The sequence below is a fragment of the Hibiscus syriacus genome, unplaced genomic scaffold, assembly GCF_006381635.1.
Source record: "Hibiscus syriacus cultivar Baekdansim isolate YM2019G1 unplaced genomic scaffold, ASM638163v2 tig00001120_pilon, whole genome shotgun sequence".
Classification (NCBI taxonomy): Eukaryota; Viridiplantae; Streptophyta; class Magnoliopsida; order Malvales; family Malvaceae; genus Hibiscus; species Hibiscus syriacus.
In genome coordinates this window covers 1,509,900-1,630,704 of record NW_024061845.1, presented here as the reverse complement: position 1 = coordinate 1,630,704, position 120,805 = coordinate 1,509,900, and the positions used below count along the sequence as shown (strand labels likewise).

Here is a 120,805-nt window from a genome sequence, read left to right as displayed (position 1 = left end):
AATAATTAATGAATAAACATTAATTTTAAAAGTTTATTTTAGTCAAGTTTATTGTTGTCTAAATATCAACTCAATTGTACCACGAATAAACATTCGATCAAAGAGTTGATATTTTCTGCTCAATATTCACAAAAATTGTTTTGTCTCATCATTTTCTCTCGCGTATGAGTTCCTTTCTTTTTATAACATTCATGCAAAAGAATATATGTATTGTGTAATTTCATGCAAAAATCAAAATTTGTCGAGTTATAAAATAATTTGCAAATGAATATTTAAAAGTATTTTAAAATATGAATAATTTTATAAAAGTTTTATAACTATTATTTCTTTTACAAAATGATGATGATGATAATAAATATTTTATAATTTAAAAAATTATAAATTTCATATATTTTTGAAAAAATTTATTGACTTTTAATATTAATTGTTTAAAAATATAAAAATATTAAAATAAATTTTTAATTACAATTGACTTTTGCAATAAAAGTCACTATATTTTTTATTTTTGTGTGTGCACGTGGACAACTATATTTAACAGAAAATAATTGAAAAAGAAAGGAGCTCATATGCAGGATAAAATGATGAGACAAAAAAGTTTTTGTTAAGATTGAGCGGAAGATATCAACTCTTTGATCGGATGTTTATTCGTGGTACAATTGAGTTGATATTTAGACAGCAGTTAGACAACTTTGAGTTATTGACTTTGTACAATCGAATTTTCATTCGATTTCTGTATCTTTCCACACCTACGACTGTTTAACAACCATAAACTTGACTAAAATAAACTTTTAATTACAATTGAGGAATCAAATGAATTATTATTCATTAATTATTATTTTTTAACAACAGTTAATAATGTTTATTCATTTTTAATAAAATTAAAATTTAATATTTATTTAATATTTTTAAAATTAATATTAGAAAGAATATTTTAAATAAAGAGGTGATATTTTTTAGCTTTACATTATATTTTTATTAAATTTTATTCATTTTTAATTCTTTTTATTGCATTTTTATTTATTTTTTTAAAAAATGAACGATAATTCATTTGATTTTTCAATCGTAATTAAAAGTTTATTTTAATATTTTTAAATAATTAATTTTAAAAGTCAATAAACATTATTTAATGTTATTAAAAATAATATCAAAACAAATAAATAGATAAAGTTAGCGTTTTTACACAAATATCATCTTAACAGAAATTAATTACATATTAGGCACCAGTTTAAAAATATTTATAAAACTAATACCCAAAAGTTTTACACATTTAACAAGGCATGTTGCGGGGCACGCCTTACCCCACGTGGCGTAAAGTGCGGTGCAGGACGAGTTTTTCTGCAAAGGGTGTTATATCAAAAAATATAGTATGAACGGTGTCTGACAGGGAAATAAAGGAGGCTAGGGTGATTTTTCGGAAAATCACCTAATTTCTGTCTTTTAATTTATTTAAATTTTGCATTATAGAACGTGACCCCATTACATGTGTTTGAAAAAAAACAAATGAAACTGGTATATCATGTACCTTCTTTATCTGATAAGTTGTAATTTATGTTATTTGGATTCTTTATTTATTTAGTAATATTTGAATTTATAATTAATTGACAACGCATATTCATCCTACAAATACAACTGGTAGAACTAATTTATAAATTTATAATAAACATAGTTATATTTGATATGATTTTTAAATTAACATTTTTGTAACTTACTTTCTCTTGGGTTGTCCTTTATTGATACATTGTGTTTGTCTATAGAAAAATTAATATAAAAAAGTGGAGAAAAGAATAATGCATTAAATAAGAGTATTTGCATGTATTATTAAAAAATAATTTTAATTATTTTTCTCCCTTCGAAAAAAATATTTTTTTAGTTTTGTTTGTTACAAATGGGCTATGGGCTTTTCATTAAAATTTGGGTTTCAATGTTAAAACTGTAAAACCAAATAAGTTTATGGGTAAAATATAATAGAGGTCACTAATTTATGCTCGTATTACAATTTTAGTCATTACCTTTTCAAAAATTATAAAATTATCATTAAAATTATCAAATTGTTATAAAGTGATCATTCTAACACTATAATAATTATAAAATTTTGATATTTTATAATGTTTAAAAGTTCACAGGTTAAAACGATCATTTGGGTGGTTCTAGTGAGATCGATTTTATGGATTCACTAATTTAAGAGGTTGAGTTTTATGCTCTTAATGAGTCCATAACTCATGATTTTGGTAGTCTTTGTGAGACGAACATGATGAGCTTACCGAATTTACATGATGAACTATTAAATATTCTTAATGAATTCATATCTCAGGTTGTGGGTGACCTTTGTGAGACAAACTTTATGAATTTACTGAACCTTAAAATTAAGAGGTTGATCTTATTTTAAGATATATGACCTAAATTTACTCTATTACGAAACTTGATGAAGAAATTAATCGTGTGTTGTGAGTTTACTCTTATTTTAATAAGTTCCAAATTATTCACTTGTTAAGATAAGATTTGATTATTTCACTACATATTAGTTCCACATACGTTCACTAACACTTAAACGACTAATTTCATTGTTAGTTTTTTCTCGTATTTCAAAACTCTCTACTTATTTACGTTAGTGTGGATGAGCAATGTAATTAGTGGGAAAGAATTTAGGGAGTGAACTATTCACAACTAGGGATTGATTGGAGTGGGTATTTGCCATTTTATAATTTTATCCCTCTATCCCTATAAAAAGAATAGTCTCTGTATATAATTTGTACAGGTAATCAATGGTTCCGTTTTTTCCCTCTAGAAAAAAATTATGTCGAAGAAAGCAACACAAGGGAGTTTCACTTCTTCATTTGAACTGTATAAAATTTGGAATATTGCATTAACCTTGGGGGCAATGTCTAATATAGGGATTACATCATTCTAAACGAAATTGCTTCTAAAATAGTAATTTCTACTTTCTATCACGTCACAATAATTATATCCTTTTGTTTCTTTATTTATTGTTATTACGTGATAATCAATACTGACTTCGTTGTTTTACAGTAGTACTTTTACTAACACTATCAACGCTTGAAAAAGGTTGTATGCATCAGGAAAATGGAACTTTTATATGACCATGTTTGAGACTTGAGTGCACAGACCGTGAGATGCAGTGGTTTGTTGGGAAACTGGGAGAAATTTAACTGTTTGTTTAATGTGATTAGATTGCAGAAACTGCAGGGAAGCTTTGAGATTCCTATTAATGCTGATGAAGTGTATGAGCACCTTGCTTTTGGGGACAATCCATTTGTACCAATGGGAGTTTTCGGATGAATAGTTCCGGTCCTAACTCTAGGCTCTCTATCAAAGAGATGGATCGTACGTGCGTGGATGACGATTTGGTTGGTTTGTCATAAATGATCCCTCTGGCATGTTTAAGAATCCTAAGATCATTTTCTTTCTCATTGGATTCTCGATGTTATACAATAATGAACCATGTAGTGCATCTTTTGTTTCTGGTAGTTGTCTATTTCGAAATAATGATGCACATGAAGTTTCCGAGCTACTTAAGTTTGGCACTATAACGTCTCCGCCGACTTTTGTTCTGCAGATAATAGCTTTCTTGGGCAATATAACGTCATGGTACTGGTTTATTAATCTATTCTTCCACCCAGTCTCCATGAATTCTTGTTTTGAGTCGTCAAAAACTGGTTTATCGAGTTAGGCAAAATAAAACTACACTTTTTAATGCAAAAAAGCTGCATTTTTATCCAAATTAAGGCATAGTACCATACAAGTAAAATTTTATTAGTTCATAAATCACAACCTGGTTTGATGGCAAGCAATTTTCTATTAATACTCAACATGATTCCTCTCTACCCTTCATTTGAAAGACCGAAACAATTCCATGGCTTGGAGCAGAGAATACTTGGATTTTGCTTTGGTCCCAACTGGTTTATTGATCTTGTCTATTTACCATGTTTTCCTTCTTTATCGATGCCACAAATTCCCTGAAACTACTGTCATTGGCCTCGAAAACCATTTCAAGAAAGCCTGGGTCGAAAGGATGATGCAGGTTCAGGCAAAAGATAGAGGATTATCATTGACGATGATCGACGGCACGATATCGGCGTCGATTTTCCTAGCGACGACATCGCTGACGTTGAGTTCGCTCATCGGAACATGGCTAGCGGATGCGTCTCAGCAAAGCCTCATCAAAAGCAGCCTCATTTACGGCAACACGAGCTCGTCGATCAATTCGATCAAATACATAGCACTTCTCATCTGTTTCCTGCTGGCATTAGGCTCGTTTCTCCAATGCGTTCGCAACTTAGTTCATTCGAGTTTCTTGATTACCATGCCGAATGCAGATATCCCGGTGAGTTACGCCCAGAAAGCAGTGATAAGAGCAGGTGCTTGTTGGTCGATTGGGTTACGAGCTATTTACTATGCTACCGTGTTGTTGCTTTGGATTTTTGGGCCAATCCCAATGTTTATTGGCTCTTTGATTATGGTGATGGTTTTTGCATTTGCTTGATAGAAATATCACCCCATTGCATCAGTTTGAAGAAGCTAAGTTGATCGAGTAATATGGTTAATAAGGTGATCAGCTACGAGTCTCATGCAATAGCTGGTCGACTTACTCAGCATCATGATAGGTTAAATCAGAATACAAGATGTGACGTTATAATCGTTATTTATATTAACAATGAGACACACTATCTTCAATATATATACTAATAAATCTTATGAATATTTATTATTTATTAATATCTCTTTTTATGATTATAATTCTATTTGTTAAATAAAAAATTGATGTATTTTGTTATTAGGATTTTAATATCGTTGTGACTATAGTTATATAAGATGTTGACTCCTTATGATTATAAATATAGCATTTAGATAAAATTTTATATTAAAAAGTAATATAAAATTTTCTCTTTATTTTTCATATCTTTTGTTCATATTCGTATTTTTTTATCGTAAATATTTTTTTTCTTTTCTTTTGCATCCTATGCAATTTATATGATATGAAAATTAAGCATACCATACTATAATATATATACTAGACTATACGTTAATTGTGTGTATTTAAAAATTTAAAATATTTTCAATAAATTAAAAAAGTTATGAATAAATATTATTTTATAATCACTCGTATTATTTAAAATAAATTACTAAAATTTATTAATTAATTTTAGTGATAAAAATATAAAATCGTTAGGCATAAACGGCTTCTATATGACTGTATCACTACAAATACAAATTAGGAAACCGGCAAAGTAATATAGAGTAGTAATTTTCAAGTTAAATATTTTTTTTAATTTATATAATTGTGTTTGGGTTTGGATGATATATTTGGGTGCGTTAGGTTTATTTTGGGGTTGGGCTTGGATAATATATTTGAGATGGTTTGAGTTTAAATATTTTTTTTAAAAAAATAAATAAATTTAATGGTATTTTTATTATCAATTCATTTAATTTTGAATTTAAAAATTTGAAATTAGATTAATTTAATCGTTTTAGCTAATCCTTCCAATCAAATCAATTCAATTTGAGTCATTTAACTATTTTCATTTGACTTTTGTTCACTCCTAATCTGTAGTTATCATTCTTTTATTTGTAATGGGAAGAATGTTCGATCAATTTTCATGTATATGGTACTATTTTAATGTTCTAATATATATCAATTTTTAGATTTAAAAAATATTATAACTATTAAAATTTAATTTTAAATTAGACGTAGCAAGGTAATCCACCAGAGAAAAAGGATGAACGCAACCACGTAAACGTTGCGTGCATAATAGCTAGACTCTTTCAACTGGTACAACTATTTTCTAATTTAACCTTTTCTGTTGATATCTCTTTGTAGCACACGTGGCCAAGGATAGACCTAAAGTTACGGGTAAGACAGTCCTCTCCTAAAAATTTTAAATTTATATATATTTTAAATATTTTTTTGTATATTTTTATTAAAAATATATTCTCATCTTTGAAATTTTATAAATTTATCTCTCCTTACAATTTTAAAATTTTACCTTCCAACATAAATTCATACTTCTATCCTACATATTCTCAAAAATATTAATTATTAATAAGAGAAAATAAAGACACTCAATGACATGGATGATATTTGTTGGTCAATACAAATCCATTTGAAACTGAGAATTTGTCCAATTTGTTTTTTATCACTCCTTTTCTCTCTCAATTGTATAAAAAAATTATTTTTCTGAACCCCTAGCCTAGGTTTACTCCTCCAAAATCAGTATTAAATATATTTTTTATACAATATTATCTATATTATTTTAATAAATGTTTTTTTTTTATAAAAATGTATCAATTTTCAAAATATTTTGAAACAATATTATTGTTTATACACTATTTTTCTTCCATGAGTCGTCTCTTCCTATCCATTCACACATTGAAAATTGGAATCACGCAAAATTAATGTACATACACATGATTAGTTTATGTTGGTATAATATTTTTAACAAACCCTCCTTTTATTATTAGTTTGGGTGATTACTAATATATTATTTTGTTTATTAATAAGAATAATTTATCTATCGACTTAAGTTAAAGATTAGAATTATAAAATGATAATACGAGTATATAAATTTATATAAAAATATTTAAATTAAAATACAAATAAGTTAATAAGAGTTAAGGTATCGGTTTAATGATAAAATTGATGTTTTGAGAAATTGTCAATTTTTCTTTGAGGTTCACTTTAGTTGTTCATCTTGTATTTTTCAAGAAGTAATAAGAAGACATTATTAAAAGCTTGGTTGGACGCACAACTGAGAGAATTGAATTAAATACGCATAACTTCATAGCCCGCACGCATCTGTTTAGGACAAGGGCAAGAGACTCTATGTAGGAGCGTCTAAAAATTAAACTTTCGTCTTTGGGGACAATGATAGGAGATTATAACGGTCTTTGATGTTATGTTCTTTTTAGGGTTTTAGTTTTTTTTTCTTCTATTAATTAATATTTAATTTATTGATCGATTAATTTAATTTAAATATTATATAATTATATTATAAAAATAATTTTTTTATTTTATTCACAATATTAAAATATAATATATTGATTGAATTTAATATTTCATCTTATTAGATTAATTAATTATTGATTAATTTCTTAACATTTAATTTCTTAACATTTAATTTCCCCCTCTACTTTTAGGTGTTTATTTTTCACAACTTTTTCCTTTTCCGTTGAATTTAGGGAAACAGACGATGTTAATTAATGTTGTTATTGTTATAATAATAATATCTCTTTATATTATGATTAAAAAATTCAAAAAATTAAATTCAAAAAATATATCAACTGAATTTAATTTAATTAGAATATATATATATATATATAATTCACAACGACGACGTGATATAATGACAATTTACATGATATGTTTAAGATAATTATTCATTTTCCTATTTAATCCAATCTATTATTTTTATCAATATTTTTTTAATATTTTAAATTGATACTACCAATCATTAATTAGGTATCGTACAAAAGAAATTAGGTATCTAACTTTGGTATCAATACATAAGTATATGGACGAACACAATATATTATGTTAGGGAGCAGACTTTTAAAATTTTAAAATAGACGAATTTATAAAATTTTAGGAGAACAAAAATATATTATCAATTGAAAATATAAAAAAGAAAAACCTAAAATATATACTAGTTTAAAATTTTCATGGAGACGACTGCTCCCACTCATCTCCCGTTCGTTCTATCCATGTATGATGTGTGTGTGAATGGTTGAAATCTGACAAAATTATGTTTATCATTTCATAAATGAGAAATTAAGAATAAAGAATGTTGATAGAAACAAATTTATTTTATCAGTTGTTGGTGATTTATCCCTTTTGATTTAAGTAAAGAGAAACAATTAATGAAATAACCATCGTTGACTAACGATTATCTATGATAAAAGATGAAAGTATAGGAGAAAGATGGAAATCAATGATCGAGCATTGTAAATATCAAGGATATGAACATTTATATTTAAACATATATTGTCTTGTATTAATCTGAGATTTATAAAAAATATTGAAAACTACTACAACTTATATTTATATATTTTCCTTAATTAAAGATGATTGTTTTCTTTTTCTTTTTTAAAATTTCAAGGTTTTTAAGTGTGTAATTATTTTAACGTTAATTAATTAGTTTGAATATAACACTCTCAGACCGATGCGGGTGACCCGATTCGATCCGAGGTGTCACATTAGGGCCACCAGAGTGACCCACATAAAAAATAAGGAAAAATTAAATTTTTTGTTAAAACATGTAAAGTCATAAAACAATTTATAAATAAAATACAAGTTCAAAAAATCATTTATATATTAAAAAATAGGATTCAACTTACATGTCCCCTAATTACATGCACCATACTCCGCAAACAACGTCGGTGAGACTCCTTTACTGATGTCAGTATAAGCACAAGATCAAATTCTTTAACCTAAAATGGTAAGTACAGAGTGAGTTTTGGAAAACTCAGTAATACAGAACTGCCAGATGAATGCAATAGGTATTCGGGTATATGATAAAGCATAGCTTTCCTTAGTGGGACATACATCATCAGATTATATCGATGATATCAGATTCCATTAGCCTTCAGTTACAAACAAGGATTTACGGTCCGAAAGAAGTATTAAGATGGAAATATTTAGAAGATTAAATTGGGGAGTATAGTGTGTTCCAACAAAACGAAGAAATGTGTTCAAATCCTTTAAAAACATTAGTAGTTTAAAACATATTTTAAAGTTGAGGTAATACCCTCTAACCGAACACCTATATGTAGTTTCCCCATAACTGCATCCATAAGGACTTAACCTAAGCACACAACAAATGAGCCACTCTAAGGGAGTACCATGGGGCCGATGGGCTTACCTAAGAGTCTCCTTAGGTCTATAAGGAATTACCAACTTGATCAGAGTTGAACCTCCATACTCCAAAATCATACCCATACAGTATCCAATAGAAATAAAATTGAACAGTAACTTTAATATCAAAATCATGATCCAGTAGAATGTTATAAAATGAAAATGCAGTTATTTAAATCACATGAATGCTCTCCATCCGTACACCAAAATACAATCCCCATACTAAGGGAGTGCCTTAAGGCCTTAGAGCCTACCCAAGGAATACCTTATGTTCGTAAGGAATTACCAATTTTATCAGAGCTGAACCTCCATACTCCAGCCAACCCAGATTGTGTCCCTATAAAATAGTTCAAGTAGTAACCAATAGATTCCATGATCCATAAATTAGGAACAATTATATTTTCCAGTGAAAACAGATAACCAGAGATCACTTATCAGGTAGCCATAGTTCATAACCAGTAAACCAATACATCATCAAATCATAATAACGAACAGTTAAAAGATTCAGTAAAACAATAACTTCACTAAATCACATTTCATGCCATATAAAATAATCATATATCACATAGGGAACACACTAGAGGATCTAGTTATTTTTTTTGGAGGTACTTAGTATTTATCAGGTAGGGAGCCACAAAATTTCTGTAAATTGATTGAATTTTAAAATGACGTCAATATAAAAAGAGAGTTTGATAGCTAACAGATTCATTAGTCATTTGGGAATTGATTTATCAAGATCATAGTATCTAGATATTTTTTGAAGGCACTAAGTAATCAGGAAGGTATTCAGAATCTTTTACGTCAGAGTTACTTGAGATTTCAGATATAACAAGAGTGATTCCATTATTAAAGAAATCAGAGGCATTTTAGACATTTTGGTTTCTTGAAGAATTCTTAGTAATTTAACCCAATGAGAGTGAAACAACAATTTATATTCTTTAGGATTTAAATCGAATTATCAGGATTTCAAATCCAATTAAACTATCCAATCCCAACACTACGATACTTGCCAATCATTCAGACTGAGGCACTTCACCATTATTCACTTCTTAATACTGATTGCTCTAGTTGAATTGACCATATTCAGAATCATTCAAACTAGTCTGACCTGTTGACCTTGACTTAAACCGTTAACTTTGACGTGACCGTTGACTTACCCGTTGACTGATGACTGTTGACTTTGACAAAAAAGTTAAAATTTTAGTTAAGTCATATTTTATATTTTTCGACGTTCTGAGTCTAAGTCCAAAGTTCTTTTTGCCAAATTCAATCTTGGTAAGCTGTTTTTCAACATTTTATCTCCCAATTCAATACAAATTTTCATGTTTAAGCATAAAAATGAAGTTAAATTGGTTAATCGTTATGGCTTGAAAATTGAGGTAATACATTACTATCTTGTGTATGCTTTATGGAACATGTTGGAATTGGTTATTGCATAGATGAATATGTTTAGATACATGTATGTAACTAATATATTTCTAAACTCGATTCAAATATGATGAAAAGTAATTAAACTGAATAAGACTCAGATTACACGTATAAGACACTAGAAGACTGATAAAAAAATTCCAGGTTCAGTGATTAACCGATAAAGCAATCAACCTCAGAATCTTTAAATTCTAATTATTTTCATTAAAAGTTGTAATACTAGAATCACATGGTTAAGAAATTATGAAATTACCCCTACGAGGTAGAAATGGTCTGAATTGACCCTGATAGTGGAAGTACCATGAGAATTTGTATTTAATCGAGAGAGAAACCACCCGAAATAAAAGAAAAATGGCCAAAACGCTTACCCACGCTGGCGACGAGAAAAATGAAAATGATAACCCGACCCACCAGTTGAATTTTGAGCAGACAGAGGTGGGGAATACGGAGGTGGTGTTGGTGCAGGCAACTGATAGCTATAACAAACGGAATTGAGAGAAAAAGTGGTGGCGACACAAGGTTTCCTCCATCAATTTGCAACGATTAAAGACTGGTTGGGGCGATCTATGAGTCGGGGTTGAGTCGTCGGAGGACGCTGAAGCTAAAGATGACAATAATGCACACTTCTGTCGGTCTGTGATGACTAAACGATTACAATATGATTTGGTTTGGGGTTTAATATTTTACGAATGAAAGAGAGTTTTTTAAGTTTACCTTGGGAGAATTTGAAAATGAGGTTATCACCCAACCCAAATTATTATAATTTATATTTATTAAATAAAACACTAATAACAGCCTAGCCTAGTGGCTAGGGCATGAGCACCCATGACCCTAAGGTCATAGGTTTAAACCCCCTCAGCCACTAAATCTCCATTTTTTTATTTTTCAATTGACCAAAAAAATAGGATAATTCAGGGTTGGTCACTAAACTTCCCATTAATTCAAAACTAGCACAAAAAGTTCTAGAAACTTACATTTTAGTCCTTAAAATAAAATAATTTATTTAATAATTTTTAATTTAAAAATTAGGGGTGTGACAATTCTCCTCATCTTAAAAGAAATTCGTCCTCAAAATTCACTAAAGTCACAAAAATGCAGAAGTGAACCTTTCAACAATTATTCAATATCTTTAGGTAGTTTTTACAGAAGTACGAGTTATCTACTAATCCTTAACCAGCTGAATATACATTCTTGTCAAAACTCTCCCCCATCCTAATAAAATAATCTGAACAAAATAATCATATTGAAATCAATTCGACCTTGGCTACGAGGTTAGGTTCATATAGCAGTAGCATATTCCAATTTCATTTATAGAGTCGGGTCAAAATTTCTCGGATAATTAACTCTCACATTACTCGTGAGACACTTTACAGAATTTGGACAAACGTTACTAGTATTCATTTATGCATTGTTGAGCCCTAACATATAGAAAACTTAAGTTAGCTCATTACAGAGAGAAACTTGACCTTGGAGTTCCGACTTAGAGAAGTACGGATATGGTCTATGAGTATGTACTAACCAAACATCCTATGACAATCGACCGGTCGGTCTACCCAAAAAACTCTACGTAACCTAAGCTATGATACCACTAAATATAACACCCTCAGACCGATTCAAGTGACCTAATCCGATCTGAGGTGTCACATTATGGCCACCAGAGCATCCTACAATAAAAATCCAGGAAAAATGAAAAGTTTTGTTAAAACGTGTAAAATCATAAAACAATTTATAAATAAAATACAAGTTCAGAAAATTATTTATATATTAAAAATAGGATTCAACCTACATACATCTAATTACATGCATCGTACTCTACAAACAACGCCGATGGAACTCCTTTGCTAATGTCGATATAAGCACAAAATCAAATTCTTTAACTTGAAATGGTAAATAACAGAGTGAGCTTTGAAAAGCTCATTAATATATAACTATCATATGAATGCAATAAGTCTTCAGGTATATGATAAAGCATATCTTTCCTTAGTGGGACAAACATCATTATATTCTATCGATGATTTCATATTCCTTTAGTCCTCAGTTACAAATAGGGATTTACGGTCCGAATGAAGTATTCAGATGGACATATTCAGAGTATTAAATTGGGGAGTCTAGTGTGTTCTAACAAAAAGGATAAATGTGTACAGATCCTTTAAAAACATTAGTAGTTTAAAACATATTTTGAAACTACAGTAATACCCTTCAACTGAACACCTATATGAAATTTCCTTAGAATTGCATCCATAAGGGCTTACACTAAGCAAACAACAAAGGATCCATCCTAAAGGGAGTACCTTGGGGCCTACCCAAGGGTCTCCTTAGGTCCGTAAGGAATTACCAGCTTGACCAGAGCTAAATATTCATACACCAAAATCATACCCATACAATATCCAGTATAAATAATATTGAGCAGTAACTTTAATATCAAAATCATGATCCAGTAAAATATTGTAAAAATGACAATGTAGTTATTTAAATCATATGAATACTCTCCATCTTTTCACCAAAATACGATCCCCATATTGAGGAGTGCCTTGAGGCCTTAGAGCCTACCCAATGAATACCTTAGTTCCGTAAGGAATTACCAGCTTGATCAGAGCTGAACCTCCATACTCCAGCATACCCAAACAGTATCCCAATAAAACAGTTCAAGTAGTAAGTAGTAGATTACATGATCCATAAATAATGAACGATTATATTTTCTAGTGAAAATAGATAACCAAAGAGCACATATCAGGTAGTCATAGTTCATAACCAGTAAACCAATACATCATTAAATCAGAATATCGATCAGTTAAAAGATTCAATAAAAAATAACTTCAGTAAATCACATTCCAGGCCAAATAAAATAATCATATATCATATAGGGAACACACTAGAAGATCCAGTTATTTTTCCGGAGGTACTTAGTATTTATCATGTATGGAGCTACGAAATTTCTGCAAATTGATTGAATTTCATAACAAATTCCCTATAAAAATAGAGTTTGATAGCTAACAGATTCATCAGTCATTCAGGAAATGATTTATCAAGATCATAGTATCCAAATATTTTTCGAAGGCACTAAGTAATCATGAAGGTATTCAAAATCTTTTACATCAGAGTTGCTTGAGATTTCATATATGATAGGAGTGATTCCATTATTAAGGAAATCAGAGGCATTTTAGACATTTTGGTTTCTTGAAGAATTCTTTGTAATTTAACCCAATGGAGTGAAATAATAATTTTTATTATTTAGGATTTAAATTGAATTATCAAGATTTTAAATCCAATTAAATTATTCAATCCCAATACTGCGATACTTGCCAATCATTCAGACCAAGGCACATCACTATTATTCACTTCTTAATATTGATTTCTCTAGTTGAATTGACCACATTCAGAATCATTCGAACCGGTCTGACCTGTTGACCTCGACCTAAACCGTTAACTTTGACATGACCGTTGACCTACCCGTTGACTTTGACAAAAAAGCTAAAATTTTAGTTAAGTTATATTTTATGTTTTTTGATGTCTTGAGTATGATTCCAAAGTTTGTTTTGCCAAATTCAATCCTGATAAGTTGTTTTTTTGACATTTTATCTCTCGATTCAATACAAATTTTCATGTTTAAGTTTCGTTTATTAAGGAAATCAGTGGCATTTTATCTCTGATTTCATATATGACAGGAGTGATTCAATTATTAAGGAAATCAGTGGCATTTTAGACATTTTGGTTTCTTAAAAAATTCTTAGTAATTTAACCCAATGAGAGTGAAACAACAATTTATATAATTTAGGATTTAAATTGAATTATCAGGATTTCGAGTCCAATTAAACTATCTAATCCCAACATTGCTATATTTGCCAATCATTCGGACCGAGGTACTTCACCATTATTCACTTCTTAATAGTGATTGCTCTAATTAAATTGACCACCTTTAGAATCATCGTTGAATGAATGTTAGGGAGACAAACATGTAGTCAAATGGTATTTATTTCATTTCTATATTGTAACGGTATCAAAAAATGTTGATGTGATTGATTCGAGGTTTCTAACCCTTATGGACGATACAACATATAAGTTCATTAGCATTTCCAGATTTTTCCAAGTTATCCACTTAATTATAGGTCATAGAAGGTACTTGGGTCATCTAGTATTCAATTTTATCTGGGTCATTTTGGAGTTTCCAGAGTAATTCAATGGTTTCAACGATTCGGATACGTATAATACTTCCATTCAGTTCAATTTTTTAATATAATATAGTCATTTTGAGGTAATTTCGACGTGTAAAGTACTTTCGGTAATTTAGCCTTCGATTGTTTGCTTAGGAAGTAGAAATTCTAGGTCATTTTGGTATTCGAGGGTGATTTATTCATATCAGAGCTTGAGGGTATTCAATTATTTTAGGACCTAGAGGTATTTTGGGTCATTTTACACTTTAGGGGTATTTTGGTCATTTCATTCAATCCAATCTTTCCATTTAATTCAAATTTTCTGAACAATTCAAACATAAATATTACTTCAAGTGTTTTAGCATTTAGGTATTTGTTGATTTATCGATAATTCTAAGTCTTATACCTTCTCGGATGTTAAGATCTGGTTATCAGTGACTTTCCGAACATATTAGGAATTTAACAGGTGAATCAACAGTTTATTGGATTAAATACAAATTATCAGGGTATTTCCACTATCAAGGTCAGTCTGGACCATTTTTGCCTCATAGGGGCAATTTTGTAATTTCTTAACCAAGTGATTCTGGCATTAAAACTTTTAACGAAAATAATTAGAATTTAAAGATTCTGAGGTTGATTTCTTTATCGGTTAATTACTGAACCTGAAATTATTTATTATCAGTCTTCTAGTGTCTTATACGTGTAATCTGAGTCTTATTCAATTTAATTACTTTTCATCGCATTTGAATCGAGTTTAGAAATATATTAATTACACACATGTATCCAAACATATTCGTCTATGCATAAAGCAATGCAACCATGTTCCATAAAGCATATATAAGGTAGTAATGTATTACCTCGAATTTTAATCCATAACGGATAACCAATTTAACTCCATTTGATCAACCTCAAACTTTATTTCCATGTCCCATAATGTCTCGAATAGATGACAAAACGAATTACATTAAAAACGGAGCTTATAAAAAATTTGTATTGAATTATGAGATAAAATACCGAAAAAAACTTATCTGGATTGAATTTGACAAAATGAACTTCGGATTCAGACTCAGGAAGTCGAAAAACATAAAATATGATTTTTTGAAAAATTTGACTTTTTAGTCAAAACCAACGGCCAACGGTCAAACTGGTCAAAGTCAACATGAAGGTCAACGATCAACGGGTAGGTCAATTGTCAGGTCAAAGTCAACGATTCGGGTCAAGGTTAACAGGTTAGACTGATTCAGGTTGACTCAAACCAGTTCGGGTTGACTCGGTTCAATATGAGTTGACTCAGACCGGTTCTAGTCAACTCGAGCTGGTTCTAGGATGTTCAAAGGCTACGGAGGAGCCCCATGCACACGCGTGGCAGTATGTGGCGACGACGACGACAGCTGAGTACTCTACGATCAACCAAACATCAAATCCGAGCAACAACAACACTCAATTTCAATTAAAACCACCCGAAATAAAAGAAAAAGGGTCGAAACGCTTACCCACGCCGACGATGAGGAAAACATCGTCGACAACCCGACCCACCGATCAGGATTTGAACGGACGGAGGTGGGGAGTGCGAAGGTGGCGGCGGTGCAGACAACCAATAGCTAGAACGGCCAAAATCGAGAGAAAAATGGCAACGGCGCAAGGTTTACTCCCTCGATTTACAATGATCGAAGATCGGTTGGGGAGATCTACGAGTCGGGGTTGAGTCTCCGGAGGAACGCTGAAGCTGACGACGATAATGATGCAGACTTTCGTCGGCCAATGGTGACTGAACGATGATGGGATGATTTAGTTTGGGTTCGAGATTTCACAAAGAAAATGTGTTTTTTTTTTTGTCCACCATATGGGGGATTGAAAATGAGATTATCACCCAACCCAAATTATTATAAATTATATTTATTAAACAAATCACTTAAAACAACCGAGCCTAGTGGGTAGGGCATGGTCACCCATGATTCTTGGGTCACGGGTTCAAGCCCCCTCGTCCAAAAAGTTGTGGGTGTGACATTAGAAGTTGGGGATTTTGGTGTTTAAGCATAAAAAACATTAATTAAAAAATATAGTATTTTTTTCTCATGCAAAGAATCAAAATAGTTTTAACGTGTGGTGAAGGTACCGAACGGCTCTTCTTCTCTGACCAATCTGCTTCTTTAAAACTCGTGTCTCTCCCTCTCTCCCTTCATATGTCTCCATTTCTGATCCTCTTTGCAATCTCTTCATTGAAGAATTCATTTTTTTTATTAAAAAAACAATTTGTTGGAAAAAGAGAGGTATCTCAAATAATTGAAAACCATGGAGAATGGAGCTCTGAACCATGAAATAGAAACAGCTTCAACAATCACAATCAAAGGCATACTCAGTTTGTTGATGCAAAATATCGATGAGAACAATTGCAAGAGGTTGATTTCTCTGGGTATGGGTGACCCAACTGTTTATTCTTGCTTTCATACTACTCATGTTGCTGGAGAAGCTGTTCTTGAAGCTCTGCAATCTGATAACTTCAATGGCTATTCACCCACTGTTGGCCTTCCCCAAACAAGAAGGTTTAATTTCGAATCTTTGTTGGATTTCCGGATTTCAATTGCATGTGTTTTTCTTTGTTTAATACATGAATTTGAGAGTTTCTTCAGTTTTTTTGGTGGTTTAGTTGAATTTTGATTCTAATTTTATTCTAAATCTGTTCAGTTTCATCGAATTTTTACATTAAATGAATAATTTCAACTTTCAAGTACTTGCCTAGTTGTAGGCTTGATAAACTCCAACTTTAGCTTTAATTTCGTACTTGTCTTGGTTTTAATGCAATCTAGAGCTATTACTTTGGTCAATTTCTCTTGTATTTTTCTGAGTTTTTTTCTGAATAATGATGCATTGGAAAGCAAGAAAGAAAATTTCTTGAATATGTTACTCGAACTTGGGTGTAACTGTAGGATATGGATATGTTGGATTTTTTAATGTATTTGGAGTTTCTTGGAATATGTGTTGGAAACGGATACTATGATGAAGAGTGGGATCAACATAGATACTTCCTACTCATTTTCTTCATTTTTTTTCACATTTTAACAGGGCAATTGCAGAATATCTCTCATCTGATCTTCCTTACAAACTATCATCTGATGATGTTTTCATCACATCTGGCTGCACACAAGCTATTGATGTTGCATTGACGATGCTTGCTCGACCTGGTGCAAACATCTTGATTCCAAGGCCAGGCTTCCCAATTTATGAACTCTGTGCTACCTTTAGACGTCTCGAAATTCGGTATTTTGATCTTCTCCCCGAGAAAGGCTGGGAAGTTGATCTTGATTTGGTTGAAGCACTAGCAGATCAGAATACGGTTGGTATCGTAATCATAAACCCCGGTAATCCTTGCGGCAGTGTGTACTCCTATCAACACTTGAAAAAGGTTGGTATGCATCAGGAAAATGGAACTTTTTATATGACCATGTTTGAGACTTGAGTGCACAGACCGTGAGATGTGGGAGAAATTTAACTGTTTGTTTTATGTAATTAGATTGCAGAAACTGCGGAGAAGCTTAAGATTCCTGTTATTGCTGATGAAGTTTATGGGCATCTTGCATTTGGGGACAATCCATTTGTACCAATGGGAGTTTTTGCGTCAATAGTTCCGGTCCTAACTCTCGGCTCTCTATCAAAGAGATGGATCGTGCCTGGATGGCGACTTGGTTGGTTTGTCATAAATGATCCCTCTGGCATGTTTAAGAATCCTAAGGTCATTTTCTCTTGGATATTAGTATTCTCAATGTTATACAATAATGAACCCGGTACTGCATTTTTTTTTCTGGTACTTGTCTATTTCAACAATAATGATGCACATGAAGTTTACGAGCATTATCTTTTTCGACGACGATGATGTTATACAAATGATCTCAGGGGCCTTGTGCATTTAATGTTTATTTTCACTTTCAACCTTTACTTGTTCTACAGATTATAGCTTAAGCTTTCTTGGGCTTTATTTTGCTTGTTTGAAAGCTGATATAATCACTGCCATGTAAACATTTAAGATCTAACTTGCACTTCTTACATCTTACTTGAAAATCTACTTTGTTGTATGAAATCTGTTTATAATCTTTTGGACACTTTTGTTTCTTATCAGATTATTGAGCGTATCAAGAAGTATTTTGATATTTTAGGAGGACCTGCAACTTTTATTCAGGTATGTATATATGGTATCAGCTTGTTTACTGACTAACCAAAATGCAAGCATCCTATTGTTGTTCATAAGTATAGGTACTGAATGGTCCTGGAACAAGACTTGCAAAACTGTTGAATGGATTTGAATGTTTCCATTTCGATTCTAGTCTTTATGCAATTACCATAGGTCTTCACTCTGTTGTTTTCATGGCTTTCCGATGGGTGTCCTAGGCGGCAGTTCCCCGTATCATCGAGGAAACCGAGGAAGTTTTCTTCCAGAAAACTATTAACACACTGAAGCAGACATCAGATATTTGTTGGGATTTGATAAAGGAAATCCCTTGCATTACTTGTCCCCATAAGCCTCAGGGGTCAATGGCTGTCATGGTAACGGACTATAATTTGCAATCTCTGTTTGAAACTCTAGGGATTGGTAAACATGTTGAAGCTAATTTTGTTCAATGAATTTCGCAGATTAAACTAAATGTTTCCAGCCTGGAAGACATCAGTGACGACATCGACTTCTGTTTCAGGCTGGCCAAAGAAGAATCTGTCATTATTCTTCCTGGTAAGAAACAAATCAAATTGAACATTCATGAACAATAATATTATCAGCACAGTTCCTTCCATCTTTGTGATTTGCAAATGAAAATTTTGCCATGCAGGCATGGCAGTGGGGTTAAAGAATTGGCTTCGAATCACATTCGCTGCAGATCCACAGTCTCTGAAAGAAGCACTAGGGAGGTTAAAATCTTTCTGCAAAAGGCACAGCAGGGTGATGCAGCAGCCATATTAGAACAGTTGAAACTATTCAAACATGGCGTCAAGCCTCATACAGTATACGTCCGAAACTTGTTGCCACTTCTTAGATGCTTGTTAATTTATTGTATGATTTTAGGAAATATGACAGCTTAGTCTACTTTAATACTTAAATCAAAACTCTTGAAGTGATTTACTCTAGAACATCATTTTGCTGTTGGAGGAACCTTGACAACTACGAAAAGGAAGATTGCAGATTGGGTACATCATGAAAGATCTAAGCAAGCAAGTTGCAGATTGATAAGACGATTTGATATAATATCGAAATCCGATACATTGATTGGTATTATGGATGGATAGGCAGATGGGATTGAACAGATGCATCCACGCTTGCATGCATGCATATTGTTAGTCATCCAATCATCAAATACTAATCATGTATCATCATCAACTCATTATTGTTACTAAAATGATTTTAAATAATTAATACCGTCATAATTACCATTGAAAACAAATTATTGTTGTTTAGAGCATAGTAATTTTTTAACTGTTTAATTTTGGTTGGTGAAATTTAAATAAAATATTTTTATAGAAAATTATAATGATAAAAATATTTATTGAACTAAGGTATCTTATATATATTTTTGAATTCATCCATGCAATATATTTATACCACTGTGTCCAAAATGAAATATAAAAATTTAAAATTCAAAAACATATATTTTTAAATAAATCCAAGGTAGAACATTATTAATTATTATTCATAGTAAATTATACAAGATATCCTTAAACTATGACTCTCATTTTAAATTGGTCTTTAAATTTCAGAACATTATGCTTCCATCATCAAATTTCAAAGTTCATATATAGTAGTATTATATGTTTGATGAAAGATCATGTGTAATTTTGACATTAAAAGAAGAGAGAGAGAGAGAGAAAAAATAACAAAAAAGGAAAAAGAGAACAGAACACAAACAAGAAACCTCTCTCTATATGAAAAATCTAGTTCACCGACGACTCTCAGCTTCAATTAGCTCATCTTTATTCCCTTCATTTTTTCTTCTTTAAGGAATGATTTATTTTCAGCAAACTGAATTTTGCTTGATAATGGGATTTTCAGTGAGTAGTGATTAATGTTATTCTTTTTATAAGTAAGGATTAGGATGGGAAAATGGATAATTAACTAAAAATAACAATATTAGAAGAATCTTATTTTATATATTAGTCTACTGGTTTTGTTTTATTAAAAAAATGGAGGGGAAGAAGAAAGCTTAGGTAATTACAATGTCACTGTCAAGTGCTGACAATGGAGATGTGTAACAGCTTTATTTATTCATGGTGGAAAATCTAATCTTTCTTTTCCCTTTCCTTCTCTTTTCTAAAACCCTCATCAATGCTTCTTTCTGTTCCCATTCCCTTCTTCTTCTTGACTGACACTGAGAAAACCTGCCACTGCAACCTTTTCTTACGCACACACGCATACCCCAAAAACTCAATACCCTTTTTCTTCTCAGCAAACCGAGAGGTTTCAGAACAGATCATAATCTCAGGGCCAAAACAGGAAAACACACACAAAGATTTTATATAAAAAAACCCTATCTTTTTCTTCATTTCATGGTGTTCGACTTCGTCTCTCAAATTGAGGGTTTTCATTTTTCGGTAGTTTTTGTTTAAGGTTTTTTTTTAGCAAATGGATAGCTACCATCATTTCGACAATGGCGAAACACATTTACCTCATGGTTTTCGTTTCCATCCTACGGATGAAGAGCTCATTACCTTCTATCTGTTGAAGAAAGTTCTTGATAGTAGTTTTACTAGTAGAGACATGGCTGAAGTTGATCTCAACAAGTGTGAGCCTTGGGAACTTCCTGGTTAGCAATCATTTTTCATATTCCGCGACTATCTTTTTCTTTGTTACACATAAACCGATGTAATATAATGATGTGTTATTAACTCTTTTGTTGTTTTGTGTTGTTTCATGGGGCGTTGCAGAGAACGCGAAAATGGGAGAGAGTGTGTACTTTTTTAGCTTAAGGCACAGGAAGTACTATCTCCTCCTTAAGCTTGTTGTCCTCCACTGACGATCCGCAAACCAGTTTTCTCTCTCATCTCCAAGAACTTCAATTTTGCAAGTGACTTTGTCATAATATCAGCACACTGATCTTCTGTGCAAACATGTTGAATCTCAATCATTCCTGATTCAACACAATCTCTAATGTAGTGGAATCGGGTATCGATGTGTTTGCTCCTCTCATGGTGAACTGAATTCTTGCTCAATGTAATTGCAGACTGATTATCGATCTTTAGAATCACTTTCTTAACCTCGGTCTTTAACAAATCTGCCAATAGTCGTCCCAGCCACACTCCTTGACACGATGCTGCACAGGCAGCGATGTACTCCGCTTCACAGGAAGATAACGCAACCACTTTTTGTTTTTGTGAACACCAACTAATAGGATAAGACCCAAGGAAAAATATTAAACCTGAGGTGTTTTTCCTGTCATTAGTATCACCAACTAGATCACTATAAGAGTAACCGATCAGCTCCAAGCTTCATTCCTTTTTCTCATAAACGCAACCGAGGTTTAAAGTTCCTTTCACATACCGCAATATGTGCTTTACTGCGGCCATGTGCTCCGTTGTGGGCTTCTCCATGTATCTACTCACCATGCCGACAGAGAATGCCAAATCTGGGCGTGTGTGCAGTAGATATCTTAAACTGCCAACAATACTTCGATACAGAGTTGTGTCTACAGGTGGACTTGTGCTTTCCTTGCTCAGTTTCAGACGAGGTTCCATCGGGATTTGTGAAGGGTTGCAATCTTTCATGCCACATTTGTCTAAAACCTTTCTTGCATATGCCGACTGGTTGAGTGTGATCCTTTGAGAATTCTGACAGACTTCAATTCCCAGATAGTAACTTAGTAACCCAAGGTCACTCATGCTAAACAACTTCTTCATCTGTGATTTGAACTTGTCTATGTCTTGAATACACTCTCCAGTGATTATTAAATCATCCACGTAGACTCCAACAATTAAATTCCCTTTACATTGATTTCTCATATACACGACATGCTCTAAAGAACACCTGCCAAAACCGAGTGTCCTCAATGACTTGTCCAGCTTTGAGTTCCAGGCTCTAGGTGCTTGACGCAAACCGTACAATGCTTTGTACAGTTTTAACACCTTGTGCTCTTCTCATTTTATTTCAAATCCCGGTGGTTGAATGACATACACTTCCTCTTTCAAATCACCGTTGAGGAAGGCTGACTTCACATCCATATGATGCACCTCCCATCCTTCATGTGTCGCAATAGAGATCAACAAACGTATTGTCTCTAGCCAAGCAACAGGGGCGAAAACTTCATCAAAGTCTATGCCTTGTCGTTGAACGTACCCCTTTGCCAATAATCTCGCATTGTGCTTCACAATTCTGCCTTGAGTGTCATTCTTTAACTTGTAAACCCACTTTAGACCTATAGGTTTATGGCTGTCGGGTAATGGAACGAGCTTCCAAGTTTCATTTTTTCGAATAGAGGAAATTTCCTCCTCCATTGCTCTTCTCCACATTGGATCTGCCTTGGCTTCTTCGAAATTCGATGGCTCCTCTTCTCCTAGTAAGCACAGACCCGAATACTGCAACTCTATGGGGACTGTTACATCGTACAAGCTTTTGATGCCACGCTTACCCCGTGGTCCTACTGATGAACTCTCATCAGATGTTAAGGGTTGTAGTGTTTCGGTTGATACTGATTCTTCAACCGTTGCTGCTGGAGTATAAGGCGAGTTCGAAACAAATGTTCTGGATCTCGTGTTCATCACTGGTGTAGCATACTGGTATCGGTCACCAGTTTGTTCCTGTGTCGGCTGTGGGAAATCCATGCCAATGCCAATTCCAGAATCGATGACACCCTCTTTATCTTTCTGATTTGTCGTATCAGATGTGCCTGCTATGGTAAAATAGTGTGTTGTAAGAGTGTTCTCTGCTGATTTTGTTTCTGGAAATTTGCTCTACTCCCACTTCTTCTCCTCTTCGAACACGACATCCCGTGTCACCACTACTTGTTTTGACTTTGGATCAAACATCCGATAGCCTTTTGTATTCGAATCATAACCAATAAACACCATTGGCTTGCTTCGATCTGCAAGTTTTAAAAGATGAGGTGTAACATCTTTTACGTGTCCCACACATCCAAAGATGCGAAAATGATCAACAGTTGGCTTGCGGTTGTAGTATGCTTAATAGGGAGTTTTGCCGACGATGCTTCTTGTTGGTGCTCGATTTAGGAGATATACGGCAGTTGATACCGCCTCTCCCCAAAATTCGCCTGGGACTCCCATGCTTTTCAACAAGCTCCTTGCCATGCCGACCACAGTCTAATTTCTTCGTTCAACAACTCCGTTCTGCTGAGGAGAATAAGGCGCCGTGAGATAACGCTTAATTCCCAACAACTCACAGTAAGTCTTGAATTCATTTGAGGTAAATTTGCCACCACGATCTGTGCGAAAAGCCTTTAACTTACTGTTTTCTCCATTTCTGCTGATGCTTTGATCTTCTTGAATGCCTCAAATGCTTCGTCTTTGTTTCGGATCAGCACCTGCCACATGAATCTAGTACAATCATCAACTAACAGCAGAAAATAACTCTTGCCTCCGTGTGTAGCAGGAGTTATTGGCCCACACAAATCTCCATGCCACAGTTCAAGAGGTGATTCTGCTCGAAATTTCACCACTGTTGGAAAAGGATTTCGGTGTTGCTTTCCTATCAAACAACCATCGCAGATGCGGTCCTCATGCTCGATTATGGGCAAGCCACGCACTATTTGTTTCTGACTTAGAAGCTTCAAGGCATAAAAGTTCACATGCCCGTATCTTGCATGCCAGCGCCAAACGTCTTCTTTGCTCCTTGCGAGAAGGCATTCGGGTAGGGCTGGTACTATGTTAAACACATATAACAGGTTCCTTGACCTGTTCACTTTTGCTAGTAGCCTTTGTGATCTGTCGAAGATAGACATTACTCCTCCTTCAATTACAACCTTGCAACCATTCTCTTCTAACTGACCAAGGCTTATTATGTTGCTCTTCAACTTCGGGATATAGTAGACATTAGTAAGTACACGATGTTCACCTGTGAAGCATTCAAATAAAATTGAACCTCTTCCTTGTATTTCTACAGCCGAGCCATCTCCAAATTTGACTGACCCTTTAATGGTCGTGTCAATTTCAGCAAATTTTCTGATACAACCGGTCATGTGGTTACTTGCGCCGGTATCTAAATACCAAGCCTTGTCTTGGGTGTTGTTCATCTTTGGCACCACCTTGTCTTCGTGTAGTAACACATGTTCGTTCTGTATTGTGTGGCTGAGAACATAAGTTTCAATCATCAATAATGTCGGTTCATCATCGGTTTGTGTTGTAACAAGATTGGCCTTCTCTCTTCGATTTGGCTTGGGACACTCTTTTGCAAAGTGACCATATTCATTACAATTGAAACACTTAACCTTGGATTTGTCGAAATTGCGTGGCTTTCGGTCTTCATTTTTGCGTTCACCATTTCCTCGACCTCCACCATTTCCACGCCCACGACCACATCCTCTCCCGTGACGTCCTCCTCTTTTGTTGCTGCATGAACCTTCATCTCTCTTTGCCTTTGGAATTCTTGCCTCCCACACGGCCTGGGTAAGGAGTAATTGTTCTCCACTGCTCTTTGAGTGCAGTCGTCCTTTAAGCCCTTCCTCGAAAGTTCTGAGACGACCGATCGCCTCTAAAACTGACATCATCTCAATATCGCCAAACTGCTCAATTGTTCCAATAATCTGGAGAAATTTATCTGGAACTGCGCTGAACAATTTTTCAATAACTTCGCTGTCATCGAGCTTCGTGCCCAGCGAGCGAATCTCACCCACCAGTGTGGTAAGCTTCATGGAAAATTCGTTTATTGTCTCTGAATCCTCCATGTGTAACTTGTTCAGTTGCCGTTTCAGCACCTGTACGCGTGCCTTCTTAACGCGATCTTCACCAACCCGCATCTCCCTGAGTGCGTCCCAAGCCTCCTTTTCCGTCTGCTTCTCAGTGATTGCCATCATCACATCATCTGGCACGGCTTGAGAAATGGCTACCATGGCGCCTTGATCTTTGTCGTCGTCTGTGTCTCCATCTTCGATCACTGACCATACTCCTAGCGAACGCAAGATTATCTTCATCTTGACAACCCATATGTCGTAGTTCGTTTCGCTTAACGTTGGATATTGGATCGGGAATGAAGCTCCTCTTGCCATCGGTTTGACCACTGCAAGTGTTTGTGATTGGTCTCCTACTTCACTGTCCATTGCTTTGACAACCTGGCTCTGATTACCAAATGTTAGTTTTCTCAAAGCAGTAACAAACTTGAAAAACAAAAAAAAAACACTAAGGATTTTGTGATGCTCAACACACTGCATCATTTTCTGGTTTTTTTATTATACAAGCAAATACAAAATATAATTGCACCACTAACATAACAGCCCACGTTTTCTAAAAAAAACTAACCATATCAACTTCACTTAAATAACTGCTACCATACTTTAGTAACTGCTGACTCTAAAATTCACCCACCTAAAATATGCTTAAAATTCAAAAAAACATACAAAGACAATTCCTGGAGACAACTAGATTAACTCAACACCGACTGGGTTGAGAACTAACCGTGCTACTGAAGCTGGTTATTGGAAAGCTAGTGGGAAAGATAGGGAGATTTACAGTTCAAAGGCGTGTGCACCTGTTGGGATGAAGAAAACCCTAGTCTTTTATGGAGGAAGAGCTCCTAAAGGAGATAAAAACAATTGGGTCATGCATGAAGAATCTCTTACAAGGCAAATTTGCATACTATTATCTCTCTAGAAGGTCTCTATCCCTTCTCTCTTTCACTTGATATTCTAATGTTTTTTTAAGTTCATGTCCTTTAGCACTTATTCCAGTGGCGAAAACCTTTACCAATTCTCATTTTATTGCTGAAAATGGATGTTTTTACAGTAACTTTGCATGTTAAAAACAATGTTTGTTTCTTTGAACAGTGAATATTAATCCGTGTTATATGATCTCTTAGAAAAGTGCTTTAGTATTGGGACTTTTAGCCAATGAACTGGATTTCTCTAAATCTGTACGCTAAAAACAAATGGTATCTTCCCTTCATGTTTATACACTTGTTAAGATTACAGTATTTTACATGCAAGATTTCAGCAGCATTATACAGTTTTAACACGAAGTCCAATGAAAACACGTCTGAAATCTCATTTATTAAATGTTTATTTTGGATGGTGCCATTTTCTTTTTTGTTTTTGCTTACGCAACTGACGAATTTTGTATGATTATCTGCCCTTTTCATGGTGATTTGGAACCTCTGTGTGTTGTTTCAAGTATTTTATAGGCACACTGATATTTAGTTTCACTGTTGCATTAATTGCTATTTGCTTGGATGAAAAAGTAAACTATTCATTGTTTACTGAAATGCAAAGTTGTTTTTATTGATTATTCTATTCCAGGAAGAATGTGTCATATCTAGGGTCTTTCAGAAGAGTGGCGGAGGAGCCATAAAACCATCATGAGCGCCGCCTCCATGGTGCTCTATCAAGAACCAAGCTCTCCTTCCTCGGTCTCCCTTCCACCGCTCCTGGATCCCACGACTGCCGTTACCGGCGCTTCCCTCACTGTCACTGACCGTGACAGCTGTAACCAATCCGAGCACGTGTCCTGTTTCTCCACCAATGCTGCCACCCTTCCTGCTTACCACGGCGGATTCGACCTTGCATTGCCACTGCCTCCACCCCAAATGATCAACCAAAGCTTTGATTCCATTGCAACGTGTACAAGAAATAAGGGTTTTCCGGTGTTTCCAAGCTTGGGGTCTCTCGAGGAGAATTCACAACTCCCTTCCTTTTTCTCCCAGCCAACACCGGAGGTGGCGACGCCACTTCACGGTGGTTCATCTGTCAACTTGGGGGCCGTATCTGTTGCTGATGGCAAGATGTCCTATACGGGTCCTACTGAGCTTGATTGCATGTGGACTTACTAATTAATTACTAGAACTTAAGGAATTTCCATTTATGTGTTTGAAAAAGACTGCTGATTAATGTTATTGTTCTACTATTAATTAATCTTAGTATTTGCTGCATATTCTTGTCTATTTTCCATATAAATATTAGATACAATTCTTCAATATTCTAAACAAATAACAAAATATAAATAAATGTCGAATATATCTATATTCAATATTTTCCATATATATATATAAATATTGAGCAATTTAAATGATATAAAGAAGTATTATTTTTATAAAAAGTTTAATTTTGTATAATTATATATCTATATGGTATGTATCTATTTATTATTAATTAACTAAAAAATTTATCAACAAATATTATTTTATAACTACTTCATGCTAATAAAAGAATATATATACATAATACATGTATATGATTATATTTTAAATAAAATAATTTTATTAAATGGAAAGTAATTAAAATTTAAAAAGTTATTCAAGCTGTATTCGATAGTTTGAGAAGACAAGGGTAAAGTAGGAATTACGAAAAATCCACTAATGCTTTCTTCTTCTGGCTATGGATAAGCAAAAAAACGCTGAAAGAAAACATAAAAAACTCAAATTTCGATTGTGTACAGAATCAGGAAGTGAAGGAAAAAAATGGCGACTGCAGTTAATTGCTGCCTGTCTTCTTCTCCGTGCTTCAGTCTTCAAAACAAGCTCAAAAGCCTTTTACTTAAAAACAATATCAACTCTTCTTCTTCTTCTTATGGTTTACATCAAAATTTCAGTGCTTTCAAGACTCTCAGTTTCTCCAAAAACATCTCTAGCAATCTCCTCTCCGAAGGTAACTCTTTTCTTTTCCCTATTATTTTGTCATGTTGTCGTGTTTTATGCTATACCCACTTCTCTTTTTGTTTAGTTGAATTGAAAATCATGATTGAATTCTCATCTAGTTAAATTTTAGCTGATGGCATTACGTGATTCCATTGCAACACATTCTGTTTTTGTTCTTTTATAGGTTAAATGTTTTGATGGCTGGAAAATCCCGGGGAAAGTCGAAATTTTTAAGTATATGTTTCTGGGTTTATTTGCATTTCCAATCCCCATTATTGTTCTTGTTTCCTACTAGATTTTATTTTAGAACTTGACTGCTTCCTTAGAATGTTTTTTTTTTTTGCAGAACTTGAGACTATGAGTTTAGAATGTGTTTTAATTTTTTGTTGCAGGGAGCCTTTGTTTTAGCACAGTTACTCAAAAACCAAATCGTTATTCTGTTGTTTGTGAGGCTGCCCCGAAGAAGAAGGCCGATTCAGCTGCTAAGAGGGCTCGTCAGGCCGAAAAGAGGCGAATTTACAACAAAGCAAAGAAATCTGAAGTCAAAACTCGGATGAAGAAGGTAAATAGATTTTACAATTCACTTATCTGATTCCTTAACAATGGTTATTGTGTTAACTGTGGGGTTTTAGGATATGCATAATTCATGTGTCCTAGGGTTCTTTGTATGACTTCTTTCATATGAATGAATCCTTTTCATCACTTGAATAACGCTTCGATTCATTTGATTTGCGCAATAAAACATCTTAAGCAACGTAGACAAAGTGCAAGTAAATATGTTCTATTGCCTGTTTGTAGATGATTTGTGATGTGCCGGGAAATTCTAATGTATTGTGTGTTCTTGTTCAAGGTTTTGGAGGAACTCGACACACTGAGGAAGAAACCTGATGCTCAAGCTGAAGAAATCTTCCCAATTGAGAAACTGATTGCTGATGCCTATTCCGCAATCGATAAAGCAGTAAAAGTGGGAACACTGCATAGGAACACCGGAGCACGCAGAAAGTCTCGTCTTGCAAGGAGAAAGAAGGCTGTTGAAATCCACCATGGCTGGTATACCCCTGCTCCAGCTGCAGATGCAGCCTAGAAGAGGAGCCATGTCCAGAAATCTTCTAGTTTCCCTAGGTAGTGAACCTCAACTGCTATTTGTTACTCCATTGTCGGTTCTGTTGTCTAAATGATCCCTCTTTGAACACATTTTGAGGATCATGTTCTGTTGAGTTCGTAAATTTTCTGGACATTACTAAACATGCCCCAGTAGTAACACTTCCGGGATCTCTCTCATTAACCATTCCCATTCTCTTTCCGTTTCAATGAATACTTGCAACAAAACCAGAAGTACCAGAATCTGAATCGCAGGGGAACTGCAAATCATAAAAATGGTGGCTGGTCGTCCACTTCACGACTAACAATCCGACATGCTTGGTCAACATAAGAATCACAAAATCCAGAAAAGGTTTTATAGCTTAAATATCCAATACCTATAAAGCCATACCTGATTAGTGGTAATAAATAAAGGCTAGCAGTTGAAAACTATAGGTTTCCTTCATTTATAGGCTTATAGCATATAGGATTAGCACATCAGTAAAACCATGTTACAATTTTAGAGGAAGCATTACCCAGCTTTGGTTCTTTTAAACCTTTTGGACCTAAGCCTCGGTGATTTACCATTTATCCCTCGGCCCTTGTGCTTTTCACCTTCTTGCTCGTTCAACTTGTTCTTCATGGCACTCACCAAGATCTCAGTCCTTGGCTCTGGCACCATTCCTTTAGATGTCATCTCATTAAAATAGCTCAAAGCATCTTCAACCCTTCCCTTGTCATGCAACCAATGAATAATAACTGTGTAAGATCGCCGGTCCGGTCCAAATCCACTTTTCTCTATCTCATCCCAAGTATGTCTAATTTTTTCTTCATGATCCCATTTCACGTACAACCTCAAGACCAAATTGTATGTATCACAACACATATTGCAACCGTTTCTCTCCATCCTCTCAAAAATACCAGGAACATCCTCCGGTTTCTTCGAAAACTGGAGCAAGTAATTGAAAGTTACATTGTCTGGTGAACACCCTTCCTTCCCTTCCATTTCATCCAAGATCTCATAAACCTTTTCCATCCTCCCAATCTTGCCTAGATGCTTGATAAGCGAGTTGTATGTTGCGACATTTGGGGCACAACCACGTTCCTCCATCTCGTTTAACACTTCCAAAGCCTCGGGAATCTTCTTCTTGAAGCATAGTGCATCGATGACACAATTACAAATCACCACATCAGGATTACACCCTTTCTCCCACATTCCCCGAAACAATTTCATTGCGGTACCTAGCTTCCCCTTCTTCGTCAAGGCCTTTATAAATGTTCCATAGGTAACCAAATCTGGTTTATATTTCGACTCGATTATGTCTTTCCAAAACCTTTTAGCCTCATGTACATTCCCCAACACGCACCATCCGTTGAGAACAATATTCATCGTCTTTAAATCATAGCCGAACTCTCTCCTTTTTGATTGATATAAAGTTTCTGCAGTGTCTACGTGCTTATACCTACATAAACACATTAAAAGAACTTGAAATGCAACCAAATCATCCTTGATTCCGAATTCTTTCCTCTTATTGAACACCCCAATCGCATCCTCCAGCTTATGTGCAGCAGCATACCTATTAAGCAAAATCCGAAAAATCCTTTCATCAACAAGCCCTTCTCTTTCAGACATTTTATCGAACACCTTATTCAACTCTTCGAACCGATGCATTCTTCCCAGGATGTCAAGAATTTCATTGTAAACATCAAAACCAAGAGAAATTTCAGCTTTTTTAGACACCCATTGGAAGAAAACATAAGCTAGTTTCCAATCAGACCGGTTTCGCCTAACGAAATCCAAGGCCAAACCATCAGTTATCGTGACCATACATTGATCAAGAGCTAACTCAATCTCTTCTGTTCTGCTATTTCTATGGTTTTTCAAAACGTTCTGGAGATTCAACGAATACTTCTCATATGGATTTTGCTGAAAGCCAGTTCTTTCATCAGAATTTGCAAATGAATGGAGAAAAGCAGACTTCTTTTTGGGACCCAGAAAATGAAAAATGTGAATGCTTGCCTGGTCTTGAGGGTTTGGGGTGAAGTGAAAATGGGATTTCGGGAAATCAAATGGGAATTTCCGATGGATGGATTTCTGGGATAAGGATTTTGAAATTTGAGATTGGATTATGAGACGCATCGTTGAGAAGTGAAAACGAGAGACTTGTCTTATAAGGGAAGATTAGAACTACGTTTAGGAACTCAAAAATCCTAGTACAGTGGAGTCGTCTATAAATACTAACTTCAGAATTCGAATTTTACCGATATTATTATGAAAAATATCATTTTTAACCCTTTTCATATTTGTAATAAAAAATAAAATAAAAAATACTAATTTTATTTTATTTTAAAATTTTAATTTGATATGAAAAATCAACAATTCTAACTCATTCTGATCAAGTTTGAATTAATTTAAATCTAATATTAACTTTATTTTAAAATAATTTAAATAAATAATATGAAATAATCTGATCATTATCTAAAATGAATTAGAAAAAAACTACACTTATAACCATTTTACGATGGAAGGATTCTATTTTAACCAACAATCTTTCAATTTTATCAACTAAATCTTTTAATTATTTAAATGATACCAATAAAACATTATGTCATGAACATTTGACAAAATAACTAACATGAGAGTTAAAATATTTGATGTAATTACACATTTGATACTCATCACTTATATATTCTATCAATTTAATTCATTAAATTTAATCCTTCAATCAAATACAATAATATTTTCTTCACAGTTTTACTTTAATTCATAGTTTTGTTTAATTAAGTTAAATTTCAATTATTAAATGATTTTTTTTAAAAGTAAAGGAGAGCCTCATTAAAACCCCTCCTTAACTCGACCAAGCTAAAGCTCGCGACAACGGAAGGAGAAAAGAGTGCTCCATTTGATTTCATTAAACCGAGAATACAAGTATGAACTACATACATAAACCACAAAGGAAATACCACTAGCAAAAAACCTTTAAGGAACCACCATACTAATAACACCCATGTAACCCGACCCCCGTTTCACCACCTATAGTACAGGAAATCATATCTCAATTGGATAGGGGCTAGGAGAACCGAAGCAGACCATGAGAGTAGAGAGCAACCTGCCACCTTGATCGCAAGAAAATACACTGCCACCCCGATAACTTTTCCTACACAAAAACAGTGTTATTGAATACCAGCTTTGGCAAGAGAGTCGGCAAATGAATTGCAGCTTCGAGGAATCCATCTAACGACTATGCCTGACTCCTTAATAACAGTAGAAATCTCCAAAACCATGGGAAGAATATTCGGAGGTCCAGATTTTAATGATATCCAATCTACAACCAAATTGCAATCTGATTCCAATACTAATCTATTCATTTTACACCAGGCAGAATCAAGGAATTTACCCAGACCCTTCTTAACAGCGTATAGTTCTATCAGTGCAGGAGAACATTCGTTACATGATTCGGAGAATTGAAGCAATATCGCACCATTTGAGTTTGTTAGCACCCACTCTATTCCAGCATTATAACCACCGGGCGCAACCGCCCCATCAACATTGAGTTTCACAAATCCTATTGGAGGAGGAGACCATATAGGCGAAGCAACACAATTACTTGGTCTAAGGATTTTATTAGAAACCAGGAGGGGTTCAATAACAATTGAATCCAAATGGATAGAGCAATCAACAAATTTCGCTTTAATCCATGAAGCAAGACGAAACTTGACCAAGAAAAGTAATTGCAACCAATCTATGGATTTTTCCTTGAAAATATTTTCATTCCTAGATAACCATATAGTCCATATTATTGCGAATGGGATTAAACTCCATACCTGGCTGACCGAAGATAGTCCCATTGCTCCCCAGGATTCCAAAAACACCTTGGGGTCACTGTGCATTACAGCAGATATTCCCAACTCAGTACAGAAGCTCATCCAAATCCGCCAACTGAACCAACAAGAGAAGAGAAGGTGCTCAATGTTTTCTGGAAAATTTAGACAAAAAGAGCAAAGATTGTTAGAGATTGAGGAACACCCGTCCTTATAAGTTCAGTTTTAACCGGAACTCGTTTTCTCATAACCAACCAAACAAACAATTCGACCTTTAGGGGAGCAAAACCAATCCAAATAAAGTCTTTCCAAAAATCATTAGCAAGAAGCGGGCTCGAGCACAAATTCCTTAAAGATTTGACAGAGAAAGCTCCATTATTTGAACCCAGCCACCGAACCCAATCCGTTTCCAACGCTTGAGCTAAAGTCTTTGAGGATGTTTAAGAAATCATCCCAGATCGGCTTTTCTCTATCAAATGGAGCCCTTCTCAAGGGAATATTTCAGCACCAACCTATCTCTGCTTTCTTCCCAAAATCAGCTATACATCCTTCTTGATTAGTGGACAACGCATAAATGCGGGGGAATCTGCTCTTCAAAGATGAATTACCCAGCCACACATCATTCCAGAAGGATATATTTTTACCATCTCCCACTTGTAAGGACAAATTTAATCTCACACAATTACCAATATCGTCTTCACTTCTGAAAGAATGTAAAATGGAGTTCCAAATCCAAGAGAAATAGCGATTACCAAGGCAAGATACTTTCTTACCTCTAGGCGATAAACACTGAATCACCTGTCTCCACAGACTTGCTCGATCATTACCGTATCTCCAAATTCATTTGCCAAGGAGAGCTCTGTTCATCGTCATCTCAAATTAACAATGCCAAGGCCTCCTCCTTCGAAAGATTTACAACATGAATCCCTGCATACCCAATGAATTTTATGTTTCTCGAAATTACCTCCCCAAAGAAAATTGGACATGAGTCTGTTTAATTTATTTACAACGGAGGCCGGTATCCTAAACAAGGATAAATAATACATAAGAAGGCTTGTAAGAATTAATTTTATCAGAGTTAACCGCCCACCATAAGACAGGTATCTAGCTTTTCATCCCTCCAATTGCTTGTGAAATTCTTCACTACCGGTTCCCCAATTGATGACGAATTTCTGCTAGCCCCTAGTGGAAGGCCCAAATACTTCGTAGGGAAGGATTCCACTAAACAACCGACATCCTGCGCCCACTGATGTAAGAGAGACGGATCCGTATTAACACCTAGGATTTTGCTTTTCTTCATATTTAGCTTTAGACCCGAAGCCAACTCAAAGGCTCTCAGAACCCTTTTAACATTTTTAACTTGCATCCCCGAGGCACCACAGAAGATGAGAAGGTCATCAGCGGATTGGAGATGGGATACTTCCATACTCGTCTCCCCTCTCCCAATCACGAAACCATTTGTTATACGCTTTTTTAAGCATAAGGTTTAAAGCCTCACCAACAACGTTAAAAAGAAGAGGGGATAAGGAGCATCATTGTCTCAACCCCCTCGAAATAGAAAATGCCTCCATTGGAGCTCCGTTCACCAGGATTGAAATCTTAGCCGATGAAATACACTTGTAAATCCACATACACCATTTCTCCCTAAAGCCACATTTCTTCAAGATTTGCAGTAAGAATTCCCAACTGATCGTATCATACGCTTTATGAAAATCGATTTTGAAAGCCACTCCACTATGCCTGGATTTGGAGACAAAATCGATTGTCTCATTAGCTATTAAAGAACAATCAAGAATTTGACGACCAGCTATGAAGGCAAATTGCGAGTCCCCAATAATCTGACCGATGCAGCCCTTAAATCTTTTAGTGAACACTTTTGAAAGTAATTTATACATGCTGCCCACCAAACTGATTGGGCGAAATTCACTAGTGGCTCCAGACTTGCCACCTTTGGAATAAGTGTGATGAAAGAGTGGTTGATCCCCGGTTCCCAATCACAATCTTCGAGAAATCCATAAAGAACCGCATAATTTCTGCTTTTAACTGTGCCCATAATTTTTTGGAAAACCCCAGATTTAAGCCGTCTGGACCTGATGCACGATTACTATCCGAGGAGAATAGAGCTTCCCACACTTTTTGTTCCGAGAAAGGGCTTTCCAGAAAAAAAGCATCCATATCCCTTATTTTCCTGAAATCCAAATCAAAGTCAACTAATTCCAGGTTCTGTTTGTTGTTATAAGGACTAGAAAAATGTTCAAAGACATGACTACTGATCGCTACTGGATCCATAATGATCTCCTCCCCCTTTTCAAAACACTGATAGAGTTTGCCCTGCGTCTTGCTGAGGCTGTCAATTGAAAGAACCAAGTGTTTCGATCTCCTTCAGCGAACCACCTGAGTCTAGATTTTTGCAACCACGTTAATTCCTCCTTTCTGTATTCAGCCCAAAGTTGAGATCTTAATTCCTTCCATTTGTGGAATACACCAGCTTCAACACTCCCACTTTGGATTTCTTCTTCCAAAGCTGAAATCTCTTTTTCCAGCATAGCACAAGATTTTTTGCCACTCTCATTTTGCCTTTTGACCCACTTTTTGATTGTCATCTTGGACTCTCTGATTATACCTCCAATTCTAATCCTTGGTTTTAACTGCTTTGAATTAGTAATGGATGTCAACACCAGCTCAGCAAAACCATCATCTTCTAGCCAATGATTCAATAACCTAAAAGGTTTTGGACCCCAATCAACAGCAAAGACGGATAGATGAATAGCGTTATGATCCGAAAGCGATTTATGAAGCAACTTTTGGGACATATCAGGGAAGGCGACTTCAAATTCTGCTGTCAGTAAGAAGCGATCCAGTCGGACAAAAGTTGGAGGAACCCGGTTGTTGCACCATGTAAATCTTCCTCCAACTAACGGAAGATCTAGCAAACCAGCTTCAAACACAAAGTTTATAAAAAGCTCAATGATCCCCTGATTCGTTGAGAAGCCCACCTTTTCCTCCACATCCAAAAACATGTTAAAATCTCCCCATATACACCCGGGTATCTGTCTAGCTTTTATAACCTTCAATAATTCCACCATAAAAGTGTTCTTCTCCTCTTCTAAAACAGATCCATAAATATTAATTAAACCACACCTAAAACAGCCCCCACCACTTGGTCCAAATCTAGATTAATATTTTCCACGTGATTATCCTCTTCAGCTAGATCACTGCACCTTCTGTCGCAGTCATAATCATTAGCCGGAAGTCTCCTAGAAGCTTGGGGAACTTGGGAAATTGTGCCCGCATTAGAGGCATGCCAAATGGAAACCGAAAGGTTAACTGTAGGATCAGCATTCATCGGGGAATTGCCGGAGTCCCTGCCATGCATATTCAAATTCCAATCAGAGTTGGCATCATCGCTCCCCACCTCATCCGTTTTCCCAGCATCATCTTTCCATACATCAGCATAGTTCTCTTCTGAATCATCAACCGCTGAGATCTCATACTCAACAGCTTTACTTCCTACACTAATATCCACTCGATATAAGGACCCCATTGTTCTCACTATTATGAACTTAGGAATTTCCAAGGGATTAGCCATTCTGATAACCATACTGGCTCTATCCAATCTCTTCTTCTCCAAGGTGCTGTCCTCTGTTTGAACAAACACCCCACAACGGTTCCCCAATTTTGAGGATAACTCTTCGTGCCAGCAAGTGAGAGGAACTCCTGATAAGTGAATATAACAATACTGATGTGGAATCCCGTTTACTAACAGAGTAGCTAAATGATCGAACCAAAAGCAAATAGCTTCCTTCTTCCTCTCCCAGGATTCTTCCATTTCCGATATGGTTCGTAACCATAAAATATGAATCCCAGGGGTTTCACCCCATTTAACAATCCTTGCCATAATTATTAAATGATTAAATGATAACATTTGAGAACGAGAGATTGTACAGAATCGAATTCATAAGAAGTGAAAAAATCAGGGAAAAAAAAACTAAAAAGGCACTTGCCTTGGTCTAAACAAGATGGGACCAATCTAATGCTGCTTTAAATATCAGCATAATACATGAGAAATCCAAGAGACAAAAATATTCTAGCCATATCAACATCTTGGCAGTAGACAAAAACTTAAAACCTTGAACAGGAGCTTCTGTGAATGCACTTGGGTTGCTATGGAACCATCCACTCGGGCAATAAAATACTTACAGTGTGCTCTGGACAATGACTGTATAGAGACTCGAAAACCCGGACCCATCTGCACACAGGAAATGGACTTCTTATAAATCACAAGATAGAAGTTGAACTCGAGCATGCCCCGACATCATGGGAAACTTAGTGACAGTTGTCATTGAATTAGCATCTGAGATAGTGCATATTTCATATGGTGTCAGGTGTATGAAATCGTACAATACAATCCTCAATCTTCTTCTCTCTTTTTGAAGTAAATCATTTATAATCAACATCTGAAAGAGGTTATATCAGAGCATTCAAACATGCAACTGAAAGTTCCTAGCAATTACTAGCTTAGCCAAGTTTCCTAGAGTAGAGTGCAAATTTTTCTGTCTTTTTGTCAAACTTGACAAGAATCATAAGTCACCAGCATATCAGGTAGAGTGCAAGTAGCAGTTTTAATAGTTTATAAATAAGATACCATATTCTGAAAGCAACAAGCATCAATTATCAGCTGCTAAAACGAAAAATATAAATAAACATGAGGAACTTACGGTGCTGCATATATGGAAGGAATTCACATATCCCGCATACTTGGAAGCTGTAAAAAACCAAAATAATGTATAAAGAACAAAGAATCAGACAGAAAATAGGGTCCATGTAAGAAAGTTACCGATGCTGGATTATTCTAGTTCATCCAATTGGTTGTTTTATGTGTTTATCACTATGCCCGCTGGTTTACCTTTGGTTTATATAGTTAGTAACCAAAACGTGCCTTGCATGTTATACTTGGTTCTTTTACTAGTAAATTGAATTTGAACTAATTATAATTTGTTCCCAATCAAAGTAATTTAATTAACAAGTTTCCCCAATGATAATATTTACATTTACATTGGCTTATCTGCATGCATACATGCAAAGGTTATTTTTTTCCTAATTTGCAAGTTTCTTGTATAGATTTTATTTTTTTATTTTTTTTACACTGAATTAGCCAATGGCAGATTTAGCCAACCCATCCCCAATATTGGCTGCCCTAGCACCCATCTAATAACACCCTCAACTTCTTTTAGCTAATAGTTATGTTCCTTACAAGACTGACAAAAATCTGAGGGCAGAAAGTTCCATTCTTAACCCAATCCACTGCCAATTTGCAGTCTGATTCTAACAATAAACGACCATTAATACCTCCTTTCACTGAATCAAAGAAAATTAAGCCCTTCTGAATAGCCCTTAGCTCCATCATAATAGGTGGACCTGGACCCGTGGCCTCCTTAAAAGATCCTAGAATAAGACCTTCCTCATCTCTTAGAATACCCGCAACTCCACTGCTGTTCCAATCCGAATTTGTAGCAGCATCCACATTCAATTTTACAAAGCCCTTAGGAGGGGGGACCAAGGAACTGTAGTAACCATCGATTTGTTGAGAGGGAAGCATGAATCCCCAAGAGACGGTCCCCGATTAGAGAATCCATTGAAATAACGAATCTGCAAACTTACTGAAAACCAAGATGCAAGTCGTACTCTTGCTAAGAAAATAGATTAAGATGGTCAAACTTCCCTCTATCAAAACAATGTCATTTCTTACTTTCCAAACAGTCCAAAAAAACGGCAGGAATAAACTTCCAAATGGCAGACCTAGGATTAATATCTTCCCAAGCTTGAAGAAACTTCTGCGCATTTGTATGAAAAACCACAAAAAGACTCCAATACTGCACAAATTTGTTCCAAAGTGACCACACAACTGAACACGAGAAAAATAAGTGAGAAGAAGATTCAACCTCCAAATTACATAAAGGACAAGAGGGATCTGTTATACCCGTAACCCCTCTCTTAACCAGTTCAGACCTCACTGGCAGTTTTTGAAGAACTACCTGCCACATGAATACCTCAACTCTTGGTGGCACCAAACCTTTCCACACAAATTTCTTCCAAACATAATCCTCCTTCTGAGCCAAAGAACAAGTCTTCACACATGAATTAGCAGAATAGACACCAATTCCGTTTCCTTTCCAGATCAGACCATCGATTGCCTCTTTAGACAGATAAAATTAGAAATGATAGCCATCAGGTTAGCCCACTGTTCAAATTCCCAATCGGCTAAGCTTCTCCTCAACTGAATATTCCAGATCCATCCCAAAGAGCTGAACTCGCCAAATTCGATCAGTTTTCCAAGCTGGTTTGTAGAGATTGCGAACAACCTGGGAAAAGAAACCTTAAGAGGCAGTCCATTGCCCATTTGTCCTGCCAAAACTGAATAAATTGACCATTCCCAACTTCTAGTCTGAACATGCTGCGAAAATAGCAACCAAAATAGTCTTCTTTGAGATAAGAATTCACCACCGAGCTCCAAATCCAAGAAGCTTGAGCTGGGATTTTGCGATTGAACAATAAAGAAAAAGGATCAATATTGTATTTTGAACAGATCATTCTCCTCCAACGCATCCTTGTCATTTGCAAATCTCCAAGACCATTTCCCCAATAGTGCTCTGTTCATATTGCTAATATTTAACACTCCTAAACCACCAGCCTCCTTTGGCTTCACACGTTAAGCCAACTAACCCAAATCTTATTTTTCTCCGCTCCACCTCCCCATAAGAACTTAGACATGATTGAGTTGAGTTTAGAAGTTACGGATGATGGAATTTTGAATATAGACAAGTAGTAGTAAAGAGAACAGAGAACCGATTTAATCAAAACTAGTCTCCCTGCCAAGGAAAGGGTGGCAGCTTTCCAACCTGCTAGTTTGTTGTTAAATTTTGAAACAACTGGATCCCAAAGAGCGGTTGAATTCCGTGTTGCACCAAGAGGCAATCCTAGATAATAGAAGGAAATTCCCCACTGCACAGCCAATACGACGCCCACTCCTCCCCTCCTCTGTAGCCGTATTAACACCAAATAACTTGCTTTTCTTAATTCAACTGCAGACCAGACATAACTTCAAACACTCTTAAGACCCTTTTAACATTTGAAATTTCCATTTTCGAAGCCCCACAGAAAATAATTAGGTCGTCTGCAAATTGCAGATGAGATAAGTTGAAAGCAGTCTCATTCCTCCCAATATGCAGACCAGAAAACAATCCATCAGAGACAGCCTTTAAAAGCAAAACATTTAGGAGTTCCCCAACTATGTTAAAAAGCAAGGGCGAAGAGAACACCCTGGCGGAGACCCCTTGCCATAGGAAATTCCTGAGAAGGTACCCCATTTATCAATACTGAAATAGAAGCAGTAGTAACACACTGTTTTATCCAACTTCTCCATTTAGAACCGAAACCCATTTTCTCCATAACCTTAAAAAGAATAGACCAATCCACAGTGTCGTAAGCCCTTCTAAAATCCACTTTAAACACACATCCTTTAAGTCCTTTTTCCTCCAGAAATCAATCCCTCATTGGCTATAAGAAACAATCCAGAATTTGACGACCTGGAATGAAAGCAAACTGCATAGGGCTTATTACATCGGAAATGCAATTCCTTAATCTCCTCGAAAGACATTTTGAGAGGATCTTGTACAAACCTCCTACAAGGCTTATAGGTCTATAGTCATCTAATCCACCAATATTGGCCACCTTGGGGATAAGAGTAATGAAAGTATGATTTACTCCATGTTCCCAATCTTTCCCTAAATAAAAGTTATGAAAGAATTTCAGAATATCAACCTTAAGAACAACCCAAAATTTCTTGAAGAAGCCCATATTAAAACCATCCGGGCCGGGAGCTTTGTTGCTATCACACGATTGTAGAGTCTCCCATATTTCTTCCTCCGTGAATTCTTTTTCCAGAATATTACTTTGCTCCACTGAGATTTTTGAAAAATTCATCTTCATATCTTCTACTTCCAAAGTAGAACTAGCGTTGAAAATTCCAAAAAAATGGTCTTTGACACAAGCTTTGATGACAGATGGATCTTGGATTATCCCTCCATTGACATTCAAAGCATACATGGAATTCCTCTTTCTCCTAATCAACGCACAAGTATGAAAAAATCTTGTATTGCGGTCCCCTACTTCCACCCATCTAGCTCTCGACTTTTGAAACCATATCTGTTCTTCAATCTTATACAACCTCCATAATTCTGATCTCATATTGTTCAAATCTGATCCTCTGTCCCAACCATATGTACCTTGCCTCTGCTGCAGGTTTACCTCTTCCAAATGAATCCTCTTTTCTAAATCTGTAATCTCTACAGAAGGAAAATGGTCTCTCTTCCCCACCCATTGTTTGATCGACAGTTTAGTAGATTTCAGGATAGATAGAATTCCTGCTTTCCTCTGATCAGACTTGCATTCTTTAACAGTAGACTCTACTAAGTTCTGGAAACCGTCCTCTTCCATCAAATAATTAAAAAGTTTGAAAGGTTTCTTCCCCCAACTGACCCCCTCATTCTCCAGAAAAACAGCATTATGATCTGACACTGACCTTGGCAACAAGTATTGTGTAACATCAGGAAAAGCTTCTAGGAAATGAACATCAACGAGGAACCTGTCCAGTCTAACATAGGTGGGTAAATCCTGGTTGTTACACCACGTGAATCTGCCCCCATGTAAAGGTAAATCAATTAACCCTGTATGTTGCAGAAACTGGCTGAAAATCCTTATTGAACTTCTGTTTGGAGCTCTCCCCACCTTCTCCTCTTCAGAGAGATGCACATTAAAATCACCTCCCACACATAAAGGGAAATTCAGTCCACAAATAAAAACAGCTAACTCTTCAAAGAAGCTTGCTTTCTCTTCTTCAATACTAGGCCCATAAACATTAATAAAACCACACCTAAACTGTGAAGTTCGAAACTTTCCAAAAACTGCAATGAACCTTCTGTTTATAATAAGGTTGTCAACTTCAAAAGAGCACTCATCCCAGCAACTCAATAGCCCTCCAGAAGAACCCACTGCTAGAGATTCTGCAAAGCCTTGAAGAGTATTCAACCCACTTCTCCTAAAAAATTGTCTCTGAACCTTCTCCACTTTAGTTTCTTGCAATAGAAGAAAAATAGGACGTCTCTTTAAAACAAGATTTTGAACAGCTCTGTGTTTTTCCTTCCTTCCCAAGCCCCTAACGTTCCACGTAATAATGGCTAATTGAAACTTCATCATGATTCAAATAAGTAATATAAAACCCAATAAACACCGAAAATCAGACCATCCTCAACTCCTCCTCCAACTTTATTATTTTTTCCATAAAAACTGATTTCCCACCCTTGAAAGACACACCCAATCTATTACTAATTTCCCAAGTAGCTAGAGCTTCCTCCAAAAGAACAACAAAATCTGAAGAAGAAACTGTTTCAATGCTAACTTGATCCAAGCAAGTCTGGTCAACAATCTTTGGCTCTTCTATTAAAGGACTTAGAGTTGAAAGAATAACTATCTCCTTGTAAGTGCCACCCTTCACCCATACTTTCCAAACTGTTATCAACAACCTGCCTCTCCAAAGTAGACCCCATACAGCCTTCCAACTTAGGTTCTGCAACTGCACTGACCGGCAGAACTGAATTAGTATCCAAAATCTTCCCATTTGGCCTCTCTAGAGATTCCTCTTCTCGAGGAACAACAATTTCATCTTTCTCTAACCAATGTCTTCTCTCCCTGGATCTCTTATAGACCCTTTTGAAGCTAATAATTCTTCTCTTTTCCAACGGTTCACTCTTTGTAGACAGTGGAGAGTTGGATCGATCAAGCGTTCTTCCCCTGGAAATCTTACTTCCAGAACATAGAATGTAGTCAATCGGCTTTTCCTCTAAATTTGATTCCAATCCTCTAGAACACTTTCTCAAACCAGAAAGTGGCAGACCTCCATTCTTATCTTCCTCTGAGTTTGCAGATTCAACCAGAAACTGCTTCTGGTCCATTTTCCCAAATTTATCCAGCTTAACAAGAGGCCCAGCTGGAATAATTTTTAGAGGTGGAGAACCAAGTGGCCCATTATCAGATGATTGGGCTACAGACCCATCAGCCGAAAAATTTGAAAATCTGCATCCCAAACCCGCGTATTCACCATAATTGTTATTCCCAAGATCCTGACACGCTGACTTCTCACAATTAATGCCTTTCCCAACTTTGTTAATCGTTGGGAGTTGAAATTCCTCACCAACTCCAAACAAACCCGTGTTAGTTCCTTGGTCAAACCAAATATCTACCTTTTGTCTGCTGTTTTCTTCTGAACGTTCAGCACTTTCCATGCTATCTGACAGACTGTCTCCAGAAAGTTTCTCTCCAAATTTTCTATCATCGGAGCCTCCCACCGGCGACTTGTTAAAGGAAACTGAAGAATACTCAAACACCGAACCCAGCTTAATCTTAACTTTGAACGACCTTCCATAGGATCCAATAGTTATCTCCTCAGGGACGTCATAAGGGCTGGCCACCCTAACCAAAATCTTCACCATCGATAGGTCTGCTCTGGTAACTGTATCTTCATGAATCTCTTCCACCAATCCCCACTTTCCTGCTACCCGTTCCAAAAAGGAATTTTGCCAACATAACAATGGAACCCCAAACAGATGTACGAGGCAAAAAGCCATTGGAACACCATCATCGTTCAATAAGAGAGCCAATCTATCAAACCAGAAAAATAACTCATCCTTTTTCTCTAGCCATGCATCCATCATTTCTTCCGTCGACTTAAATATAATAACACAAGAATTCCAGACATAACCCCATCTGGAAATCTGGACATCAAAACCTTCATTAACTAAGGCCTTCTGGACTAATTCGAACTCAAAAGAATGTTTGATGATCCCCGTTAATGATCTCTTCACCCAACTGGAGCTCTCAGACGGAATATGCATTTCCCAACTATTTTTTATACCTTTCCTCCTGTTGAAACCATCGATCGACCGATCCCTATGGTCCGATGCATTGCTCTTCAATCTATCAGACAGTAAGGCCTCCTTGTAAGATCTTGTATCTCTTACACTCCTGTTAATAACACCTTTCTCTTTGGACCTTGAATGATCTTCTGTGTTCGACCTTGACGGCAACATCATGGAAGTATTCTTCCCGACTGACCTCACCCTAGCATCCTTGTATCTTGCAGTACCCACTGAAATCCTCCAACCATCAATCATCGAACCATTCAGTTTGGCTATTGCCCTTTTTAGACTTTCCTCATTGCCAAAATGCACAAAAGCAAAAGTGAAGAATTTGTATTTCGGATTCCTTGTTTCTCTGGGAATGAACACTCTGACTACCGGACCGTGAGATGAAAACAACTCCCTTAACTCTCGTCGAGACACTCGTTTACTGAGATGATCTACGAACGCCGTCCAAACATTCTCTGAAGAAACTTTCTCTCTCAATTTTTCTCTCTCTACGTCACTATCTCTCTCCATCTCTGCCTTCACTGTTTCTATTTTTCCCTTTGATAGATTATGATTGCTCATTTTTAAAATTTGTGGTTTCACCTAATGTTGATGTATGTAAAAACTGTGGTTGTATAGATTTTATTTCAACAGCGTAACTATCCATTTCTTAGTTTATGGTTAATGGATAGGAAAATTTAAGATTAAACTTATTTCTTATGTAACTCTTTTATGGCTAAGGATAATTATATCCATAATATCTTCTGTTTTTCCTGTTCATATACTTCAACACTATCAGTTACACGATAAAAACTAATTTATCCATGCAACATATTGTCACACTAAGACTGAACAAATCTGCAAATATAAAATATAAGTTGTATCTCTCTTACTCTTCTTTAATCCTGCAGGCTTTGCTCGCAAAAGAGAATTCATAAATGCACCAACATTATCACGCAAAAACTCCTCCGACAAGCTCACCTATACAACAAGTGAAAAGTTTCACGGCCTCACTTTCAGCAATAACATTCTTAAACCACAAGATTATGTTCTTAAGTAAGATATGTAACCTTTCCAATTCCAACATGAACGTTAGATGTTTTGTCCATTCTGAATTTTACTTGACCCTGTTTTGCTTCTATGACTGCTTTAGTCACATCTTTGGTTACAGTACCTTGCTATACAAGTAGTTGTGAGGGTAGTAGCAAGTCAAATAGATTTGTTGAATTGCAATTAACACATGCAAGTATGATAGGAAGTGTTTCAACTTGGCCATGCATTAACAAAAATAAATATTAGATGATAAACCTACTTTGGGGTTTGGCATCAGACCATGCTGATTCAGAATCTTTGATATCTGAAAGATGTATAAACACACGTGGGTTGAACCAAATGACAATATTAACAAGTGACTATTTAAAAGAGCATCTGAAATCAAGAATCTTATAAAGGCGTTTCATGAAACTATGCGTTGAGAAACATCGGTCAGAGTCCACCTTGCCAGTGCCTGCCAAGGATACAAGGTCAGATTCAGAGAGAAATCCTGGATTAGTTACGAGTCATGTCAAAGGAAGTATCGACTCCAACTTCTGTCTGTTCAAGCTAAAGAAAAAATAGGGAACTCAGAAGCAAAAGCCTAAAGGGCATAAACTCTGACAAAGGTAATAATATAACAGTAATTAACTTAGACAAGGAAGCACCGGAATTAAGTAGATACAGAGAATGTCAGAATGATATTAAGAAGAGTGGTTCAATACTTGCAATTTCCTCGATAAGTTCAACACCACCAACAATATCAGCTCCGGCAGCTCTAGCTTCATCAGCATCTGTTCCTTCAGCAAAAACAGCCACCCTAACTTCCTGAAAATTCAAATATAGTATTGTTAGCAAACAATAAGGCAATTTAGTACAACATATTACATGATCTAGAAGAAAAGGCACTGAATACCTTCTTAGCACCATGAGGAAGTGCCATTGTACCACGAACAATCTGCATTTTGATTGAAAGAGCAATAAGTATACTAAAATTAACCCACTCTTACAAACAAATACAGAAACCAACAGTTGTAAGCACTTCAAAAGAATGTATGAGATTAATCTTAAAAAGAATAATCCAGACAGACTAAGATGCATAACAGCTCGGATCGCTTTTGGTCAATACCCAACCGCACATGAGCTTCAACGGTCTCATCAAAATTCGCCTTGGCATTAGCCTAAACAATTACTAGACATAATGTGCAGTAATTAGCAATGGCAATAAAACAACTAAACTATTACATAGACTATGTACCGAATCTTCAATTACAACAAACAGAGTATTTGTTACAGAAAAATATAATTAAGAACTAACATACTACTGCTGTAGAGTATTTACACTGACCTTGACTTCCCTAATGGCATCCATCAAATCAAGAACAGGACGCTTCTCCTTCTTTTTCTCAGGCATAATCAGCAAAGGGAAGGGAACTTTCTCCTCCTCAGCCACCATCCTAAAAGGTTTCCTCCAAACTCGACTTTCGGCCTGAATTCTTCAATTGTCGCTCGCCATCTCCTCGTTTTCTGCATCCCTCACTTCCCCATCTCGTTCAGAGAGATCCTCGGGGAGAGGGGCCACACGTGCGGGATACGAGACGGATGAGATATTGGGTACATCTTTGACGTAACGGAGGTCCTCCCGGTTCCACGTGGATTGAGGCCCTTGGGGCGCAGCTTGAGGGGATTCGTCTGGTAGTGTTTGTTGGTGTTGGGGGTCTTTGGGCTTGGGGGCGTAGGAGACTGGTTGAATAAGAGGGGATTGAGAAGAAGAAGAAGAAGAAGAAGAGAGGGATCTGTGGAGAGGGAGGAAAGGAGAAGAGGAGCAATGGGGGAGGGAAAGACGGCGTGATTGAGAGAGGAGGAGCTTGAAGCCTGCCATTTTTGTTTATTCAACTCCACTGGAATGGATGTTCCTGTGGCCGTCTTTAGTAGGAAAGGAAGGGTTGGGGAAGAGCACGGATAGGAGAGAATGGCGTTTTGGCTTCGGGGGGTTTAGTTGGATTAAAAAATTAAAGTACATTTTATTCCCTAAACTTGATAACATTCATAATTTGATCCTTGCATTTTTCTTAGCTCATACTAGTAAGTGAATTTATTTTTTATTTTATTTTATTTTGATGAAATAACATTTTGAGAATATGGCAATAATATAATATTAAAATTTATATTTTCTAAAAAATTAAAAATTATGATAAACTACACGTTTAGTACTTAAACTATTACATTTCTTTTGTTTTGATTCCTAAATTTTATAAAAAAACTAATGTTTTGTTTAAGCAATTTGTTACACTGTCGTAAAAAACTTAATAGAACTACTAACGTAATATTTTTTCAATAATGATGTGACATTACTTTATAATGACACATCAACATCATTGTTAAGTTTTTAACAAAAGTTTTTAATAGTGGAGTGTTAAATTAAATCCTAAACTAAACGATAAGTATGGTTTAAAAAAAATAAAGTTTGGGTACCAAAACAAAATAAAAGTAATATTTTAGGTACTACATATGTAGTTTACCCTAAAAACTATATAATTATTAAATATTGAAAAATAAGTATTGTTTAGTCCCTAAATTTTATAACATTCACAATTTGATCTTTGATTTATTTTTGGCTCATACTGATACTAATATATAAATTTGATAATTTTTATTCATTTTGATGACATGATATTTTAAAAATGTATCACATAATATAATATTAAAACATCATATTTTCTATAAAAAAAATTAAATTTAAATAATATAGACAAAAAAAACAAAAAAACAAGCTAGAAAAAGATATCAGATTTATGAAAAAAAAGGTGATGTCATGCATCAATATATGATCGACTAAAGAGTTTTTTTTTTAGATAATTGGGACCAAAATAACAACATATTTGTTTTCATAAAAAATACTAAAATAAAATAAGAGTATAATTTAGAGGTGATTTTGCATTTAGACCTTTTAGTTTGAGGCTAATTAACGATTCGTATCTCCAAATTTAAGACAAATTTGTTATCAGTCCTTATGTTATGCATAAATTATGAATTTAATCTTCACATTTTAATTTAATCATTTTTATTTTTTGTACTTCTTAAAATTTAGAACTTTGATCATGATTTAGAATAATAATATGAAAATGTAAATTTTTGTATAGTACTGTAAAATGTTTGATAAGTAATTATTTTTATTTTTATTATAAAGTAAATATAAAATGTGGATATTGATGCTTTAATTGATAAAAGTGTTCAAACTCAAAACTTTAAGCTCAGTTTCAACAAAATCTAATTAAATAATCTCTCTACATGGAAGATATTATGTTTAATGAATGATTAATGTTGCTGAGGTTACATTGCAAACCCTAATTATACATCAATGATGCCAAAAATGTGAAGCAGGAATAAATATACAATTGCTTGCAATGTTATGTACATCAAAATCTGAACAAATGCATGAAATAAACCACACTACCAAGCAGAGATGTATAATGGATCTCACGGTTTTCGTTTTAACTAGGGTCGAGGTCCCGCGATATTTGGCTTTGCCATCTGCATTATATATGATAAAGGTTTTAGAACAGTTTGGTGCCATTAAAATTTAAGAGAGTTCATCTTTTCACATAATTAATCATTTCTTAGGTAGGGAGTAATGCTCCTTCAAACCTGGAGAGAAGAAATCTTGCGAGTGGGGTCAAGTTGGAATTTGAATGAAGTTCTTTATGATTCGCCTTTTTCTTACTGTCTGTGCCGGGACTTGTATTTTGAGAATCTCCAGGGGTTATCTTGCCCTTATCGAACAAGCGAGCAGCTACCTTCTGCATATCTTTCATTGACGATTCCTTTGAGCTGCAAAAGTTTGTCAGCTTCAGTTTCATCATGGTAAAATGCCAAGAACAATTATGTACAGAACGAAAGGATACTGCAAGATACCAAAATTATTTTCTTTCTGTACCTTGCCAATCGATTGAGCAACTTATAAACAAGAGCTTCACAAGATCCAGGCTTTGTAAGCTCCATATGTACAAGAGAATTTGTAACTGCATGCACAACGGACCCTTCTGAATTATCACCGATTACCTACATTCCGTGAACTGACAAACTATTAAGAAGTTAACAAGTCCAACGCAAAACTAACTCATGTCGTCAGCTGATGGGGAAATTGAATAATCATCCCATCTTTCAGACTTCATCATCAATACAGCCTCTGGGTTGCCTAAATCTGAACAACATTTCAAAGCTTCGTCTATCACACTAATTGGCAAGCATAAACGTAACTAAACATCATGTGGTGCATACCTCTTTAGTGGAAGGGATAAGCAACATGGATAGTGGTACAGATGATAATGCAATCCTTGTATTTTCTTCTTCATCACTTGGTTGACGTGTTCTTGGGAATGCTCTTTGTGTGTCAAAATATTCATGAGAACTTCACACAACCGAATCATAACCAAAGCTATATAAAATTCTGCAGCAACAATATCGAAAGTTCTTTATCTGGTTTACCTGGAAGAGTCAGAACTCTTACTCATTTGATCTCTTCTGTTTCCATTTCCTGGCGTACTGTTCTTGCTCATTGCAAACCTGTCCCTAGCATTTCCTTTCCTCAGCCCGGCTTGAATTGCAGCCTTTGCCTGTATCAAACACATTAAAACAAAAGGCATGATCATACACTGTTTAGAAGCTAATAATATATTTGAGTTCCATGCTAAACTCGGATTTATATAGGAAGAAATTGAAAAAGTGTTGGAAATCCTAGAATTAAGGGATTGAATCTTCTTCCTTATTTTTAGGAGTTAACTTAGTGTAAATATGTCTCTAATTGTAGTTCCTAATTTTTAGGGATTCTTTCCTATTTTTTGCACTAATTCTTACTTTAAAAGATGTAATATGCTGTTAGAGAAATATCAGAATCATTTTTCTCAAATCTGTTCATGGTGTCAGAGCTGTAGGGATATTTCTGATCCATTCTACTTCTTTATTTTTCTCCCGTGTCTTGTTTTTCTATCATGGAAAATACTGAAAATATTTCTGATTCTGAGACTTCACAAGTAACTCAGAATGTCAACCAAGCACTATCTCATAGTGATGTTTATTCGTCCCTCACAATCACTAATCATCGATTCGATGGGAAGAATTTTTTACAGTGGTCTCAATCAGTACTCATGGTGATTCGAGGTCGTGGGAAACTAGGATATATCAGTGGAGAAATTCCACGTCCTCACCTTACTGATCCTACATATGCCACGTGGGAACTCAATAATTCTATTGTCATGGCCTGGCTGATCAACTCCATGGAGAGTCACATAAGCCGAACCTACCTCTTGTTCAAGACTGCAAAAGAAATGTGGGATGCAGTCAAGGAGAACTATTCTGATCTAGGAAATGCTTCTCAAGTTTTTGAAATCAATCTAAAATTAAAAGACATTCAGCAAGGAACTCTTGAAGTTACACAGTACTACAACAACTTAAAAGTCTTATGGCAGGAACTCGATATGTACTATGAAGTGGACTGGGGTGAAGGCTTGGAGCACACCAAGTTCATGTCACATCTCAATAAAGAACGGCTCTATGAGTTCCTAGCAGGGCTGAACCGAGACTTGGACGAAGTTCGTGGTCGTATTCTGGGTAGGACCCCTCTTCCAACAATTGGAGAAGCATTTGCAAAGGTTCGGAGAGAAGAAAATCGTCGCCGAGTAATGATGGGAGATTCCAAGGAACAAAAACCTGTGACCAATTATGGTCATAGTCCTACTGAATCATCTGCCTTGGTCTCAAGGGACCCTCAATCTCAAAAAATTCGAGCAGGGAATGATTCGAAACTAAGTCACTCAGGAGATCGACTGTGGTGTAGCTATTGTAACCGTACCAGCCACACAAAGGAAAAATGTTTCAAGCTCCACGGTTATCTCGGTACAACAAAAATTCAGAAGGAAAATAAGGCTCTTTTATCCTTGGGCAGCTCATCCACTGCGACCCCTGTACCTACTGAAGCCGTTCCGGATGTTTGCCTAACAAAGTCCCAACTTGAAACTCTTCACAAGTTACTCGGTGCACCAATAAGCCATGGTTCCTTGGCTATTCAAGGTATTGCTTTTAATATTACTTCTGAATGAATCTAGTAACCATCCATCCTGGATTCTAGATTCGGGAGCATCCAATCACATGATAGGTAATTTACCATTATTCCATACGTATGCCCCCTGCCACAACCAATCTCGAATTCGGATAGCTGATGGTTCATACTCATCTATTGCTGGAATTGTGGATGTTCGACTCACTAAGGACTTCTCACTCGAGAAAGGTCTTCATGTCCCGAATTTATCTTGTAATTTACTGTCAGTAAGTAAACTTACTGAAGGCAAGGTTGTTTGTGCTGAATTTTCTGATGATGGTTGTATTATACAGGAACAGAAATCGGGGAGGATGATTGACACTGCTAAGGTTGATGATGGACTCTATATTTGGGATGACTACAAGGACAAGAATAAAAAAGGAGTATTTGCTCTCTGCTTCAAACGAGGACACTATCATGATGTGGCATCGTAGGTTAGGACATCCAAATTTCCTGTATTTGAAGCATTTGCTCCCTATGTTATTTCGGAATAAAAAAATCAATTCCTTGAAATGTGAAATCTGTCAATTGTCAAAACATACCCGTGTTCCTTATCCTTTGAAGCCTTATATACAATCCAAATCTTTCTCTTTGATTCATAGTGACCTATGGGGGGCCAAGTCATGTTAAAAACATCACGGGGGCTAGATGGTTCATAACATTTATTGATGACCATACTAGAGTATGTTGGATTTACCTTCTAAAAGAAAAAACAGAAACACCAAAGGTATTCTAGAATTTCCACTCCATGATCTGAACCCAATTTGACTCAAACATACACACGCTCCGCACTGATAATGGAAGGGAGTATTTCAATTCTGTTTTAAGCCCTTATCTCTCTGAACAAGGCATTATTCATCAAAGCTCTTGTCCAGACACACCTCAACAAAACAGGATCTCAGAAAGAAAAAATAGACATATACTAGCTATTGCTCGAGCCTTAATGTTTACCATGAAAGTTCCAAAATACCTATGGGGGGAGGCTGTCCTTACTGCATGTTATTTAATAAACCGTATGCCCTCTAGAGTTCTTAATCTCCAAACTCCTTTACATGTCCTACAAAAAAACTTTCCCCTGTTTCGTGTTCCTATCCTACCAGCCAAGATATTTGATTGTAAAGCCTTTGTACATAATCACCAACCTAATCAATCCAAACTTGATCCCCGAGCACACCTATGCGTCTTTGTTGGCTACTCATCCACACAAAAAGGATACAAATGTTACTCACCCACCTTGCGTCGCATATTTGTCTCTCGTGATGTCACATTTTTTGAAACCGACCCGTATTTTTCTGCCACTCATCTTCAGGGGGAGACTCTTAGTGAAGATGAGACTCTTCATACTCTTCTTATTATATCCCCTGAGCCTATCCTTAACACCACTGTCACACAAAATTCTAAGGGTGACCCTGTCCTCATAACACCATATTTGAGTGTTCCACTGGAGAGAAATGAATTTTCTAGCGATGAAATCCCCATTGGAAGTAAGCTTCAACAACCTAATCCTTCTGAGAAACCCCAGCTACGGCCTCCAGAAATCATTGTTTATTCTCGGAAACATTTTCCTCCTAAAACGACACAGCAGCAGTGCCAAATTCATCCAACTTCGAGGACTGTTCTGTTTCAGATCAGTCTCCTGGTTCGTCGGATATGGATCTTCCTATCGCTGTTCGTAAAGGCACAAGAGCTTGTACTCAGCATCCAATCTCTCGGTTTGTATCCTATGGAAATTTATCTAAAGCTTACAAAACTTTTGTAACTAATATTGACAGTGTAAAGACTCCAAGAAATGTGAAAGAGGCTTTGGAATCAACCAAATGGAGACATGTTGTTTTTGAAGAAATGGATGCTCTCAAAAATAATAGGACATGGGAAATTACAGATCTGCCAGAAGGGAAGACAACCGTGGGTTGTAAATGGATTTTCACCACAAAAATCAAGCCTGATGGGGGTATTGATCGGCACAAGGCCCGGCTTGTGGCAAGAGGCTTTACTCAAACCTATGGTCTCGATTATGATGAGACGTTTGCCCCCGTTGCAAAGCTGAATAATGTTCGAGTGCTACTTTCCTTAGCTGTCAACCTTGATTGGCCCTTAACACAACTTGATGTAAAAAATGCATTCCTCAATGGAGACTTGAGCGAGGAAGTATACATGGACTTTCCACCAGGCTTTGAAGAAGAAAAAGGGCGAGTATGTAGATTAAAGAAGTCACTATACGGACTAAAACAATCCCCAAGAGCTTGGTTCAGCCGGTTTGCCAAGGCTATGACCAGCAGGAATTACACCCAGGGGCAAACAGATCATACACTATTTTACAAACACTCGGGAAATGGGAAATAATCTATTCTTATCATCTATGTTGATGATATTATTCTAACAGGGGATGATTTGAGTGAGCTGTTGAAACTAAAAGACTTCCTCAGCACAGAATTTGAGCTTAAAGATTTGGGGAATCTCAAATACTTCCTTGGCATGGAAGTAGCACAAACTCGGACAAGCATTTCTATTTCCCAACGAAAGTATGTTCTTGATTTATTGGCTGAAACTGGCATGCTAGGTTGTAAACCTGCCGAGACCCCAATGGAGTTCAATTCTAAGCTAGGCAATGATGATGATGGGGAAAAAGTAGACAGGGGGAGATACCAGCGACTCGTGGGAAAACTAATTTATCTATCTCACACCCGACCTGATATTGCATTCAGTGTGAGTGTCATCAGTCAGTATATACATGCTCCAAAGGAAAAACATTTGGAGGCGGTTTACAGGATGCTAAGGTATTTGAAAGGAACACCGGGTAAAGGTTTTCATTTCAAGAAAAACACCAGTCGTGACATAGAACTTTACACTGATGCTGATTGGGCAGGATCAGTGAGTGACAGACGATCTACAAGTGGTTATTGTAGCTATGTGTGGGGCAATCTTGTGTCATGGAGAAGTAAAAAACAGTCCGTTGTGGCTCAAAACAGTCCGTTGTGGCTCGTAGCAGTGCTGAGGCAGAATATCGAGCTTTATCTTATGGTATATGTGAAGGAATTTGGTTACAAAGATTAATGAACTTAAAGTATCCTATGTTAAACCTATGAAGGTATATTGTGATAATCAAGCTGCTGTCAGTATAGCACATAACCCAGTTCATCACGATCGTACTAAACATGTGGAGATAGATCGTCATTTTATCAGAGAGAAGGTAAATTCAGGAGAAGTTTGTATCACCTATCTTCCTACTAAGCAACAAGTTGCAGACTTGCTAACTAAAAGTCTGAGTAAGAATGTGTTTGAAGATTTTATTGGCAAGCTGGGATTGATAAATATCTACACACCAGCTTGAGGGGGAGTGTTGGAAATCCTAGAATTAAGGGACTGAATCTTCTTCCTTATTTTTAGGAGTTTACTTAGTGTAAATATGTCTCTAGTTGTAGTTCCTAATTTTTAGGGATTCTTTCCTATTTTTTGCACTAATTCTTACTTTAAAAGATGTAATATGCTGTTAGAGAAATATCAGAATCATTTTTCTCAAATCTGTTCAAAAAGTACATGATTAAGAACGATGAAAAGTGAAAACAACCTTGGCAAGATTTTCTGTACTATCTTCAGCTGATGGAGTCAAAGATTTCCCTTGAACAACTAGCCTAGATCTTGGGGTTTGAGGAGAATCGGAGTCATCATGATGGCTACGGTAAACAATAGTTCCACTGGTAGAAGCATCTTCAAAAGAAGCATATGCGCTGCTAGACTACACAACACATTGAATTCTAAAAAAATCAATGGCCGAGACAAAACAGAATTTTGTCCTTGTACCCTATTCAACTTGAGGTTTTAGTCCAAATCACTGATACCGATATTATAGTCTACATCAGCCGATTAACAGAATATTTTTTTACAGTACTGATGATTTGGACTAGGTTATAGCATTAATAAGAGGATCAAATTATGCCAAATTAAAGTACAAGGACTAACTCCCATGTCAAGAATAGTCCTGGGACAAGAACCATAATTTGTGCAAGAACTCATCGACTTCATATTTTTGTGAAGACAACAGCGAGTGAAGTGAAGGAGGCTTACAAGAGAACCGGGGTACAGTTCCAGACCCACTGACTGATGTTTCATCCTGGGAATAAAACAACAAAACCAATTTAATAAGATCCGAGTTGAAAAGGATCATATAATTAAGTGTGAGAGACATAAACAGACTATATCAGAAATAGCTGGTGATCCAGCTAAGTGAGTTTCTCTAGTAAAATTAGAGGCAGACAGGAGAAGAATTCTCAAATATTTTATTCATATTACAACAAAGCCTGTCAATTAAAACATCATATATTTAGCTCCAATCCGTCAAAAAAGAAAGAGGTCTTTGAAACCCCAAGATCCTCCCATGCAATTTGAGTGCATTGGACAAGAAAAGAACTTCTGATGCCAAATGCCACAATGCATTTGAAAGTTGCCATTGCTTTGAAAGTTTTCTTCTGTGAGAGAGTCAGATAGAGAATCTTACATCATGGTAGTTATCCTGATTTTTATCGGAATATGATTCTCTAGTGCCTTTTCCAAAGGAAACATCAGGGAATTCATTAAGTGCATTCCCACTCTCTGGAGGTCTCGGTATAGCTTGATTATATGCAACATCTAGTTTCCTTTCTCTAACTTGAGGAGGTTTTGGAGCACTTCGAACAGTGCTCGTATTCTGCATTCCACCAATACTGAAGTCCCATCCAGCACTTCTAAATGGTTTCCCCTGATTACTGCTGATCAGAAGAAGTCAATAAGGATCCCATCAAAACCAAGAAGTAATGCTAGTTAACATGATAAAACCCACCTAGCTCGAATAATTCCTTCACCTCTTATATCTCTTGCTGCCTTAACAGTGTCAATTGACTCTCCTAAATATTTGGTGCCATTTCTAGGGGTTTCCGCATCTTCCTTTAATTGGTACTTCGGCCGCTCTCTATTAATAACAAAAAATGCAAGCGTCATAACTACAATAGCCAATGTAAGAATGAAATTTGAACCTAGCATCCCATAGTCACGACGTTTCAAAAACATAACAAACACCATAAGCACATTTCATTGTTCCAGGTGCTGACACTGAAAATTCCATAAGATACTGATTCCTATAACATGTAGATCACGAAAAACCAAGCATGGGACGGCACCTAATTCTCTCCAGAAGCCTCTGACTCTTCCTAGCACTCTTGATAAAACGATGCTTGAGAAGCTCCTTGGCACTAGCCCTCTGAAATTAAACGGATAAAAGAAAAGCATAAGAAGCAATTTAGAGCACTTGTAATAGTTTTAAAAGACAACACATCAACATCAATGTTGCAGTTTATTGGCAGCTTACAAAGTTCAAGAGAAAACAACATACTAAAAGTACAGAAACATAAGAAAGCTTGAAAGCATAATTGCTTACCTCAGCAGGTACCTTCTTTAAACATAAAGAAACAAATTCTTTCATAGGGCGGGAAAAATGCTCTTCCAACTGCAGGATAGAAATTCAGGGATTACATCTAAAATGTACAGCATAATGATTCTAGCAAGAGGGAGAAACATAAGAATAAATAATTTGATACAAATTTCATCACGATAAAAAAAATTACTGAGATTACCTGAGGTGGATTTTCTCGAGGTATTATAAAAAGAACTCTCATAGGGTGAAGGTCTGCTAATGGAGGTTCACCTTTGGCCATTTCAATCACAGTTATGCCCAAAGACCATATATCTGCCTGTAACAGCAAATAATAGGAGTGATGGGATTTTCATTACTTAACAAGGCTTAGAAGACAACGATATGGAAGGCTGTGTGTTGGAAATCCTTAAATTAAGGAGATTCTCTATCTTAGTTCTAGGAATTTCCTTGTAAATATTAGTCATAATCTAATTACTGATTTTTAGGGATATGCTTATTATTAGAGATTATTTCCTTGTAAATATTAGAGATTATTTCTTTTTTTATTTTTTTCTGCTATGTTAAAAAGGGTGTACTCTTATTCGAAGAAATGAGAGACTTTTCTTCTTCCTAAATTTGTTCATGGTATCAGAGTCATAGGATTCATTCGATCCTACTCATTTGTCTCTCATCTCTCTTCCTAAACATTTTTTTCTTCTCTCATGGGTGATATCAATGAAAACCTCTCTAATTCCGGTTCAAATAGGCTATGGTGTAGCCACTGTAACCGGGTTGGACATACCAAGGAGAAATGCTTTAAGCTCCATGGTTTTCCTGAAAAAAAATCAGAAAGAAAACAAGGCAGCAATGATATCTACTACTGAAGAAGATGCCCAGGATGTTCGGCTCACCAAAACTCAACTTGAGGCTCTTCATAAACTCCTCGGGACTCCTACAACCATTGGATCACTAGCTATTCAAGGTACTGCCTTAAATACTACACATGAACCAATCTGGAAACTAGATTCGGGTGCATCCAACCACATGACAGGTAATATAAGTTTGTTCACACATATTTACCTTGTCATGATCACTCCCGGATTCGCATAGCTGATGGATCTTACTCCCCGGTGGCTGGAATTGGAACGATCAGACTTACTGAAAATTTTTCCATTGATAAAGTTTTATATGTTCCAAATCTTTCTTGTTATTTACTCTCAATTAGCAAGCTTACCAAGGATGAGAAAGTACTTGTTGAATTTTCTGCTTTCGGTTGTGTGGTTCAGGAACAGGAATCGGGGAAGATGATTGGCACTGCTAAAGTTGATGATGGCTTATATATTTGGAATAAAAACAGTTCACAAGAAGGGATGGTCTTATCTACATCGAAAGAAGAATCTATCATGCTATGGCACCGTAGACTAGGACACCCTAATTTTACGTACTTGAAAAAATTGTTTCCTCTACTATTTCTAAATAAGAAAATAAGTTCCTTGAATTGTGAAGTTTGCCAACTGTCTAAACATACTCGTGTCCCTTATCCTTTGAAACCTTATGTTCAATCTCAACCTTTCTCTTTAATCCACAGTGATCTATGGGGAGCCAGTCGAGTAAAAAATATCATAGGGCTAGGTGGTTCATAACATTCATTGATGACCACACTAGAGTTTGTTGGATCTATCTTCTCAAAGAAAAAACCGAAGTCTCTAGAGTCTTCCAAAGTTTTCATTCAATGATTCAAACTCAGTTCAATTCCAAAATTCATACCCTTAGAACTGATAATGGGAGAGAGTACTTCAATTCTATCCTAAGCCCTTATCTTTCTGAGCAAGGAATCATACATCAGAGTTCTTGTCCTGACACCCCTCAACAAAACGGGGTTTCCGAGAGGAAAAACAGACACCTTTTAGCCGTGGCTCGTGCTCTTATGTTTACTATGGGTGTACCGAAGTATTTATGGGGAGAAGTTGTTCTCACTGCTTGTTATCTTATAAACCGACTCCCATCAAAGGTATTAAACTTTCAAACACCTTTACATACTCTTCAAAAAATATTTCCCTTGTTTCGTGTTCCTAATATCCCAACCAAAACTTTTGGTTGCAAAGCATTTGTCCACAATCATCAACCTAACCGATCTAAACTTGATCCTAGAGCTCACACTTGTGTCTTTCTTGGATACTCACCTACACAAAAGGGGTACAAGTGTTATTCTCCAACCCTACACCGAATGTTTGTGTCCCTTGATGTTACTTTCTTCGAAAACGAGCCATATTTTTCAGCCTCTCATCTTCAGGGGGAGATATTTAGTGAACATGAGACATTGAACAACCTTCTCATTATACCTCAAGACTCTATCAATCCTACCACCACTACAAAACCTGCTGAAAATCCTACAGCCACTGCTGAAATTCCTACAGCCATTGTAATTCCTGATTTGGACCCTGTTTTACTCGACTCCACTGTGCAGCAACAAGAAACAAGGGCGATTAATCATACAAATGAAGAAAAACAACCCTCTCCTTCTGAAAAACAACAAGAAAAAACTCAGCAGCTTCGTGTATATTCTCGGAAACATCAGCTGCCAGAAACTGAAACAGCAGTGCCAATTCCATCTTTACCCGAGGATTGTCCTGAGGAAGAAGTCTCACCTCCTTTGCCTTCCATCTATCTTCCAATTGCAATCAGAAAGGGCACGAGAAGTTGCACTCAACATCCCATTTATCGGTTTGTATCCTATGGGAACTTGTCTAAATCTTACGGGAACTTGTCTAAATCCTACAATGCCTTTATTTCTAATATTGACTCTGTAGAAACTCCAAAGAACATAGAAGAGGCTCTTAAGTCAACCAAATGGAAGCAAGCCGTGTTGGAAGAAATAAAGGCTCTTGAAGACAATGGAACGTGGGAAATATCTAAACTACCTACTGGAAAGAAGACCGTGGGTTGTAAGTGGATTTTCACTACGAAAGTTAAACCAGATGGGAGTATTGATCGATACAAGGCTAGACTTGTGGCCAGGGGTTTCACTCAAACATATGGGTTGGACTACGAGGAAACATTTGCACCAATGGCCAAACTAAATACTATTCGAGTGTTGTTCTCAATTGCTGTCAATTTAGATTGGCCTTTGATCCAATTGGATGTAAAGAATGCTTTTCTCAATGGAGAATTAAACGAAGAAGTCTACATGGATTTTCCGCCCGGATTCGAAGGAAGCAAGGGCCAAGTATGCAAGTTGAAGAAGTCTTTATATGGACTAAAGCAATCCCCCAGGGCTTGGTTTAATCGTTTTGCCAAAGCCATGACGAGTAGACAGTATATTCAAGGTCAAGCTGATTACACCTTATTCTACAAACACTCGGCTAATGGGAAGTGTTGTATTCTCATTGTATACGTTGATGACATAATATTGACAGGAGATGACTCTATTGAAATTGAAAGACTAAAAGAATTCTTAAGTCTTGAGTTTCAACTTAAAGACTTGGGGAATCTTAGATATTTTCTTGGAATGGAGATAGCAAGGTCAAAGGCAGGTATTTCAATCTCTCAAAGAAAGTATGTTCTTGATCTACTTTCTGAAGTCGGACTGTTGGGTTGCAAACCAGCCGATACTCCCATGGAACCCAACCTTAAATTAGGAACTGATAAGGATGGAGAAGTGGTAGACAGGGAGACATATCAAAGGTTAGTGGGAAAGCTTATCTATCTTTCTCATACTCGTCCAGACATAGCGTTTGGAGTAAGTGTTATTAGTCAATTTATGCATGCTCCTAGAGAGAAACATTTGGAAGTTGCCTACAGGATATTGAGATATTTAAAAGGGACTCCGGGTAAGGGCATTTAAAAAAAAATGTAAATTGAAGCATAGAATTCTACACTGATACAGACTGGGCAGGTGCTATTAATGACAGGCGCTCCCCAAGTGGTTATTGTAGCTATGTTTGGGGTAATCTCGTGACATGGAGGAGTAAAAAGCAGTCGGTTGTGGCACGAAGCTGAGTATCGAGCTCTGTCCCAAGGTATATGTGAAGGAATGTGGCTACAACGGCTAATGGGAGAACTAAAATTATCCTATACAACACCTATAATATTGAACTGTGACAACCAGGCAGCAGTTAATATAGCTCACAACCCTGTACACCATGACCGCACCAAGCATGTGGAAATCGATCGCCACTTCATTATAGAGAAAATTAACAAAGGGGAAGTTTGTGTTTCATATCTACCTACTCGACAACAAGTAGCAGATGTGTTAACCAAGAGCTTCAGCAGAAAAAGGTTCGAAGAAATTATGGGCAAGCTAGGTTCGATTGACATCTACACTCCAACTTGAGGGGGAGTGTTGGAAATCCTTAAATTAAGGAGATTCTCTACCTTAGTTCTAGGAATTTCCTTGTAAATATTAGTCATAATCTAATTACTGATTTTTAGGGATAGGCTTATTATTAGAGATTATTTCCTTGTAAATATTAGAGATTATTTCCTTTTTTATTTTTTTCTGCTATGTTGAAAAAGGTGTACTCCTATTCGAAGAAATGAGAGACTTTTCTTCTTCCTAAATTTGTTCACTGCGCATATATGAGAGAGAGAGAGAAAGCACAAATCGATAGCAGGTGAAAGTAGCAAAACATGTTAGAAAACTCAAGAAAGATAAGCAGAGCTTTATAAGTACCTTTTCATTGTATCCATCTGAGTTTTGAATAACTTCAGGTGCCATCCAGAATGGTGTTCCTACAAAAGTCTGATGTTGTCAACCATGTTAGTTCATTGCTGAGCATATAAATATCAAACCATTCTACACACAGAGGGGTGGGAGACAGAGAGAGCAGCCAAAAATTAGAGTCTGACTAAAGGCATAGATTAAGGAAAAAATAGCTGAAGGCTGAAAAGAGCATTCATGCTTATTGGAAAAATGATGTTAACAAAAGAAAATGAATTATACCTTTCTCCGTGATATTGTCCTCGTTAATTGTGCTGAAACACCAAAATCTGCAACCTGATTCATGGCCACAAACTTAACTTCCAACAGCAGAATGCATATACATATACCAACTTTATACTTATATGCATAGCAACTCTACAGAAATAAATTTGAGAGAAAGAAAAGTACCTTAACATCACCATTCTCAGCCAATAAAATGTTTGCAGCTGCCAAAAGTGATAGCAAAAAACGTTGGCAGTAATGAAGAGTAAGTTGCTATATACAAACAACAGTTAAAATCAAATGGCTGAAGAAAATGAGAAGAATAATTTGAAGCAGGCAACTACCCATACAAATCTCTAAACCAAATACTCTAAGTTATTCTTCGTATCTATGTGTCACTATATCTTATAATTTATAAGTGGGTAAAATAAGTAAATGAAAACAACCTTTGATATCTCTGTGAATCTTTCCTTCATTATGTAGGTATTCAACTGCATGCAGCAAACCCCTTGTGATACTGGCAATTGACATATCATCAAGTGGAGGTCCAGATTGGAGCTGTACAGAAAGAGTCGCCACTAACTTTCCAGATTAAAAAAAAGAACAGTTATTTGAAAATTATAGTCCACTGGAACATATAGCAAACAAGTTCAGAGACACAAATATAAGCGGAAAAAGGCTACTTCATATGCAAGCCGGAGAGAGAGATGATGAAATTTGTAGTTGTATTATACCCTCCAAAAAAAATCAAGACGGAGATCGTGTGCTGACATTGGAGCAGGGAAAGAAAAAGACCACCAATGTCTACTAAGATAAGTGCCTTGCAATTGGAGCTAAAAGCACTACTATAGGGAAGATGGTAGCAATGCCTTCAAAGTTTTGCAATTATCTTTACCTACTTTAGATGAAATTTAGCAATGAAAATAGTTCTATAGAATCTTAAGCATGAGGTTAATAATTTAAAATTACACAAGGTCGCTATTAGCAACCAAACATGCAGAAGCAAGTAATAGAAGTAACCTACTAGGTCAGCAACAGAACCACCAGCCATGTATTCCATTATTATCCACAGTTTAGTTTGGTGAAGATAGGAACCATAATACTCTGTGATGTATGGACAGCGGCACTGTGACAAAACAGAAATTTCCTGGAACAAAAACAGAACATATGAAAAACCTAGTAACCTATTCATTGAAAACTTAGGATACTAGCTCCCAGGTAAGTAAGGTAACACATTCTGGATGTCCTCAATTTCATCCTCACTGCAAAATGCAAAAAAACAACACAACCATAAGAAACAGCTAAAACCCAAAATAAAAATGAACAGAGTGAAATGAAAGAAGACTTATATGCCCCAGCTACTTGTTAGTAAGTAAAGGCTTCTGCAACTCCCATGCGAGTTGATCAATTATAATGATTCTAAGTTGATCAATTATAATGATTCTAAGGATGATATTGATAAAGGGAAGATAAATTTACCGTGGTGGACAAGTGCACGAACTATTGATGCAATTAATTTACATAGACTGAGAGGAAGATGGAAAGAGGATGGAAAAAGAACAAGTTAATACTTGACATAGCCTCGGCAATTTGTTTTTTTCTTGTTGCCTTTGTGTAATTTAATGCACCATAATTTTGTTTAAGATATTGAATATTTATAAACTTTGATACGTTAACAATTCATGTTATATTTATTTTGACACATTCATTTATCCATGTCGTGTTCATGTTATTTTTTCTTACCATGTTTTATTTTGATTTATATATTCTTCCCATGTCATGGTTGTGTCGTGTAATTGTATTGTATCCAAAGTTGTCAAATATAACTTGGAAAATGAACTATAGACAGAAGGTAGTATACAAATTACAAGACTTTCTTGCTAATTTAACAAAGGTACCAACTTACGATTCCTCTAAATCAATTACTTTAATAGCGACTTCTTTGTTCAACTCCTTATCAAAGCTGCAAATCAAGAAATGCATCAGTTATCCATCTCATTTTCATTATCCATGATTCATTGTTTAAACAGCCACATAATTTTTGCAACAGTCAATCTCGAAGCCTATTTAATTATGAGCACACTCTTACAGCAAGATAATCCAACTGCTACAAACATTACAAAATGAAATAAGAAAATAACAAACACAATTGAACAAAGCAATTAGAATGCTCATAAAGTTCGAATGTCTCCATATATTCCTATTTAAAGTGTATATGATTTGATAGTCAATTATTACTTGGTCAATTGACAACTATATATCTCAAATCTTAGTGGTGCATTCAACTTAAGATTTGATATGACATTGATTCAACAAAGCATTGGTATCGATAATCTAACCCCACAAGCACAAAGAAACTCTAAATTAAGCACTGGTAAAAACGTTCAATAATGTGCAACATAATTAACGTTCGATCGCAAGTATGACTATCACATTGAAATTCTTTTCTTACAACAAAAGTAAATAAGCAATACAAATGCACTCAAGCAATGAGATTGGGAAAGAAATCGAAATAATAGACTTATGCTTTATAGACATCACCAAAGGATCCCCTACCAATCAACTCCACCTGACTAAATCTAGACCCTGCAGCTGCTTGTAAACCTTCTATATCAGCCATTTCTGCATACAAACTCCCTGGACACCAAAGATTACAGCCACCCCAAATTCCAACACCTCAAAACATTCACATTCCACCCATTCTTCAATTAAGATTCAACACCCACTTCCAAATTGCCAAAACCAGCCTAAAAAACCCAATCCCTGAAGCAGAAATGTCCAAAAGAAGGGGGGGGGGGGGGAAGGGGAAAAATCCCATTAATAAGTAAAAATCATACCTATAAATAACAAAAACAAAAGCATATCTTAAAATATTCCCACATTTCAATATCTAAAATATCAGAGACAAAATAAATAAAGTTAGAAAATGCCTATAAGCTCTCATGCTGAAAGCAAAGAATGCACGATAGACACCAAAGAGAAAAACATCAATAAAAGATGGGATAACCTACGATTTACAGGCTAGCATAAACAACAATAATTCTTACAACCAAATTAAAAAAAAAAAAACCTCTCTTTACAAATTTCAATCTCCGATAGTGGAACCACAACATCCCCAAGTGTCCAACAGAAAACAAAGCACAACAATTCTATTTGTTCGAGAATTATTTTTTTCACCTGTTGGATTTTTGCAGATCTTTCTCTTGGGTTGTTTCGATATTTGTCTCTCTCAATTTTTGTCAAAAGAGTGGATTTTTCAGGGCATTTAAAGAGAACGAGGAATAAGCGTAAAAAAATGTTTGTTCAATGGAGTTTCTCGACTTGGTATTTCACTTTTACTGGCAAATTTAATTTCATGGTGCATTAAAGCGCTTCGTTTAGGAGGAGTATTGTAAACTACTCCATCAATAAAACACATATTAAATGATATAGATGGAATATTAATTATACAATAGGTTAATGTATTATTTTACATTTTAAATTGTAGAATTATTTTTTAGTTTTATGAAATTAAATTTGAATATTTTTATTAAAAATTATCAATAATTAATTTTTAAATTTTTTGACAAATTTTAAATCTAATTTTAATCATAATCTTACTTAAAAGAGAGTGAGACAATAACTTTAGCGGAAGGAAAAGGAATATTATATCATTATTGATCTGTTAATTTTTTAACGTTGGGTATCAATTAAAACTTACACTTAAAGTTATGTATAATTTAAAATAAAATAAAATTTGAGTATAAATCATTTATATATATATATATATATATATATATATTACAGTTGACAATAAATTTTGTACCAAAACTTCAAACAATCAATGTCCATTAACAGAAATTGCATATATATATATAGATTAATCATGACTTATGCAACACTCAAGTTTCCTGGAAGGTTCTATGGCATGGCATTATCTACAAGCCAAAAAAAATAGCCAAAAAAACTAAAGCAAGCCATTGATCTTCCTTTAGAAACACCACTCTTTTCTTGACGATCCACCTTGTTTCTTAGTTTCATCATTTTCCCTCCTCGAAACCTCACGTTTTAGAATCAGTGGCGGATCCAAAAATTTTCTTAAAAATAATGAGTATGTAAAAATTGTAATTTTTTTCTTTTTTCCTTAACACGTTAAATTAAATTTAACAACTTTTTTAAAATAATAAGATGCCCCTATGAAGCTTAGTGCATCCGTCACTATTGAGAACGTTAGGCCATCTATGGGAATAACAATCCCCATATAACTCCACACCGATTTTGCTATATGGTACAACAACAATCGCCTGATCTCCCAACTGTCGCTCGAGCTTCTCCTCGCACTGCTGCAACAACTTTTTTAAAATAATAAGATGCTTGTTCAGCTCGTTGTAGGATGGAAAGGCGTGAGGGTTTATATGGATGTAGAGACGGTGAATCAGGACGGGTGAAACACCCGAATTCGAAATCGGAATGTGGGTCGTTTGGGGTGCTAGGGAAGGAGAAGGACTCACCGGAGCTTGACCTTAACCTAGTCGTTTCTTTTGTTTGTGGGAGTTTGGATTAATGCTCATCTAAGGAAGCCTCGGTGCTTGTATTTATGTTAGTAAGAAGTTTACGACAGTAGAACAATAATTAATAATTTTTAAGGTAGAATTATTATTAAATTTCGATATGTTTGCATATAATTATTTTATGTTTAACATAATATGTTCAAATTTAAATTTTTAGTTTATTAATAATGTATAAATACTTTGTAAACATAATTATTTGAACTCGAACCTTTTAAAGAGAATAATATTTATTTTTATTACTGGTATTATTAAATAATTTCGTGTTTAAAATGAGTGTGTGCATTAAAGAGAATGTTGTTCTCCTTTAAAATCCTAAGTTCAAGATCGAAAAAAATGATTTAAAATATCAACTTATTGGTTTGTTTAGGCTCTCTCAAACAACAACAACAACAACAAAACCCAATTCCCATATGTATGGGGTAAGGGGGAGGTAGGGTAGTAGGCTGCCCCCAACGCCAGGTTGAGAATAGCTTCCGTGAAAGACCTCCGGCAGTCAGAAAATTAAAAATATAGATAAAATGCAATGCATGTATAAATAATTACATAAATACATAGTTAAACAGTATTCATATGCAGTCATTAATATCATATGTGCTTCTGTAATGGGGAGTAATCCCTGCAAAATAATCCCTGCGAAAGAGTCTCTGCATATAGACAGAAACCTAAGACCCGGCTAAAAATAACATAGGAAACATGATGAGAATGATACACATGAGACAACGATAGTAAGCCCAGTTCTAATATTTCATAAATACCAATAACAGAAAAGTATAAAAAGTAAAAGTCAAGGAAATAACTACAAATGCATTTAAAAGAAGACAAAGATGATACACCCTATAGATGTGACCCACACTACTCGACTACCCTAGTCTTAAGCCTCCATAATTTCCTATCATAGGTCATGTCTTCGGTAAGGCCTAAATCCCTCAAATCAGATCTCAAGCAGTCATCCCACTTCCGCCTTGGTCGTCCTTTCCTTCTGGCACCGTCGACTGTAATCGACTCTACCCTCCTGACCGCATCCGACGGTAGTCGCCTAAGGACGTGTCCAAACCACCGTAGTCTTCCCTCCCTCATTTTTTCGGAAACAGACATCACCCCTAAGGACATCCTAATAGCAGAGTTTGTCGTCATATCCCACAGAGTCCTACCACATGTCCATCGAAGCATTCTCATTTCTGCGGCCTCTATCCTCCTAACGTGATCCTTCTTGGGTGCCCAACATTCTGATCCATACAACAGCGCTGGTCTTATTGCCATTCTATAAAATTTTCCCTTAAGTTTTAGAGGCACCTTCTTGTCACACAAAACTCCAGTAGCAGCCCTCCACTTTAGCCATCCCGCCTTTATACGGTGTGTAACGTCATCATCTACACCCCCATCTTTATGTATCATAGACCCTAAGTACTTGAAACAATCCTTTGAGGGAAGAACGTGTCCTTCGATGCATACTTCTACATTTTCATCATTTTGGTTCCCACTGAAGTTTGAACATAAATACTCTGTCTTTTCAATATTGATCCTTAAACCTTTTTCTTCCAAAGCAGTCTTCCAGGTAGCCAGTCTGCTATTCAACTCAGATTTTGTTTCAGCCACTAAGACAATGTCGTCAGCGAAAAGCATACACCAAGGTACACCGTCTGGTGTCGCACAATAGATGTCGTCCATAATCAAGGCGAAGATGTAAGGGCTAAGAGCCGACCCCTGGTGGAGTCCGATTTCCACCGGGAATGCCTCGGTGTCGCCAACTGTAGTCCTGACGTAAGTAGTAGATCTACAGTACATATCACGAATCGTCCGGATATAAGCAGTTGGTATCCGTCTCGTTTCCAAAGTCTTCCATATCGTATCGCGAGGAACGCTATCATAGGCCTTCTCAAGGTCAATGAACGCCATGTGGAGATCTCTAGACTTTTCCCTATATTTCTCCATAAGCCGTCGAAGTAGATGAATCGCCTCCGTGGTAGACCTGTTTGGCATAAAGCCAAATTGGTTTTCCGAAACCCTAGTGACTTGTCTCAACCTAGCCTCTATCACCCTTTCCCATAGCTTCATGGTATGGCTGAGTAGTTTAATACCTCTGTAGTTACCACAACGTTGGGGATCTCCTTTATTTTTATAAATTGGTATCACCGTAGACTCTCTCCACTCCTCTGGCATCTTGGCAGTCTCTAAAATAATATTAAAGATGTTGGTCAACCACTTAACTCCCTCATCTCCTAAGGCTAACCACACAGTGATAGGAATTTGATCAGGACCGACAGCTTTCTCCCTTCCCATCTTTCTAAGAGCCATTTTGACTTCCTCAAACCCAATCCTACTTGTAGGGCAGTCATTGGCCGTAGTATGATGGTCGGCTGACCCAACAACGATATTATCTCTACATGGAGAGGCACCGTCATTAAATAAGCCAAAGAAGTAACTACCCCAAACCCTCTTAATATCATGTTCTTTCGTTAAAAGAACACCATTGTTGTCCTTAATAAACCTAATGTTACCTAGATCTTTTTTCCTAGTCTCCCTAGATTTTGAAAGTCTGAATATGCCATTTTGTCCTTCCTTAGTGTCTAATCTCTTGTACATTTCCTCATATGCCTTATCCTTTGCTTTAGCTACCGTTTTCTTGGCTTCCCGCTTTGCCTCCTGGTATCTTTGTTTAGCTCCCGACCTTTCTTCGTCGTCATTGCATTGAAGAAACTCCTTGAAGCAAGTTTGTTTTGTCTTCACCTTAGTTTGGACTTCGTCGTTCCACCACCACGATTCTTTATGTTCCTTGGCCTTCCCCGTCGACAACCCAAGGGTTTTTTTGCCCACCTCTCTGATGGAATTTGCCATATTTTTCCATAACATATCTGCGTTATTTGAGTTTGTAGTTTCAAAACCTGTATTAGACAAAAGCTTACTCCTAAAGTCATCAGTTGTCGCTCCATGTAAGTTCTTCCAGAGGATCCTAGGTTTACCCAGTTTAGCCCTCCTATGCGTGCTCCGCCCGTTGGGTACGCGGAACACCAAAACCAACAATTTGTGTTGTGATGTACATGCCTCTTCAGGGAACACCTTACAGTCAATGCAAGCCCATCGTTCCCGATTTCTAACCAAGATGTAGTCGATTTGGGTACAATGTCCCCCACTGTGAAACGTAATCAAGTTCACATCTCTTTTATTAAATAAGGAGTTAGTGATCACTAAGTCGTGAGCAGTAGCAAAATCAAGCAACGTACGCCCCTCATCATTCCTGTTACCATAACCGAAACCTCCATGAACACCGTTATACCCGTCGATTGCACTACCTATATGGCCGTTGAAGTCTCCCCCTATGAAAACTCTTTGGTCCTCCGGGATGCTCCTAAGTACAATATCTAACTGATCCCAGAAGCAACGTTTCTCCCCCTCCCCTAGGCCAACGTGTGGAGCGTACACTGAAAGGACATTAACCACTTCCGCTTCTATAATAACCTTAATCATCATGATCCTATCCCGGTATCTACAAACTTCAACAACATTTTCCTTGAGACTAGAGGATACCAAGATACCCACCCCATTTCTAGCGTTATCTACTCCTGAATACCACAACTTGTACCCATTACACTCTCTGGCGCGAGCCCCTTTCCACCTAGTCTCCTGAATACATGCAAAATCTATTTTCCTATTACTAAGTACGTCGGTCAGCTCCAGCAGCCTAGCATTTAATGTGCCTACATTTAACGAACAAACTCTAAGTCTAGTCTCATTGACACCACTCCGTTGAGCCCTCCCCCTATACGCCCTATGGGATCTAAAAGAATGACATGACCTCACGTAATCATCTATAATCGAAGCTATGTGGGACTATGAAAAAGAATATCCAAAGAAGAAACCTTTCTGAAAATCCTCAGACCCGAAAATGCAACACCCAAAAAGCAAAAACAGTTTATAAATATTTATAACAGATATACTCAATTTGAAATATAAATAATGATATAAGATACTAGAGGTATAGGACAATGAAAAAACAATGATCTAGTAACTCCTACCCAGAGCAATATAGCAAAATATAGATCCAGTAGTGCCTTATAATGATTTTTAATTTAATATCAAGTAATATAAATATGATTATAATAGTGTAGTAAGTGATAATTCCAAAAATAAAAATACTAAACAATCACATAGATACACCTACTATTAATACAGAATCAAAACTAGTCGTAAAAGTAGCATAATACGTTTAAATATCTGGCCAACTACTATATGTACCTGACCGGCAAGTAAGAAGTAGTTGCTATTTTTTGGCGGGATTATTTTCCGACGAAGGTTCTGCTGTGGAACTTTAATGGGGTAGCCGGAGTCACCTGTAGAGATCACCGGTGGAATATGGTTGCGGTAACGTTCACCTGCAAAAAGCAAAAGTAACTCCAACGAATATCGGGAGAGAGAGAAGGTTCCACACTTTCCTTTCTGGATCTCCAGCTTCCGAGAAACGAAAATCAGGTGAGTGAAAGAGTAGATCTGAGGATTTGCGGAGCTAAAAGCAAAGGAAGAAAGCAAAAGGATAAGCGTAGGTGGGAAGCGAAAGTAGATCCCAGTCCCGGCCTAGAAGTTCCTCCTTTTATGCGATATTTGTCTGCGTTTGTGGAAGCAAGCAGAACCCAGATAAAAAAAACTAAAACCTAGGCTCTCTCAAACGTATTTACATAATCGATTTACCTTTAAGTATGTAAGCATTAATCTAAACTATTCATAGAAAATTTATGTGCCATTTTTGTAAGTGACTGTATGAATCAGTTGAATTAAACTTTTTAATATAATTTTATTTAATGTTTTAATTGAAAAGAGTCGTTAAAAATGAAAAGAGAAGGAACATGGGTTTTCTGAATATATTTTAATTTAATCCAACTCTTTGGAAGAATCCTAGAAATGTAGACATAGAAGTCAATGAGAAATTTCCTCTTGTCTCCCACTTGGGTTTCTCGGATGAACTTTTGGGTCCATAATGTCTTTGGGACCGCCAGCAGTAACCCTAATTTTACTCTTATTTTATCCCTCAAATCTTTCTCAATCCTTTCTGCTAATTTCTTTATGTAATAGGCTTTCATTTGGGCCTATTTCTAAACTTTTCAAACTATGTGATTAAGGCTGGCCTCAAAGTGTGATGGACTATTTTTCCCTTTCTAATGGGGTACAATAATCCACAGTTTATTAAATTTTATGTTATTCGAATTCGAGTAATAACGAGATTTGATTTCATATTCAACCTGATCGACAAGTAATTCATCAACTAGTTAATTGGCAAGAACACAAACATCTTTGAAGTTGGATGATAGAGTTGGATTTCGAAGCTTCACATTGTTATTAAAACCGTCGACTTTAGTGTAGTAAAAGTAACTAGTACATAGTGCAGGACATGAACCATCGGATGACAAAAGAGAGGGAGCATGGTGGTTTTGGTCCTTAATTGATTAAACTCCCTTTATCTGATCTGGGAACGCCTAAGAGATGAACTTCCATGTATTCCCATTGGAACTCTGCCTCTTTGATCATCACCATAGTAATGTGACTCTTTCGTTTGACCACTCATTATCATCCCTCTACGACTACTCGAAGTCGATCCTTCCGCTGCTGATGATGAAGACTCGGCTGAGCTCTTCCGGCGCCTTTCGTTATGTCCGGCCAACCTCCTCCGACAGCTCCGTTTTGATTCATCGAACTCTGGAAGCTCGTGGAACCTGTGAAGAGTGCATACGTGTTATAGATTCAATGGTAAATCTTGATTGACTTGTTGGTCAAGTAATTAATTTTTTTTGTTTTTAAAAGCAAAAACCTGCTGCATTGCTGACAAAAGCGTTGCCTGAGACCACCAACGACCACAAATGGCGCCTTGGCATGAATCTCGCACACTTTGTGCCGCCTGTGGTAGCGCTTGGCATCGGATAAATCGAACCCGCATTTCTCCACTTGACAAGAAGGCGACGACACCCCACCGCCGCCTGCGGATCCTCTCCTTCCATATGATTTCTTCTTCTTTTCATCATCTGGGAAACCATGATCACCACCACCGAGACCCTCTTCCTCTTCATCTTGGACGTCATTGTCGGGCTCCTCGGGTAAGAAATCCTTATTCATGTTTTTTTTTCACCTTCGGAAGCACTCTTTTCCTCTGAAAAACCTGCAGTGTGATTGGCGTGGAGGAGGAGATATAAATAATGGAGGGCCTGTGTTGAAATGCTGATGGGTGCAAAGTTCTTTAAAGAAAAGGGGTGAAAAAAGATGTTGAGGACCACAAATGGAACATCATCTCTTCTTGCTTTTCTTGTTTGCTTGTGCGTCAGTTTAGTGAATGATTAGGAGTTCAAAAAATAAGTTGTTGGATGGATATGAAACATTAGATCTCTTGAATAATTTTAATAAGATACAGCATTAGATCTCTTGAATAATATTAAAATTTTGATTTATGAATGTAAAATATTAATTTAAAATTCTAGTTCTCATAATAAATTAATGTAACATTTGATTCAAGTTAGTTAAAAAATAAATTTTAGGGTAAAGTCGTAAATAAAAGTATATATTGGCAATGATTTTAGGGTTTTGGCAAACATTGTCCTTCAATTTTGATGATCATTCATGGCAGATGTTTCACACAAATGGAGTCCATTGACCTGACCTCAAAGTACACTGATTGTTCTAAATTTTTAACTCATCAACGTGTTGCCTTTTAAATAAATCGATAACCCTTGGGATGAAATATTAGATCTTTAAGTAATCTCAAGAGTTTGAATGATGACGTTTATGAATGTGGTAAATTAAATTAGGAGGGTCATTCCCATTGTACAAAACTCGATCCGAAATAATCAATCAAGAGGTTAGATACCGGTGTTTCAACAGAAGAAAAAAAACAAGAGAAAATGATTTGCTTAGTGTTTGAGGTTACAATAGTTGAGAACAAATTCCACAGGTTGTAAAAACTCAACACCTGTTACTAAGACACCCTTGAGAAAGACATATCAAAAGTGCCATTCAAATGTATCCTGTACATCACTAAAATTACATCTTCTCAGATTAAACACGATATAATTATAGAATACGAAAAAAATATAAAATATAATTAGTTGACCCTATCCCCATATGTAATGGGGTGAGGGGAGATAAGGTAGTAGGTTGCCCCCAACAGGTTGAGAACAACTTCCGTGGAAGACCTCCGACAGTAAAAATTATGAATTGCCTACCTTGGGACTCGATCCCACGACCACAAGGATAAGAGCCTTGCGCTCTACCAACTGAGTTGGACGGTCGATTCAAAAAATTATATATATATATATATATATATATATATATAATTTGTATAAATGAAAAATAAAAATTTTACCTCCTTGAGTTGGGCAAAGCTTTTATTGTATCAAGCCTTTACTCCTTACTTTGTACCTTTGCCCTACTTTTTCAACCCCTCTTTTTACCAGACGTGAAAGTAATATTTCTTCAATGAATGAATTTATTGATTGGTTTTTCATTGCATGGATGAGTGTAATGAAAACTTGCCAGTTTATCAATTATGTTTGGTACAACTTGGGATTTGGTTATAAAAATAATATTTAAAATAAAAATGAATTTGTGACATTGACGCAACACAAAAGGCTTCACATGGCAATTGTACCATGGTACTCGATCAAATTTATTAAAACAATATTCAAAAAAAATATTTTGTATATAAAATGAATTGATTAATGTACACTTTATGAAAACTATTTTCTAAATAAGTCGATTAATTGGCCGGTAAGAAGATTAGGAAGAAAAAATTGATTAAGTGGAAATGAGGAGAATAGTAGAAGTGACTGCCAACTATTACGTTGATTCCGTCAATGCATGGTCCTATCTTTCATCACACTCTCCTCCCATCACAAATGCATCCAACATCATTTTTCTTCATAACTACAACAATACTACGTCATCAAAAATTCTTCCCATCACTCTCATTTTTTGGTCCATTTCTATCTTCTTTTATTCTTTTGTTTTTATTTCTTTAAACTTTGCACCAAGTTTTAGTCTTAATTCCCCAATTTCGGTTATATAAAAAAATTAAATATATCATCTTATAAAAGTCTACATTAATCGATTCGTTTAATTTATAGACTTATTTGAAGAAGCTATAATAATGTTTTTTATATAAAAAGTTGGATTTTTATTTGTGCTTACAACTTAGGGAAGAGATAAACGTAGAATATGTAAATTGGAGGGCATTAAGGTATGAAGTCAAATGTTGGAGGTTAAGATATGATGATGAGAGAACCATTTATAAAGGAAAGGATATACAGCTGTTTGATGAGACATATGCTATCTCTCTGTCTTTTTCAAAAAAATATGCTTTTAAAAATTGTTTGTTTTTAGATTGTAAAATGTAAAATCTATAGCATTCCTTTACATATTTATCGGTATCAGATTCTGTTTTTCTTCATAAAAAAACATGCAAATCGACAAACGTTGGAGAATTTTGTTTCATGACCATGCATGGCTTGATATTTCTTTTTTTATACACCCACTGATTTCGCTTTTTTTTTCCTTTGACATTTTAGTGTTTTGACATAGATATCTGAATTTAAAGGTGAACAAATAAGAATAGTCTATGATAATATGAATTTTTTATTAATACACGAGACATGTTGGATGAATTTTAAATTTTTTAAATATTTATCCAATCACATTGAGGTGTGTAAACTCGTTTTTTTTAATTGAAAGGTGATTTCAAACCAATGAGATTTTAAATCTATATGAATAAAAATATCCCTTTATAATAAAAATATTACAATGAGATTTTTATTATCATACAAAGACTTGTAGAAAACTTTAAGCAAAATCTATTCTTGAAGTAATTTTAAAACCAAAAACATATGCTCCAATTTAAGGACCCAATCTATATTTAGAGATCCAACAAATATTTTGGGCCAATCCATAATAAATTTACAAATTTTAATTGAAATTCTGAAAGAAAAATAGAAGCTGAGGAGGGAACATATCAATTTAAATTATTAAAAGATTATTCAAACCAAACTTAATCCAAATTAAAATTATTAGACCGTAAAATAAACATAACACGTTGTTCTTGTTGTGTTGCCATGTATTTTACAGGTTGCATGGGGTGTGTTGCGATAGGGTTTTCCATGAAGTGTGTTATTATGCAGTCTGCTACTCTCTATTCTTTCCACTCTAGGGTGTACTCTTTTTCCTTCGATTAGGCTTAGGGAGATTTTTTAATGAGATACCTGGGATGATTACTTTGTAAATTCCTTATTACATAACACGTAGAATTTGAAGAGGGAGATGGTAGCCTCACAGGTTGACTGTGTACAATTTTATCAAAGTTTTGATGAAGTGATCAATTTGGCATTATACTTTTTCTGTGTTTCCACGTGCAATATAATTCAAATAAATTATTAAATTCTTCAAATGAAGCAGCCAACAGGTTAGTCTCTGCTTTCAGACATAAAATAATCTATCCATAACGGTTCTTTCCCCCTCCATTTTCAAGATCAAGCCACTTGTAATGGTCAAATTGTTTTATTCGATTAAAATACCATTTTTTGAATTTTTATATTTTTTTTAGCTGTAAAAATATTTACTTCTTTATCCAAATAACTTTTTATTGTAAGTGTGTTTATGTACAATTATAACTTGGAGATTTTGTTTCTTGTACATACACGAAGTGTCCCATATCTTCATGTACTTTGAGTCAATGTTAATCGTAACTAATATGAAATTTTCCATAGGCTTGATTGACAAGTGATTATTTATTATTAAATCAAACTTATGGTAGACTTAAGACTAGTTTAGCATTAATTTTAAAAAATTATTTTTGGATTAGTTGGTTTAATGATCAATATTGATGTTAAAAGATGTTTTTGAGAAAATAAATAATTATTTTAGACAGAAAATTATCATTTAACTTTAATTTTATCTTTATAATCGAATCTTTTAGCTTTAACTCTATTATTTAAAATTTGTAATTGAGAAAATGTATTTTATTCTATCATATATTTTTCAATATATTGTATTTTGTAAGAATTAATTATTTAAAACAATAAATAAAATTTTAATGACATTGGAAAAATAATATTTATCATAGGAAATTAGATGGACAAAACAGTGGCGGCTTTCTAATAAATGCTTTTGTTTGGTTTTTTTTATTTAAAAATTGTAATTCGAAGCCACCACAAGCGACAAACTTCCTTTTATTTCTTTTTAAATGTTTTTGTTTTCAAACAAATGCTGTCAAAGTTGAGACTACGCAGTCAGCAAAGCAGTGTAGAAAAACAAAAATTGTATTTTGAAGCCACCAGAACACTTTTAATTGGACGTAATTCTATTTGTATATATTATGACTATCAATTAAATTATTGATATATTACAATAATTAATTTTAATATAAATATAATTTCATTTATAATTTGTATTGATTAATTCATATTATAATATATATATATATTGATTATAATTATAATTTGAGAAAAAATAATTTAGTTCCGGCCTAACTTTGCCTGTTGATTATAATAGTTATTAATTAAGAACTTGCCAACTTCTACATACCTATTTATTCAATTATTAAGCTTCATTTACTCTCGTTAAAGTTGAAAATAAGTTGTTTAGTTTCATTTTATTTTAAAAACAGATTAATTTGCAGAATTTGTTTTTAAAGATAATAATTAATAAAATGAATATTGTAATTACTGATAATATATAATTATACTATTGGCAATGAATGAATTTAAAATAATTTAATTTAGAATAAGAGTTATAATTTGAGGATGAAATTGAAATATTTAAAAACTTTAAAAATAATTTATAAGAAATCCATAGTTTAAGAACATATTATCAAATTAATACTATATAAAAAAAATGGTGCGACATTAATTAGTAAGTGGTAATTTCAATTCAAGCATTGATCAAGTGTTGAGGGGCCTTGAGCCCATATTAGTTCCATCTATTGAGCTTTGTGATTTACTACCAATTGTTCGCCAAATTGCAGAGAAATTATTGGCAGAAAATTCAACATACATGTGAAAAAAAACCTATGTTGAATCAAACTAGACTGTTGAGTTCCAAATGATCCTCGTTTCAGAGAAGAACATGGTTTCTCCTTACCACTTTCTCACGGTTCTCAACCAATCACAAGTGAATTAACTCAATAATATGGTGCGGAAATTGCTTTGAAATATGGAAACAAGTCCTAACTTCAAATTGATTTCTTTTAATGTTTATAAAAAATACGGTGCAACGTACAAGTATACAAATATAACTGCAAATTAACTCAGTGTAATAAAATGAAATACTATAGTATTCTATAAGGATCAGAAAGCAAAACTAACAATATTTGATGTAATAGAATTTGGAGTGATGAGGGCCATCCATCTCAGAAGTGAGACAGGCGTTCCCTCAATCACAAACAATGGGATCTCCTCTGAATGCAGAGGCTAGGGCTCAAATCTTGTTTGCAGTGCCTATGGTGTTATTCGATGTTTTTTAACTACTCAATTACTATGGTTTCTGTCATGTTTGCAGGCCACCTTGGTGTGGTCGAGTTTGCTGATTCAACTCTTGCCAATTCGTGGGTCACTTGCACTGGTAATTAGCCTCAACTTTAATCTACTTCTACCTGTTCTTGCCCAAAAAAATTTGTAAATTCCCATTGTTGTTGTTTTCAGGTAGGTTTAAGTGGAGCATTGGAGATTCTTTGTGGTCAAGGATTTGGTGCAAGGATGTATAAGATGTTGGGGATTTACCTTCAAGCTTCTTGCATTATTTCTTTCGTTTTCTCTATTATCATATCGGTTTTATGGTTTTTCACCGAGCCGATCCTTGTTTTGCTTGACCAAGACCCTGAAATCTCAAGAACAGCTGCTCTTTACATCAAGTTTTTGATTCATGTTTTGTTTGCTTTTGGATTTCTACAAAACACACTGAGGTTTCTTCGGACACAAAGCATGGTTATACCTTTGGTCGTGTTCTCTGTCATTCCAGAACAAGAGTGTCAAATGAATTGGGAGCTGCAAAGCCAAACCGAGCAAAGCATGCCATGGCAGTGACTCTCAAGCTCTCAATCCTTCTTGCGCTTGTAGTTATCCTAACGTTAGCATCGCTATATCATATTTGGGCTGGTTTCTTCCCTGAAAGACATTCAATAATAAAAAAATTTGCAGAGATGACACCATTCCTTATTGTCTCCATAGTTATTGATGCCATACAAGACACCTTGTTCTACAATAGTGTGCATATACTTGTCACGATCATGACATGTTCTTCAATAGTGTTTGAAATTAAACGAGTGTAACTGAAAATCATGTTACAGGAGTTGCAAGGTGATGTGGTTGGCAAAACTTGGCAGTATCTGCTAATTTAGGGACTTTCTATTTTATTGGCATGCCAATTGCTATCCTAGTTGGATTCAAGTTTAAGCTCTACGGTAAGCTGAGTAAAAAGTATATGAATCATTTCATTTATTATGCATTGAATATAATTTAACCATTTTTGGCAAAAAAGAATATGATTTGGCTATTGGATTATTTCATTTATGGTAAAGTTCCATTTATCATGTACACCGAGTCATTTCATTAATTTATTATGCACAAATAAAGTTATCGTACTAAAAATTGAATTATGGTTTCGCCAAGCATACCAAACAAGTATTTTCTAGTATAATATAGCTTTTCTAATTTGAACCCATCAAGTGAATCTTAGTGATTAAATCGAGTGTTGTTTTCTTAGAGTTTTCGAATTTGAGTAACTACGTCTATAGGTTGGTTGTGTGTGCGTTGTCAAGACTAAAAAATATTATTAACAGATACTAAATATAATTGTGTAATGAACACGATCCTCTCATAAGTGAGATTGGCTTACCCTCAATCACAAACAATGGGAAATCCACTGAAATTAGAGGTTACCAAAGGAAGGTTCTGGAAAAGAGTTATGGATTTGGGAGAGGCTAAGAGTCAAATCTTGTTTGCAGTGCCTATGGTGTTATCCAATGTTTTCTACTTCTTAATTACTATGATTTCTGTCATGTTTTCTGGTCACCTCGGTGAGGTCGAGCTTGCTGCTTCAACTCTTGCCGATTCATGGGCCACTGTCACTGGTTTTGCTTTCATGGTATAACCACTTTATTTAACTTTAACCTGATTCATGTTCTTGTTTGAAAGTTCTGCAAATTACCACTGATGTTTTATTTCGAACATATCCGTATTAGACGCATTCTATATTCGCATCGAATATTCACACTCAAATCCATTGAAATCGCTATGCTTTTTTTTCTTTTTCGGACAGAACAAGAGTATCAAATGAATTGGGAGGTGGAAATCCGAACAAGGCAAAACATGCCATGGCAGTGACTCTGAAGCTCTCGATCCTTCTTGTGCTTGCAGTTGTTCTCACGTTAGCCTTTGGACACGATATCTGGGCTGCTTTCTTCTCTGACAGCCATTCAATAATCAAGAAATTTGCAAAGATGACGCCATTGCCGCTCGTCTCAATAGCCATTCAAGGGGTCTTTTCAGGTTTGGAAAAAATCTAACATTTCGCATACATATATATGAATGATTTAGATTAAAGGTAATAAATTAGAAGATTTTAAGGAGAACAAAAAAGATTTTCATTAATTGCAAAATTTTAATTTTAATTATTAAAATCGATTAATCTAACGTGACATATTCAAACATCTAAAATAACAGGACATAATCGAAAACCACGTTGTAGGGGTTGTAAGAGGATGTGGGACTCGATCCCACGACCTCAAGGTTAAGAACCTCCGTGGGACTCTAATTTGGGGACATTTTACCTTATTGGCATGCCCGTTACGATTCTACTTGGATTCAAGTTTAGACTATACGCTGAGGTGAGGAAACTATGGAAACACAAAAAAGAATTCATCACTAATTTTTAGAATTTCGACTGCTTAAATTTTTTTATCCAATTCTAATAGAAAATAACAATCTAATTATTATTATTATTATTATTTTCTTAGTTTTCTCTCACTAATTATGTTTTTTTTTTCAGGGATTATGGATGGGGTTAATATGTGGTCTATCCTGTCAAACTTGCATTCTTATGTTGGTTACATTTTGTAGAAAATGGACAAAAATTGATCTTTAGAAGAGAATAATAGTGAAATGTAAGTTTGGGTTGGTTACACTGGAACCAATGCTTTATTGGTAATAATTATTCACATTCGCATAAACATAAGCCAGACGGTATGCAGACTTAACTAGTTTATTTGGTTCTGGTTTACAGATTTTAATCGGTTCGATGTTAAAATGATTAAAATAAACTGTCTGAACGGAATCGAATAATTTTCTTCTCATTCATTATATATTCTTATTTTTTTTCAATAAAAATATCATATGATTTGGTCCACTACAATAAACTTTGTAAAGAGAATGTTTGAAAGGAGTATTATTCTTTCTGTTAAAAAGAACTCCATAAATGTAGAGTGATTTCCATGATTTTGCCAAGTAATTCATACAAAACTTTGCTTTTTATTCGAATATCATCCAAAAAATAATTAATTACTAAAATGATATCCATTGTAGATTAGTTTTCGATCTAATAAAGCTGTGTTTTACAAAACTCGTTTTCTGTTGATATGACAAAAGGCCCGTTTTACAAAAAGTGTCTTTTACCGATTTCATGTTAGATTTAAATGAAAGAAGAAAAAATGTCAAAAATTTGAAAAAGTATATAAATTTTGTCTAAAAAGAACAAACGTGCACGGTATATGTCGAGGGTACGTAATTGCGCGAGTATGTGAATGAGCATGAGTTGAGTTGGGCTACGACAACACTGTTTATTGACTCTATGTTTAATCATTCAATAAATAAATATTCAAAATATTATATTTAAATACTTGAAAACTCACACATCTAAATAATATGGGTCAATACATATGTATCATCGTTGTTGCCCGGCCCAGCTCGTGCAATTATATAACTTTGAACCGCACCACACACATTTATTCTTTTTATATAAAATTTGTATAATTTTCTTTCATATTTTTTATTTTATTTCAATCAAAATTGACCGAAATCAATATGACGCGCTTCTTACAATAAGTAGAAGGTGTTTCTTGCATAATGTGCTTTTACTGAATAAGATGTTACACGTGTAAGCAATTTTGGTAAAACATGTTTTCTTACCACATAATAAAAATAAGTGTTATATCAGAAATTAATTAAACGAATGTTATTTTAATAAATAATTTTTTAAGATGATATTTGGATAAGAAAACCCCAAAACTTAGACAGAAGACTTGAAAAAAACACGTAACATACGCTCCGTGTTATTTCATTTCTTCCAATGATGTTACTCTTAACAATATAGCCTCAATTTCACACATTTTTTCACTTCCTCAATTAAAATCCCAAAAATCTGTTAATTTCCAAAATTGAAAGCTTTGGGTTTCCAGAGGTTTCTTTGAAGCTTCTTGTGTGCATGTCTCTATATATGCTCATATTCATCACACACAAAGATCAAATTTAACTTTTGCCTTTCTTTTTGAGCCTAAGGAACAGGGAAGACGGAAAAAAAGAGTCTTTCAGCTATGAAATTTCAGAGGTTTCTTTCCCTTTTCTTGGTTTTATTAGCTTGCTTTGTTCGTTCTTCTCATTGCAATACTTTCTATGTTGGTGGGAAAGAAGGCTGGGTTTTGCACCCTAAAGAGATGTATAGTGATTGGGCTGGTAAACAGAGGTTCCAAGTCAATGATGTACTAAGTAAGTTCATGTGTTTTTTTAGTGGTTTGATTCATTTTTGTTGAAATAGTTCTTGATTTATGTGTTTTTGTTGTTGCAGTTTTCAAATATGAGAAAGGATCCGACTCTGTTTTGTTGGTGACGAAAGATGATTACTACAAGTGTGAACGAAAGCATCCTTTGATGGAAATGAGCAATGGAACTTCCGAATTCAAGTTTCCTCATTCGGGTCCCTTCTACTTCATTAGTGGCAAAGAGGATCATTGTTCAAAGGGTCAAAAGATGATCGCCGTTGTCATGGCGGAGAAACACCAGACTCCTCCCTCGATACATCCACCGATTGTTAAGCCTCCAGGGAAATCACCATATCCGGGGCCGGCTCAGTCACCCGAGCACCATGGCCCTGTTGCTAAGCCTCCGACGGGTTCAACTCCGGGGCCAGCACAGTCTCCTTATACCCATGTACCCATTTCAAGTCCACCTTCTTCGGTCCCTACTGGCTCACCCATGGCTTATGGACCGACTCACTCACCGGCGCCATCTACTCATCATGCACCGCAGTCTCCGGTGGCTCATGGTCCGACTCACTCGCCGGCGCCATCTACTCATCATGCACCACAGTACGGTCCATCGCAGTCTCCGGTGGCTCATGGTCCTACTGCAAACCCACCTAAGTCAACATCTACTTCACCATCTTCTTCATCACCACAAGGCTCAACTCCCGCCGGTTTATCACCTGCACCGTCTACGGGTTCGGGTTTAAGTCCACCGGCACCTCCACAGGGTACTTCTCCTTCTCCTTCTACTACCACTTCACCGTCCGGAAGTCAAACCAGTACCCCGCCCAAGGGATCATCCGCCACAGCTACTTATTCCAGCGTACTGGTTCTTGCTTCTAGCGTCTTATTTTGTAGTATGATCTTTTAGGACGCTTTTGGATGGGTTCTAGAAATGTTTAATAATTTTTGTATTTTTTTTTTATTTTGGAATTCTTGTATGTGATTTTCCTTTTTCTTTTTTAGTTATGATTATTCCATATTTCATATCACTTTGTTGTGATGTTTAAAGAACTATATTTGTGTTTGAACTTTTTATGATTTTGCCTTCAAGGTTTACCCTTCTAATTTTGGTATATAATTTTAGTTTATATATATATATATATATATATTGTTTGGTTTTCATTTAATTTTAGATTAAAATACATGAATGGTTATTGATTATAAGATATTATTTTATTAAGTCATTTAATTATTAAAATTTATAAAATAATCTCTTGATTATAGATAGATATTTTGTTAAGTTTTTAACTGTTAAAAATTATAAATTAGTCATTTAATTATTTTAAATTTGTTATTTTTCGTTAAAAATTTAACGATAAAATGAGTTGGACATTAATTTATTGATCGATATATATAATAAAATTTAATTTTATAATCTCAAATAACTATCATATCTCAATTGATATATTAAAAATTTAACGAATATTATTTTTTTAACGAAAAAGTATGAGTTTATAACATGGTTTTATAATTTTTAATAGTTGAATGATTTTATAAAGTAACTTTTTATAATTATGAGATTATTTTATAACTTTTAATAATTAGGGAATTCAACAAACTAATATATTATAATTAAGAGACTATAGTTTTATATATTTAACAATAAATATATTTGTTTGTTCTTTTAATAAATATATTTGTTTGTTCTTTTAATAAATATAATTATTTATATATAATGTTGATTTATTTAATAAATATTATCATTCTTAGTATATTATATATAGATGTGATGTTATATAATGGTAATAATTTGAAGAAAAAAAATCAAATTAGAATTTTAAATATATAATTACGTAAAATCAAAATTTATGAATGATATTATATATTTAATGAAAGTTGATATATGATTTTAATATTTATTATAAATATAGAAAAAAAAGAGTTTAGTCCGATTTAGAGTCTAATTCAAATTTACAATAGTTGATGTTGATGTGATATTGGATATTGAAATAAATGATACCTAATATTTTTTATCTTTTTATTTGAATGATATAGCTTAATAAATTTCTTTTGGAATAGTGTCTTGGAACATATATATTTTTTGATATATATATATATATATTAATAAATTATTATTTATTAAATTATTATTTCATATATATATATATTTGAAAAAAATGTAAGGTATTAAAATATGTTGTTATATTAAAATTTACTTTTATTTTATGTTATTAAATTGAATAAATTAATATTTATATTATTATTTTTATCTTATAAAAATTTAAAAATATATTAAATCAAATGGGATTGAATTGAATTTATAATTAAATTTTGAATTATATTCAAATCGAGTAACTTGAGTAAAATTTAGAGAATATAATATTGAGTCGGGTTCAAGTAGATCAAAATCTATCCTAACTTTTAACTATACATTCTAGATAGTATTTATTTAGAATATTTCTTAATCATTATAATATAAATAATTTTTACTACTCGAACCCAAGATCTCTAGAAAAAAAAAACACTCCCTTTTACCACTAATGTCGTTTAATGAATTTACATTTCTATTATTTTCATTATCATTGCCAATTTGAAAAAGTGCTTTGTTACTTAAAATTGGATCTTAACCTAATTCTCCCCTCAATTTATTCAATAATTAAAAGAATTAAAGCCCCTGAACCTTATTTATTATATGCCATTGATAGATTCATCAGCCTCTGGTTCAGGTCATGATTCTATGCATAATTTTGGATATTTAATTTTATGGAATGTCATTAATTTACACAATCACAAATCTATCCATAATATTAATTAATTCTTTTAATTCAGTGAATACTTGTAAAGGGAAAAGGGAATTAATGTTTACCAAATAACTGGTATCATTTACTGACAAAATTTTAATAATTATTTTAAAAAATATTATGTGTTTTACTTGGTTAAAATAAAAGTGGATTTTCTATACGGCACCTGCCTTGCTTTTTTCATTTTTTTGGGAGGTTTTGAAGGATAAAGACGGCGCCGTTTTAATTGGTACGCTACTTTTCCATTCATTTCCATGACTGCGTCTGTTTTTTCTTCTTTACTTGTTACTGCAATCATTTTTAAATGTTTCATTTATTCATATGATAATTTATGTGTTAGATTTGAAATTCAATTTATCTATAGGAAACATAATACATTATTTTTATTACCTTGTAACCATATGTATTAAGAGTCGGTTTACTTGATTTTTTATAAATTAATTTAATTATTTAATAAATAATATTTTACACATTCATCAATCAATTTCAATAATTTAAGAGAATATAATTTTTTGAGATCTTAAATTTAAACAGTTATTTTTATAAAATAATATATAAATATTTATTTTAAATTAATTAAAAAATATTTTACGAATTAAAAAATCATCATCAAGTAATTAATTTATGTTATTATTTTTTTATTTGAAAAGAATTCATGTTATTCTTTTATATTATAATATTTGGGAATATGTTCAATAATTCAGGGAAAGAGGCATTTATAACACTTGTCAGACTTGCAACATTGACTGACAAGGAACTGTGTATATCTCTTTCAAGTCTTTGGGTTTGAGCACAAGTCTTGTTGTGTGGGCACACTTAACACACAAATTAAATTATTATAATTTTTCTGAAAAATAATAATTGCCTTTTTAAAAGTTTAGCGAATCCTTATCTTTTGGGAAAAAATAAAATTATCATAAACTTGCATATTCGATAGGTCAATTTCACTTCTTCACGTAGTTTCTTTACTGATTATAAAATTTAGATCTTTCAATTCTTTGTAATAAATCATGCTATGTGTTGTTCTGAGGCAAAGAGGAGAAAAAATAAAAGTGGTGGATATATTAATTAAGGCCACGTGTTGGGGAGACATAGACAAGAGGAAAATGTTGATAATAAGCGAATATCCACGTAACCCTACACATCAAGCAAGATGACAAATCCTTTTGACAAGTACAAATATTTTTAAAATTTAAGAAAAGGAAAATCGGGAGCATGAAGTCCGAGAAAGTTGCTGTTATACATATTTTTTCCCCGTATTAATTGATTAGTTACCGTCTGATGGTTCGTAACATGAATTCTCGTGAGGTAAGATTGGCAGTGAAAATCAATGTGTCGGCAAAGTTTTATGGAGGAAGAAAAAGACCTGAATGACTGAGGTTCCGTCTTTTTTTCCAACTGTGGGTGAAACTATTGGCGTGTAGGATTGGTGCTAAATTTATCAAATTTAAAATTTTAAGATTAGATAAATCGATTATGATACCAATTTAGTTAATTTTATAGATTGATTATCCATTATTTGAATTTATATTATATTAATTTTTTAATCATTTTAAGTATTTTATTAGTTAAAATCTTTAAGAGTCTTTGTATTATATCTAACAATTATTTCTCTCTCTATTATAAAAAGATATTTTAAATATAGACTGGATTACATGCAGATTTTTTTTTTTAAAACTGTGTCTGTTTTAGATCATGTAAAATATTCTTAAATTTCAAAATAAATTAAGTACGAATAAAATGATTGATTTTTAAAATTGAATTCAGATGAACTAAAAACTCGAATTGATCCATGACCATCCCAGAACAAGTTAGAGAAGACTGGGACTATCTGTGAGGAAATTTCACTGAAATGAGAAATGTATGTATGGTTGAATTCAACACAAAGCTACGTCTTCCATCAGCCGAGTCCAAGTCTTCCAAATCATGTGCAACTCTTTACTCAAAAATGGTTGATTGCTAGATACCTTCTCATTTTGCATATCCATCTTATGCTTATCAAAAATCATATCTAAAATGCTTTATGTGTATATAAAATCCTAAACGTTATTAATTCATAATACAATTTTTGATACATTCACGAAACAAGTGTCAGATGTATGTGTTCTTTAGGGGTCCACATAAAATTCAAATTCTTTGATGATATCCACGTTGGAATTTTATTTGTGTCCGTTCCATACAAAAAATATTATGTCATTAATATACAAGTTACCCTAAAAAATATTTCTGGATTTATTGCTGCACGAAATATTTGACTACACTTCTTGCTAGACCTGTTATTTACGTTAAGAAGAGTAAACTTATATGACTGAACATTTGAACTTTTCATAACTTAAGTATGCTCGACTTACAATGTTGTCAATATCCATAAATTCCAAAATGGACTACATGAACGTGATTTGATAATTTTCCTCGAGGAATAAGATTGATTTTGTGGAGTAAGTCCAGGAAGTGTAAATTTCTTCTTACCAAAACACAAAAGTGTGAAAATCACATCATATATCCAAATAACTTACACAGATGAATAATGTGTTCAAATGGATCAATTTCCTGCAAATAATGTGTTCATTGCATTTTCCACTACTTGATTGCCAAGAGAATATTTCATATCAGTCGATAATAATCAATACTTTACCAAAAGTAAAATTTGCAAGATATTGGATGATCCATGAGGATGTAGAAAACAGAGGGTGAAAACTGGGGAAGTATATAGGCACTAACATTATCAGATACAAAAATGACTGAAATGATTTAGAAAATTAACCATCTCCTCCTGGATTTCTGCAACATAAATACAAATAACCAGCATTTATCCCTTGCAAATTGCAATTGAAGTTAAACAAAGCTTTCACATGAGCTAAATGGTTTTCTACCACCAGATTAGCTCAACGTCCCCAAAAATAAGGTTTCAGGGTCCTACCTTTTTACAAGTTAAATATCCTTATGTTACTTATGGAGCGAGGGTCGGGCGCTGGTATGTTAAAACTAAGTTCTTCATGTTGCCGACACTTCATTTTTCTTGAAGTGTCCGTGTCTAACACCCATGTTAGATGCAATATTAGGACATCAAATATAGCAATATGATCCCTTAAAATTCATGGAAAACATTTTTTTTATAAAAAAATTTAACAAGCCCATGACGATGCATACCTTTATCGGCACTCAAACCAGAGTGGTGGTAAACTATTCATGAATCACGATGCAATCTAATATAAATCAATGGCTTAAGATGACATTTGGGTGTACTCGAAACAAAAACTCATAAACATTACTATCTTCCTCCTGGCTTCTGAATGGTATGTCTTAAAAGTAGGCCTTACCACAGTTCGTAACCTTCCAGCATATTAGCGATTATACTATTTCACGGAACAATTATGTTAATTCAGTAAAGCCATTATAGAATTGAACGGGACAAATAGATCGTTTCTCGAGGACAAGCATGTAAGGTCTTATATGCGATTGAATGTAAAACAGGTCATTTAACAAGAGTAGAAATAGGGTCCTGATGTCAACAAATAGCATAGTCTAATTTTCTTCTAGTTAACACCGTAAAAAACATTTCAAAGCGAAGAAAGATAAGTTCGAACCTTCTGATTTCCGTTTTGAGAGTGTATTACAATTGGCTGAGGAAGGACACCATTATCGATGTTCTGCATGTATGGACGCACCTTTTCCTCCAACATCTCGTTTAACTGAAGACCAAACAATTTAAGAGTCCATGAATAAAAAAAATATTGGTATGATAGCAACTATGTCCAGAAAGCAAAGACAGACTGAATCAATTATAGAACTGGGGGAAGTTCTAAGAGAACAAAGAAAACCACTGTTTTCCTACCAAAATTTATGAAAAGATACCAACCTTCTCTTGGCGCCATTTGGTTTCCCACTGAGCATCTAGAAGTTTATCAGCAATCTCTCTTTGAGCATTAAGAAGAACAGTCATTTCATACAGTTTTGCTGGATCTTTCAGGTCATCTTCACTCCATGAAGAAGCATTTAGAGGAAGATCCAGGTTCTGCAAACACACTGCAGTTAGTCCTTTTATTAAAATTATAATTGCTTTCCAATGGATGACTGAATCAATTATAGAACTGGGGAAGTTCTAAGAGAACAAAGAAACCACTGTTTTCCTACCAAATTTATGAAAAGATACCAACCTTCTCTTGGCGCCATTTGGTTTCCCACTGAGCATCTAGAAGTTTATCAGCAATCTCTCTTTGAGCATTAAGAAGAACAGTCATTTCATACAGTTTTGCTGGATCTTTCAGGTCATCTTCACTCCATGAAGAAGCATTTAGAGGAAGATCCAGGTTCTGCAAACACACTGCAGTTAGTCCTTTTATTAAAATTATAATTGCTTTCCAATGGATGAATATGGACTATATAAAACGATAATACAGTATACTCACACCCCAATTCTGTGGTCGGGGAGGAGTATCAAGTTTCATTATTTCTGCCTCCAACGCCTTCTTGGCCTTGTAATAAGGAACATTTTTCACTACAACAGGGTCTTCCCTAGCACGAACAGGATCTATGGCAATCAAGGCCTGTGAACGTTAAATTTATTCACACTATTAGCAGTCCAGACTAAAGGTATCATATGTACTTACATATGAGTAAATGATACTTTATTACATAGAGCGCCAACTTGTGGAGAGATCAAAAAATATTCTACTAGGTTTTAAGTAAAATTAAACACCACTTCTTTGGTTCTATTTTAGACAACCACAATATCTGAGGTCATAGCCTCTTTGGTCATTTAATAATTTAATGCTATTCTGTTTCAATTCTCTTGCAATAGAAAACTAAAAATAAAACGTGTTTCGATCACCAAAACTGGGAACTTCTTTCACAGGAAGAGGAGGTGAAAAGGTTAAAAACTGAAATGAAAAGATGTCAGATGACCCCGTCTTTCATGGAAAATGAACATATTTCGCACCCAAAAAGGCCTTCCAGAAAACAATAAGAAATATAGTGTAATACAGGAACATAATCTTACTTCCTGCAAGTGCTCCCAGCCAGGATTTCGCTTGGCCACCACATCACAAAGTTGGTCATACCGCATAGATTCCTAACCCAAGAGAAAACCAAACAACAACAAGAATTCTTTGATTAGCTAATGATAAATATCATGTAAATAAGACAATAAATTTCGGATGAGTAATGAGATGCATGTGTACTTTAATTTATCATTTATTACATATATTTAATTTCTAACAAAATTTTAATTCATTATTAAATTAATCTCCTAAATGTTATTCATTCGTTATCTACTATTGCTTACTACCTCCGTAAATGTTATATAAGATAAATTCAAGAGTTGTGAGATCATAAACATCTATACCTTGTATTGCCACCAAATTTTCTGCTTCACATCATCATCATAGTCAAATCCACCCACAATGTGAGGTAGGGTAAGCAACCAAAATGCCGCAATGCTGGGGTCCTTCATGCTGTGAACTATGTGCTGGAACAGTAAATTTGACCATGAAATATCAAAATTAAATGAGAAAAAAGTAGTAAACTACCCAACAAGAGATCATTTATAGACACTAAGCCTAGGATCTTGAGTCCTTTGATGGGTCAAAGATACAGAATATGAGCAGAAAAACAGAAAGAAAACTCCATTTTTATTGTGTAGTGTATTCAGATACTAATATATCCATTTTCTTCTCCTTAGCAATTCAGACATTTAATGATGCAGAAATATTCTCTAAAAGTTCTACCACTGAAAAAAACAGAAAGGGAGTGATAAGTTGTGATACTTGCCTCATATGGATATTCCATCTTCCTTAAGATGTTATATGCCTTCCATGGGGGTTCCATTATCTACAGAAAGCATATAAATTAAAGGATGAGCATCTTTAGCATGAAACAAACACAAACAGTAACACTAGGAGAAGTGAAGCACAATTAAATATGTTTTTTAAGATATACAATTAATCGCAAAGTAGAATGCGGGAAAAAAACAAAAGCAGATAGTCTACTGCATAAACTCTGAATCCTCAGTTTCTTCATCCATAAATTTAATACAGTATTTACATGGTTTAAACTATTAACTCTAAACTAGCCACAAATAAAACCCCTTAGCCCTAGGCTGGCAATATCTTTTAGAATATTACTGATATAAATTTAAATTGCACCCTTCATTCAGACATTCATGTCATTGATGTATTTGATTTTTTATCGATAAATTGTTATACCTTTAAAACATTTAAAAAAGCATCCCATCTCTTATATAACGTCTCTTGAGTAAAATCTACTGTCTATAATAAGAGTGTAACATGAAGTTCATTACAGCATTATGGCCTTCTTCCCACACTAAGAAGTAAAAAGGGACAAAAATATGTTAAAGATAACAGATAATCAATGCATGGCATGCCTCAAAAAACCTGTTTTTTTGTCCAAGGAAGTGGTAAATATAAAGACATTACATTTTTAGGCAACATGTCTATAAAAGAATTTTCGTCCAAGATAGGACAACATAACGTAAAACACCAAAGATCCCATACTCTAACAAGTGAAAGAGAACTCACATCGTCCGCAGAGATCCTGATTTGTAATTTGTGCTTGCATTCAGGGCAGTGCATTACTCCCTGAAAAATACATGTTTCGCCCAAGATGAAAACTGAAAAAATTGTCTACTTTGAGGAAATTCTTTAACAAAGGATGATAGTAGAATTGAACAGGAAAACATTGGACAATTATATGCAGTATGCCAAGAAATGTTAAGACTCACTGTTCCATCACAAGTTGGGCATTCTTTAGTTGGCAACGGTGTATTAAGATCAACTGCAGATGGAAGCTGCACCAGCTCTGCTCGATTATCAACAATAGCATCTGCAATGCATTCTGCAGTTGCTTTCTCCCCACTGCAAGAGATTCAAAGCAGACATTCAAGATTAAAATTAAAAAATCATCATTCACATGCTGGATTGGGATTGAATTCCTAACCAAGTCAGTTAAGATCACAAAGCAATTCCGACCCTAAATATTAGCCGCACATAACACAACCATACCAGCCCGAGTCTTTATTCTTTTACAGACTGAACATCTGTAAGAGTCGCTATTGCACCCAAGCACAACAAAACTTTTTCTTTTGTTTGGCCTAGGCCATGTAAGAAATGGAGAAGAAGATGAGTGCATAGTTGTTTAAAGTCAGAAAATAACGACCCGAGGTCAATCTACCTTCTCAAGGAGTAGTTTTTCACTTTATAGTGCACCTTCCCTGATCCTTTACACATAGTGCACCGCAAAGCTTGCCATCCATTGCAGGTAACACAGTTCCTGAACTTGAAAGACCCACCTCATTTAATAAAGCATTTTATTTAAACGATGCATTTCAAATTTGGGCTATAAGAAGGTAAAGAAATAAATCATGGATACATACTTTTTTTATTAGATCTTCTTCTTCACAAAAGAGATAAATGATACAGTTAATGTGGGTACCAATTGTTTTTTTTAAATAGCAGATACTGTTAAAAATGTGCCAAAATGTAGAACGAGTCTTTTCTTTAACAAAAACATCAGAATCCTATTCTCCGCATAAGATAATAAATCTTTAAGTGAAAAACATTTACTTATTTCCTTTCCTTTTCACAAATATAATACAGAGAGAGAGAGAGTAAACAGAGTGGCACATATAATGCCAAGAGTTCTACAAAACCAGGATCTAACAAACGATGACCAGAATCGACTATATAACTTCGGAGGGATATTGGAATTGCACCTTTGACATATCACCTTCTTTCCAAGCTCTAAAGCAATATCATAGGTTCCCAAAGCAGCAATAGCCTGCGATCAACCATGATAAAAAAGAACTAAAATTAATGGATCAAGCTACCCTTCTCTAATCCTCAGAAGGGTAAAATAATAAAAGAGAAACCAATATGGAACATGAGCAAATTCTATCAATCTCCTTTCAGAATTTATCATTTGTAAGAAACATACGGCAAATAGAGACTATAGTTTAATTCTAAAATGCTTAATCTTTGATATGTACAAACTGAAAATACTTTAAGGCCGTAGAAAAGTTCGATTAATAAAAAGTAGAAAAAAGTGAAGCTAAATGAACCAGCAGGTAAACAAGTAAAGGCTCAGTCACCCATTCTTCAAGTGATAAATTCCACTCAAACCCAATAACTGATAAATTGAAATTTGTGAGCACCACTTTCAACACAAATGCAAATTTCAATAGAACGTCACTGAACAATAAACCAACAAAGAAAGTAGCAAATTAGAAAAGGAATCCACTATCTGCTACAATATAAAGAGCCAATGACAGATAACATCAAATTTTGAACATGAAAAAAGGAACATCAAAGCTCAAATATTTTAAAAAATAAAAAATTACCCATTTCAGCAAATTATAATTATAGCAAAACAAGAATAAACCAATAAAAATATTAAGAAAAAAACACAACCCATTTAAGCAAAAGATTAAAACTTGACATAGGAAATCTTACAAAGACAGAAGTATAGGAGAGCTTGGAGATGAACTCAGGGATTCCAAAGCCACGAGGAGCAGAGCCAGCAATGTCAAAGGCAAGGGTGAAAGGAGAGAGCACTACTTTAATTGGGAACTCCAAAATGTCAATAACTTGTTGCCCATATCTTGTTGTGAAGGACTTGTATTGGGAATCTGCAAATTGTTTCACACTCTTTATCAGTTTCTCCGTTCCTCTGGACATGGTTGTCTAGGAGAGCAAAGAGAAGTTCAGAACTGAATGGGGTATTAGATAATGTTTAAGCCGGGGTTTTTTTATCGGGAGTTTATTCCGGGTTTGGGGATAAGCTTTAGTGCAGGATAGGTTAATCTATGTAACCAAACACTTCAATTTTGTCTCATTTAATTAGACGAGAAAAATAATAATAAACCTAGTTTGTTTCATTATTCTGTAGGATTTGATCGTGTTATCGATCTTTCTTCGCAATTTATTTTCTAGTATGTTCAGTTGGCTGTTTATTAAACATTAAAAATAAAGAATATTTTAATATCAATATCAATATTTTATATTTTATTTAAATTAATTTCTTTTTAATAATAATTTAACAAGAAAATTTTCACTGTTAAAAGAAAAAGAACTAATTTTTTTTTATTCAGATTGGATTACACCATATGACATATATAATGATTAAATAATTATATGCTATTTAATATCATAAAAAAATCTAATATAGTTAATATTAATTGAACTTCAAAAATTTAAAAAGTATGAATCATATATATATATATATATATATATATATAATTTTTATGCTTTAAGCCTTTAAGCTGGTTTTTGTCAAAATTAAATCTTTAAACTATTATATATAATTATTTTAAATTTTATCATTTTTTCAGTTCAAAATTTTTTTCCACGAATGAAATGTTTATATATCAAACAAAATTAAGTACTTATTTTGACTAAAATATAATCAATAGATTTAAAGCAAAAAATGGCATATTTAGACTTATTGATAAAAAATAATTTAAATTTTTAAAATAATTACATAAATAATTTAAAGACTTGAAGTAAAAATAAATATAATCTTGAGGATTTTATTTTAGCTTAAGCCTTATATTTATAATGAATAAAATTTTAACAAAAATACTTTGCACGACATCATTCAAACATAAAATATTTCTCAAATTACTGTATGTCTAAAAATATAATTTATTTTCCAGAAATTATTTCCAAAATTTGTTTAACAAACAGACCTAGAAAAACACATTGATTTCATCCATTTTTTATGGTAAATTGAAATGCATTGATTCATTCCTCCATTAAACATGAGCATTGCTTTTAAGTACAAACATCCTAAGAAGCTTTCAGTGCAAAGAATTATGGCATATGAATTGTCTGAAATAGTTTGCAGATCAAACCCTCATGCATGGGGGACCGCAGATTCTTGCAATTTCATTGTCTTCGCACGCAATCTCTCCATGAATGCCAGATTGGCTCGAAGTCGGTTCTTGAAGTATGCAGTACGAGCTTCCTCTGCCATTTTGTTAGCCTTTCCGGCTTCCTCGATGAGAGAAAAGAGCGTTCTGAGGCAATCTTTCCGGTTCTCTTCTCGGTGTTCAAACCTTCAAAAAGGAAAAACAAACGAATTAATTTACCCAGAAGAACAAGGAACAAATTTATGAACCCGAAGCTTAGCGCTGAGTCATATGGAAAGCAAATATGTAATATCTTTACCTCTCACTAGTAATTGTAAGTTCATCTTTGCCTGGGTGGTATCTCTTTCCAACAAGCTCCCGTAACCTGCGGAATTGATGCTTTGAAAGCCCGAGCTCCTTCACTGTAACAGACATCTTTACCTTTCTGTTTTTGGGATGCCATGCATCACCACCAGGAGCAAACACTGCCCGCGTTTGCCACCTAAGGATTGGTCCTTCACCAGGCGGGTCATTGGAGTTCTTTTTCTCATCTGGAACAGCCGTCTCATCAAATTTTGGTGGGCCCTGAGCTTCCATCATCTTTCCATATTCCATAACCATCTGATCCTCGAACTCCTTGAATTTCTCATAAGCTTCTTCGACTTCAAGCTCGCCTCGTTCACACATATCACCTAGCTCATTAAACTTTTCTTCCACCTTTTTCTTCATTTCATCTGATTAAGCCAACATAATGCCATGCAATTGTCATTCACATAAAATCATGAATTATAACAAGATTAACAAGCCGGGATGGCCTGAAACTTCAACACTACTCTAGTAATCCTTTGAACCAAGTCACTTCAAAAGATCACCCAATTGAGTGAAACTTCGTCTTCACGTATTGTCATATTGTACAAAGCTCCATGCAGTTCTTAGTTAAGAGAATATATACAGCTCAAATGAAGGCCTCGAGTCTAGAGGCCAAAATGATAAATGAAAAATAATTGAAAATGTCATATGTTATACTAGAGCTATGAATCTCCTTCCGTAGAAAAATTGAACTAGAAAGCAGCAACCCAAGTGACAGTAATGTGAACTTGAAAAAAATACATTGACCCGAGAAACAGAGTCTTTAATCTTAGCAACACCCTTGCTAGTGATATTTATGTGCAATCACAAGTAATCGGCTTTCGAGAAATGAAGAAGTCCAGGTGGGTTCCTCAAGTTCAGAATAGGAAGTGGATCTTTAAATTCAATTTTGTAACACAAGCAAGTTTTACAAATCTACCTACTCATTTAACTACACAAAATGGCGCTGAGAATATTACAATTGAGCATTTCAGCAGAAAATGGATTGATAATCTATACACGTATCAGTACTGTAGACTAAAAGCTAGAATTGGCAGAGATTTACAAGTACACCATAGAAAGTATATCGATTCAGTATTACGGAAGCAAATAGCCTCACATAGAAAATAACATATGATGATATTAAAATCAGTAAAAACCTGGGAGAAGTTTGTCCCAGCTAAGCATGTCCTCGAGAATCTCCTCACACTCCTTCGTGACTTTAAGATATCCATGCTCAACGGCTTCCTTAATCATTTCATCCCACTTCTGATCATCCATGTTAAAGTACTCATCCTTGACCATTCTTTTTGTGACTATATCCCTGGAACTGTACAAATTATCTATCTCTTCATCAGTCGAGTACAATTTTTCAAAATCTGACTCAAACTCTTGATCAGTCACATCGTCTCGTGGTTGTGGCGCCATTTCATCCATCAACTCATCATCCGTCTCCTCGTGCTTCCCAGCCAACTTTCTATGCAAAATGGCCTCGAGAATTGAAGGGAGTGCCTCTTCATCCCCTTGGAAGTACTTCTCAATTCGGGTTTTCAGTTCTGGCGCCAAAGAACTAACAAGGTAAACAACAAAACTAAGAAACAAGCTATCACTTGCTTTTCTCATCATCCAAACAGAACATATATAATTTAGTTTCCCTCGCTTTTCTCATCAACCAAACAAATAATTCCAAAAAAAGAAGAAACAAATTCCAGCAAAGAAGACGCACAGATTAAATCGTCAGACCCAGTTTAAAACATTTTAGCTAACTAAAAAATAAACATTAACAAACCAATGAAAAAAATCAAATTTGATTATCCATTTTCACCTACTTTACTCACTATCTAAACAAAGGCACAACAAACAAATTTCCGAAAAGAAACTCAAATCCATTATTTTTTTCACCTTTATTGCTGACATCTTCCAAAGCCAAAGCTACCTCCTCGCCAAAAGCTTGAACTACTGAAGGAGATTCAGGAACAGGGTCTTGAGCTACTGAAGTAGAATCAGGAACAGGGTCAGGCTTCTTTTCAGCAGGAGGATCCAAATCGGACGAGAAGAACCTGAATCGAGACCGAGTTGAAGCGGGTGAATGAGTGAACTGATTTTTGGCTGATTTTGGTAGAAGAGTGAAGAAAATTGCGAGTAGTGAGTGAAATGCCTCTCAACAAAACCCTGTTCATGTCTTCCAAAAAAGGGTTTTAGTATTCCAGTTTTTTCCTTCCGTTTTTCTGTCTTTGATTTTCATTTGGGGAACAAAAATTAGGGTTTTAGATTTGGAGAAGATAAATGTTTCTTGGTTTGGGTTGTAGGCTTAGAACCCACCATTGACAATGTCTGGTATATTGGACCAATTTCAGTTATACATTGGTTTAGGCCCACACCATTGTTCTTTGTTATTAATATCTTAATAATCTTCTTTTAGATGTATAGATCACTGAATTATATTATATAACTATTTTAATTATTAAAAAATTAAAAATTTTATAATCAATTATAATAAAAATCAATAAAGACAGCTTGAAATAAGTTTTTTTTATTAATTTAGAGTGAATATATAATATTTGTTCAAAGATTCGATTATTTGATATTGAACGTTCATATACCCCTATATAAGTGATGTTTAAACATAAAATCTCAAAAATTAATAGTAATTCATTAATTATTAAAGTCGTCTGATTGTGTTATTTACATCCATATTTTCTATAGTTATGGATACTAATACTCACTTTGAACTTTTCTTTTATTACATTCTATATATTGTCAGTCATCTTCAACTGTGTGTTTGTCCACAGCTAGAAATAGAAAGATATTATTTTGCTGCTATTCTTTTCATTTGTGCATTAAGCTCGAAGAAGACCTTATCTGTAATGAAGATAGTAGCTGATTGTTTTATAGGCTTTATCATATTCCTTTTCCAATTACTGGAAGATTGTTTCTGGCATACCTTAATTATGGGCTTGTAATTCGGAACTTTGATAGGTGTTCAAAAGGAGAGAATGAAACCAGATGATATGTACATATTATCAGGAGAGGGATCTATCATATCCTCGCCGTCTCCGAAGCCATACCCTCATAAGCCTCCCAAGTGCTCTGATTGTGCTCCTCTTTTCATGAAGGCAGCTATTATACGTGCTTTTTAGAAAACTACTATTTCACATTGTTTAATCAATCCAGTGGTTTATTTTTTACAGTATCTTCTATAAAATTGCAATCTTGAATTTACTAAGGTGATGTTGATCCTATTTTTTATGTTGTAGCATTGGTTAAATTTGTTAGGATAGCAAGCTATTGTGATTTGCTTTGCTTTAAGCATTTATTCCTTTTTTGCATGATATTTAACCTAATGTGTGCTTATGGTGTTCGTATCCTGGTGCTGGAGATAATAAGCATCGCTTCCCTTATAATTCAGGCATATCAGATGCGTGGTGCTGGCTCTGTTTTCCACAGTCATGGAATTGAATCTTGTCTTGTAACAATGATAAATCCGCTTTCGAAAGAGTTCCGTGTAAGTTTTTCTTTACCAGCGCTCCTCTCTCTTTCTCTTGCTTTTAATTCCTTTGTTCTTTCTCTTTCAGCAATTGATTTACTAATTTCCTTTTGAACAAATGCAGATCACTCATATGGAAATGATAAAAGGTATTCAGGGCCATGGTTATTACGATGAACTTGTGGTCCCAATAATTGAGAACACAGCCTACGAAAACGAGCTCACAGATTCTCTTGTCAAAGCTGTATGTTTCTTTTGTGTTCATCATGTCAATGAACTATGAAATTCACTTTCATGATGATCATAAAATGTTCATGTAGCCAAATAAGATTAATGAATGTTCTATATCAACAAGCAGTATGTGTCTATTTTCTGGTTACACTTTGGCCACCTATGTTACTTTGACTCTTCATTTTCTTGAAGTATCCTTGCTAACAAATATTCAGAGACGGATATGGGTGTATGATCCTTCAAATATATAGAAAAAATGAGCATATCCATGCCAGACCCATACTTGTATCGAGTACTTACCCCAAGTTCGAGCCACATAGTTACCAACAACCTTTCTTCACTCTCTGCATTGAAGTTCAGCAGAATTTCATATTGTTTTTGCTTGATTTATTTGTTATGCATGAATTTATTAATGTACAATGTTTTATTCATTATATTGAAGTTCACTTTAATGATTCTCAGATTGATGCATATCCCAAGACAACTGCCGTGCTTGTTCGCAATCATGGCATATATGTATGGGGAGACTCATGGATCAGTGCTAAAACTCAGGTTGGTAAAATTGTGCAAAGCTCGAGTTCCGACTGGTGAATTGAAGTTCACTATTTATCACTTATCATGATTCATATATATAGGATAAATTTCAGATTCTTACTTGTATAAACACTTTATTACAAATCGATGCTCAGATTCTTACATGTGCTAGTCATGCTGTCTTTCTTACTTCGGTGTTGGCATACTATTTCAGGCTGAATGTTACCATTACCTCTTTGATGCTGCTATTAAACTCCGTCAACTAGGCTTAGACTGGTCTACTCCAGATCATGGCCCCATTCAGAATGTTAAAGGATTTTCAAGCGTCAATAGCAGGATAAATGTGTCTACTAAAGACGGGACAGTGGATTCAAATTATAAATTTGAGCCATATCCGGTAAGAACTTTACATATTTCCCTTCAATATGATATTCTGTGTTTCCTAGACATGGTAGTGTATCCATTGTAACAAATGACATTGTGGTAGACAGGCTCTTGACGTTCGGAAGATTGTTGCATTCATTTATCTAGAATATGCTCTCACTCTACAATTTTCCCTGTTGCAGCGCTGTTTTGTGCTTGACATTGAAGGAACTACAACTCCTATTTCATTTGTAATGGATGTTCTCTTTCCCTATGCCCGAGACAATGTCGGGAGGTATTTGTCTGCGACATATGATAGTGCTGAAACCCAAGATGATATTAAGTTGTTACGTTCTCAAGTAAGGTTTTTCTTTGGGACTTTTTACCTTTTATCATGTTCTGCTGACATCCAGTCATAAATTGTTTGCTTCGCTTCCTGGAGGCAATTACTTTTTAATATCTCAAATATTCAAATTGATAGTCGGATTTGATGACGATTTGCTGCCTTTTTAGCTTGATACTCAAGTATAATGCAATCAACTCTCATTCTCTTTCCCCAAAATGATATGCTTCTGACCTATGTTTAATTTATATACATTAAACACGAATATGCAAAGAACTAGTCATCTGTGCAATATCATGCATAACAAATGAACCATTATCTATGACTTCAGAACCCTTATAGTTTCTACAATTCTCGGAACTTTTGCTGTATATATAGAACCACTGTCTATCATTGTCATTAATGATCTCTTAGTTTTCTGTTATCAATGATTCGTGTTCCAAACCCAATCATTTTTTTGGAGTATCTGTTTTGCTTGACGTTGTGGTCGTGGGATCGAGTCCCACGGTAGACAATTCATAATTCTGACTGCCGGAGGTCTTCCACGAAAGCTGCTCTCAATCTGGCGTTGGGGGCAGCCTACTATCCTACCTCACCCTCACCCCATTACATATGGGAGGGTCAGCTAATTTTTTTTGTTTTGCTTGACGTTCATTTGACACATGCATATAGGAAACCCGAAGAAATCTTCAGTAATGTGTTTTTTGGCATGCATATAGGAAAACAAAGGGAATGTAAGGGTACTTCTTCAGCTAATTTTCTGTGGTTAATGCAGTGGGATTGTTTACCTTATAAATTTGCAACCAAAGAAGTGTGGATTGACTCCTAAACGATATGCGTATATCGTATCCATAACATGTTTTCCGCAGGTCGAGGATGACTTGAAGCAAGGTATTACTGGTGCTGTACCTATCCCCTCGGAAGAGGCTGGAAAAGAGGCGGTGATTGCATCTTTGGTTGCTAATGTCGAAGCAATGATAAAAGCTGATCGAAAAATTTCTGCCTTAAAGCAATTGCAAGTAAGCAAACATGAATTCAAAGAAAAGACATTTTCGGATCTTAGCCTACCTACAGGAGAGGGCTAATATGAAATTAAATAGGGTCGTATATGGCGTACTGGATTTGAAAACAACGAACTGGAAGGAGTTGTTTTTGATGATGTACCAGAAGCTCTTGAAAAGTGGCACGCTTCGGGTATAAAGGTATTGTTACGTATTTCCTTTATTATTCTATAACTTTATATTCGGAATGTGGTTCTCGATACAATGTGTCTATGTTGTGATATATTTCCATGCAATTGCTCCAGATTGCAGTATATTGACAAGCCGTTTTAATCATTCTGCCAAACTGAAGCTAATTATCTTAGTAGATAGGTATCCGCTCATCTAGTCCAGATACCAGTTCAGGTTATTGTATGTTCGTGTCCTACTGAGTGATCGTAAAGCTACATAATCCCTTAGCATAGCACTGGCATTTTCTATTATTTCTGAGAAGAAATATATATCTGCGAGGAAAAACAGAAACATTTCATTGATTTTGATTTAAAGAGTACTTGACCCTTCAAATATCTCTCCCCCTTCGGAAAGTATCTTACTAAGTTCTCGAGTATTTACAGAAAGTTCGAGTTTTGGTACTAATATTTGCTTCCTCATTCATCACAGGTATACATATATTCCAGTGGTAGCAGGTTGGCTCATAGGCTTATATTTGGAAATACAAACTACGGTGATTTGAGGAAGTATTTATCCGGATTTTTCGACACTGCAGTAGGGTAAGTTTATTGCCTTCACGGATTGCTTCTATACTTGATTCCAATTCAAAAGGGACTCCGTTTCGCCTTTTCTTGCTTGCAGAAACAAAAGAGAAACACGAAGTTATGTTGAAATCACAGTCATTGGGAGTCGATAAACCATCCGATGTACTATTTCTGACCGATGTCTATCAAGAAGCCACGGCTGCAAAAGCTGCAGGTAAAAAGAATCACAACCCAAAAGCCTAAAGCGTAACGGATTGCCCTAAGAACGATTCTAAAGTACTCTGCACAACCTTTGCATAAATTGTCAATTAAGCATGTTCCTGAACTGTTTGGACTTTTAGCCCAGATTCTGATTTCATGTTACGAAAATTAAATGCCCTTTGGTTATTAATCAGTATTTTCATCTTTATCAAATTCGTAGGTTTGGATGTCATAATCTCCGTCCGGCCGGGAAATGGTCATCTTCCGAAGAATCACGGATTCAAGACCGTCAACTCTTTCCTGGAGATCTGGTAGAACCTTCGTACTTCTGTAATAAAATCGACCGTGACATTCCATGCACATAATAAACCCCTTGTGAATGATGCAATATATTGGTTTTGTGACAATTGAAGTGACTGTTGGAAGGTTTGCAACTCTTTTTTAACTGCAATACGGCAAGATTTTCCCAAGCCTTTATAGACTCCATTACCATTACAGAAATTAAAATGAAAAATACCATCAAGTGTATAAAGTTTTTTTTTAAAATAAACATATTTGTACAAGACACATCCGAATTTCTATCGCACCTATATCCGAATAACTTTATCATCTCCTTGCAATTTGTCAAACGGATAAAAGTAAAAAATTTAAAAATCAAAACCAAAAGTGCATGGTTTCGGTCTCAGAAAAGCATCAAGACTCTGAACTATCAGCAACATTATGAGTTTTAGTACACATCCCTAATGGGATGCAACAAACGAAATTAACTAACTTTAACCACTATCAACCGATAAAGTTTGTCTATATAACTCAGTTCCGGTTCGAGTTTAACTTTCTTCAAGCAAGATAATAGTAACCCAAAGCTATAAGTATCAACACCACCACCACAGCTGGAGCGGCCCACATCCAGTAGTTGGTCGACTTCTTACGTTTCAGGATGGGTCTCGGAAGTGAATCACGACCTTTAGTTCGATTCCTGTACCTCACAGTATTCTCCTTTTTAACTTTATCCTTCACCGCAACAGGAGCAGGAACAGGTGCATCGGCATTTTCATCTTTTTCAGGTTCCGGAGCCTCTGCCATAGCTTCAATCGGTTCCTCATTATTTGCACCGGTTGTAGATGCTGCTGCCTTCTTTGCTTTCTTCTCTCGCTCCTGAAGGGGAACAAATCAAAATAAGATCAATTTCAATCCGCAAACTAAATATCAACAAGCAAAACATGATGAAAGAATGAAATAATTTCCTTGAGCTTCTTTTCAGCTTCCTTTTGAGCTCTTATAGCTGCTTTGGCTGCTTTTTCTTCAGCCTTCTTCTTCTTCCTTTCCATGGCTTGCTTCGCTTTCGCTATTTCCTCTTCCCTCTTCATTTCTTTCAGTTTTGCTGCATCAATTTCCTTGTCAGCAGATGTCTTTTCGGCTTCCTTTTGCAAGTTGCTGGATCCAGGGATCTCTGTCTCTTCTACGACACTATTCTCGGGATATGATTTTGACTCTAATACTTTCTTGCCTTTTTTTGGTAGTTTAGTATCTGGTTCAGGAGAAGGTTTGGCTTCTTCCTTTGGTTGTTGGACAGTCGGTTTTGGAATCGTTTCAGGTGCAGAAGCAACTGGTGCCTCTTGTACAACCAGTGGTTTCTCATCAGGATTCCTTATCCGACCATCTCGACTTAATTGCCTCTGGTCCAAGGATGGCAGAATTCTTTTTTCATAATCGTCCCTGACGGCTTTCTTGCTGCTCCAAAGAGCCATAAACTTCTCGACCTACATGCAATACAAAAGATAAGAGAACAGCCAAAAATTAATGCACAAGAGACACTTGGGATGTAGCATTAATAGGTAATCGCAATAAACCTCAACAGTCGAAAGCTCCTCAAGACCCTTTATATCTTTCTTTGAAGCAAGCTCTTTCGCTTTGTTCAAGAGTGAACGGCTCTGGTAAAAGTGAGCATTCTGGAAAATTGGAAATAATTTGTAATTAAAATGAGTCCTCCAAAATACTTGACGAACAAAAATGCAAAATATTATCGCAATCAATAATGACCAAAACAGCTTTCGAAATGACCAAAAAAGAAACATTAAATTTTAACTTTTAGCACTCATAGACAGAGCCAAGAAGAATAACATCCCACAAGAGAGAACTAATCGTTCTACAAGGCTTGCATCTATATAAATACATACATGAAGGAAGAGAAATTGAAAGAAACAGAATGGAGCATCTCATTCTCACCAGGGAAAAGAAAGATTCAGCTTAAAGAAAAGATTCAATTTAAAGCAAAAAATGACATACCGCCTCATCACGTTGTTTCCACAGTTGTTGCATGGTTTCATAAGCTTTGTTCCTCTTCTGGATCACAGCATTCAGCTCTTGCTGTAAAGCCTCGATTTTACTCTCTATCGCACTCACTTTTTCTTTAATTTGCTTTTTCTTAGACCAGATAGCATTTTGCTCCTTCCTTACGCCATCCAAATCATTACCCATGAGCTACAATGAATCAAATATAGCAAGTTAATCAGTCTAATTTTACAATAGTCTATACTTGTATACAGGAGGGGGGAAAGCAAATTCTGATGGATAATTGGTTCAAAACAGAAATTCTCTTACTTTAACTTGATCTTGAATGTCTTCTTTCTGACCCAGTGATTCCTGAATCTTTGATCTCACTGCAGCATTAGCAATAACTTTGTCCCGGGTTCCCTCAAGTTGTTTGATTTCTCTAAGGAGTTGCTTCTCCTCGGACAATGGGATGCTTTCATGCTGGATGCGATATTGCAAGCTATAGATCTGCGATTTATCAATTCCCGATGATAAGTGACAAAAAGAGAAAAAGACAAAGGATTAGCTGCAGCCGAAAAGAATGCTTAAATCTCAACGCAGTCAACTTTACAATACTAGCATACAATATCATTGAGCTCTTCCTCAGACGAACATATACCACCACGACCACCACCATTGTTATTATTGCGAAGCTTGCCTAAAGCCTGCTGCAGTGGTTCCATTTCCTTCTTTTTCTCGCCAAGCATCATCTTAAACTGCTCGAAATCAACATTCAGGGCTTTCACTTGAGAAAGCAACTCTGCTCGATCCGACTGCATTAACATTAACATAAAGATAATAATAACTTAAAGTCAGTAGCACAATGATTTTAGAAATTCTTTCGCAATTTGGCTCAACTTGAGGCAAATACACTAAAGAGTAACCATCATACCAAATACTATTCGGCACCACGTGTAAAACAAACAATACCATATATCCAATTATTCATTTCCAGCTCAAGGACTTCTGTTTCCAACAACCGGGTATATGCATTCGAGGATTTAATGTTTCTAGATTCATCATAATACAATAAACACATCCAATTGCATTTAAATAAAGTTTTAAAAACCTATCACAACTTTTATTGCGCCTAACCTCTCGGAACCATTGAAAAGCAAAACAGGAAGCATATAGATATCCTAAGAGCACAACAACAGTTAACGAACCAGATATCATATTCGACATTAATTGCACTTCACTCACCTTGTGTGATTTTAATTCATCAGTAAGCTGAAACCTGACTTTATTCAACTTTTGCATCTCTTTATCAACCTGATCGATTTTGGCCTTTATCTTCGGATCATCAAAAGGACGATACCTGATAAAATAGAAGGAGTGGATCTTGCTTAGGAGCAGGCCACTCGGTTACAGCATCACTTGGAAAGTCGGATACATTTTTCTCTTCTCCCTTATTTGGTTCCTCAACATTGGAACCGACTTTAATGGACTGAGTATGAACCGGATCTTTGTCCAGTTTCCCATTTTCCTCATCATGAAGAAGTGATTTGTCAACTTCAGTTGCTTTGTCCATAGGTACTTTAGCCATTTCAGATCCCACAACTTCAACACCCATTAATCACTAGAAAATTAAAAGCCTAATAAATTTAAAAAAAAAGAGAGAGAGAGAGTAAGGTATCACATAGTACAACAATATATCACATAGTACAACAATATATATATATACACATATCATTTATGAATCTAAATTATAATAAGAAAATCAATCTAAAGCTATTAAATCCTCTAGTTTTCTGTAAACTGAATTAAAAAGTTGAAATATATGCGATAAACAACAGATAATTCAAAAAAAAAATCTTTACTCTACATGAGATCTTTAGAAACAAGAACAAATCAGATAATCTGCACAACAGAAATACATGATTGATCAACTACAATCAGATAAAATCCAGATCAAAACAGATTTTTTATAATAAAAAAAAAGATCAAGCCTTTATATATATTAAAAAAGCTAACATGCAAATCAATAACGACACAATTAAGAAGTACCCAGAATTTCCAAACAACGAGAAATGGAAAAAAAAAGGTCAAAACAGATCAAAAGAAAAAAAACCAGAGAGAAAAACATAGAGAAAATGGAAGAAAGATTAAAGGATTACCCTTTCAGAGAGATCGGTAAGAGAGGATAAGGAAATCCTTTGAAAGAGGAAAAGGGGTTTTAAAGAGTTTTTGGCGAAGCAGAGGCGGGATGGGGTCAGATCTTAGTCCCTGTCTCTTCTGCTTCTTTTCAAAATTGAGAATGAACTCCAAGATAGAAACACCACTGGATTTATAATTATAGCGTTAATTGCTGGTAAAAGATAAAAATAAAATAGAAATTAGGTCAGTAAATACAGTAAAAAAATATTTGTGTTTGGTGGGTCCCCCTCTTTTTCCCAGTTTCTACATGCAGTAAAACAACCCGTTAAAAAAAATTGTTTGTTTTGCTGTCTATGGAGTTCCGAAAGTTAATTTTTTTGTATGGATATATTTTGAATAATTTTACTTTTATAACTTGTTCAGAATTAATATTTTATAACTTTTTAATAAATTAAATATCATCAATATTCATCTGTGTGAATTATGTGCAATTATCTCTAAGTTTATTTTGCTTCAACTCTATTATTATAAATAAATCTATCTAAATTTACTTTAATTTAGGTTTTGGTATATCTTAATTATTGAATTAATTGTGTTTTATAATAATTAATTTGATTTTAATTGTTAAATAAAATTTATTAATAAGATTCGAGATTCGAATCAAAAAATTAATAAATATTTAATTGATTGAATTATTTAAATTGATTGTATATTATCTTTTAAAACAAAATACAAAGGGTTGATTTAATTTATATATTCATTAATATTTTGTTGAATATTGTGATTAAATTAAATTAAGTTTTATATTCATCATAATTTCATTTCTATTATAATTTAAACTCTTCAAATATGAAGATAAATAACAGTTTCCTGTTTTAAATTATTTCTAGCTTTAACATAAGAAAACGTTTTTTTATATATTTAAACTACAGATTTTAATTGAAAAGGTTAGATAAAAATTGAATTGAATTTCATATTAATTTTAAATTACATTTTTTTATAAATTAAACTATCGATTTTTTAAACAAATAATATGGTAATCTAAATATTTTTCTTTTTTGATAAGAATAAACATATATGAATAATTAAATAAAAATAATTAAACGTTTAAATACACCTACCACGCATATCAAATAAATTAGTATGCATTAATGCATGATCAAAAAAATGTCAACTTTTCTTATCGTCAAATAAGAGTAAGACTGTCTGACTTAAGTTTAGGTCAAATTTTTATAGTTTATAAACTTAATTAAATATCTTATTATACTTTTTTAAAAATAAGTGATATTCAACTAAGTCTATTAACATTTTTTAAAATCTTACTATCAAATAATATTTTATTTAACATCAAATACCATAAACTAGTTAACATCGAACAAATATTTCAATTTCTTAATTTGATAATAATTTACTTCTAAAAGATCAAAACAATAATTATTTAATTTGTTATTTTCAAATTCTAACAAAATAAAAATGTGATAATATTTTTTATTTCAAATGTGAAATTTAAAGAATTTGGTAATATGGAATAAAATATATCATTTTAAGTTCTGCTGTTAATAAAAAAAATCAATGGACCAACAAATAAAACAAAGTAAGGAAGCAAAAGCAAAGGAAAAGTAAGAGAAGCAGATAATTCCAATATAAAATTCAGATGTGTAACGTGATGGGCCTTGGACTCTTCCGTAGTGCTTAAAATATGGTTTTAGTAGAATTTGCATTGGCAACATCAATTTGGGTAAATTTTCTAAATGATCTCTCTTGTTTTATAAGTATTCACTTCTAATTATTGAAATTAAAAAGTGATTTTTAACCAGTGTTCTCTAGTTAAATTAATTCATAATTATAATTCGTTATTGATTGTTTAGAGAAAAACTCGTATAATTGAAAAATTAATAATGTAAAATTAGACCAAAAATATATTATTAAAAACCTACCTTATCGTAGGCCGGGAAAATGATGATAACATAAAGAATCATCAACAACAATATATTATTTTATGTATATATATTATTAAAATATTAATATATCATGTATAGTAGTATTTATTAAATATGATAATTGGCATTTATGCAATTTATTATATTATTGTAATTTATTAAAATATTAATATATCACTCACAGGGATTGTTCAAGTAATAAACAACTTGATATCGCTTAAGCATGTCTCGAGATCGATTCCTTGAGTATACAAAAAAAATCCATGTTTAGAGACTCACCTACAAAAACTAGGTGTACGATATAAATAACTCTGAATTAGCCATTGCAAATCCCTGGAACGAAAAGTACAACAAAAAAAATATTAAAATATCATGTCAAACAAACTTATAACGACACTAAAATATTATGGATTTGTTATGATACATATTTAAATTTTTAGTATCTTTAATTTTAAAAGAATAATAATGATACATTTATTATTATAGTTAATTTTTAAACGAAATCAATAGTTTTATGTTAAATTTGGTGAGTTTAAGACGTTTTTCAATGAAATGAACATCATATTCGTATTTAGGATGTTAAAGATGAATGAATTAAAAATTTTGAAGTTTGAGATCAATGGAAACAATGATCAATTGCAGTCGATAATAATCGATAATGATGGTGAATGGTAGTTATCACGAGAGATTTTGATCAAGTTCATGGTTGAAATCAATATTTTATCAAAAGTTTAAAAGTCGATTTAATATTTTATATAAAATTTTAGGGTCAAATTAAAAGTTAACCTCTTTTACTAGTGTGTCACATCAACAACCTAATTATGTGTAATGTTTAAGTGGCTAAAATATTATAAATTGATAATGCGAGTGATAAAAAAATTATAAATTAATAATGTGAGTGACTATAACGTTACCTTTTAAATTTAGTGAAATAAAAAGTGGCCATTTGAGTAGTTTACCCTAACAATTTTCAGAAAACGCATGTACTTCACCTTAAATCCAATATCTCACGATATTTTGCGTCGATGATTACGAGAGCCAAACATGGGGAGTAGAGGTACATAAGTACCCCTAGAACTCTTCAAGTTGACTTTTTTTATATTTGATTTGATTTTTTTTTTAAAAATAGAACTATTAAATTATAAGTTATCCGTTATTATATTGCCCTGAAACAATAAAAATAAGGGTAAAGTATAGTAATGGTCACTGAACTTTTCTAAAGCTTTCATTTAGGTCCTCTAACTTTTAAAACTTATAATACAATCCTCCAATATTTAGTACGTTTGCAATATGGTCCCCGACCGTTACACTGTCGTTAGTACGTTTGCAATATGATCACTAAATTTTTCAGGCACTTGCATTTAGGTCCCCCAACTTTTAAAACTTGCAACACATTCCTTAATTTTATTTTAAACCTCAAATTCCTTTTTGATCTCGAATTTCTTTTTTTTTTTTGCATGGAAAATTCTAATCTAACTTTGAATTATGTGGATGTGTTGATTTAAATAAGGGTCCATTGAGAAAATACTCGACTAAGGGACTATCGGGACCATCAATGATTCAATGTGTAATTTTAGAAACATGTCATCTCAAGTGAAACATAGATGTTCGATGAAATGTTTGTGATAAAAAAATGGGGTTAGAAATGCAGAGTTGACAAATACTACTAAGATGAACTAAATATCATTGTTGAAAGTCACCCTCAAAGCTGAAATTATTCTGTATAAATGACATATAATAATTTCTTCGTTTAATCATTGTGGTTAAAGATTTTCCAACAGATGATCAAATATAATGAAATCCCAAATGGCGCATTCACCTCTCAATCTATTTCGCTCACATGCACTCTCGTTTGGTTTTTTTTCTTCAATTTTCGGCCATGTAAAATTGTAAACCCAAGCAGTGATCTGTCTTTCAGCTTTTTACGGTCCCCGACAAAATGGTGGAAAAATTACTGGAACACAACACCGATTATGTTTATTTCTTAGCATATCCTCTCACTTGCAAGAAGGTGTTTATTTTTTCTTTTGGGCTATCCGGAAGTAAGCTTTTCCTCTTTTGCACTTTTCCATTTTCAACTCGTATTGTGTGTTTTTTTGTTGAAATTTTTATGTTTCTGAAACTGCATGTCAAGGATCTGGATATTCAGTGTTAGTTTTAAACCAAACCATCTAATTTTCTTTCTTTCTTCTTAATCAAAACTTTTAGTACTCCTTATGAAAGATATTCGACCCATCATAATATAAGTGAAAGAGGGTCATAGGCTAAATTTTTTTGATCTTCTTGTTTGGTTTTTCTTTAAATCAGGGAATTGGTTATGAGTATCGACATAGTGAAATCGCTAGGCACAATCCGAGAGACTACTGGTACTAGTTTACTGGGAATTGTATTGATCCGACCTGTGGTTTTCGATATCCTGTGAGCTCGTATTCTTTTTAATAAGTTCATGTTGATTATGGGACTAATATATCGTGAACGAATTAGATTTTTTTACATATTTTGGAAATTTACAGTTGAATCTGTATTGAATTATAGCTTTAGAAGACAATTATGCATGCACGTAACTCGAAAGGCATCATGACATGGTAGTATATTTAGAGCAGCTACTTGATATGTTGCCCGATCATTGTACATTTGCACCTTCATTACTGGCATATATATGTTTGTTGCAGTGTCCTATATGTTTTACAATGTCTTTTATTGCTGACATGCCATGAATTTACAAGAATTATGAGGTCCTATGATTTTAGTTCCCCTATCTGCTTTATATTCTCATCATGTTTGGATATTGAGGAACATTGTCTTCCTTTTGAATGAGTTATTAATTGATATATTGGTTTATTTTAGTTATTTCTTGGTATTTTTGTAGTCGTTGGATGTGCATGCTCAAGTTCTATCCAAACCTATTGGATTGTCATACCAAAGTGTTGCAGCTACGAACAAGACAGATTGGCCTTGTTACTTTTACTTTAACGGTTTATGCAATAAACGTGATAGATGCACTTTTCATGTTCAAAGTATAACAGACGCTGGATACGCATGCAATAAACCTCAAATGTATGAAGTAAACACTGTCAAATAGCAAATTCATGTTCAAAAATCCAAAACACTTCAATTATATTCTAAACCCCAAATTCCAAAATACTTTAATTATATTCTAAAACCTAAATTAAAGTATTTTAAAATTTAGGGTTTAAAAGATAATTGAATTATTTTGAAATTTGGGGTTTATAATGAAATTGAGGATTGTGTTACAAGTTTCAAAAGTTGGGGGACCTAAATGCAAGCGCTTGAAAAGTTCAGTGACCATATTGCAAACGTACTAACGATAGTGTAACGGTCGGTGCCATATTGCAAACGAACTAAATATTGGAGGATTGTATTGTAAGTTTTAAAAGTTGGGGGACCCAAATGAAAACTTTAGAAAAGTTCAATGACCATTACTATACTTTACCCTAAAAATAATAATTGAGGATAAATAGAAGTTGAACGGAGACCAAATGTTAATATTAAATTTACAGTATAATGATATAATTACTCTTAATGTTTGTGTAAATAGTTATTATATTTCTTAATTTTTTTTAGTAAAGTATATAGATGATTCATTGAATACAAGATGTTGTTTTATTGATTATTTCGATTAATAAAAGTTATTAAATACTCATCGATTATAAAATGTTATTTTATTGAGCTTATGGACTATTAAAAGTTACAAAATGATATATGATTATTCATATATATTTTCAAACTTGTCATTTTTTTAAAAAAATTAATAATTGTTTGAGTCGGACGTTAACCTACTGATTGGAATATGATAGTCGTTTAAGTTTTTATGATTTTTTCATGTCAGCAAGTTATTGTCAAGTTCAGACTGTTGTCGATTTTTAACGAAAAAAAACGAGTTTGAAACATATAAATAGTTGAGTAACCATGTTGTAACTCTTAAATGGATACTCAACAAAGCAACAATCTATAGTCGATAGATCATTTGTAACTTTTAATAGTCGAATGATTAAACAAAACATCATCCTATAATCGAATATCATTTTTAGACTTTACCCTGATTTTAGTATTTTAATTCCCAACAACAATGTTTTAATTTTTTATTAAAATATACATTATTGAATGAAAATTATTAGCTGATTAACAACCAACACATGTTGATGATGTAATATTTTGATATATATTCAATTATTGACGTGACATGTGTCATGTCATCATTTTAAGAGGCGTGACACTTGTTATATCACTTTGAGTGACGTGGTACGTGTAAGGATGGGTATGGGTCGGGTTGGGTCGGGTTTTTGGTCCACCCGACCCGACCCGAGAAGAAGGAAACCTCCACCCGTGACCCGACCCGACCCGAAAAAATTAGTTTTTCACCCGACCCGACCCGATCCGATAGATAGTTTAAAAAATCCGACCAGACCCGACCCGACCCGAAATAATAATAAAAATTATTTTTATTCAATAAAAACAGTGACTAAATTGAAAAAAAATAATATATAGAGGGGTATTATTGTAATTATTCCTAAATATATAAGGTGAAATTATATATTTTTCCCGACCCGAATACCACATAAAAAACCGACCCGACCCGACCCGACCCAAACCCGATTTTTTTAAAAAAAATCCGACCCGATCGGGTCAGGTCGGAACCCGTCGGGTTCGGGTTAGATGCCCATCCCTAGGTACGTGTCATGTCATTATTTTGAATAACATAATATATAACATATCAATAATTAAATATTTGTAAAAATATCACCTTAATAATATAAGTTGACCGTCAGTTAACTAATGATTTTTTTCCACCAAAAAATATTTTAACAAAAATTTAAAACGTTAAAAATCAAAATAATTAAAAAATGGACAAAATAATCATCTATATAGATGTTATAATGTAGTTTTACCATTGCGCTTTTATATATATATATACCTACTTTTAAGAGGGAAAACTTCAACATACTTTGGGCTACTTGCTAGTTTTGGATAAGTCGTTACCCTCGAGTTGATTTTAGCAGGAATTCCCCCTTATACAACTTAAAAGCCTATTATCCCATTCAAAATTTGAAAACAACATATATCAAAGAGGAAAATTCCCAAACAAATATTCAATAAAAAGTATTTTTTACTATTAATACGATAATAGATAAATATAGTATTAATTCGGATAATAATATATTATGAATAATATAGAATTTTTTTTTATAAATTTAGAGTAAATATAACATAATATAATAGTTATTTAATGATTTTTAATTATTTAAAAATAAACATCTATACTTATGTATAAGTGATGCTTGAATCCAACATCTTCAAAATAACAATAAATTATTTAACCATTAAGATAATTTTATCTGTGACTCCAACATCTTCAAAATAACAATAAATTATTTAACCATTAAGATAATTTTATCTGTGACTAATAATAGAAACTTAAATTAGGCAGTTTGCACACATTTTAATAGAGTAAAAGAATGCCAAAAACGGGAAAATGGGTAAAGTCAAAGTACAAGCAGATTTTGTTTGATTCAATCCTACCGTCCGCATTAAATCTGGGTAGATAGGCAGTTGATCTAAAATCGTGAACCCCCATTAAATTCTTTGATTGAAATTAAAAGATGAAACACGACAAATCAATTTTCGATCTTTAAATTTGATATTTCTTAAAATTTAATTTTAAATATTTATTAAATACATTGTTTCTGAAATTTTATTTTTTAATAATTTGTTATAAATTTGGCTCTAGTAATAAGCAATTTTGTAACACCCCAACCCGTATCCGACCCGGATCCGAGTCCGAGGTGTCACATTGACTTTTCAAAACTCTGTTCTTTACAAATCCACTAAAATCATAATTTCCTCATTTGAGAAAATAATTACTTTACAGTAATAAATATATCAAATTGTTTTATAAACCATTCAGAGCATATTCAACTCAATCAATTAGTACATGTCAACTATATTCAAAATAACCAAATACATTTAAATCATATATTATCTTATTTGAAACTTTGTAAGGGAGATGTTGACCTATCTTGCTCTTCTTAGCTTCTCTTATAGCTTCTGTAACATAAGTGTGAAACAATCACACGCTAAGTTTATGACTTAGTGAGGCATTAAATTTATAAAAGAACTCTAATTATTTAAACATGCAAGAACACATCATCTCATGATGTCACACTAAAACAATATAACATTACATACAATGTATATACACATATACATATCTCACACTATTTCCATTATTAACCTTATTCCACTATCCATAATCTTATCATTTATGTCTTATAATCATATACTTGTATGTTTATTCTTTTAAACCACATATGATTCATATAACCAAGTAATACACACATCATCATATAATCATATAATGCAATTCATATTACAAAAGCATATACTTTACATGTAATATATATGTTTATTGTTATCTTTTTGTCAGCCCATGTACATATGTGAGAACTATAGATATGTGAGTACATTGAGATTGTGCACTATGCTATCACCACAGCTCGTATAATTCCCACTAGGGGCGCATAGAATTTGTCCCGTAGGACTACTATATCCCGAAGGACCACTGTATATGTCTCGAAGGACCACTGTATATGTCCCGAATGACCACTGTCCAAATGTTCTGAAGAACATAGGTAACCCTCAACTCTTAGCATACCAACTATACTTATAGCTCTCTTTACACATACCATGGGCATCAGCATTATATCATTTCACATATTAGTATAAACATGTAGTTCACTGTCACATATCACGTAGCTTATGTCACATAACTTGTATCACATATACACATTCATATCACATGTTCATATAAGCTCGTAACTTCTTTCACATTTACATGTAATCATGTAGCTTCTTTTCATGTAGTTCATGCCACTTTTCATATAATTCATTTATCACATATAACATGGCTTAATATATGTTTGTATTCTTTTTCACCTAGTCACATCTACCTCTTCTCATATATCTCATACATAATCTCTATCATATATATATTCCTTCACTTATCTTATAGTTATGTATCATATTACATAATTTAAGTTATATCATATTATCATGTGTACATATATCATCGACACTTAAAATGTATCATATAAACATGTATTCACACATATCATTAACATATGTAACATAGCAAACATATGCTCATATTAATGAATTCATGCATTTTACTATAGGAAATAGACTTGTCACAAGTCTTATTTCCATTAAACATAATCTGTAACCCCCATAGACCGATACAGGTAATCCGATCCGATCCAGGAAGTCACATTAGGGCCACCGGAGCGACCCACTGTAAAAATAGCAGAAAATTTAAAACCTTTTATCAGAACATGTAAATTCATAAAATCATTTGCCACTACAAAATAAAAGTTATCACTATTTAAAAATAAACCAAATTTCCATACTCATATATAAATCAAAATACAATTACATGCCCCCTAATCACATGTACCATACTCTGCAACAACGCCGGAAGAACTCCCTTACTGATGTCGATAGCTGCACTGGTACAATTCTTTTAACCTGAAAATGTGAGTAATAGAGTGAGCTTCGAAAAGCTCAGTAATACAGAACTACCAGATGATGCTGATGAATGTGCAGATACAGATAAATATATATTTTCTTATTGTTTTCGAACATTTACAGATTTTTATGCTGAGCAGAATCATACTGATATTTCAGGTGGTAACAGACAATGAGCTTTCAATTCATGGAAATATTTCGGATGACTGAGTTCAGGAGATCAAAACAGGTTATCTAGTGTGTTCCCGCAAAACATGTGAAAAGATGCATATATTTTCTTTTAAAACAGTGGCAATTCAAAACATATTTTTATTCAAAAACCATATTAATCCATCCAACCAAACACACCATAATGTGTAGGTTCCCCAGAACTATACACCACCAACACACCAAGTAAGGCCCTGAGCACAAAGCAGAGGAGCCTGCAGTAACGGTAACGATAACTTCCTCCAACAACACCCTCTCATAAAACATTTATCAAAAACCATAGTAATCCCTCCAACCGAACACACCATAGTGTGTAGGTTTCCCAGAACCATACACCCACCAACACACCATAATGTGTAGGTTCCCCAGAACCATACACCCACCAACACACCAAGTAAGGCCCCGAGCATAAAGTCGAGGAACCTGCATATATAGTAACCTCCAACAATACCCCCAAATAAAACATGTTCCGTCCGTAAACAGATATATCAAAAATCAAAACATAATTCATGTCAAGTATCATATCAAAATCCAGGTCAAGTATCATATCAGAAATCAGATCAAGTAACAGATCAGAATTCAAGTCAAGTATCAGATCAGAATCCATGTCAGATATCAGATCATAATCCATGTCAAGTATCAGATCAGAATTCAAATCGAAAATCAGATAAAATATTCATGTGAGTAGGGAACACACCAGAGTTTACATGTATTATTTAGAGGTATTGTATCAGGCAGAGAAACACGGTTCTTCAGTATGTCGATAGAATGTTGGAATTTAGAATCACTATCGGAAGAGTTCATTAACTAACAGAATCATCAGTTATTCAGAATGTGAATTATCAGGATATTATCTTATTCAGACAGTTTTCAGAAGCTGTACATAATCAGAAGGGTATTCAGAATCCTATACATCCATGTCAATTGATCGGATAATCGAACAACTTGAGAACAAAGATTCAGAACCTTAACAATCTATGTCGACTGGTCAATTCATTTTCCTTCTAAGGTATTTACTCTTTAATACCACAAATTTTTGTCCGTAAACCATTTTCAGGAATCATCGCTGAATAAATATTCCAATGTCTTTATTTCATTTCCACGTTTCCACAATATCATGGAATGCTGACGTACTTGATTAATTTGTTCATAACCCATTGTAATTGTACACTACGTAAACACATCAGAATTTCCAAACTTATCCAAATCACTTATTAAATCCTCAGTCATTGAGGTTACCTAGTTCATTTAGCAGTCATGTCCATTCCAGTTACTTCAGGATTTTCCAGAGTAATTCAAACGTTCCTGAATTTCAGATACATATTGTACTTCCATTCCATTAAATTTGGTCTTCGTGGTTGATTTGTCAAACAAACGTCCAATTCTTAGTATTGAATATGATCTAGAGCTGAGCTGAGCTGAATACTTCCAAAATTTATCATCGAGCCAAACTTGAGAAGACGAATACATGTTCCAGTAATATCTATGCCATTCAGGTATTGACATAGCTTTAGGGTTGATATACTCACTTAAATTGTTTTCCATTACCTTTAAAGGTAGTCCAATACCTATGCTTACTTGGATTCCTTAATTAATCCAAGACATTTACTTAATATAGGCCATAAGGTATTTTGGTCATTTTGGTTTTCAGTTTTATTCCAATCATAACAGAGCTCAAGGATATCCCATCATTCCTGAGCTTGGTGATATTCTTGGGTCATTTCCATTACAGGGGTAATTTGGTTATTTTACAGATCTACGGTATTTCAATCCTTTTCCTCCATCCGATCTTATTATTTAATTCCAATTTATCATCTATTCCAGTCCGTTCGAACAATTCTGATAAAAGAGTACCCTCCGATAAATTGTTCTTCAGGTATTTATTCATAACTCGGATATTTTCGGGTCAAGTGCCTTCTCAGATTTTACAAATGGAATATCATGAATTTTTCTGCACTAAGTCATGATCTTAACAATCAAATCCGTACTTAATCGAGTTAAGTACAAATCCTCAAAGTATTTTCTCATTCAGGGTCAACTCGAACTATTTTACCTTTCAAGGGCATTTTCATAATTTCTTAACTAGATGATTTCTATATTAGCTCTTAACGAAAATAATATAATTTAGAGATCCTATGATTAATTACTTTCTTGAATACTCTCTGATCTTGAAATGATTCCCTTAATAGACTTCTAGTACCCTTCACAAACTCTCCTAGGATTAAAATCGGTTATCCATAATTTCCAAATAAAATTAACATTTCTTATACACATCAATATTTTTATCAGATCAATATGTCTGTAAAATTCTCTTATCTAAACTTCTATATTCAAATATTGTCTTTTTATAACATAAGGGTATTTTCATAATTTTACCCTACCGGAGTATTCTCATAATTTCTCATCCAAGTACCTTTAACATTTAACCTTTGATGAAATAAATTATAAGTTGCAGATACATGGCTAATTTCTTTATCACTAATCACAAACTTGTAATTTAATCTAACAATTCCTCAATCTCTTATATTAGTCATTCGATCCGTAATCAGTTACAGAATTTATACCACATCATATCGAGTGTATAAATTATTCAACTCCACCAAAGTGACCAACATTATCTTGTCATGCATTTATCAATATAAACATGTTCCATAAAGCATAAAGAGGTAGTAAAGTATTACCTCGATTTCCGTGCAAAACTGATCAACCATAAAAATTCCATTCGAATGCCTTTGATCTTCAATTCAACTTCCAATAAATCCTCAGATACATATCAACATAAATTATATCAAAAACGGAGCTTAATTACGATAAACGGATTGAATCGGGTGATAAATCAGTGAAAGATGGCTTATCGGGGTTCGAATTTGGTGAAACGGACTTCGGATTCAGATTCAGGACGCCGAAAGCATAAAATATGACTTTTCGGAAATTTGAAATTTTTGGTTAAAATCAAAGTCAACGGGTTTAACCGGAAATTTCGAGGCTTTTGGGTTCGAATTTCGAAAAACGGTCAGCGGAATCGGATTTGGAACGTCGAAAAATGTCAGGATAGGTATACTCGATCGAAGTCAAAGGTCGTTTAATGCTCGGTCAAAGCCGGTCAAAGTTTTGGTCAACAATGGTCAACGCCGATCAACAGTCAACGGGTCAACGGTCAACGGATCAACTTGTCGAGTCAACAGGTCGGGTCGAGTCAACGGGTTGGGTCGGGTTATGACCGGTCAAACCGGTCAACTATGCACCAAAACGGTCAAACCGGTCATTTAGACCATCCCCACGCACAGTGGCGGTGCGTGGGGTCGCGTGGGGCCCCTTCCGACTGCCTAAAAATCATGGAAAAATTCTTAAAAATTATTTTGAGCGATTTCAAGATACTTACAAAGCTCGGTTCACAATTTTGAACGGCGGAGAGCTCGATTTCAACAAATCGGAAACTTTGACCGCTTCACCTCCTCACGCGCCGTCGTCGACAGAGACCAAGAATGACACCGGTAGACTCGGAACGACACAAGGAACATGATGGTGCGGGAGGTGTCGTAAACGGATGACCCGATCGTCGTGAATCAATGAAAAACCAACTAAAATCGAGTTATTACTGACGATACTTCCGACTGAAATTCATGAAGAACGGCGATGATTCACGATGAAAGGTTTGAGGGGTTTTGTTCCTCGGTTGATAACGAACACGATGGTGGTTTCGGCTTGTCGATTGGAGGTCGGACGGCGAGTAGATCGGAGTTGAAAGTTGGTTGATCGGAGAGGGAAAATCTGAAAAGTTTTCCAGAAAACATACGGGAATGGGGAATTTATAATTCAACTCATAATAAAAATGGGTAAACCATGAGTTTAGTCACTGAACTTCCTGCACTTTTTAAAACGGTCTGATGAAATGTTACAATTTAATCCCCAATTCCTTTCAAAAATACCAATTAAATTCACCACTTTATAATTTATTAAATTTAGCCCCTAATTTGGGGTGTTACATAATCACTATCTAATATGCACTCACCTTGGCCTCACTTGATATCAATTACTCCTATGGCTTACTTTCTCTTCTGGATCAATTCTAACATTTCACTCATTCCATAACTTGCTCTCGATCGATATCTACACAATCATGTATACATATTAGCATTCTAAATACTGTGATTCGATCCTTGATTTCTTAAGCTAAAAGGAAGATCTATATCCATTTTCACTTTGAAGTGCATCGATACACTCTGTAGTGCATCGATACACACTGAATAATTTCTGGAAATTTACCCTTGATACATTGGTACATGTTGAATGTGTACCGATGCACACTAGCTCATAATTCCAATTATGCATGAAAATCACTTTATTCTAACTTAATTATGTCGTATATCAACCCCATTCATATCCTTAACTTACATACACATGTTGAACTTCATTAATATTCATTTATCTCATCCTTAACCTCACTATCCTCTCATCTTTAGGAAATTCAAGAATCATACTAAATTTTCAACATATTATAAATCCACTTCTAACACTTCATATATTTTAATTCCACTAATGACAAGTCAAATTCAACTTCAAAATCTATTAACTCATTTTTTTTCTTCAAAAATTCACTTAAAAACTCATTTTACTTAATCTCTCATAACTATGTCATATTTTGATTTTAAGATAACTTAAGATGTCCTTAAGCTTAGTTATCATCTAATGATCATAAACTAACTTTGAATTCATTAAGAAATTAACTAACCATGAACTCACATTTGCTCTTGGCTTCCACGTGAAGAAGAAGAAAGGAGAAGAAAAGAACTCTGGAGAAATCTATCCTTTTCCACGTGGTTTCCTTATCTTATAAAGGAAAAATAAAAATCTTACTTGTCAAATGACCATTTTACCCTTTAATTCATTCCATAATTACTAAATAACCTTCATCATATATTTTCAATAAGTCATTGAACTTATTAAATTATCCTACTTTAATCACCAATTTCTGATATTTTTCCATCTAATCACTAACCCGGTATTGAGGATGTTACAAA

The 120,805-nt window shown here is 34.5% G+C and overlaps 12 protein-coding genes and 4 pseudogenes across 13 annotated transcripts; 8 read left to right on the top strand and 8 right to left on the bottom strand.

The window, feature by feature from the left end:
• The first annotated feature begins 3,831 nt into the window (after nucleotides 1-3,831).
• Nucleotides 3,832-4,734, top strand: LOC120122666. Its single transcript, XM_039141790.1, has one exon. It carries the CDS (start codon nucleotides 3,872-3,874, stop codon nucleotides 4,499-4,501), a length of 630 nt encoding a protein of 209 aa, XP_038997721.1. The 5' UTR covers nucleotides 3,832-3,871; the 3' UTR covers nucleotides 4,502-4,734.
• An 11,913-nt stretch (nucleotides 4,735-16,647) lies between these two features.
• LOC120122656 (probable aminotransferase TAT2) lies at nucleotides 16,648-19,395 on the top strand. Its single transcript, XM_039141778.1, has 7 exons — nucleotides 16,648-16,988; nucleotides 17,509-17,848; nucleotides 17,957-18,175; nucleotides 18,560-18,619; nucleotides 18,829-18,984; nucleotides 19,072-19,165; nucleotides 19,263-19,395. The coding sequence occupies exons 1-7, from the start codon at nucleotides 16,738-16,740 to the stop codon at nucleotides 19,391-19,393; spliced, it is 1,251 nt and encodes a 416-aa protein (XP_038997709.1). The 5' UTR covers nucleotides 16,648-16,737; the 3' UTR covers nucleotides 19,394-19,395.
• A 7,114-nt stretch (nucleotides 19,396-26,509) lies between these two features.
• Nucleotides 26,510-27,474, top strand: LOC120120561 (annotated as a pseudogene).
• A 485-nt stretch (nucleotides 27,475-27,959) lies between these two features.
• Nucleotides 27,960-29,495, top strand: LOC120122675 (30S ribosomal protein S20, chloroplastic-like). The gene is made up of 3 exons (XM_039141799.1): nucleotides 27,960-28,220; nucleotides 28,603-28,772; nucleotides 29,061-29,495. Exons 1-3 carry the CDS (start codon nucleotides 28,034-28,036, stop codon nucleotides 29,292-29,294), a joined length of 591 nt encoding a protein of 196 aa, XP_038997730.1. The 5' UTR covers nucleotides 27,960-28,033; the 3' UTR covers nucleotides 29,295-29,495.
• A 327-nt stretch (nucleotides 29,496-29,822) lies between these two features.
• On the bottom strand, nucleotides 29,823-31,472 carry LOC120122646 (putative pentatricopeptide repeat-containing protein At3g15200). Its single transcript, XM_039141768.1, has one exon. The coding sequence runs from the start codon at nucleotides 31,428-31,430 to the stop codon at nucleotides 29,823-29,825; it is 1,608 nt and encodes a 535-aa protein (XP_038997699.1). The 5' UTR covers nucleotides 31,431-31,472.
• A 3,172-nt stretch (nucleotides 31,473-34,644) lies between these two features.
• On the bottom strand, nucleotides 34,645-36,198 carry LOC120120551. Its single transcript, XM_039140171.1, has 3 exons — nucleotides 35,393-36,198; nucleotides 35,054-35,300; nucleotides 34,645-34,950 (listed from the first exon to the last, which is right to left on the bottom strand). The coding sequence occupies exons 1-3, from the start codon at nucleotides 36,196-36,198 to the stop codon at nucleotides 34,645-34,647; spliced, it is 1,359 nt and encodes a 452-aa protein (XP_038996102.1).
• A 944-nt stretch (nucleotides 36,199-37,142) lies between these two features.
• Nucleotides 37,143-47,077, bottom strand: LOC120120540 (annotated as a pseudogene).
• A 1,404-nt stretch (nucleotides 47,078-48,481) lies between these two features.
• LOC120120530 (serine/threonine-protein kinase 4-like) lies at nucleotides 48,482-64,829 on the bottom strand. Its single transcript, XM_039140163.1, has 21 exons — nucleotides 64,690-64,829; nucleotides 64,038-64,275; nucleotides 63,419-63,475; nucleotides 62,747-62,774; nucleotides 62,537-62,659; nucleotides 61,959-62,070; nucleotides 61,699-61,736; nucleotides 61,531-61,584; nucleotides 61,261-61,329; nucleotides 56,809-56,925; nucleotides 56,613-56,681; nucleotides 56,356-56,435; nucleotides 56,019-56,147; nucleotides 55,698-55,944; nucleotides 55,221-55,313; nucleotides 54,771-54,938; nucleotides 49,594-49,721; nucleotides 49,387-49,516; nucleotides 49,043-49,167; nucleotides 48,754-48,936; nucleotides 48,482-48,639 (listed from the first exon to the last, which is right to left on the bottom strand). The coding sequence occupies exons 2-21, from the start codon at nucleotides 64,130-64,132 to the stop codon at nucleotides 48,600-48,602; spliced, it is 2,085 nt and encodes a 694-aa protein (XP_038996094.1). The 5' UTR covers nucleotides 64,133-64,275; nucleotides 64,690-64,829; the 3' UTR covers nucleotides 48,482-48,599.
• Nucleotides 64,830-71,477: 6,648 nt separating this feature from the next.
• LOC120122633 (squamosa promoter-binding protein 1-like) lies at nucleotides 71,478-72,231 on the bottom strand. Its single transcript, XM_039141759.1, has 2 exons — nucleotides 71,860-72,231; nucleotides 71,478-71,764 (listed from the first exon to the last, which is right to left on the bottom strand). Exons 1-2 carry the CDS (start codon nucleotides 72,159-72,161, stop codon nucleotides 71,509-71,511), a joined length of 558 nt encoding a protein of 185 aa, XP_038997690.1. The 5' UTR covers nucleotides 72,162-72,231; the 3' UTR covers nucleotides 71,478-71,508.
• A 5,238-nt stretch (nucleotides 72,232-77,469) lies between these two features.
• On the top strand, nucleotides 77,470-78,106 carry LOC120120520 (annotated as a pseudogene).
• An 826-nt stretch (nucleotides 78,107-78,932) lies between these two features.
• Nucleotides 78,933-80,140, top strand: LOC120120511 (protein DETOXIFICATION 19-like). The gene is made up of 4 exons (XM_039140149.1): nucleotides 78,933-79,166; nucleotides 79,217-79,236; nucleotides 79,341-79,570; nucleotides 80,070-80,140. The coding sequence occupies exons 1-4, from the start codon at nucleotides 78,933-78,935 to the stop codon at nucleotides 80,138-80,140; spliced, it is 555 nt and encodes a 184-aa protein (XP_038996080.1).
• Nucleotides 80,141-81,562: 1,422 nt separating this feature from the next.
• LOC120122616 (early nodulin-like protein 2) lies at nucleotides 81,563-82,702 on the top strand. 2 transcript variants are annotated; one of them, XM_039141752.1, is made up of 3 exons: nucleotides 81,570-81,781; nucleotides 81,861-82,265; nucleotides 82,323-82,702. In XM_039141752.1, the coding sequence occupies exons 1-3, from the start codon at nucleotides 81,610-81,612 to the stop codon at nucleotides 82,685-82,687; spliced, it is 942 nt and encodes a 313-aa protein (XP_038997683.1). In that variant the 5' UTR covers nucleotides 81,570-81,609; the 3' UTR covers nucleotides 82,688-82,702. The 2 variants fall into 2 exon arrangements, with proteins under 2 accessions (XP_038997677.1, XP_038997683.1); XM_039141746.1 differs by having other exon boundaries at nucleotides 81,563-81,781; nucleotides 81,861-82,702.
• Nucleotides 82,703-87,224: 4,522 nt separating this feature from the next.
• On the bottom strand, nucleotides 87,225-93,376 carry LOC120122607. Its single transcript, XM_039141739.1, has 12 exons — nucleotides 93,026-93,376; nucleotides 92,290-92,354; nucleotides 91,749-91,847; nucleotides 91,300-91,432; nucleotides 91,097-91,156; nucleotides 90,330-90,389; nucleotides 89,905-90,027; nucleotides 89,560-89,631; nucleotides 88,970-89,107; nucleotides 88,718-88,873; nucleotides 88,148-88,252; nucleotides 87,225-87,341 (listed from the first exon to the last, which is right to left on the bottom strand). Exons 1-12 carry the CDS (start codon nucleotides 93,248-93,250, stop codon nucleotides 87,312-87,314), a joined length of 1,266 nt encoding a protein of 421 aa, XP_038997670.1. The 5' UTR covers nucleotides 93,251-93,376; the 3' UTR covers nucleotides 87,225-87,311.
• An 888-nt stretch (nucleotides 93,377-94,264) lies between these two features.
• LOC120120501 lies at nucleotides 94,265-97,465 on the bottom strand. The gene is made up of 5 exons (XM_039140143.1): nucleotides 97,460-97,465; nucleotides 96,673-96,928; nucleotides 95,931-96,326; nucleotides 94,742-95,156; nucleotides 94,265-94,629 (listed from the first exon to the last, which is right to left on the bottom strand). Exons 1-5 carry the CDS (start codon nucleotides 97,463-97,465, stop codon nucleotides 94,428-94,430), a joined length of 1,275 nt encoding a protein of 424 aa, XP_038996074.1. The 3' UTR covers nucleotides 94,265-94,427.
• Nucleotides 97,466-97,734: 269 nt separating this feature from the next.
• On the top strand, nucleotides 97,735-102,044 carry LOC120122597 (probable bifunctional methylthioribulose-1-phosphate dehydratase/enolase-phosphatase E1). The gene is given in 12 exon segments (XM_039141729.1): nucleotides 97,735-97,886; nucleotides 98,180-98,275; nucleotides 98,382-98,501; nucleotides 98,951-99,040; nucleotides 99,237-99,419; nucleotides 99,589-99,744; nucleotides 100,598-100,747; nucleotides 100,829-100,930; nucleotides 101,390-101,499; nucleotides 101,582-101,614; nucleotides 101,616-101,698; nucleotides 101,906-102,044. Coding segments are annotated over 12 exon segments (1,338 nt in total). The 5' UTR covers nucleotides 97,735-97,766; the 3' UTR covers nucleotides 102,001-102,044.
• Nucleotides 102,045-102,367: 323 nt separating this feature from the next.
• On the bottom strand, nucleotides 102,368-106,211 carry LOC120122587 (annotated as a pseudogene).
• Between the last annotated feature and the right edge of the window lie 14,594 nt (nucleotides 106,212-120,805).

Bases quoted from the DNA above. Each gene is read 5' to 3' on its own strand.
- LOC120122616 (XM_039141746.1), top strand. From the start codon at position 81,610: ATGAAATTTCAGAGGTTTCTTTCCCTTTTCTTGGTTTTATTAGCTTGC. The intron at 81,782-81,860 runs GTAAGTTCATGT...TTGTTGTTGCAG, and splicing joins CCAAGTCAATGATGTACTAA to TTTTCAAATATGAGAAAGGA.
- LOC120120501 (XM_039140143.1), bottom strand. The intron at 95,157-95,930 runs GTTTTTACTGAT...TGGCTTAATCAG, and splicing joins CTGGGACAAACTTCTCCCAG to ATGAAATGAAGAAAAAGGTG. The intron at 94,630-94,741 runs GTAAAGATATTA...TCCTTTTTGAAG, and splicing joins CTTACAATTACTAGTGAGAG to GTTTGAACACCGAGAAGAGA.
- LOC120120511 (XM_039140149.1), top strand. From the start codon at position 78,933: ATGGGAAATCCACTGAAATTAGAGGTTACCAAAGGAAGGTTCTGGAAA. The intron at 79,167-79,216 runs GTATAACCACTT...CTTGTTTGAAAG, and splicing joins TCACTGGTTTTGCTTTCATG to TTCTGCAAATTACCACTGAT. The intron at 79,237-79,340 runs GTTTTATTTCGA...TTTTTCGGACAG, and splicing joins TTCTGCAAATTACCACTGAT to AACAAGAGTATCAAATGAAT.
- LOC120122675 (XM_039141799.1), top strand. From the start codon at position 28,034: ATGGCGACTGCAGTTAATTGCTGCCTGTCTTCTTCTCCGTGCTTCAGT. The intron at 28,221-28,602 runs GTAACTCTTTTC...TTTTTGTTGCAG, and splicing joins TAGCAATCTCCTCTCCGAAG to GGAGCCTTTGTTTTAGCACA. The intron at 28,773-29,060 runs GTAAATAGATTT...TTCTTGTTCAAG, and splicing joins TCAAAACTCGGATGAAGAAG to GTTTTGGAGGAACTCGACAC.
- LOC120122607 (XM_039141739.1), bottom strand. From the start codon at position 93,250: ATGTCCAGAGGAACGGAGAAACTGATAAAGAGTGTGAAACAATTTGCA. The intron at 91,848-92,289 runs GTGCAATTCCAA...TTTCAAGTTCAG, and splicing joins AAGAAGGTGATATGTCAAAG to GAACTGTGTTACCTGCAATG. The intron at 90,028-90,329 runs GCAAGTATCACA...TTACTGTTCCAG, and splicing joins AGATGGAATATCCATATGAG to CACATAGTTCACAGCATGAA.
- LOC120120530 (XM_039140163.1), bottom strand. From the start codon at position 64,132: ATGGCTGATATAGAAGGTTTACAAGCAGCTGCAGGGTCTAGATTTAGT. The intron at 54,939-55,220 runs GTCGATGAGTTC...TGTGTTGTGTAG, and splicing joins TGTCTTCACAAAAATATGAA to TCTAGCAGCGCATATGCTTC. The intron at 49,722-54,770 runs GTTGTTTTCACT...TGTTTGATACAG, and splicing joins GTACAGAAAATCTTGCCAAG to GCAAAGGCTGCAATTCAAGC.
- LOC120122656 (XM_039141778.1), top strand. From the start codon at position 16,738: ATGGAGAATGGAGCTCTGAACCATGAAATAGAAACAGCTTCAACAATC. The intron at 18,985-19,071 runs GTAACGGACTAT...TGAATTTCGCAG, and splicing joins AGGGGTCAATGGCTGTCATG to ATTAAACTAAATGTTTCCAG. The intron at 19,166-19,262 runs GTAAGAAACAAA...TTTGCCATGCAG, and splicing joins ATCTGTCATTATTCTTCCTG to GCATGGCAGTGGGGTTAAAG.
- LOC120120551 (XM_039140171.1), bottom strand. From the start codon at position 36,198: ATGGTGGAATTATTGAAGGTTATAAAAGCTAGACAGATACCCGGGTGT. The intron at 35,301-35,392 runs GTAGCGATCAGT...TTTGGATTTCAG, and splicing joins AGGAGATCATTATGGATCCA to GAAAATAAGGGATATGGATG. The intron at 34,951-35,053 runs GTCTGGAGCCAC...TGCATCGGTCAG, and splicing joins ACTTATTCCAAAGGTGGCAA to ATTATTGGGGACTCGCAATT.
- LOC120122633 (XM_039141759.1), bottom strand. From the start codon at position 72,161: ATGAATAAGGATTTCTTACCCGAGGAGCCCGACAATGACGTCCAAGAT. The intron at 71,765-71,859 runs GTTTTTGCTTTT...CACTCTTCACAG, and splicing joins TTTTGTCAGCAATGCAGCAG to GTTCCACGAGCTTCCAGAGT.
- LOC120122666 (XM_039141790.1), top strand. From the start codon at position 3,872: ATGGCTTGGAGCAGAGAATACTTGGATTTTGCTTTGGTCCCAACTGGT.
- LOC120122646 (XM_039141768.1), bottom strand. From the start codon at position 31,430: ATGCGTCTCATAATCCAATCTCAAATTTCAAAATCCTTATCCCAGAAA.